The sequence below is a fragment of the Anopheles arabiensis genome, chromosome 2, assembly GCF_016920715.1.
Source record: "Anopheles arabiensis isolate DONGOLA chromosome 2, AaraD3, whole genome shotgun sequence".
Lineage (NCBI taxonomy): Eukaryota > Metazoa > Arthropoda > Insecta > Diptera > Culicidae > Anopheles > Anopheles arabiensis.
Genome location: NC_053517.1, coordinates 43,413,406 through 43,557,584, shown reverse-complemented (window position 1 = coordinate 43,557,584; position 144,179 = coordinate 43,413,406). Strand labels below are relative to the sequence as shown.

The window sequence follows — 144,179 nt, the reverse complement described above, 5'->3', positions numbered from 1 at the left end:
AGTCGGTCATATTTTACACGCTTAAGAGCATCTTTTAGGAAGCGTTTTCAGTCCTCTCGACTTGAAGGCGCTGCATTTTATACCCCGCCGGTCACCCTTCCCACTCTTTTTACAGAATGACCCATCGCTTGGATAAGTGCGCCGCTCCGTGTGGAGGAGGATGAGCCATGGGTTAGCCGAGGGTGTTACTGTGGTACCTCCAACGTACAATCCATGGGTGGTTTATAGGTGGAATGAGGTGGCTGCTTTAATCCGGGCCGGTCGATCGTCCCGACCGGTACACCACCGTTTAGTGCTTACTCGTCTGACGAGGCGTGATAGATGCTTTTAGGTGGGATGTCGAGCATCGTTAGCACCGAGAAGACGTGGGGTTCAGCAAAGTTAGAGGCATGGGATAGGATGAACAAATCTTCTACAAAAACTTAAACAATGGAGAAAATACAACAGTTTCACACCGCAAAAACTATTTCCTTATGTTACTAACGGTGAAACATGTTCACTGAAATAACATTGAAATAGTGCAAAAACAACGTCATGCAAATAATTATTGCATAAAGAAACATTTATCTCTGTTAGATGGACCCCATAAGAACAGCAGAATTCAACCGCTGAAGGTACGGGCGTATCTGCCCTTGAAGCGTCATAAGAAAGCGCATCTTCAACGCTCTCGCCTACCTGTTGGCAAAGAAGCTGATGTCGCGTGGCGTGCCTGACTCCCACAACATATCGCGAAGAAGTTAGCAGCACGAGAACACCACCACTCATAACGCACAGCTATGTTGTCGTCCGATCCGCGAAAGAAAGCGCCAAAGACACTGAATCATACGTGTTTATGGACTATTTTTCGCTGTAAAATGCACTCTCGAGGACACTACATTCGAACAGGCTTAAGAATTATTTTTTCACCAACCCCTCATTTGTGAACGGCTCGCCACTGCTCTATTTGAATAACGATCCAATTGCGTAAAGTACACAACCAAAAGGGAGGTTGTGCTCACATAAGCTTCGGCCAGGATGAGAAATGGCAAACGACCGATATGTTAGCTTTGATGGCGGCACCGTAAAAACATTGGTACGATATCATGTCACATGAGCTCTTCCAAGCTTCTTTTTATCAAAAACTTGATCCCCTCTAGTTCAGTGCACCGCCCGGCCGAGTTTGCCGCGTGGCATATGGGCATTTGTCTTCGGCAAGAGGGCGTTATGCTGTACACAGTTCAACCAACGCCAAAACGCACGGAACGGCTTGGCGCTCGCCCGTACAGGAAAGCTCACCGTCTGTGCGAACGAATGTTTTGTCCAAAAGTGAGTGTTGCTTCACCGCATTTTCCGTCTCTTTTCTTGTTTTTGCCCCTTAACAAGACACCCTTGTCAACTGGAAATTATGGGATTTCCAGAACGAGGGCTCGGTTGCATGAGGTATAAAGTCGCAAGCCCGAATGCAATACCGAGTTGGCAGAAAGGCGAAGGCGTTAGCTGATCGCACCTCGAACGACGTGACAGCGGAAATCACTTAGGATGATCCGGCTTTGAGTGTTGGTCTCTTCCTGCCATCGCCAGGCGCATTTCCTCTTGCGTTTGCGGCTCTTTTCCGACTTCCCCCACTTTGCGAGGAAAGACGTTTGATATCGGGCGAATGCAACGGCTCGAGACAGTGATTATGCTCTCGTGACTGAAAATGTGAAACGGTTATGATTCCAACTATTTATAGCTACACATGCGTTTTCGACAGAAAACACACGCAGGCTGGTGTTTACCGAATGGAAACGAAATTTAAGATATTCGTGCACTGGGACGGTGAATTAGGATGGTCATTTTGGAAGTTGCGCGTGACTCGAAACATCAATATTATTCTTCAATTATTGTCTGTACTACAGAGCCTCTAATGACAAGCAGATAAAGCAAGTCATATTAATAAAAGACAACATGATTTTTTACACACATTGCTAGTCTTGTTTTAAAACGTTTTTAAAGTATACAAACTCTCAGTTGATAGAATCATTCCGAACGCACCCACCCAAACCACTTGACACCGCAACGGATAATGTCACCCGCTCGACCGTAGGTGAGACCGTTCAGCAACGTTACGAAAACTGCAATGCCGCTTTCTGTACTGACAGCACGGTAGATATATATTTTTTTGCAGTAAGTATGAGTTGGAGCCGTTAGCATACATCAGAGGTGTCGGCGGCTTTGATTGACAGTAATAAGCACCAGGGGAGGAAGGACTACAGACTACTCGCGCGCGCCATAAGAGTTGAGCGATATAACACGACTTGGACCTACCAACGGGAGGGAGATAGCATAATTATTATAAGCTCACGAGACTGACGCTGGCCAGACTAAAGCCTTCGCTTTGAACGAGCTCCTACATGCTATCGGTCTGCTAAGATCGGACATTTCCAATTGACGGTGTTTTATGTGTTTCTACTGTTCCAAGCTCATATGCTCGCACGAGCTGTTGTCCATCATATTCGCCGATTGCGGCCAGCTTGAACATTTTATCGAACGATCCATTCGACTGCCCGGGCAAAAATACCGCACACGAATGTGCAACACCAACCGGCAATGCTGAATTCAGAACATTTCTTACTAGCAAGATATTGCAATCCAATTTGACCACCGGACGTGGAATGTAGCACAAGACGAACATATTATTGCACTCAGCATCCACTGCTATCCCATGAGCTGCATTTGCGTTTCCATCAAATTGAAAGGGCTTGTAGGAGTTTTCAGGGCAATCAAACCGCACCTTCCTAACCATAATAGAATGGCTACCGGGAAACGGCGCTTTATTGTTTCGAAGTCATTTGAAGGATACAAAGTGTACCCCACTTGAGTGATCAAGAACAATGTAGTTATTGTGAGATATTCGAATCGATTAAAATGCTGTAGGCTCCTGGAAGAATGGAATAACCTAATGAGGGTGCAGACATTCCAACCAAAATCAACTGTAGCCTTTGAAAAAAATGATAAAATGTGATACTTCCTGCGTTTAGCAAATGAAGGCTGGGAATATATGAGTGAATAAATAAAACAAGTATAGCATGTTTTATTTTAAAGGAAGTTTTTTGTTACCTAAGAAAACGGTATCTCTTAAGCAATACGGACAAGACGTTCATGCTAGATAACAAAAACAACAACATCTCGACGCAAAAAAACAAGTTGTTCCATTCTTTCTACACTCCATCATACGAAAAACCCACAATCAAAACGCAAAACAGCAATGTTAGAATTGTAGATAAAATTTGCATCTCATTTTGATATCGTGTCAAATCAAATCGTACTCAATCTGCACCAGCATCAGCACAGGCGCAGATATCAAGATCGTATAAATAACACTCTCACTTGCTGCAGGGGCGTAGCCAGTTTGTTTCGTGTGCCAGCACTGTAGCTCATATGTTGCGATTTGAAATTTTAATTCACACCTCCACAGGCAACTCGTTCAAATGTTCGCATTTTTAAAGGTTGCTTTGAAGGACGTACAGCAAATCTATTGAACAGACGGGTGCTGGTTTGATATGAGTGTAGGCCTTCATGAAACCACTTGAAAGCTTATTTTGGTGTAGTCAACATTCTTTTACTTACACTGCAACCTCTACACAATGTGTCATAGTTATGATTTGAATGTAATTTTTCCTTGGGTTTATTTTATTTTCGACTGTTATTTTTCTTCTGATATATGAAACATTTACATACGCATAAAAAAGCACCCACCCACCTCGGACAGTCATCATTCTTATGGAGCTAAAATCGGATATCCACCAACGCCTTCCGATCGAGGATTTTGTGTGACATAATCATCATCGCCGTCTCCGTGACGTCGGCTCGCTGACCACAGCTAAGACGTTCCACGTTTAACTAAGGTCGCCCGCCTGGCAACCGGTGTAATGGTTCCATGATGTCGTCTCGCCCCCACAATTTGTAAAGCGCTGTGTTTCGATTCATCGAAGCCGATGTCAACGCTCGTGGGTGAATAGTGAGGGAGCACCACGGCGGAAGGTAGGTCTGGTATTCATTCATTAAGCAAAGTGTTTGCCTCGATGCCGGTGCTACGCTGTTTCATCGTTAGACGATTAAACACGATTCTGCGCTGGTTAGTGTTCGCGGGAGCGGAACGCAGTGGATCACCGGTGAAGGAACGGAAGAATTACTAAATTGAGGGAAGAAACAAGCAACAAGCACTACAAAATCATTCCGAACGGATACACAACTCACACCTACGTTATATTTCGTGAAGTTTATGAATGAATTTTGCGCCCAGGTGGGTGTCGGAATGGAACCAGCTGATCTCGATGAAGTAACGAGGGTTGAAGTAACCTCAGGTATATGGTTAGAGTTGTTTCACGGCACGAACGGTGAATATTGCTTTATAAATCATTTCTTATGTATATGTAAAAAAACGTGTTAAACGCATAACCACCCATACATTTCTTTTTGCTCAATTGTTATGGACTGCAACTCGTGAAACAACTTCAAGTAACCAAAACAAAATTAAAACAACGTTGAACTATGCCCATGCTACATTCAACAAAAATCATTATACATAAACATTTGCTTTATATCTTTAACGGTAAATTTAAAAAGCTGACTATGTGGATTAAAATTAAAAGCTGTGTGCACAAAGAACAACGTTACCCAACAATATGCCCTTGATAGTATTTCTTTCTCTAGATTATGAATGAACACCTTTTCTGTCCTGAATGTTGATGAAATTTATGAATGAAATGCACTCATCGTACGTATCGTACCCGTAGCGTTATATTCCGGCCGCATGTTGCCTACCCAACATGTATGCTAATGCGGTACACCAGAACAGACCACAACGACCGACCTAAAGTGGTGCACGGTGCTTTTGTGAATGGGAGTTGCAAAATAAATTGCACTGATTATTGACCAAGCTTGCATGATTACCCTCAACTAGACGCTTTCGCTCGTAATGATGGCTGGCCTAGCAAATAGAGTTTCATTTATAAACCTTGATTACCTCTTCCTCTACGGCTTCTGGCGTGTCGTCAACAAGTTGCATATGAGTTAGGACACGTGTCAACAATGCTGTACAGGCGTTTTATTTGTACATATCAGCTCTACCCAGTAAACTAAACACAGATCAGCGAAAGCAAAAAGGTTTTTTTGCGCTTCCATTCATCGCCTGTAACAGGTTCGTCGCTTGACGTTAAAATGAAGTCTTTTGTTGAAATTTTCGCGCCGTACATATCGGATCGCAGTAACAACAGCACAGCGCGACGTGTTGTATGGAGTGTTTTTCGCCTCCGCACATCCGTTTTCGATACAACCGGGGTGAGATTTTCTGTTGTTACCGTTTCGCAAGCGAATGATCACTCACTGCCACGCGAATCGACGGGATGTGTTACTAACTGCGGGTACGGAGGTCGATACGCGTGCGCTGGTTCAAACCTCCTTTCCGGTTCCAGTATGTGAGAGCTTTTTTAAATAACCGAATGGCCTTGCCGTGCTGGTGCAGTTTGTGATGGTGAAGGTGGAGAGGCATACCGACCACACATTTATCTCAGGAACCTTATTCTTCTTGTGGGAGGCTTGATGCAAAAACGAACTCCTTTCTTTTCGCGCGTGCTTTACTATAACAACCAGAGTGTCCGTTGTTTGGGTTTGCAGCTTGATTAAGTGCTAAAATGTCGTAAATTTAAGCCGGAAGCGAAATGTAAGACTGCACAGCGTAGCTTGCTTTATCGTCATGAAAACATGCGTAGGAGTTGTAAATCAAAACAAGAGATGGTATTCTGCAAAAACAAACTTATTTGAACTGAGGATGAATGGAAGTGAATGCAATATATGTTTGCTATTTTGCGTTCGGTAGAAGAATACAGTTAAGTTAAGGTTTATTAACTATAACCAAAGCGTTTTAACTCATGATGGATAGCAGTAAGAGTAATAAGAAAGTTAAAAATAGTAAAAAAGTATTGATATATTATTTAAAAAAAAATATGTTTCTTGTTTCTTTGTTTCTATGTTTCTAAAAAACCCAAAAGATTGCCAGAATGGGGATTATATTACGAATTTAATGTTTAGAAAATACTTAGAAGGAACTCATTTTCAATCGTTTTGGTCTATGGTTACCTTCATTTATGTAGTAATAACCACTGCACTTGAGTTAGATAAATTGTCACATTTCTGCATTCGAATGGAAATCGCAAACAAAGTCTCACTTTGCAATACTATCTATCTGCTATACAGACAAAGAACGAGCCACAAACAAGAAATAAATACACATTTTCTACAAATTAACCCGTTCAGTTCAAGTGTGTTGCAATCTATGCCGCTCATCATTGTGTCCATTGGCGGTCTTAGCTGTCGGAAAGGCGCTCAACTAGTCATTCGTCTATCGTCTTAATTAATTTAGCCATAATTTGTGTAGGCTTGCTCGACAGATCCGGCGAGCAGCCCTGTGGCAAAACCGGTCATCGGGGAAACACTGTCCTACACTGACCAAAGGCTCTCAAGATGCTAGCAAAAACATAACCAACACGAATTCAAGCCAAGGCACCGGGAAACTGCTGTCCCACGCAAACCATGCTAACTGCTCTCAATCGTCACCGCCTCCTACGACCATCACTGCCTAGTACTAATGGTTGATGAGCTCAGATTTGGCGCCAAACTTTAACGCCATTGGGCTAGACCAAACAAATAATGAAGAGGAAAAAACACAAAACCACCTTAAACCTTCAAAACACTCGATTGCATGTTCGAAGCCAAAAGTTGACAGAGCAAAACATAACATCCCGCTCATGATGTTCAGCTCCAACGAACAGAAGCTGGACGGCCCAAACCAACCTTTAGATAAATGACGCTCACTGTGTCGGAGGTGTCAGTTGGGCTGTTTGCGCTACCAGCACGGGTCGCATGGCATCATTCACCACACGAAATCACACTGAGCGTAGGAGTAGTGCTTCTTCGCAAACACTTTGCCTTCGGTGAATCGCGCCAGACGATGATTTCGTGAGACTGCCGTCACGAAATGTGCTTCATTTCCGAATCTCATTAACAGAAGAATACACTCGATTTACCTGGCGTGCGCTTACACGTTGGTAGCTACGGGCACACAAAACAACCCCCATTGGGCACAGCCCGTGCCAGAAGGGAAGTTGTACTTTTATTTCCTTTTTGTTCCTTTTTTGTGTTTTTTGTGTGTGTGCGTTGGATACGACGAGCCACTGCACATTGGAAGTGACTCAAGCACAGGGAGTCATGTTGCCGTTTCCGTGAAACATGATTCAGTATTCAAATCTCAACGCCAACACTTTGTTCTTCAATACCCCACGGAGTGCGGAGTGCTGTTTCCGGATGAATCGATCGCAAGTTAAAAACTGCTCATGACGCAATGTTACAGTTTTGCTTTCGGGCCGGACACACGGTTTACACTCAGCTGCTGGAACTCAACAATGTGTGTGCGGAGGTGTTGTTTGTGGTGTTCATGCCACGATGAAGGCTTAGGCTGGATGACAAATCGATCTAGAGTTTTGGTGATAAATGAGTTGCGTTAGTTTCTTGAAACATTTTAAGTTTCTTTAGAATCGCCATATATTCGTGTTATAGAAGGGCACGTCGCCGGACACAGAGTACTGCCATAAGTATGTCATAAATATATATCTGTCAGTAATATAACATTTATTTTAAGGTTGACATGTCAGTGAACTCAAATGTTATGCAAGAATAGTTTGCATAACTTGCAAACTTACTTTTTTTTTAATGAAGTAATGTAATTAAATGAATAAGTTCAGACACAGGACTGTCTACTCTGCTATAGGTAATCAATAAGTCACTGAAAGTCAAGCCCCCTAGTGATACAGAAAAGCCTTGACCCATAACGGTTGTTGTGGCAAAAGAAGAAGAAGAAAAGAAAGACATATAATTTAGTATGTGTAGAAATTATAATTGTCATATGATAATATTATGAAAATAAAATAATAATATCCAAAATGATGTGATATGCTTAAGAAAAAACTTAATTTAAAATTAATCAATTATGTCTGAATAACACCTATTCACATTCCATACGGTTTTTGTGCAGGATAATAGTTTTAAAATAATGAAAGTAAATTTTTGAATAGTCTCAATAATTGCAACGATATTTAGCATATATTGTTAAATGGACAATTTCACGAAAGTGATGCCCAATCTTCCTGTGATTGTCAATAAATTATTAATCGGACTAGATGCACAACTTGGATTTTTTAAATAAATATATTTTTTTCCATTAACTCTAGTAACGAAGCCTTACAAGCTGAAACAAATACATGAAGTACTTGAAATATATATTGGCACTTTTATTTGATAAACTATTTTGAATAAATTTGGTACATTTGATTCAATAATATCAATCAATCGACTGTTCATGATTTCTTTCTCATATTATATTACATGATTATATTTTCTCCCGTTAACCCTGCCAGCTTCTTTTCTACTGCAAAGATGTAAACTACGTCCTCTCATGCAACATACTTTTTGAGCGAATCACGTTTTCCGTCGCATTGGAACTCAGAGAGTTATTTCTAGCGGGAGCATGCAACATTTTCTTAACGGATTCATTTGATAACTCTCATAACGCTATTCTCAACGTGATAGCACAGTAACCGATTACAAGTTTATTTGTTTTGTTTTTAAATTCAGAATTCGCTTCTTTTCTTTTTTTTCTTTCTTTATAAAAAAATCAGAATTCGTAATTTATTCATAATTATCTAACCACGTTGTATTTATTTCAACTATTATTTTAAAAGAAATAATAAATTGCGTTGCTAGTCCTTTTGTAAATAAGAATCAAGTAACGATTTTTGAAAATTTAGCGTCAGGAACATTACAAACTCCATGTACTAAATCTACTCTCGTCTTGCACTGTCCGCTATACCTGATCAAGTTACATGAAATAGTCTTCGAATGAAAGTGAAATTTCTTTACGTACATCATCAAAAGAAGTTGATACGCAGCATCCACCGTAACGACATTTCATCTCATTGAATGATGTTGCACACCAATCGCAACGATCAAGTATCTCATGCTTAGCTACATCTTCTCCGCTGGCAGTATAGAATCATTCGAATAGAATAATATTTCGTATTTGATTTTATTTAACACTAAATTATGATAACTTAAAATTACTCACCTTGATGAAATCTTAACTAGCAAATTGAGAGCAAATGATATATATACATAGTGTAAAGTGGTAGGCGTGCAACCACCATACCACATTGTGTGATACACATCGAGCACTTTCCATGCCGAAGCAGCCGGGTTCGAGTTAACCGCTCGAATCGACTCTTGTGATCAGTTCGTTTTTATCCGTCGTGCCGCAAGCACGTGCGTTCCGTCGGCTCTCAATCCGCGTACGCGTTAGTGCGCCCTCGCCAGTACGTTCCGTTCGATGCACGGATTCATCCCACGTCGCTGTGTGCGCCCGCGCAGGGCAATCAAATACACCCGAGAAGGACGGTGCGCCCTCGCACGGCAGCCCTTGCAGCCCTGCACCGAACGCATCGTGGCGTAGGCGGCGTGTGCTGGATACGCATGTACACGCATGCATTTGGAGCTTTCGGTTGACGGTGTTTTCTTGTTTCTATCTTCACTCACACGAAAGGATGTTGATCGCTGTTTGCGCTTCTTGATGAGCGCGTTTGGTCGCGGGCCGTGTGTCTGGAGTTGTTTTGAATGTTTTTGTTGCCTTCAGTGCGTGGGGTGCAAAACTTCCGTGCGTGAGTGTGACCCGGTGAATGGAGTGAGCTGTGAACCGTAAAATAGAGGCTTTAGGTGAAAAAAAGAGAAAAGAAGAAAAAAAATAAACCAACAAAAACTTCGAGTGGGTTTTGTTTTTGTTGCCGCTGTGCCGTCGGGTACGAGACGCATGTGAGCGTCGGCTGAAGAGCAGAGCAGGAGAAGGAAGAAAAATCATCCAAAAAGTGCGACCTGTCGTCCTACGCTCGCAGACGTACGCACATTGACAAAACTCTCAAGCCAGTCCGACGACTGATTAAATTTCTGGAGTCCCGCGTGTGACAGGCGCCTGCTAACAACCAAGGGCCCAATGAACTCGCGTCTTTCCGAAGATATGGATGTGTGGGCATTGCCGAGGTCGGAGATCGCTAGTTTGAACGATAGGACGGTTTCGTTGTTTAGGCGGCCGTTGAAGTTACTCCATCAGTACGCACCTTATTAGCCGTTCGGTATTCATGCGATCATATTTGATTATGCAATTATTTAGCGGAAGTGTTTTACGATAACAGAGTGTTATGATTCTGGCATTTTAACCATCTTTCACACATCGAGATCAAGTGCAAGTGACACAGAAGTGCGTGATCAAACCAAATACAAGGCCAATTTTGGTGCTGTTAAAGTAACAAGCCTGAAAGTGAAAGTGATTCAGTTTAAAGAAGTATAACCACAGCCAGTAAAAAAACCCACTGTAAAACGAAAACGTATCCTGGGCAGATTTCACCAACCAATCGGTGGTTCATCTGATTTATCATTATTTTTATGGCAGGTTAGTTTCCTATTTTTGTTAAATCCAAGCCCACCCTCCTTCTCTAATCTTAACTGACAAACTTTACAAACTCTACCCCCTTTCATACAAATAAAATAAACAACTTATGATAAACAATCATGAGGCGATGCAAATGTCAGTTCGAAACCAATCGTGGGTGTGTATTTTGTTTGCACTGTCCTATGGTTTTTTTGCGTTACCATCATGCCACCAACGCTTCCATGTCGTAATGTGAGTTGACGCCATTGACAGCTAATGCGCTTCGTGCTTCGAACGTGGGACGTAGCTAGGAAAGCTTCTAGGTGACATTAGGCACGAGGCAAAATAAAAATCGAAACTTGTCACTACGCGACGTTTCTAAACGAATCGGGCGTGTGCACACTAGCTCATGGATTGCAAGCTGTTGCCGGCAAGCCTGCACAGCGAGGCGCGAACAAATGATGTGGTGAATAAGCAATTAATAGAACGTGATCTGGGTGCGATCGTTTGTACATCCTCGCTATCGTTAGGTTGTATCTCGGCAACCGGTAGCAGGCAAATTGCTACCGTTGACAAATAATGTTACAGACCATTCCCAGTAGTGGTACGGTTGTCGAATGTTATGCGGCGGAGTCCGTTAGCTCGTGCCGTGTCGGTTTACATTAGCTTTACCATCACGCATCAGTGCGATCGTGAAAAACGAGCAATAAATTCGGTACAACACTCGATCTGGGGTGGGTTCGATTAACTGCCGTACCATGCAGTCCCAGTGCAGCATTTGCTTAAATGTAACATTAAATGGACCCATTAAAAGTCCGATTGAATGTACATCAATACGCCATAAAATCAATTCATTTGTTTTGATGTCTCCGCTGATTGAGGCGATGAAAGTTCGGTGATGAAAATTATATTCAAAAGACAATAAATAAGTTTTTAAGTACAGCTTACACAAAATATTAGCATTGAAACCAATTTAAATGACATTTAAACAAAAATAAAAAGAAATGTTTAAACATTATACAATCATAGCTTGTATATGTTCCGATGAAAAACACTCCCTGGTCTTAATGCCGGAGGCAGTATGTTTCAACAGGAGTGTAATTGAATTAAATTTTTCATATGCTTTTGGAAACACTCAACCAACACGCACTCACACACACTCACACAGCGAATGGAAAACTTTAAAATTGAACTCACTTTACCAAAACCATCATCGCCGATGTCCTTCGGCGGTACCGTCTCTGGTACCGCCCGCAGGCACGGAACGAAGTACATACATTTAACCGCCCGATACAAAGCGCTCTACCGTCCTGTACTACCGGCTCGATCTCTTGCTCCTACCACCACATAGCCACCGTGAAATGTTAATTAAACTTTGATAAAACCCGACCCAGCATCAGCTCCATGCATTTCGCATGCATTCCTGAAGCGGGTCGGCGAGACGAGCAATATTACCGTGTCATCGTATCGCGCTGCAGCTTTTTTTTTGAATTCAGCGATTGCGTGCCGACGGGTACCGTGGCAAAATAAAATATATGAGTTTATTGATTTCACTTAATTTTCGGGATTTCGTACAACCCCGCTCGGGCCAAAACCGCTAGCCAATGCAACGTTCCTTCTCTTGGAATTTGCGTATTGTATTTTGCGCGGATTGGGCTGATGCTACTGCTGTATCACAAAGAACGAACGAAGTGTTTGGAGCAAGCTAAGACGAACAGTTTATTACGTCCAACCCTATACATTGTCGTTTCCGTACTCGGTATGGTTTGTAGCGCTCAAGAATGTGGCAGTAAAAATGGTTTAGAGCTCAAAGATGATGAAGTTATTTCCCGCACCGAACAAGCTCAGGGCAATCCATGGCCGTGCCCGTAGGCTGAGCTTCGACCGGGCAGCTTCTTATCATGGCAGTTGTGGAGTGCCTACACTAAAGTCGTCATCAGGCCCGGAGGGTTTTGAGACGGGTCAAAACCCGATGATGCACATCACGGATGACCGATCAGCTTTTGTTGCGTGTTAATTAGCTACATTGTTGCACCATTAATTGAATGCAGTTTTTTCCTCCGTATGCCAACGAAGCCACTCCTGTGTGGTTTGTTGTAGCGATGACTAGTGATACTTAATAACACTAAAAGAGAACATTGTTTTCTTGCATTACAGTTTTGAGAAAACATATACGTCCAGATAATTAGTTCATGTCATTAACTAGCTTTTGGAAATTTTCCTACCATCAATATTTTTTTTCATGAACTTCAACAAAAGTCGAAAATAATGTTTGAAAACACATCTTTTAACACTTTTTCCAATTTCTACGCTTATCTGCTCAGCAGTTTGATGAATTACACTTTTAGCCACATTTACTCACACCCCATGGCTTCCTTTTTTCGAAACCTACTCTGCTAAATGCTTCTTGCATCAGCGGGGGGCTCACCAAAGTGAAACAAAATTAGAAGTGAGTTTAATTGACTTCTAGGGCATGTGATTGTCGTTGTCGCCGTTACGCCTGCTGTCAGCTAACGATCTGCGAGATCTCAAGCAATGTGCGTTTCCACCTTTAGGACGCTGATTATCAAACGAGCAATAGCGAGGAAAAGGGTGACGGTGGAAAACCAGACCAAACAGTGATGGTGTGATTGTCGATAGTTCGATCGATTCTGAATCCGGATCAATGTTTCTTTCTGCGTGTAACTCCACAGCAATCGAGAGATTTGAACGCACAAACCACCACGAACCTGTTCGTGTTGGCAGGGCGCGTTAATCGGGCGCGTCGCAGGCAAGTGTGGATTTTCACACTTGTGACCAGCCTTCTTTTCAGTTTTTTTCCTCTCCCTCGCCTTCGGTCTCTAGCTGTTCCTTCCCTTCAGCTGCCCACTGAACTCGGGCACAGGTCAGACGGGGCTCAAGTGGCCTCCAAGAGGTAGACGGGGTAGTTTTTGTCGTAATTAAGTTGAGTTGAGGTTCGAAATGGCAGAAAATTACCGACCCTGTCCCGCAGCTTGCATGATCAGAGACACACACACACACACACACATACTAATACCATCTACTCGACTGCATGTGACCCGGACGGTTTACGAATTTAACGCGATAGGGCCTGCAGGCCGCGCGCCGCACGAGATCCTTAAGTAGGGCTAATTTACACCTTCGCTGCGACAGTAATGAGGTTGTCAGTTTGAACTACATCATTCATGCTCAAGCATTTGGAGCAACATTTCGGCGTAGCCCGGGCTCTGCGAATCCATTTGGAGCAGTCGGCGCACCTACCCTGAGGCTACTGGCGCGTCAACGATTGACCAACTAATTTGATGACCAGTTCCGCGCGATTTTAAGGCTGGTCAGACGAAATAAGCGTCCACCACTGGTTGCCACTAGGAAAGGAGCATTGTGACCATTTTCTGGAATAGGCCCATTCATTCATCTTCCGTCACTGAACAGGATTGGTAAGCCGATGAAGCATTGCATAGGATAAACGAACACATATAGCCGAAGCTCGTCTGATCAACTGATCGATTCGCCACCATGTGTCGTCTCACAACCCAAGTTTCGTTTTTTGCGTTTCCTTTTTGCGAAGCAATATAAATAATAAAAAAAAAACCAGTATGACAGCTTTAGAAGACATGGTCGAGCGTAGGCCAAAACTGCCACATGTAGACTGAATTATAACTTTGTATTTTGCACGCAGTGTTTGAACCATTGCCAGCGACAACAAAATAAGGCAATAATAAAGCAACATTTCTCTGCCATTCCGATTGAAAGGAAATTTATGTGTGCACCGTCTGCAAAACATGAAGTATTGGGCTGATAAGCGTACAATTTTTGGCGATCAGTGCGCGCCACAACCGACCACCAGTTCGATCGAGCGTGTGGGACGATTGATCCGATCCGCTGAATTGAAGTGCCGGCGCTACGGAGAGTGGGTAGCGTGACCGGTTTTAAGAAATCTTTATCTCCAGTACATTCCCAATAGACACTAAATGACGACTGCTATGAGACTGCTGTAACATTGCTTTCGCTCGCTATAATTATAAGTACGTTACGGAAAAATCCATTTTTTAAACATTGAGAAGAGATTTATGCTAAAATGCTGCGGAGGTTATCACCGTAAGAAATTCGTTCCCAGATTAAAACAAGATTGAATTTAAAAGCCCAATTCATCATTTTTGTCGCCACTCAGAGCATGTAGGACTTAATGGCACCCTTCAGTATCGGTGCGTCTGTGTGTAGGTTGCACGTGCTCTTTCATCCCAGCAGGTTCCCAAAATCCTGTCGCCCTTCTTTTCCATTCATCAGCGCACGCCCGACCGACCTCTTTTCAATCGCTGCGTGTCAAGTGGTTTATTTTTACACATCTACTCTGGAAAATTGCAGCTACCTCCGGCTTGCTGGTATGCATAAAGAAAGGCCCCAAAACTCTGACAGGGAGTCACAGTCAGCAAAACGTGCAGTGTCACTTGTTTGCCCCGCACGAACCAGGACACAAGGGTGACAATCGTTTCTTGGTCAATATTTCAAGGTAATCGGTGGGTCTGTCCCTTCTTTTTTTTCTTTATTACCGTATTCGTTAGGGTCCACTCGAATGCAAAACACTGCAACAGCTCAATTGATATGTGCTGCCCCAATGAGCACAAGAGGATGGCACTCGAAACCGTCGCCCGGGCAAAAAAAAACTCCCACACAGATTCCACACACTGCATGGTCGTACTCGACGGTGTTTGGCGCCAGTACGCAGATAGCCGGTGCGTACGCGATGTAGTAGTAACGATAGCGACACCGCCGCAGTAACCATTCCATGGCGCAACAGGTGAAATGGCTTTGGCTCCGTCACTTGGGCAACACGAGCCACATCAAAAGTGCACAGCGTACCGTAACAAAAGACCTTCAGGCTTATCCTGTCCGGGATGTTGTCTTTGCGGTGTGGTGGGCCTTAGGTACGGGAGAATTGTGGGCGCGGGTTATTGTTTGGGTGACTGCCGGGCGCTGATTTTGGACCGTTTTGCCATGCGACGTGATCATTAATCTTCATGTGAATATTAATCATTGGCCTCGGAAATGAGGAAGGAATATAACGCAACTCCTTCGGCCTACCGTGGCCGTGGGTCTGCAAGGGAGACGATAAACGCTATAAATAAATTCTTTTTTTCTTGGGGTGTTGTTTATTTCTCTCCTTTTCTTCACTTGTTCACTATCCCGCTAACAGGAGGTGGATAGCTCACTGGTCGTTAAAAAATGTGTAACCCTCAATCCGCTTCTCTCCATCGTGGCGACAATCACGAGATTCCGTTACGCATGCTTGAAGCCCTTTCGTTTAGAAAAAAAGTGCGTAAGCAGCCTAGTCAGTCGCCGTTCGTACGATGGTAAGGTGTTTTCCCTCTCTCCCGCTACATCACCATGCAAAACCCAAGTCACAAGCAGTGCAAAAGAGGTCCGGTATTTGAAACCTGATTGGAATGTTGCTGTTGCCATACACAGAACGAACAAAACCGGAGGCAACCCAGACGATCGAGCATCGCGGGAATTAATGATTAGAGCATGAGGCGAAATTTTCGTACCTTAGATTGATAATAAGCATGAACACATTTTGGAGCTTCCAATTTGTATCCCGGATTTAGGTGTATTGATCGATTGCTTCCGATTGGCTTTTATTTTCTATTCCAGGTACTGCAAAAACAAAAGTTGAATTTAAAGATAGAATTAATAAAATTAAAAACGAACTAACTTGCCGTCCTTCGGCACAGCACTGTTCACGATTATCGTATTAATCGCCTCCAATGAGCACGTGCAATAAAACCACTTAAAACAATCCATAAATATTTCTTCCTTTTCGGAACCCCATTTGCTTTATTGGATCCGGTGTGGTACAGTTACGTCGCACGTCGCTAAAAACAACTGTCTGTCAACGGCACGAAACGGAAAGCCATTTTTATTTATCTTCCCCCTGGTAAGCAAGTGCTTGGATTCCTCTCGCTTGCACCGAAAACTGCATACAAAACCGGATAAAATAATGCAACTGTTGGCTGCAGCTTTCCTGCCCGAGTGAGTGCCCTTTTCCTAGCGATATTCCCAAATCTCCCCATACCGAATTCGATACCGATGCCCTCTCTTTGGGTCCTTTCGAAACAGCACTTATCAGCAGGCTTATACCTTCCCAAACCTCCGCGAACGGGTTCGCATACGTCTGCAGTGGCTGCAAAGCACAGGCGCGAGGATTTCTCCTCAACGCACTACGTAATTTCGCATTTTACACCCGGCATCACGATGTTGTTTATGTTTTTACGATCCCGAATTCGATCCCTTTCCCGCTGTGGGCTTTAAATTTTATCTGATAAAAGTAGACAGACAATCTAAATTGCACATCCACCCGCGCTGTTCACTGTTTCATCGCATCCAGCAGAAACGCGTGGTTTGTGGCCGCCGCCTGGCACGCACGCATGGTTTCCATCACAAGAAAGTTCTCCGTACCAAAAAAACAACAACAACCACCGTCCATGATGTAAAACTCGCCCCGTCTCCGATGTGTTTGTTTGGCCTCCGACTTGAGACGATCTTAAATTTTGGTTTGGCAGAAGCTACCCCGCTCAGGCAATAAATTAAGCTTCCAAAATGAGTGTTCCAATTAGAGGCAATAAAATCCCAATCAAAACCACGACACTCCACGGCAGCCACTATCCCAGCAAACGACACTCACCGTTTCGTTTACTCGCTGGGCCTAACGATTGGCTCTTCCTTCGAAAAGTGTATCGTTTGAACTGCCTCCGACAATCCGCGAAATATCACATGAATCCTCCCAGACTGAGGCTTTAATTCGTCTAATTAAATAATTTTACCAGCTCAGACTCGGAGAGCCCAGCAATCGATTCGTGAACATGGCACTCGTTCTTTAGGACCAATTATCGAAATAACCTCGATGCGATCGAAGGGAATCGGACCACGGATGCTCGCCACTCGTAGCCGATGCGGTCGTCGCTGACAATTAAATTATTATCACCCCCAATCAAACCGTTCCGAACCCGTGATCGGGCCGGAAAATGTGTGACAAATGGGTGTCGAACTGTTACCGTGGATTGCTAACCGCAGGGTATGCCACCAAAGATTGTTCAACGCCATAAAATTAGTTCACAGCTTCTGCGCGTTTGATTGGCCGTTTCAGGTGTCCTCAAACCTTTCTCCCGTTTCGCCCCGTAAAAACCGAAATGTCTACTATCGTTTTGATTAATGAAAGAGCGCACACGCGTATTAGTTTTGCTGCTACCGAAGCTGAGTTTCGCGAAACACGAGTAGGCTGCAGTAGTTTTTTTTCTGTTCGCCCGTTGCTTGGGGAACATTTTGGAGACTGATGAGCAACGATCGCCTTCCTTTTATGGGCTTTCATAAAACGGTCCATTTTCTGCCGTGGCATCATTTAGCGGACTAATGATGGCGGGTGCCGAACTCGAGTTATATCTAATTAGAAGCTGATGCGCTAATGGCAGGAAGGCTTTGGGGCAAAGGTTAAAGAAAGTGGCAATGTCATTTGAATGGTGAAAGCTATTGATGTCATAACGGAGATCATGGAGCGTAATAAGCCTGCGTGCTAATCTAGCACATAGTACACACTAATCTAGACATAGTATATGTACCGTATTGCTTCGAATTACAGATACTTCAAGTATGTTTGACATGAAATATTTTCTTACTAATTTAAATTTTATTGGTTATACCTATAGCGTAACTCACTTAACTAAGGCAAACATTTTATATTGTACAACAAAATAAGGTTTTTCAATAATTATACTCGAAATATTATGAATTTCTATAATCTTCACATCTATTAAGGCCCGAACACCTAATTCTGAGTGTCGGTTTCCTCTTCGAATTTGGTTTCCTTTAAATTTACGATACAGTCGTTGCCGCTAAATTTTGACTCTAACTCACCTATTTTTGTCTCGAAGGCACACATTTTTGAAAGCGTATCACAATTTTTCTCAAAGGCATCAATTTTTGACAGTGCGCATCATTTTTTGTCTCTAAGGCGTCAATGTTTGACTGTGAGTCAATATTTTCAGCTGTAATCAATGGCTTTAGAAAAATTAGGTGGCATCGACTGTAATAGAAATTATATACGAAATTAAAGCCAAGAATGGAACATCATGGAAACCTTGTAAAATTAAAAAAATACCATAGCCAGAAAATTGATATAAAGAAATTCAATAAAACCATGCTAAATTTCCGGAGTTTGAAATTGTCCATAATTTGAATCAAAATGGTGTATTAGTCTACTGCTTCGAAAAATCTGAAAAAGTTCGTTCCTTTAGGAAGTCATGAAACACACCACTTAAAAACATGTTCGTTCTGATGGGTAATGATGTACCAAATGATGTCGGCAGGCAGAATAAGCTGTTGTTTATTTGAGTTCTACGATTGAGATATTCAAAGTGATCAAAGCAGTTTAAATAGATAATTGGAAGCTTATATCTATTTCTAAACAACGTATTCTTAAACAACGTAATACTTTCGCACATGTTCTTCTAAAGGTAGTAAGCCTGCAGTTCTTCAGATATCAGTAAAAAAAGTTATCGCTTTTGTGCCTTAGCGCACCTTTATCACACCTTTCGTTTTGTATGTGTCGATTCATAAAGCTCTTTCTGTATATATCAAAATATCAACCAATACCTCCGAGATTGAATCGGTTTTGGAATAATTTGAAGATTTAAGGATGTTTCTCACATAAATTACTCCCCGTCACATAATCAGCGTTACTCTCACACATGAGGTGCGAAGTTGCTATCCCCAATATTGGGGCTCCGTCGAGAAGTGCGATTATTTAAATGCCATTTCCTATGCTACTGAACGAACGCTCTCATGGCAAGATTTAAGGCTAGCCTCTTAAACAAACATCTGCCGTCCAAATCCGTTTATTGGTGTAAATCCTTCTGATATCGCTCGGTCCATTTGTTGTTTCATTTAAATAAAAGCTTCGATTTCGAGACAAATCGCTATTTGAACACATAATTTTCAATTTCCTAATCTTTTGAGAGATACACATAAAAGACAGTGAAAGAGATAAATAGAGCCCAGTCGTAGTGAAGAAATGTGTCAATTCAAATGATACTTTGCTTCTCTTCTTTTTCCTTTGTTTTCTTCACACCAATGGGGACCATTTCGGTTGTCAGGTAAGTGACGTGAAATTTGCATTGCAAAGCAAAAGTGGTGCTTTAGTCCATTTCCAAACCCTTTTTCGGTTTGTTTTGACTAAACGATTTCACTTAGCTTAATTACCGTATTTGGATCAAACCTCAAGGACCCCGTAGGCATGCTCCACTGTCGAAAAAATGGCGACTACTGTGATGGCTCTATCAACAGCGCGTTGGCTATTTCGGTGCCGATGTTTGGAAAAGCGTTCCCTTTACCGTGTGCCACGAGCCACTAATATGTTAGATGCTCCAGGGCGAACCAGCCTCGAATGGATCGAACCTCATCGACATTGAATTTAAATGAGTCCGATTGTGGCTGTCCCCTGGGGGGAGGCTCGTGCTCGCTCGTCTGCTTGCTAAACGAAAGATAAATGTCATATTTGAGCGATACACACATGGGCAAACCTTTTAGACTGCACGGTGGCTTTGCAAATCATCAAACAATGAGACAGCCAAATATTTGTATCTGCATCTGTGTGGAATGCAATTAAGATCGAATTTATCTTAACGATCTACGCATAATTTAGTGAAACAAAAGCAATCGAAGAAAAAATAGCACACATGGTACAAATAAAAGCTTTAATATAAAGCAGTGTGCGTAAAAAAGCATTTGAGTTTTTACCTAAACTCACATCGAACATTCAACAATAAAGTAATTCACCGAAACGTTAGCAATATTTAAGCAAAATAAAAATATGTACATTTTTTAACAAGACCTCATCAGGATTCAATAATAAGCCGAGACACGTTTACTGCATTAATCAGTATTTTCTGACCGCAATATTTGTTCTTAAAATTTCACGCTCATGGTTATCGAACTGTGTCCCATTACGTTTCGTACTGATTTTCGTGTTTATCTGTTTCGTCGTTCATCAATCTTTGTCCCTTGTGTATTGTTAGCAAATATTAAAACAAAAATGGTATGTTTACCGTTTGCCTACTACATAAAACGCTACAGTTTCGCCAAAAGTAGAGTTTTTTTCGTTTTCTCTCCCAACAGCGAAAATAAATGTCCACTTTCAGAAAAAAACGTTATTTTTTTACGGCCAGGTGTGAATATTACCCTTAAAGTTGACTTCTGTTCTACAGCATTTGCACATGGGATGGATGATGTCAGCCGCGTTGGGCCATTGGGCCAACCATGGTACACAACATTCCGGAAGCAAGGGAAGCAAGAAAACTCACTTCGATTTTGTACGTGTACGCTTTCAACGCGTTGCATTTGTTTCTTTTATTTTTACCATCGCTGTGCTGTTCTTCAACTTCGCTGTTTTTGCAACGACATGCTAATGGGGAATTGATTTAAGTGCCCCGTTTCATCGATGGGAATCGAGACACAAACATTAAACGGCCTACGGAAGCTCCAACGAATCAACACTTCCACGACCATGTACGAAACGCGACATCTTGTAATGATACTTCATTACAATCAGTATAGCAACATTAAAACGCGTTTTGCCGATGCCGATGCTTTGAATATAAGCAGATCATGCCATTCTGGCGACTTTTGGACTACCAGAGTAAAAAATAAAAAATAAAAAATAAAGCAAATGCCCTTTTAGTGTGATAGCAATAATTGTTGTCCGAGCGGTGGTGCGACCACTGAGATTTTCTGGGTGCGGTGGGCGTCGAATGAAATTGAGTGGGTCAATTAACACTTTCCACATTTGGTTTGGAGAAAGCATTCCTTTTTTTAACGTACGCTAATATTTGTGCACAATAAGATAGTGTAAAGCGGTGAGCTTTTGTGAGCTTTTAGAATAAGATTACACACATTTAACGACACAAATTGAACTCAATCAGTGAAATGTAAGAAAAAAAGTATTATTGGAATGATTATCATCGGAAAGTATAGATATAATGAAAACAAGCAATATAGGTGTTGGAACAATTATGATGCGAGGCGATGTTGTGAGATGTAATATTTTACATAAAAGGAAGACTTTACGTATGGCGATATTTAACCCAATAGTGACCACATTCTATAGTGGAAAGCCAGACTGCACAATTATTACTTTAAAGATTAAAAAATTGTCACTTAAATCAATTTCTGCATAAAATATGTCAAACTGAATCGATATAGATTCATTTCTTATTTTACTGAAAATAAATTTTAATACAGAGTAAATTTTAAAAATAAATAGTACAGTACAGCAAGATTAAATTAGTACAGTAATGGTGACATTCTCCAATTCACCACAAACAGTTGATTGGCATAAGTATGTAGCAGTAGGATAAGCAATGCACTAAACGAATTATCACATCCAAAACAAAGTTTTCCTCGAGGGCAAAACCAATTTGCGTACCACACACTTTTGATTCTCGCCTCGGGTCTTTAAATCGGTCGGCATTAAATCAGTTCTGCAGACACAATCACCTGCTATGGTAATCTAGCCCAACAGTGGACGAAAATGATTTAATTTCATTGATGATTTTTTAATGAATGAATACCCCAGTATTACGATACCCGCAGGGTAGTAATCATCGTACTACGATGTAACCAAATCACCTACCAATAGGAATTTGAAAATAGCTGGAAGCTTTGGGACTCTAAAGATGGTCCATGCTCATTACCCTAAGGGTACGGAGAAAGATCACGGAAACTGGTGAGAAATGAATGCATAGTTGTAATGCATGTAGAATAGTAATGGTATCATGGTTGGGTATAATGCCACAAACTATGGAACCGGTTCATCGATATTGACTATCCACTTGCAGCTAAATGACGTATAATTATCCATTTAACAGGTTCGTAAAGAAACAATCCCTTTTCCAACCATTTCGAAGGGCCTTGGTTGCACTCATCGACCATGTGTTTAATGTTCCTAGGAAAATTAAACAATGATGGAGAGCAAATCAAGTTTTATGGTGCAGAAACAGCCAAAAAGAATCATACCAAATAATTAAGATATAAATGATTCCAAGATAAGTATAACTCAAGACCAGGCATGCTCGCAGGCATAACTGAGCATAGTCGAGGGATGGCCTCGATAATAGAAAACCAACCATCAAACGCTTGGCTCGATGTTAGCAGTAATGAAGCAAGACATCAACAGAAACTGTTGCCCCGGGCGTCCTATATATTTTGTTCCAAATATTCGTCTCCTGCTGCTTTATCGTGCTCTTGTTAAGGCGACCAATGCTCCCAAAGCAAATCTAGGACCATGGTTGTTGAGTAATAAGACCGGCAGCAGTTTTCCAGGTAGTGTAAATTGTTCCAGCAGCCCCGATGTCTGCTTTAATTTCCTATTTATGTGAAAGTAATTCGACAGTCACTGATCACGTTTGTCATGTTTACTATGATTGCTAACGGTTGCTGTCGCAAAAGATCATTGAAATTTGATACAATTTTTGCTCCCTGCAGTGCACACAGTGCGAGTAGACACGCGGCTAGTTGTAGCTAGAAAAACTGTCCCAAAAAAAGTTGATCCTAGCGCCGACACCTTCCTATCCTGGGAGAGAGGATGATGCTTGCAAGTGGTCCACGATAAGCTGATGAACGAGCACATGTTTTACACTGCTCTGTCATGGGTCCGTCGTACAACAAAAAAGCAAAAAAGCCTTTTTATCAACCACCGCCACCGGCACGAACGTCGAAGAAAAAGTAGATCCATCGCGCTACACTAGCGAACACGCTGCATACCGCAAACGTAGAGGCTGGGTGAGTAGACCTAAAGCCGACGATCAAGTGGCAACAACGATCAACGAAATGTTGTTCGCCTTTAATTGCCACTCGCTGCCGAGCTGTAGATGGCCTCCGAGCGGCCAAGATCGATGGATCGGTTCGGACCCCTTGGTTCGGCGTTGTGCTGTTACTTTCCTTCCGAAAAATTCACCTGTCGCATGGTCCTTGTACTCTAATAAGGGAACCAAGACAAAAAAAATGTCGTAAACCGAAACTTTAACTCTTTCTCTCCTCCTTTTTCGTTCGTCTTGACAACCCAACTCATTTGCTAGCACGATAAACGCCGCACCAGAAGCGACGTACAGTTTTCGCGCAAACGCATTTGCAGCTTTGATTTAGGATGACAACTGCGACGACAACTTTTCAGCGACCCAACATCGGCAAACACACACACACACACACATACCACACCAAACAATCGTACCAAGGCACTGGGACAAAGTTGCTACCGTGGTTTGGTAAAGGAAGAAAATCCGACCGGTCACTTCAGAAAGTCCGTTCACTTTGCAGAGTTTTTATTCTCCGGAGGGCATCCTTTTTAGCACTTGTCTGCACGGTGGATAAAAAAACGATCAGTTTGAGATGCCAGTAATGGTGGGGAAAACTGACCAAACACACAATTTTAGAGACGATGTTAATGGTTCGGCCCGGGATGAGTAGACCATCGCTCGAACAAGAGCGAAACTTAAAGGTGTACAAGAAACAGTTCAAAGTAGCTCCTGGGGCCGTGAAAGTGTGGGGTGATTCGCAAATTGGACACCGAAAGGTTTCCACTTTAATGAACGCCCTTTGAGGTTAATTAAAATCATATTGATTTATTGGTGATCTTAATCCATCCCATCTCCGTCCTAAATAACCCACACAAGATGGGAAGAAAATTTCTTCCAAATAGGAGATTCATCAATATTAATAACACCGAGTGGCTAGAATCACCACATTAGCGTTCAACGCACTGGCTGCAAATGTTTAATTAATTTAATTGCTGATGTGTAGTAATAAATTACAAACCTTTTCTGTCAATTTCAAACGGAAAGCTTGGGTGTTCTCGCAAATTGTGATGTAGGGCACGGGTTTGTTTGCTGTCGTGAGTAAACCCATCTTTTATTTTGCTTTTTACGATGGTCAGCGTTGATAGTCAGATAATTTGTATTTTACGTGTGTAACATTTTTGAAAAAGCTGTAGCGATTGCTTATGCATTTATGTACTTACTTATCGCTCTGCAATGGGATGCATTTATGTATTTTGGATAACTGGATAACCCTTTTAAAATAAACTAAAATCCTCTGAACCTTGCTACTTCTGAAGAAAAAAATGAATTAACATAAAATAAAATGTACATTACAATTCTCCTTGTGTACTTGCAGTAATGTCCTACAGCTGACAGGCTCGTTGATAAAATCAGCCATCGGTAAGAGCAACTGTCACTAACGTCTTAACGCGAAAATATCTCAATAACAGATACAGTATTCATTGCCGTCTATCCATCCAGTGCATCACGATGACCCAAACATTGTATCAGCGCTGTCCATCCTTCATGATTGGTCTCTGGTTGAAAATCTGTTCCCCTGGGCTCATCGCCCTGATATCTCAATCAAACCGCATTAGACACAGGTGCCAGTGTCGGTAGATGATATCACACACAAAGCATCAGACGTCCAGACGCACAAAGCACACCGACTGGCTATGTACACCCGATCGTTGGCGTCGTTTTCCCTAGCTTTATCTTCCAATCCAGCTCGTAATCCAAATTATCTCAGCGGTAGTTGTCGCTGTCCGGTACTGAATAGGATTGCGATCGCTGCAACCTTGCTAAGAGGGTTTGTAGATTTTAGCTGTCACTGTGGGAAAGTAACCCTTGTCACAGATTAGACCGCAAGGAAGTTGCTTTCGTATCTGTTGACGCTGAAATTTTATTTCTTCATTAACCACCCTAATGGAGTGGCCGGGAAAGTGTTTCGCTCGAGCTCTTTGTCGTTGCGCTCGAGACGGCTTGCCCGTATCAAATGGGTGTTTAATCTGTTGATCTGCTGTTTGGTGATCTTTAATCACTTTATCTCGGAAAATTGTGCTGCGTCACATAAAATTCAAACACACCATGAAGTTGATTAAGAGCGTGTAATTTGGTGATTTCATTAGGTCGATAAGCAAGACGCGTCACTAAGTAAGGTGTGGCTTGGTAACACCCTGCATGGTTGTAAACGCTTACAAATAGCTAACGAAGGGCTTTACGATTGACAACACCTTGTGGTTTTAGTAAAATCTTGTAAGCACTTCCAAATAATAATTTCTAAAACAAAGCGGTACAGCAACATAATCGGACACACGTTCATAATCTTCCATCGAACATTCTTCTTTGGCGTGTACCGTTTCGGAAACGACAACACTCAAAGGCGTACCGCGTGCAGTAAAGATGATCTTTACCATACATCGCGTTCCAATCAGCTTGACACGATCTGAAAATGTCGTCGATTGTCGTCGATGGCAGCGCGGCGTACGTGAGAGGGTTCCATAAATCGCACAGCTAGGGTTTAAGGGCCACTGGTGCATTCCGAGCAGAGCGTTCATCAACTGACGCGTAATGCGTCGTGCCTTTTGGTCGGCTGAAAGTGCTTCACTTCGACAGCTCTTTCCAAAGGCGGTATGCGCTCTCCGAAACCGACAGCCCGCTAAACTTATCTCTCAGCGCATGGGTGCATTCTCGAACCCTGTACCACAGGGAAAATCTGATGAAAGTTGAGCTGCTCCCCAAGCGACTCCCACCGGTGCATCAGAAACACAACAAAAATTGCAATTACACGATACGCACGTGCTCATGTTGGAGGTACGATCAACAATCCTTTTGACCGTGGTCAATTGCTGCACCATGCCCGATGGTCGTTAAATCATGGCTTGCATTCTGCGCTGCGAACGCCGTCGTTCCGGTATCTGCGCCTGCATGTCCAATGCGTAAATTCAAAATCTTGCGCCGATTTCTCGCTTATCCCGCAGGCTTTGAGCGCAATGCCCGTCTACTTGTCCAAATGATGTCAATAAATCATGTGTCATTTTGTTAATAACCTTGTAGTTAGAAGTGAGAAAATGGAGGCACGCCTTCAAGAGGATATATTGAATGCATATCTCCTTTAGATTTGTTTTTAGAGAAACACAACAGTTGTTAATGGCTCATTACTTGAATTATCATCAAAACAAGATATTTATTTTCTCGTTCTATTGACTCTATATATCATTATCAAATATTTCAGTAGCATTGAATTGAAGCAGATCATTTATATTTCGATGACAAGCATAGTTTTAGTTGTACAAAATTCATTGATTTATCGTCCATTATCATGCATCAGCATGTAATTTTTCGAATGATATTTAACGTAAAAAACACACTTTTCTTAGATAATTATAATTAACGAATCGGGATGTACCATTTCGCAACACATACATTTATTTTTAATTAAATTGGACAGAAAGTGCATAAAAATAACTCCACTCATTTATTTTATTTGCTCATTGATATTCACTCAACGACTTTTCACATATTTTTCTACGCGGTAGGTCGTGACTTGGCCCGGCAGACTACAAGGTTTGCTCAACCTCGCTTATTTTCCCTGTACGCAGCCACCGCCAATGTGAGCCGTGCGGTCAACCTCCAATGCGAATGTTGACCTGCTGGATAGGAACGTGGCTCAAAATGTGCCGCAAATGCTTAAATCTCTTCCAGACATTGATGCAAGCACTGGATAATAATATAACCGCAGCGCCGAAATGTGGGTTACGCGGGAACTCCCGCTTGGTCATCCTCGATCGTCACGGCCACAGTGTGTCCTCTGTTTGCGTTTCCCAGGAATTGCAGTCGTAGCATAAAATCTTCGCACCAGCCTCGAGTCCGAGTGGGCACGTTCCCGTGACCGGGTGCTAGTGCAGCGATCAATCAGGGTGCGAAATAAGGCGCGGTTCGTCAAATCCCACTCAGCCCTTCGCACTTTGTATGCATGCTGCTATGCGTTTACAGACGCGCATGGGTGCGGTTAACATGGATGACATCCGTCGGGAGCGATCGTCATCGCTTTGGCAGAACCGTCTAAAGACAGCATCACATTTTATCGATTTCTGTAGAACTGTCTTGCGGTATTATGACTGCAGCAACTATTGCCTCTGTCGCCTCCATTGGGAGATGGAAATCGCACATTTGGTTGAGAAGTCGGTTAGCACCGACAATAGCCTTCCCCGAAATGCAATGCGCGAAAGGCAAACGCCAAACATTGGCTGAATGCTTTGATGTCAAGTTTGCGAGCTTGTGTGACATGCATGATACTTGTCCGGGGTGTCAGTGCGAACAGTAACGAGCAGTTTCATTATAAACGTTCAACTTAAGCAGCGAGTTTTTGAAAGAAAACAAAATTGTCCATCTCCACACGAGCCCCAACAACGCCAATATTACGTGCATTGTTTATTGGCAGCTGACGGCCTCAAGAACATATTACTACAGGCAAATGCGAATTTAAGGCGAAAATGCGACATAGACAAAAATTGAACAATGATTCCCAAGCAAGTCTAGCGTAATATTCCTAAGAAATATGCACACAATGCTCATGTATCATATGTTATGTATGGAGTTCATATGAAAGGTAAAAGTTGTAACGATGTTTTATTAACGATATTCGATGATACAGTTTAATCATATTATATTATAACCATTTCGATGAGTCAAGACACTTCATTCCACGATTTCAAATCGATCCCACGAATATACTTTCCTAGCATTTACAAGTTTCACCGTATTCTTTGCCATGTACACATCAATCAATTCCAGATAATGAAAATCAAAATCACACTAAGGAAAAGCATACTTTCTAATCTCCAAGGACACTATGCATATATCGCAGAAAAAAGTGTATCAAACGCTCGAGCCATAACTGTGAAACATTCCCAGCATTCCGATCGCGTGCAGAAGAATGGCACAGAATAGCAACACACAAACCGTTGCGTGCCGTTGTCACGTTCACGTTCGCTCTATTGATACAGGGTTAACGTGTATTTGATTGATACGTTCGAGTCGGTCAAATGACAGTATCGATTGCGTTTGATCGGTCCAAACGATCGATCACTTGCAAAAATATCCAGTAAAAACAAACGCACCGTAGGTGACGAGTAAAAATTGACACCAGATTCCGGTTGGCGATTCGCCCGATTGTCGCCGTAGCCGCTATCGACACAGGATTCTGTTGCAATGCTACGGGAAGAGTCAGAAAATGATTAGCCCACGAGTATCGGCGATCGCAATTCAATATAACCCACGCGGGAAAGCAAGTTGTGTTGAGTCAAGAACGCAAACGCCTACCTACCACTCTACCGCAAGTCTTCGTCCGTTCAAGTCCCGTTGCGGGCATCCTTTTACAGCACCTCGAAGGCCTCGAGTAAGGCACGGAGTCATTGCCCCAAAGAGATAAGTTTGTGCCACCGTTGGAAGAACCAACCCAGCAGGAAACCTGCTACTTCCAGCTAAGGTCACACGGTACGGCATGTATGAGTGAAGAAATTCCGGTGTCGAACCTGGTTGACCATTCCGGGAGGAACGACATTTTCGTATGACCATGCACCATGCGTGTATGTATGTATTCAGCAAGTTGTGTAAACTGTCCAAAACGGTAGCAGCATCCTACTACGATTAGCTAGCCACAAACAGCAACAACCGCCGCAATGAATTTAATGGTGCAACCAGTGTAACCACAAGACATCAGAAATCATTGCAAACGTTAGCCATCGTTCATCGATTGCAACCTCAGTACCTTTCAGCATCCTCAGCAAACCGCAGATCGTACGAACAGCAACCACAATCATCGTACTTACCTTCCCATTTTTGTGCAGTGGAGTTACATTTTTATTACGGTTCGCCATTAGAACAGTGCCTTCGGCTCCTACCGTCAAACATCACGTAGCCCGTAGATTGTTCATCTTCGGCGGTTGATGGATGGTAAAGTAGGCACGGACATGTCAAGTCGTCGCATGGCAAACGCTTAGTCGTGAGAAGCTTTACCGCGAACGTTGCGATCTTGATGCGATTAGTGTTGGAAACTGCTGTTTGGCAACTGACATGTGCTGCGATATCGGAGCATCGGAGTGCTCTGGCGCTTGTAGTAAACCTTCCAATGTATTCGTTTGATCAATTGCTCAGGCTTCCAGCTCAAAGTAGTCCTTCAACAGGCACAACAAAGATCAGCAAGTTGACAACTTGTTTTGAAGCTATTGGTTGATAGTCTTTTCAAAGTCGATGTTGACTCTGTACACCAATTGAACGGCGTATGTGTATGGTTGGTGTGAAATAGGCTGTTAGGATAAATTTGTCAATATGTCTTTACTAAACCAAGATCGATTAAGTACATAAATTTATACGCACATTCATTTTCTTTTGAAATGAAAAATTTAAATACATGGTTAGGTTATAAAAGTTGAACGAAGATAATCGAAAAACAGAAGAGAAGATAATCTTCAATATTCTTCCTGGCAAACATTATATTGGTAACATCAGGTAACATCAGCACATTAAAACAAACCAACCCACTGCGGCTGCGATTTACGCTTGCAAAATGTCGCGAAACACTTCAAGCAATCACTTCAAAACAAATCCTGCTTTCATACTACGGATTCCGACCCAAGGATAAGATGCATTGTATTGTTCACCTTCGCACCATGCAAACAGAACCCTCTCTCCGGATACTTCATTCATCTATTACCACACGCGTCACAACTTCATGTAACATGCTAGCGTCCTCTCCTTACCCTATCAACTACCACTTCAGCTTGAATCGACCACCTCTTTGCAGAATAATGTGATCCGCATGTAGAGGGCGTCACAGTACGGCCCAACAGACACGAAAAAACCACAACAGAGAGTGCTTGTGTTCAGCTTCAGTTTTTTGCCCGCTTTTGCTGTCCCTACTTTATGCATAAAAATGGGCCGGCCAGTTATTAGTTGAGCGTTTTTTTTCTCTCTGCAACAACCCACAAACGGTTGGATGGGTCTCGTCTGCTCTTGTGGCTGCCGACTATAGCGGATCTTAATTTGACGCGTCATCACGTGCCCCGACATTGCCGTCCTCAGTTGGGCCACTTTATGGGTTTTTTGTTTCAAAGAAACAAAGCAAAAGTAACCACACAAACCACACTGTACTGCGATTATGAGAGCTAAAAATTGCTTATTTGTAGTGTAGTGTAGTGCTGCATTGTGTGCTTCTAAAATAAAACCCTTGCGGTTAGATACGGTAGGAGCATCGAGATGCAATTGGAACAAAAGTCTTACTAACTTTCTATTGTTTAATACAAGATTTGTGCAATCAAATGCTTTTCTTAAATATGTACACATCTCCAGCATATCACATATAGCTCCTGAGACATCTTTGGTAAGAGTGTCTGATGTGGATGAAGTACTAAGATGGAACTTTCAATGGCGTGCCAAAAATTTCGAAGGTTAATGAATGACTCTTTGCTACCTGCTCCTTGGAAACTTAATGCTCAGTTCGGCTCACATTACATCTCATCTCATCGAGTAATTATAAGTCATTGCTCAATCTTCCATCCAAACAACCACCACCAGCACTGAGTCACAGAATGCAAAACGATAAAGCTGATACTGTACACGTCTTCCCACCGTCGCGGAGCCATGTATAGTAGATGACCTCCCGATGTCAATAGTCATTAATCTTTGTGGCCCCGGTGAACTTTGTTTGCGAACCATCGGGATCTTCCGTTCCTGCCACAAGCATTTTTCAGGTGGCCGATCATATCAATATGGCGAGTGTCAAGTGTCAGCGGCGAGGGGTTTAAGCCCGAAACAACCAGTCCATCAGGGACCGATTATGCCGTCTGCTGGAAGAAAGCATTCGAATACAGCAGCTGGGGCCATTCCGTTCCCTCCCTGTTCCATGGCTTCACAATTCATCATGAGAAAGTGTCTGTAGCCTAGAGAAAAGGCAGCAGCAAAAAAGCAGCTTCCAATGGCTGCCGGATTAAGAGACGGTCAATTGTTACTGATGATTTACAAGTTGCTCGAATCGAACATTTTTGCCGTTTCGAACGGGAGAAACCCATTTGTCACGCAAGGGCCCATAGGCATTGGCGTCATTGGGGAATAGAAGGAATTTGAATACATCGCACAATGGAGCCCTTTTCATGGTTCTTTTCATATGGATTGCTGGAATGAAAAAGGAGGTTTTGACATTCCTGCTGCTACCCTGAAGGTTGTTTTGAACTTTATTTGCCATGCCTCTGATGACAGAAGATAACGTAAAGTTCTATAGACTCAATGCTTTTGCCTGGTTTTAGCAATCAGAGAATATTCTATATTCAGAGAATATTCAGAGAACGTCACTGAGGTATTTCTATTGTGAACGATAACATTAATGATTGTTGCTCCTTAAATATATTTTTCAGTTTATTTACTCGACGTTTTCTTTTTTCTTTTGCAGACTTTAGTTCAAGATTGTGTAAAGGATACCTAACATATGGGTCACGATGCGCCACAACAATATAGAGTCGATCAGTGCGATCACCTTCAACCAGCAACCATCGATGGAAGCGCCGATGGCCGATGCAAACAACAACCACAACGAGAGCGGCTACGTCGGACATCATCTGATGGGGGACGGGACCGGTTCGCTCGTGTCCGAAATTAAGAAAGATGAAAAGTATTCGCTCCGTCAACGACAGTCACGGCGCACCACGCTCGAGACGGCAACTATTAGCAAAACGACGACGAAAACCACCACCACTACCACCAAGGAGAAGGCAGCGCCAAAGGAAAAACCGAAACCCAAAGCAGCTCCCCTCAGCAAATACCGCCGGAAAACAGCGAACGCACGGGAACGTAGTCGTATGCGCGAAATCAACAGCGCGTTCGAAAACCTCAGGCGTGCCGTGCCGGTAGCCGTGGCCGGTACAAGCGGTACCAGTTCACCCGTCAGTTCTCCCCAGTGCAGCGGCAGTGCGGCATCTAGTGAAAAGCTTACCAAGATCACCACGCTACGGCTGGCGATGAAGTACATCCGGATATTGAGTGACATGATCCACGGTACTCCAGGTACGCTCGAAAACAACAACGAACTGGATATGGTGAACCACAACGAGATCGAACGGGAAGTGATGCAGAAGGGTTTGCTGTTGTTGGAAGGAGGCTACCAGATGGGCGGTCCAGAGGGTTACGTGTCGTCGTCTCCTGCCGTATCGCCAGCGCGACCGGCCGTGGATGCAAAGCCTTTGTCAGCTTCTTCCAAAAATCACTCGCAACAATCCGGTACCTCCTCTTCGTCGTCTACTAGCAGCCCGCGGAAGCGGACGTCAGCCAAAAAGACAACGTCCAGCAATAGTCGCTCCAAGAAAACCACCTCCAACAACACTAGGTCACGGGCTGCAACAGGCACTAACGGGCGGAAAACTATCGCAAACTCATCGGCGCTTGAAAAGATCGATGACAACATTCAACTTACGGCGCCCAGCTTACTATCGGACTCGTCCCGACCCGACCCACTTGGAATGGATGTTGACCTGTGCTCGGTGCTGGAGTCGGACAACGACTCACTCATCTTGTCCGAGCCGTGCCTTAGCCCGCTGACCACGGCTACCGGACCGGGTGGACTGAAATCGCACAACTTTGCCTGCACCAACAGCCAATCGGTGGTACCGAACGATGGGCTAGAGTTTGGATTGTTCCTAGAGTCGGACGCTGACTCGTTGCAGCTGTCAGAACCCTGCCTGAGCCCGCTAAGTCATCTGGACTCGTTGAACCCTTTCAACGATCTACTTCACACGGGCTTCAACGAGCAGACAGCCCTCGAGCTGTACCTATAACCCGAGCTGAAAGGTCAGACGATCGGACCGGCAAAACGGAAACGCTTGACAATGTTTCCGTGTGTGTATATGATTATTCGCACCGTGCGAGCAATAGTTTTAAGGCCAGCCCAGTGTCAATGAAAGTCCCAGTAATTTATTCTCACCGTGTCATATTAATTAAGCAAAGCAAAGCCGCCTGACGCCCGGACCCAACGAGTGACAATGGCACGATTAAAAACAATCGGCGGCTTCGAAGAGAACAGACCGATCATAACTAGCCGCCAGTCGAATCGTTTCCGTCACAACCGGTGCAGGTTTGCCGTGACTTCCGTAAAAACAAAAGAAAAAAAAACAATTTTGCCATTATTTGTTTTCCCTGAATACTTCCCGTTTCGTTTGTGCCAGAAACCGTCCTAAACACTTTAGGGGACATTTATATTATTTAGCTGCTTTTAAACTAGCACGACCCTGAAGGGGGCTTCTTCGTTCCCTGTAGAACCTTTATTTGACCCTTTTCCGGCCTCCTCTCCTCCTTTAAGCTGCTTAATTATGCGGATATTTATTTACAAATTCAAGATTCAAATCAGTCGTAATACTTTCAGACCTACAAACAAATTTGTTTGTTGACTGGTTAATAGGCTACATATACATAATTACTAAGCTGAGCCGATTGCTTATAAAACTAAAAATATCCCTTGAAAAGAAATATGGATTACATTGTTCCCACCAAACTATTGGGCTCTAATGTCACTTCAAATGTAATGTCACTTCAAAACTGCAATTGTAATTGGATCACAATTTCACACACACACCTAATGCCTTAGCTGCTCTCTTATTGTTCAATTGCAGCAAGACCGTAGCTAGAACAACAATCCATGAATCACACACATTAATCCCACACGTTACACACGATACGCCATGGTTTATCGCGATGACTCCATTTCCAGCCCGTTATAGCGCCCCATTTTTGGATCTAGCTAGCATTTCAATTTGTTTCGTTAAAGTTTATGCAAAGCTCCTAAACCGATCACGGCAGCCCTCTACCAACTGCCCAAGATCCACCTTGACGATTGCTGTCGAGGTATTGTTGCATAATGCATCCCTAGCACGTGAAACGACGCATGCGTTTTGCTGTCAACGGTACGTGCTGCATCGACCAGGCACGAAGTCGTACAGTGAGCCCTTTCGTTCAGTACCCACCTGCACAAGCGCTTCCAGCTCCCCTAGCTGGGGGAGGGATAGCCACCCCCACAATTCTAACCACAGCCGACCGGGCGTAATTCTGCCTCCCACCCAGAATCGCCGAATGAATGTGGAGCTGCAACGTGCCAATTGCAGTTTGCTCTGCGGTAGGTGTTGCTTTTGTTAGTGAACACAATCCTCCGGTACGAGTGCTTTGTGATGATTAATAACAGAAGCCATGAAATACATACCAAATCCACACGCGGGGCTGCAACGCGTGTGTTTGCGTTGCGGGTGTAGTAGCAGCACGTGGGTAGGCGTTACTAACTGTCTCTACCGAAGCGTAACGAACTGGAACGGGAGAACACTGACCAAACGCGCACCTGTTTGCTTGGCAGTGGCTGGTTCGGGGTACATAAAATGGTGCTAGTGGGCAACACACCACCCTTCACACTGCTCTGCTTTGATGTGTCGATTAGAGCCGCCATTGTGCACAAACCAAGCTCCTGCCACGCCAGAGAAAATACTCTGGATTTTTTTGCGAGATTTTGATCTCGTTTACCATTATAATTTTTTATGTGTATCAGCGTGTGTGTGTATATGAGTACCTTTTATTCAATGAAACAGCAATCGTGATCCATTTAATCAAACCGATCCGTGGAATTTGTTTTCCACCAGTACGAGGGCACCCTGTTACCGCGAACGGTTAGCAGTTTGTCAGCTACTTCAGCAGCAAACCAACGCGCGATCCGCAATCCACCAGGCGGCAAACGCGGTAGCCAAAGTAGCGCCGACCGGGCGGCAAAATTGCATTATCATAAAGCCAATCTCAAAATTTGCCATTTTCAACCTTTCACCAAGATTGCACGGATTTGGTCATCTTTCGCAAGCACACTTCCCTCATAAGCATGGGGTATCCGTTTCGCAACCCAACCGTCTCTTTCGAGGTTCTTTTTTCCTCCATTTTACCGTCATCGACGTTGTCGGTGGGGCCATTCATTGTCTGCTCATGCATTTCAAATTCTAGCGATTACTGTAGAAGGGACCCTTTTTTGTGCAATAATGAAAGTGGTCGCGGAAACTTTTACTATCTGGTCACTCTGCATCTCTACATTAAAAATGGAGATATTATGTCTTCCCGTCTTTCCTGCCTATGTGTCGGGGTATTAAACTTCGTGCTTTATTAAAGGCACTAGGAACAAACACAGTCCAGAATCATTCAGTTTGAAAAATAAAATGATAATAAAATCTTCCAATACTACAAAAATAAATAAACACTCATGATTCGGTTCATCAATTACTGGAATCAATTTTGAATTATGTTTGCGTCCTTTCTTGTTTAAAAATCCTCTAAATCTTTATTCCTTATTGAAAATATTATTGTAATGTTAAACAGTAAGTAGCAAATATAAGCGCCACTGTTTGTAATCTAACAGATTTCCGTACAGACACATTCCACATAGGGCAAAAATATAACACAAAAATTGTAAAAATATTATAATATGTAAGCTAGTGCTTAAAAATATGTATCATTCATTCTTATGTAGGTTAAATAATAGCCTCTCTATTTTCTCGCTTACCTTCGCTCACTTTTGTATCTGTTTCGGTGAGATGATATGTATTTATAATAACAATGAGCGTGTAAAGGTCTAGTTTTACTAGCTTGTAAGTAAAATACAGGAAGGCCAGCATACATCCTTATTGTAGCGGCTTTGGCCTCTAATCTGAGAAAGCAGTTTCATACAGATTTCAAATGATACATTTCAAATTGAGTGGCCTATGAGCTAAAATTAGTTTGTATAATGAAGTATATGTATGTCGTACCACTACACCTAGCTCATAAACAAATGTTGAAAGTAGTAAAAACGACACAAATTTTATACAAAACATTTACACCGAATCATGTTCTGATCTATAGAAAGAAAACACTGACAAAAAGGCAAAAACAAAAACACGTAAGTACTGTTAGGTGTTTTAAACATTTCAGACTCTCTTCCTGATGAAAAGATTCTCACGCTTCTTGTCTGCAGCAAACGCAACGAATTGCAGCAAAGGTAAAACTTGATGATATTTTAGGCAATGCAGTTCAAATGCAGCCCAGCAACTTGTTTGAGTCGTCATCGATAATAGCATCCTGCTATTGGCTCTTTGCCTTCCCGCCGTATTTCTGCACGAGACGAACACGATCGAGACAATTCTGTTGATGCGACAGAAAGCTTCACACCATCCCATGAGCGGAAAAACTGGAATTCTGGCAAATACTTGATGGTACCCGGTAGCATTCGTTGGGAAAACATACTCATTCCACGCGTACGGTGGTTCAATCTCTACCTCTCGGCAGCGCACACCCGTGGTTGTTTGTTTTGTTTGGACATACTTCAAAACGATCAACGATCACCACACGAGCCATCCCGAAACCGGTGCAGCTAGATATGCGTGAACCGTAAGCGAACGACGGCGGACCCACTCAGAATATTGATGAGGTTTCTGCGCAGGAAAACTCGTTCCCGTGCGTAACACTCCTGGTCCACCTTTCCGCGTGGAACGTTTCCCAGCCTAGTTGACCGTGCGAATGTTTGGTGTGCGATGTTGTTTCATGGTTTCCCTAATTGGAGTCGGCTGCTGCTGCGACGATGAAGGAAACGATTCCAATCCAAGGCATTCAACGGGCGACCCGATCCCGGTGCTTGCCATGGGTAAAGGCAGGAATTTTCGTCCAATAAGGCACCGATCCATCGCCGTGTGTGAACTATTCCCGGCCTGCAAAGTATGTCATGTGACATATTTGAAGAATTTTGCTATACAATTGTATGAACAACCCTTGAATAGTAGCGTTTTCGCAAAGGACTTACTTTAGTTTCTTAACTTTACTCAATATTGGAGTGCATTACAAAGAAAGATAATTAAAATGTTCTCAAGATTTACAAACCCTCGATAACAACAATTCGTTGAGTTCTGGCTGCATAGTTTGCTTGCTTCTGGGTAAATGTCTTTACGCTAGAATGGAATCGCTTCTTATCGTATTGTTCGATCGTTCAAGTTGCATTTTCCCAGCGCATAATTCAGTTTCCCCGTCTCGTACCACTCGCGTTGCCCCGCCACTCAATTGTCGAGATTCACCCAATTCCGACCCATTCCAGTGCGTTCATCGTTCCCCATAATGTTATAAATAATTCAATAACCGCACGCAGAGCCAATCGTACCTTACTGCTGGCCGATCATGACGACGGTGCCATTGTCGAGGCAAGAATTCGCCACACTGGTCGCACCCTTGTGGATGCGGTTCACCGCCCGCCGAGCCCGATCATGGTTTGGGGCACCGGCATTATGGAGCGCCCTGTGCGCCCCAACATTAAGGGAGTGCCCTGAAGAATAGCTCCGATTCCGTGCGGTTACCAGAGTGACGAAGCCGACCGATCAAACGATTCAGGATCAATCAACATTGGCGATGTTTCACATGGTTGAACACAATGCAACAATTTATGTAGCTCCTCTTAAGATGGTTCACTGCTTCTTTTCTGGTGTTTTCGATGTGGTACGCATGTAACAACGGATGCGTAAAGAGAGAAAACGCTTCCGTGGTTACAAAACGATCGTAATCTTGGTTTTGCTTACGCTTCGTTTTCTGGTCTGGCAAATGAAGAACATTGCCCTGTTGAGACAATTGTTAAAATTTATCTTTGTTTTTGAGATCATTCATTTCGTTCAAAAGTGTTGTTTGAGTTCAAACACGCTTTTCACAAAACATTTCAAATGTTTTTCAGCATTACTTTTTCCTAATTAACAGTAACACAGTAATAGTTGCCGTAATTACAAGAAACACTGGTTAACATATTCCTTTATGCTAAATCATGGATCATTTTCTTTCTACACTATATCCTCAGAAACATTTTTCAACCAGTTTACTTAATCATGGCCATTTTCGAAGCAAGTTGAACAGTTGCTGCACCAAAACCTTTTAGTAATGCAATAAGCTTTCCAATATCATGTATTTTATCTTTCACCAGACGCTGGATTATGCTGAAAATGAATGAGTCGGATTGTCGTGGCAGTTGAATTGGGAAATTGATCAAAACACATTATAAGGGGTAAAAAAATATATTTAGATTTTTTACTACTTAAAATACTAAACGATAAATCTGCAGCTCAAAACCTCGCGGATGATCTATAATAGAAATGAGAACAAACGAAAAACGAACAAGCATAAAAATCATCCAAAAATCCCGCCTGATCAACATCTTGCCTATTATGATGAGGGAAAATGAGTTTCTAATTACATTACGAACTGATTTTCGACGTCCGTGCGCCATGCTGCGGAGCATTCAAGAAATATGTTTACGAAATAAACTATTTAAAATGTGCGCTTCTGAAATAAGGTACCAAATATCAATTAATTACAGTATGGTAAGTAACTCCCACTCGTCAAAGATCGGGATACCAGATTTCACAGTTCATCGGTAGCTACCAGCTTTACGCACTGACCGAACAGACTTGCGGTAGGCATTAATGTTTTCAAACTCCACATACAGCCAAACGAATGACACATGACACCCGCCCGACTTGAACCGCTTCTCACGAGCCAGTAGCCAATCTGCCACAGCATGGTCTCGGACTCAAATGTCACCCGGACAAAACCTAAAACAACTCAATTAATAAGCCATCGAAACTAGCCAGCTGACCAAGTGTCGGTACGATTGTCGTTCCAGGGGAATTAAACACCTTCGGCATGGTGCAAAGGTAAGAACGCCATCGTTTGAACACGATTTGTCTATTCCGCAAGAGCATTTTACTTTAACCGCGATGTCTCCAGGGAAGGAAATGGATCGAGATTTTTCGTTTGCACCTTGTACTTGGCAAGCGATCCGGGCTAGGCGATTCTCCCACCAGGCTGTTCGCATTGAATAATCAATCGAATTCGTGATTGGGTGCACAAAACACATGAGAAAAAGAAAACTATTCAAACTTATCCACATGGTTCCGTCTTTATTTTGTAGAGAGAAAAATACAACAAATCGTATCCTTGCAGTAAAGCGAAAATACAGCAGACCCTAGCGGTACAAAAAAGCTGTCGCCGAAGAATATTTGCATAGAATTTCATATTAAAATTAAACCGATTACGATTGCCAGTAATGGTCAGCGGGCGGTTGCTCTTTTTTGAGACTTGTGTGCTCCTTTTTGGTCCCACTTTTTGCTTGCCGGCGAGATCGTGAGCCGTTCGAAGCACCCTTTGCGGCTTTGACAAAGTGCATAGCTACAGCTTACTCGACTTTATGTGTCCCCTTTGTGTGCCGCCTGCGAACTCACGTGAAATAAAAGAACGATTACCAACACCGCCCGGCCTATGATTAATTCCTACGAACGAAACCGAGAGCGACCAAAGATAAACCAGAGCCGCGACCAGTACTATGCTTTTTCGTTTTGGTGTGACTGGTTGGTTGGTTTTATTTTGTTTTTAGCTTTACCAACCGAATTGGCCATTTACCATATGTGGACGTGTCGAAGCGGCAGCCGCCAGACAGTTAGCGCGCTTGGTGCCAAAGCCGTTTAATGGTGCCCAAGCGTCGTAGGTGGCGCAGACGAACGTCTAGCACGAAGTGAAGACACCTCCAAGGGATATGGTAAGGCACTCGGCGTTCAACATCCCAAAAACGTTTATACCGCACCATTGTCGCAGTTGTAGCGTCGTTATGATGGGCAGCTGGACAAGAAATTCGTGAGCCTTCGCACAAGCACGATTGACCCCTGGGAATCTCGAAGTGCAACTCGTGTCGCAAATTTCGACGCACACGAAAAGGACACACTAAAGGTGTTGTCGGGGAGTATCCAAATGAAGGCGCCACCTACAGAACTTGATACACGAGCCATTGTGCTAGTTGCAAATGTTAGACAAGAATAAAAAAAATGATGTTAGTGGTGTAACAAGTGCGAATTTATGAATGAAAGTTCACCTAATAAAACACTTTTTTCTTAACGTTTAGCATTCAATGGACTGATTATTTAACACTTCATAGAAATTCAAAATTGATTCACTAAGACTGAAAACCTCTTGTAACAGGCACAATTCCAAGTCTATTTTTAAAAGTTCTTCGTAGTGGCGAACGGTCCATCTTCTTAGAGCAATTCATATAATCAGAATTAAAGAGATACAATATAACATTGTAACTATTTTCTCATAATCTTTGTAACTTCGGTTATCATGAAACTCGATCATGCTACAGTAAATTTGTAGCTTTAATATCAACATTCATTGCTATAACAAACTGGCGTGTTGTGAAATAAAAATAAACACTTAATACATGCACAACAGAGCGCACAACCACGAAGTGAGAAGGTGCTGACACCATTGACGTTTTATTGTGGCTTACGACAATTTTATCACCTAATTTACACACTCCACTCTCGAGGTTTCCCGTGCAGAATTATGATCCGTTTAACGGGTAAATTTATGTTGCGTGAAACTAAGGCAGCTCAACAATCGTACAAAATCGTTCCCCCAACTCACAACAGTTCTCCCAACTATCTCAAGCAGTTCAAATGGTTGCTAGTTTCTTGTGATAATCTTACAAAGAATTTCTCACCTCACCAGAGTGCGACAGAAAGCAATGTGATAAAAAGCAACACTACAGCTATACCGAACGATTCATCTGGCAAGCGTTAACACTTGTTATCGGCAACAGTTCTCCAGTTTAACGGAGGGAAAAACGTTCACTTTCACGATAGCTCTCGCGGTCGGTGTTATGGCATCGGCATTAATTCGGGCTAACTGACATTTTTCCTCTCCACCAGGATACGGTCCGTTCACTCCCCCACTCAAACCGCAGTTAAGATGCCACAAAATGCGTCTGAATCCATTAGGCCGCGTATACACTAATCATACATTTTATTGGTGCAATCTGACACTCGGCTGGCAAGTGAGCTGCTTCTGAATGTGCCCGGGTGGTACAGTCAATCTGTTGGCCAGTATTACGGATAAGCGGTCGGTTCGGCTTCCTCTGGCGAAGGATAAAAGCTTCACCCATTACCCAACCCTGGCCCAATCCCCACGGCTTAGGTGAAGTAGAATGTTTTAATTATTCACAACATACAATTCCACCAGCTGTAAAAGTCTTACTGCACTCTTTCGACTCGACAGAATCTTCCCCGAACCGGTACGGAGCTGTGCTGTGCCACAAGTGACTGGCTGCGAGTGCTAAATCCTTTTAGAGCGTGAATGCAAATCGTAGACCGTGGTAATCGAGACGCCAATGCAATTTGTACCGAGACCCATATGGAAAGCCATTTCTATTTGTATGTGATTATATTGCTCGTTGCATTAGAGAGCCAGTTCTGAACGACCTGAGCTATAACTCAATTACAATTGTGAAACCGTTTTTATAGCTTTATTTTTTTTTCGCTAATTGGTTTTTACAGAAATAAGTCAATTGGTTACAATTTGCATGGTGATTGGTGTGAATAACAAATTAAGGGAAACTAGACCAGGTTCATAAGTGCAAAGTAAATAATTATAATTCATCACAGACACGATATACACAACATTTTATTAAAATTTCAACATCAGGATGTGCAAAGCTACTTCAACTGAAGAAAATTTTACAAAAATTAATTAATAATTTAAAAAAATATTATTTTGACGAATTGAAAGAAACTCTCAATCGCACATGTGTTCTCTTCATCCATTCGCTTGCAGCCTGTTGCATGAGCTGCTTACAAATAATGGAAATGAGACCGATAAATAAGGCTAATGAGAGTCGCACAGACCACGCGGCTAGTTATTATGCCATAACTTCGCGATCACACCCAAAGTGCACTCAGACGCATTAATCGTGCTCTCGGTACGAGTGCCAATCCAATCAACCGGCCAACCGGTGCGATCTTTGACTTCTACCTGAACCCGTATTGCGAAAGAGCTGGCGAGCTGGCGAGCATGATTATCGACAAATTAACTCCTAAATACGTACCCAAATAAGGCGTCGGCCACAACCAAATCAGTTCAACCGGGGCTGCCCGGAAAGGATAAAGAGTGCGTTTCCCCGTTCCCGTCCCATCGCGATCTCTTCCGGGGGTTAAAGCCTCTCAGAGAAGATTGGAACTCCCCGTTTTGCACAAAACTGCACCCCTAACCACCAACGTCCTATGATAAATAATTTATATATTCAACAAGTTTTTCCCATTTGAATGAAGCAATAAAAAGTCAATTTCCATAATTTCATGTTGCGCACTGGTGCCATTTGACGCGTCAGCCCGAGCGCACCCTCCTCCGACCCATACCACACGGCCTTTGTTTTCTGATGCAGTTGTGCTGGTCTTGGCGATTTGAACGCCACGCGTACGCATACTCTCGTATACGTGGGCTACTAATCCAAAACAGTGTTCAGCCCAACGGAGGCGCCAATTTACGGAGTGAGGAAAACTTTTATTATAATTTATTGACCAACCGTTACTGCACTTAAACGGTCAGGCGGTCGAGTACTTACATCTTCCAGTTTCTGTTTCCCTCATTTGCTTCAAACATCCCCTTCCTTCATCGTTAGCACAAAACCACGGCAACACGCCCGCCAAAAACCTGCTCTCGAAACGGTAATGAATATTCACCCACCAGCAGTCAAGCATGGCGCATTCTGGTGGCCACGCGCACACTCGCCCCCAATTGACCATAAAAGTCCTTCGCGAAGCCGCCCAAAACTGGTGCCGTACCGTTCCGCAGAAAAGTTCCCAGCCGTAAAATACGTCCATCCTAAAGAGGAGCTGTTATACGACATACCGGTTGAGATTTAAACGGGCGCCAAAACGACGACCCCCGCACTGTTCGCCGCTCCAAGCAGACCGTCAATTCCGTCGATGCAGCTTGGTAGGTGCATTATGGGCATATTACAACAACGTAGGGCAGCATCCTGAAGAAAGAGGCCGTTACCGTTCATCCACCAGCAGGCGAATTATTCCCCCGTCGAGCCATACCACGACCATTGGGGCCAACCGATCCGTCCCCGCGTACTGGTTCCATTGCCCGCTGGCAAACGTTCGCTAAATCACCTTTTATGGGATGATTTTCCACTGTGGCTGCGCGGTTCGGCAAAGCTTGGCACAGTTTGGCCCATAAATCCCGCCGCCATGTGTCCGTCAATTTGAATAACGACACATACACATCGGGTGCCCTGCCTCGATGCTCCGATGCTGTCTAATCGGTGACGTGATGGCGGTGTGCCGGACCTTGCACACTGTGTAACCGTGTGGCCGCCTGTGGACGATGATTCATGCACGTAGGTAAGGTTATGATTTAATTCAAACCGTCCCAGGTACAGCACCACCGTATCCTTAACTCCCGCACAAACCGCTATGAATGGGTCGACTAATGGATATTGCTTGTTTTATTACAACAATTAGACCATATGGCTTGCTCCGCTGGGTGATGGAATTTAATAATAAACAACACTGTACAGATCAGCACTAAGTGCATAATGATTAAACATGTATAAAATGAATAAAATGTTTTAGATTTACGAAAAATTCCTTCTATTCTCACTTCTATTTTTCTACAATAATCCGTAATTTCCCAACTTAAAGGCTCTGTGCAAAACTGAACATGCTGAAACTGCTTGTTGATTTAGCTAGTTGATCGCCCTGATCGCGCAGATGTCATCAATCACACCAGCAGGCATCGACTTTTACACCCCGGGAGATATCGTCCTATCGATACTCCATCACTCTGCTGCCATCCACAGACAACGATCCATTAACCCTGCGGGCAGTTCAACCTTTCTGCGTCAACGGCAGTACGCATGGCGTTACATTTTTCTCACAATTCCAGTGAAAAACGGATCTATCTACGAAACTTATCAGCCAATATTACGCTTCAGGAAGAGGAACAGCGTAGTTTACCTTTAGACGTTCACAAAGCCCAACCATTCGATGAGCATCAAGAGGTTGTGCCGCGAGCGTTTATCTACCTTATCTTGGTGGCTTTTTTCTCTCCTCAAACCAAACGATCTATCCTGGGACGATGATCCATCAGCTCACCTACCGGCAATAGATAGAGAGAATCAGCTGAATTACAAGAAGAAAAAAAAACATCCCCCGACAGCGCACAGTGAAACGTCGATCAAACCCGCCCGGGTAGGGATCGTATCGATCGTTTCGCGCGGCAGAAGCTGACGAGGGTTCGATGGATCGATCGATCGTTATCACCAATTAGTAGCACACTAGCACAAATGATTCATGTGACTCGAACCGTACGGTTTATACGCGCGATGATCGCCGGGAGCCCGTTCCCATCCCATCAAGAGCTACCGTCGATGCTACCGGACGTTTCGAACCGGAGTCCTACCGAATACGCACTCTGCCGCGGCTGCGCACTGTCGTACGAAACTTTCTGTTCAGGCGGCATCTGAACGTAGGCGGACCGTAATTGGACCAAAACTGAGGAACCCAGTCACCAGAAGCGGCAATCGTCCGATCGGCATCGGCATCCTTCTGGTTCGGTACCCCCCCGCGCGATAGAGAAGATACCGAACTGTACCGAAAATTTGCATACACGTTGGCGTGTGCTGGCCTCAGGGCGTGGGCACATTGGCAAGAAAGTGGCTTTATAGCGGCATCTTGCCGCCTGGCCAAATTGATTGAGCCAATTAGTGTGTTGAAAAACGAGTTCCGATCGCGGAGTTAGCAACGATGACCTCCCTACCAACTTCGCCGGAGATGCTGCGACGTTCGTTCCCTCTATCGGTGACCTCTGGAAGCGATATCGCCGTGTGTACAATTCGTCTCGTGCACTGCTACATTGGCTGCTGCGCTTAGCGGGGTGCGTAAATGCGGCAGGTCCTTCGCGATGCAATCACACAGTGCCCTTCGCACCACGGTGCTCTACATCTGCAGCCGTGATAGCGGTATCCGTGCGATGGTGTTCGTTTTTTTACTGATCGAGTGCAGTTTGCCAAAGCAATTAAATGCTTGTAACTGGATCCATTAGCTCGGAAATAAATTTAAAGCACGGCATGCAGTCCCGTTGCATGTTGGTTCGGCGAACACGGGACACAGCATAGGTCTCAACACCACCCTCGATCGATATTGTTTATTTATGTTTTGTTCGTTGCTCCGCGAGCACTGTCCTTCTCGTCCGGCGAATTTGACTTTTGTTGTGTTGGTTGAAGCGATACCAAACCCATGGGGTCGAGGGTTGTTTCTTCATCCAGTTAGTCTTTATACAATTGCATCCACCAGTAATGTGGCGCCTGCACTGTAACGCGATGCAATAAAATACACACAGCAAAAGCTCTTGGAGCATTGGAGGCTGTATGGCGAGACGGTAAAAAGATGCACAAACACACGCGCGCGCGCGCCCGCTAAGATAGCCCTCTGTCTGCGGGGCACACTACAGTTTGTTTGTTTGCTTTTGGCACTGAAGGTGCAATCGATGGCGCCACCTTGCTGCACTGTGTTGGGTTGAAAATGATAAAAATTATCACCTTCTTGCTGTTCGGTTGTTGTAGCCCGGCAATACGTGACCGATTATCATACCGGTATCGTACCGGGGACTGGGCGCGTCGAGGCCATCCTTCGAAGGACATGAGCCCGAATCGAAACAGGTACGAGACCAATAAAATGCCAATAATTTGTAGTCTCGAGCCATTCCTTTGCGGAGCGGAATTCCAGAGCATCGGTGTTCACTTTCTCTCAGCGGGCGGTTCCCTTCATACTGCTGGCGTCCACCATCACCCGATCACCTGGCAAGGACGTCGATTGTGGTCACATAATCCTTGGTGGCAGAGCTATCGACCGATTCTGCTGAGTGCGCATTCGTGTAAATAAAAGACACAAAAACTATCGATCGATCGAACGATTTGGTTTTGTTTTTAAGACATGCTTTTGATGTTGATAAAAACGGTTGGTGGTGTTGATAAAAACCGAATCCGGTGCATGATTTCACTAGCTGACCAATATTTTAGTTGACGGGAAATAAAAGAATTTCATTTTGTTATACGTTTATCTTTTTTTAAACTGAGTACCACCCGACCGTATTACTGCTTTGATTGTTTATAATAACTACCAGAGAACGATTATTCTAAATGAAGAAAGGTTAAATTAACGTCCACATTGTCAAACTGTCTAGATATTTCTTGATACACTTTTCCTACTTCCTTTTCCTTACTCTTCCAATTTGACTCCAGCCACAACAATGAAAGCCGCACAATCGGCACAATATTTACTATACGGTGAAGCCATAAAAATACCACAAATTAAAATAAAGCGCCGGTTCAATCGGTCAGCTAGAATTAAAATAAAATCGAAATAAAAAGTAAACACAAATCAAAGAGCCGATTTGCCGCCGGCCAACGTTCCACTTTCAGCGACGATAAAACGATCGAAATCGATCGCAACACGATCCATATCGTTTCACCGCGACCGCAGACCGAACCGACACCGACGCTAAATTTCACAAAAAAAACTCGAAACACGCATCGTCAGCTGAATGGCATGGACTATGTGGCACGAGCCATTTTTGATTGAGCGAAGAAAGGAACAAAGCGAAGGGTGATTATGGCATAATTTATGTTTTGCTAATTAAAAATAAAAAAAACATATTCACGTCATACATCTTACGTTCAGCAACATTTGAAATAATTTATCACTAAGAAAGAATTAGCAAAACAACCTAACACACATTCATTTTATGAGTGCTTTATAAAACTACATAAAAACCGGTTTCATCTACCCAGACTTATTTTTTACACAAGTCTTAAACAACCCCTAAAACGTATATGCTAAAAATGGGTGAAATTTAATTTGTCAGCAAACAAGACCTGTTATCGGCATTTTTGGACTCCCTCCAATCTGCAGTGTACCGACACACTTCACAATCAAAGCTTTTTGATTTTTTCCTAGTTTCACCGACTCTGGACCGAGCACAGTGCTAATTAATTAAAAGCAATTTGAAGATTAAGGCACTCCCAACTGCACGGAGAAGAATGGGTTGATTCGCTTGTGGGGATCAATTAAATGGCGAGCTTCACTGTCCTTCGCCGTTTACCTTCGCCTTCAAAACGGGTACGCAAATTGGGCAAACACATTCGGCCGCACCGTGCTACCATGCGTACGGCAGTTGAAAAACTCTGGTTCAGAAAAGAAGCTAACGTATTGTAGGAGCGTGTCTCGCTTTTTCTTTATTTAAAAGCTTTTTGGTAGAAACAGGTCTGGACAACCCCACAATAAACGAACAAATTTCACATCGTCAGTCAACGCACAGAAGAGTCTTTCGCATCATTTTGCTTCGAGGAATATTTATTTTTAAATTAGTTATAACATTGAACACAGATTGCTATTTTCTGTTTTCTGGATGTGCAGATTCTCTTTAGCAAATAGGCAAAAAAAACTGCCGCACGCTACAATCCTATTCTACTACGGTGAATACTCTCCTTTTCGTTGCCACGTGCTGTTCAGTCTCGGTATGCTTGCAATGTATGTGTGTGTGTCTACATCTTATGGTACATATCTTAATTGATTCCAACCTCTCGCTTTCCTGCCCAGCTGTCTCGTTTCGATATGGATCATAAATTACCCTCCCCGGCTGTCAAAACATTTAAACTCTCAATACACATTCCTTCAGATTCTCTCGTCCGATTGCACGGAAGGGGTCTGCATGAAACGATTAGATTTGCCGGCACGCGCGCTCTGTTCCGATGCGGCGTGAACATGTTCGACTGCTTCACCGTCCTCCCCATTCTCCTTTCCTCCTGAAATGAATCCTGTTAGAAACGACCGACTTATGATCACATGATGCTGTCAAAACGTTGAGCCACACGTCGAACTTGCGATGTAGAGATGGAACGCATTGACAATTTATCGATTTTTTATCCGCACAAGCGTCTTGCACAGCCAAATAACATTTCCAACGCAAGCGTGCTGAATTGGTTGTAGAAGAGAATTTAGCACATTTGACATTTAATTAATAGTAGCGGGGGAAAGTGGCAAAAAAGAACGTCCAATATCTACCCTACGCTACGGTTACCCGTTGATCATCTCAAAGGTCAAAACGCAAACTTACCACTTCGAAACTGTATGATCGGTTGAAGATTTGCAAGATAACCGCCACTACCACCCATTCTACGAAACTATCAAAATGAACCCCCAACTGTTTTGCTTAACAACCTAATTATTAATGCATTTCAGCGAGTTGACCAGCGGAAAACCGTCAAGATCATGGAGGAACGCTTTTTAATGCTTCAACAAATTTCGATCAGTAGAGAGCATGAAGGTGGCCTGTTGAACGGAAAACAACAGCCCGCTTCGCCAGGGGGTGGTTCTGGGACTGATGCGACCCTGGGCGCTCGATGAAAGGCCCCGTGAGTGGTTGTGACGATCGATCACCACAGGAGGGAGTCTGCTCGAGGATGAATTCATTTGTCGTGATCCTTTTAAATCCCTCTCGCTTTCTGTTTGCCAGTTAAGTAATATCATATTGAAATGAAATGATTTTTTGTATTCGGTTTGGACAATATTATAATTTATTTTTCATTTCTCCATGGCAATTATCCTACATTTCAAAACAAATTTATTATTGTATCGTTTTGAATATGTACTTAATTTCTGTTTAAACTTAAATTATTGTTTTACCAGAATTCAACAAAACTTCCTTGTAATACTTATTTATTTATTTATTTATTTATTTACTACTACTTTATTTACTACTAATACTTGTTGAACTATCTTCATGAGAAAAAAATATGTTCAAACAAATCCAACACATAAAAGTTGCGATCAATTATACTGAATGTAATTAATCGATACAATAATTACACGTACAGGCTTTTCAGACATCAACCATTTACACAAGCTTCAGCACATCTACCCAGATTTCGTAAATAATCCGTATACTTTTTCCAGGGTAAGTGTTGCTTCGAGAACGAAGGTTTTTATTAAACAAGATTCAGATAGCATCGATTGTAATATATAAAGATCATATTTTATCCACAGCATACCCGATGAAAGCTAACATTAACTCTTCAAAGAAATGTGATCGGATGGTTTTGTCCTCACTGCAGGGACATTCATTAACTACTATCGTTCAGCGTGGGGATCATAACGATCGTACCGACGGTAACTCCGCAACACGGCCTTCCCAGCAATCACATGGACACTTCGCACGCGTCGCGTTTGCTCGGTCACTGCTAGCTCTAGCTTAAGGATAAATGAAAAATTATGAGCGAAGCATAATCGCCCAGCTAATCGTTCATCCGAGATTCTCTAGACACTTGGACATCGTTGGCGGCAATGCAAACGCTAGCAAGAGTAGCTCCGAAGATGCATTTCCTTTCGCTTACCTGACACGTGGTCGCACCGTCTAGAGCTGTATTATGTTAATCGTTCGTGCTGGCCTACCCTTTCGCTCGGTGTGATCGGGATTGCGAGCAGAGTTGAACGATTTAATAAATTTATGCATTGACACTTGAAAGAGGCATAAATTAAACGAACATAAATTTGTCACAACGAGACGCAAATCGACCGGCGGGCACTAGCGGATTGGTTCCGTAGTTAGCCGCTTGTAATGCGCATGCCCAGCGGCAATCAGGATTCGATCGAAAAACGAAGCATACTCGGGTCTTCCGGTGCTATTCGGTCGATTCAGTAATTCGTTGATCGCACATCATCGATGGACCTCCAGTACTTCGAATGCAAGATTGTGATTACGGCAAACGGGCGGCTTATAACGCATTTCCTGTGGCACGTCTACAAAAGCGTGTTTGCTTGGTTTTCAAATGAATCTTGTTATAAAGCCACGTCACCATAAATTATTGATCAACGACGCATCGGCTGTAAACTATTCATGACTTATTGTTGAGTGAGAGAATATGTTGTTAAGCAAACGAAATATTAGTCAAGGGTGTAAAAATAATCTGTTTAACGATGAAACGAGTTATTTTTAAATGAAAAAAGACCCCGGAATACATAACGGCGGAAAACAATAAGTGAGACTCCGGAAGAATAGCAAATAAGATTTTCTTTCCATCTTCATCATTAAATTCATTTCTCCTTTTGTGTCTCCACCGATCAACATATAAACTACAGTACCAACTAAAACAAGGTACCGCGCACGATTGACAAGGTCAGTGGGTATGATTTATCACTCTGTTTAGCAAATACTGGTAAGCCAACCAACTTACTGGATTCGTCACACATACATGAGGTACCTCCTGTTTTCACGCTGCAACATAACCAATCCAGCACTGTCCCTATTTCTTTTCCACCGCAAACCAATGAGCTAGCAAACACGATCGGCATTTTTCTCATCCAAAGTATTTTTTTCTTGTCTGCTTAAATTTTAATACATTAACCATGCTGCCGTGACCACCTAGAGAAGATGGAACGAAAAAAAGAAAACAAGCATCAAGGGAAATGGCGCTTGAACTTCAACTCATCCGACAAATGCAAACGGATCGTTTAATCGTTAGTGCGGCCTATGTCACTGTCCCATTCGAACCTCGTCCATGACGGAGTGTCGTGGGTTCTTCAATTGAAAAATGAGGAAATCTGCCATCGAAATAGGAATGTTATTTCCCGTCTTAGCTTGAGGGAGATATTCCGTTCCATACAACTACATGCGTACCTCGTTTACATTTTGCGCAGAAGAGACCGATTAAGCGATTCATTTCCATTTCTATCCACCGAGGGCTTGCAAGTGGTTTATGAGAGTGAAATGGAAAATATGTTTCAATTAATTTATTTAAATTTCATTTTTCCTACTAAAGTTAATCAACTGCAGCAGACGCTCAAAAATATTGAAAAAAAATATCACGAACACAGTACTTTTCTTAATATTATCTTTCTCTTGCTTATGCAATCAATTATGTTACTGTCCAGCGCTAGGGATGTCACCATTGTTCATTCAACGTTTATTGCAGCAAATAAATATTTATGACAATATTTGCCAGCCTGTTCACTGCTAGACTCATTCAATGTGCTGGCGCCTTTTTGTGGCAGTTTATTGACAAAACCTTCCAGGGATCGTAATCACTCCAAGACAAAAACCAAGGAGCTAGTGGCATTTTTATAACGGATAGTTAAAACCAATATTCTTAGACAATTTTGTTTGTTTCGTCATAACTATCAATGTTTTCATGTATTTTTTGTTTCTTAAAAGAAGAATTTAAGAAACATAGTAGTAATTTTCCGGCACACCAACACCATCAACATCTTCTGTGCACAACATGTATTATACGAATGCACAAATCACATTTACACACTCCATTCTCCTACTTCCACTCCTTTTGCACGCTGCTACTAAATGTGCGCGTTGAAGAGAAGTAGCCACATGGTAGTGGTAATGTTTTAAATTAATTAAATGAACTAATATCTCCTACCCCAACTGACCCTTCCATGTATCCATTACCGCAACTACAGAGTGTGTGAGCTACAAAGAGCAGAATGTATGTTCTTTCACTATCTATCTCAACCGAGATTCAGTTTCTTTGATTCTGCGCCACTACATTCCACTCCGAAAACGAGCCGATAATTGTTTTCTGATGTTCGGGTAACCTTCCTGCTTCTGCGACTACCACTGCGAAACCTCACACTTTGCATGAACGGTTCAAACGATCTACAAGTGGCCGGTCTCCGGGGTGTGCGAAATTTGAACAGTGGCGGAACGAATGCCATATTTCATGTTTGCAATTTCCAGTAACACGTGTAGCAATTCGCTACCGAGCGCTACCAAAAGGGAGGTCAAAAGATTGCTGCTCGCACTCGTACTGTTTGATGTACGTTCCGGCCTATTTGGTTACGTCGGTGAAACCAGTAGCTACGGGCGCAGGAAAGCGTTAAGTTGCGTTCGCTACCGGCCAGCCTGCCAGCCAGCCAGTTTTGTGTTGACGTATTTGAGTTTTAATTTTATTTATTGCATTTCGACCTATTGCAATGTGCACAGAGAATGCCGAATCGGACAATGCTGCCGTACAGTAATCATAATAATTTTATGCAATATCCGTACGATCGTTACAGATCGAAGGACGAATTTTATGGTTGATCCCTCCGCCCAACGGCAGACATGTGAATCGCATTTTTCCTCCTTTAACCGCTGCACAGCCACTAAATCGGCCCCGCTGCACAAAGCAGCATTAACATTGCACTCAATTTGTACTTCGCAGAAGTTACGTGCTCTTCATAACAAGGTTTCACGCGAAAAGCGTAAATCGGTCAACGATATATGATTTCAGCTGCATCGTTAAGACGAAGGAATGGTCGTAAAACGAAACGAAACGAAACAAGTGCACAAAGACGCCCAACTCAACTCTTCTCATTTCGCCAAATAACCAAAACCACAAATTGCTCATTAACGTGGTGAAGAAAAGTATTTCGCGGGAAACGTTGCACGGTAACAAAAAGTTTGCATTGTTTCCGCGCCATTTGCCACTGCAGCTCGACCGGCGAACGATGATGGATCGTTATTTTCAAAATATTAAAATTAAACAAGTAGAAACCCTCAGGGCTGACTTCACACCTTGGTACACGGATTTGATTACCTATCGGGTTTACGAGTCGGTTAAATCGTGAGTTTCTTAATGATGGCAAGTGGCCAAATAAATTTACCAAAAGCTTGCAGAGGGAATTAATGATGCCGTTGAGCTGTCGAGAGATAAAAGTATCGAACAAGTTTTGTTCAAATTTTATTTATTCATTTTTCGCGGGTGCTCATTGTTACCGCCCTTATGCACCAACCATTCATTGCACTATCAAATTATTGAAAATAATAAAATCACACACACTGACATTTTTGTTCAAACATTTTGTTTGAAAGCAAACCCTTCCCCGAATCACACATCATAAACTATTGTTCCACAGGAAAGGTTTCCAGTTTACCAGCAGGCGTAAGGATGATGTGTTTATGCATTGCAATAGTTTATGAGTTGTGGATACGATGACTAGAGGGCGCGACAAACCGCGCATTAAGGCAAAGTAGTCAACACCCCAGGACCCATCAATATACAGCTCGATCGCATCTGCAAGCTGACGAGTGAAATGTACTCGTTGCGTCAAACGAAACACAAGCTGCACGTCTTTCATCCATGATGCACGCATCCGTCTTCCCTCAACGAATCTGGCAGTAGCGGTACGCCAGAAGAAGATGAAGATCGCAAACGATCGTGCAGAGCGTGAGTGGGATAATGTTTCACTCAATCGCACCGTGATCGTGGTCAGCACATATGGAGATTCAATTAGGCAGCATGTTTGGCTGAGCAATGCTAATGTTTAAGGAGTTCATGTCGACGTTACAAAAAACGAAAGCTTAAAGAAGCAAAATAGATGAACAACCAACATACCATAATCAATTAATCCACTTCAATTGAACAAAAAAAAACAGAGGAAATGTTAAACTTCAGGTACATAAATGATGAAACATAAAATTTAATGCTATTACGATAAGACCTTCAGCTGTCAAAACACCATTATGTAACTTTCTTTTTTTCTTTTATGCATAAAGAATGTGTTTTGAGATTTATCCATCAAAACATTATTTTACTTATTTTTTTATGTATTCTTCATTCAATGCAAAGTCACCGAACGTAACATTTATTGAACGGGATACTTAAAAATAACTTATTTATGGTAAATAATTTTTGCCTTTTTATCTCTCATCCTTTACATATGTCCGAAACATATAAGGAAAAAAAAGTTCTCGCCCTGAAATATTTAAAAAAGAGGTGATCAAGGGTGATACTAATTTACGTATCGATCGATATGTTAACTTTACGCTTATGGTGTCGCCTGCTAGTCGACCGAAATCTTGCGCCTCATTAGTATCTGACTTTCTCCATCTACCTTCCACATTTGGCCCTTTAACCTTTAAAAAAAAATGAAGGCTCATCAGTCTTTCCTCTTGATCGTCGCTCACCAAATAACCACTCCGTTTCCCTTGTTCCGGAGCACTCCGTAGCGTGATTGCCGCCTATATTCACTGAGCGATACGCAGCGAATCTCCGAATATCGCACGCATCGTGACCTTACCGTTACCTAGCCAACCCGGGCTCAACCGGGCGCCCCAGAGGAAATGGCTGCAATTTAAAATTAATATCTTCCATCACTTCGTCCGGAGCTGTTCGTAAAATCTCCGTGCGAGGGTGCACGAACTCTCGCGCCCTAAACTTCGCGATAAAAAACGGGCTGAGCAAAACCATCGCGGGATGCAACGGGAAGCACACACACTGGCCGATGTGCATGTCCAGAAGCGTAACGAACCGCGGGCATCCAAAACTGTTCGAAAATCGTTCAAAATCGAGTGCAATCGGTGCGCAGTGCGTCCTCTCGTCTTGGTTCGAGCAAATGGTTTGCTCAGCATTGGCGTCACCCGATCGTGGTCGCCGTGGCGCAAGATAAACATTGTGTTTCGCGAACGCACACAGACAATCCGTGCCCCGGTGAACGGAAAAGATAAAACAAAATGGTAATAATAAGAAGAAAATTGAATTATCATGTATTGATAATTGAAATTTATTGTTCCAGGGGCCGTTTAAAATGTTCCACTCGATTAAGGCGAACAGCGTCGCTCTCGGGAGCATCTGGTTTTGACATTTTGACTGTGGCACAAGGGTATGGCGTGGCACACTGGAAGAATGCGGGAGGATGGACGAAGGGAAGATAGGAGCGCCATCAATGGCGAGATGCATAAGGGGCTGCAATGGGCCACCACCTCGAGCGAACGCCGAGGACAGTGGGGCACGAAAAATTAAAGCTTAACCGGTAGCGTAAACAACATTTAAAGTACTAGGTAATTTTGGACTATTTATTTAAAGCACTCTTATATCTTTTCCGTTGCTTCGTATGCTACGGCTTTGGTGGCCTATCACGCTGCCAAGGGTAGTCCTTTTGCGTTAGCCAATTTAAAATCGATAATGAATTGTTTCTCACAATTATAGGCACCATGCAATATGCCTGCCCATTTCTTCCCGAAACGATTACGCAAACTGGCTGGACGTGTCACAATTCAAATATTTTTGCGAAATTGAGAGATAATATAAAAATTGATTGAAATTTTATGATTAACATGATTGATATTTAAAGCTTTTTTACTGTTTTTATAACTCTCAACATTGCACTGCTGGATTAGTAAGTACGATAATATACTAGTTTGTATTGTTTCTAAACAAACATTTAATTTATGTGAACAAATAGTATGTACAAATCATTTCATTTAACCAAGAAAAACTTGGAACAATGGCCTATTGTAATTAACCGTCCATTATATTACTCAGCAACTTGATTCATGTTTCCCCATTGCACAAATGCTCGAAGCAGGTCTCATTTTGTCCGCCCTTTATGTATTGTCTTCAACACATCCACATACCGATGATCTTGAGCAGCAATACGAGCCATCGGATTGCAAATCGAGACGAAGATATTACAATGCAAATAACACCACAATTATACTGTGAAATACGAGAACACTTACGCAGAGCACTGGGAGACCGCAGCCGACCAACTACCCGACTACCTCCTACAACCCCTTAGCCGGAGATCGGGCAAAAACTACCGCGACACCGTGTCCCATTCCCAAAGCTGCCCTCTGGCCGGTAATGTAGGGAAAAATTCCAACGTACTAAATAAATTGCTCCGATTTAAAAAATAAACTCGCTCACAGATACTGTCAAAAAATATGGCTCCCGGCGGTAGCCGGCACTATCTTGCCACAGACAGGAACACACAGTCGCATCGGCCGTAGCAGAGGAGCAGAAAGCGAAGCGCCCTAAATTGGTGAAGTGTAATTCCTTTTAATCGGTTGTTGGATTAACGATTTTTAATGCGCTTGCAGTGAGGTTTGCTTTTTTCACGTCTTTGAATACTTCCCTCGAACCACCCATTGAAACTACGATATCGGGCTTGTTTTCCGATGTGTTCACAAATTTTGTGTTAAATTTCGTCACCGGAGGCCATTCCAGCTCGGTCGGGAGCACATAACCATTCATTACCGTTTTTTCTCCCCCTGGTCGCTCGAACGATCGTCACACCCGTCTGGCTACACGTGACCAATGGCCATCGAGCTATATTAACTTACCCACGTTGAGCTGAGTTTATGGTAACCCCACAAACAATTATTTTGGTGGAATTAAACGGGTGGAACAGTTTGCGGAATGCTTTGCACGAGAATATATGAGTAATCCAGTCAATTAATTTTACAATACACCTAAGCCTGTGTAACAAATCAATAGTTGAAGGATAAACGGCAAGTCGATAGATCCTTTTTTCTTTAAAATGCGAGAAAAAATCAACACCATTCAATTGTATTATGTGTAGTTAAGTTCTTAAGGAATCATGAGTAATTTGGAACCAAATCGTAATCCTTTGTACCTACCTAAATGCCAATGAAGAAGAAGATATAAATTTAATTCAAGAACAAAATCACTCGAATAAACTCATTAAATTAACGCTGACCGGTTACATCACTCCTGCCACTTACTCCGTGTGGCGTTGATTAACCTATTGACATTGCATGGCACAGCAATTTTTGGGGCATAGCACGCAGCCTACATGCGCCGATGTTACTACCGCCACGATCACGAACGACCTCATCGTCCACGCAGTGAACACTCACACGCACCCGCTTATGCTCTAGCAATTTTGGAAGATCCCAACCTGGGACCAACTGTTGGCTTCAAGCAGCACTTACTTTTTGCACTCTTTTGCTTGCTCGCTGGCACGTCCTCCCTATCGGAAAACAATGGGAACCGCTTTTGCCGCGGCGAAGCGTCCCTGACAGTCTCATGAAAATGGGTATTATCTTAATTTCGTTTATTTGTTTACCGATACTTTACCGACCGCTTCGATCCTTATCGGTGCTGTGGTCCGCACCACCATGTGCGCATAAATTGGTTAACTGAAGGTGATTTTTTGTTGCCTAACTGGCGTTGTGCTAAACAAGCAAAAATAAACCGTACTCTCCTGATCTCAACCAGCAAGATTACAGGAGCTGGGAAACAAAACCGAAAGTTTTGCACAAACCCGATTCCATGTTGAAGAAAAAAAAAGGTCGTACTGCGTAAGGTTTTACGTGTCACTTAATTTGAGGTTACCTACAGCACACTGGCAGGACCTTCTGTTTTGCATTTCATTTTGTTCCAGGGATTATCCATATATTGATGCCTGTTTTCGATGGCTAACTGGTTAAGTTTGTCGTAACAGTAGTTTGGATGCTTTACGTGACATTCACGAAATTGGAAGGTGATACAAAATTATAAACGTTTTACAGAAATCGGTAAACAGTACAATCAGATTCAGAACATTTGTTTGCACAAGTTGCATTCCTATTAAAAAACAGTGAGCCTAAATGTTACCCATGGATGGTCATTGCATTCTAAAGTCATTGTTTGCTATCTATGCTCGTTTAACCAGTTTTAATGGTACATTGTAATGATTTATGGCATATTATCACGACATATTTTAAAAGTCGGTTTTATAGCATCGTTGCCTGCAATGATTATACATCCATTCCTCGCCAAATCGCTAAAGATATTCCTCTTCCAAAAAAATCCACATGAATACTAATTTACAAGATTGATAAAATTTATAAGTTAATAAACAACAGGGACTCAACCAGCTTGTGCGGACTCGTCCGACGAAACATTCCAACGCATCTTTTCCCTTGTCAGTCGCTTAATCATGTACACTAGGTAATAAGCTTACTTTAATTGCGCCTCGACTCCAAAAAGAAAACTTCGCTTCGCAAACAAACCGCCGCTTATCGTATTTATCTTTTTTTTTTTTGCACAGTTTTTCGATAACAAAATTTAAGACATTTACATTCGCTCATAAAACAGTAGGTGTTCGGCAGATGAGATCGACCGATGCGTCCAGCATGCTTTGGCTGCACATTCCATTGGTCGGAGAGGAAGCGACGACGGCCCGCTAGCACACAGTAACTTCCAAAGGGAGTCCACTCGGCTCTCTGCTCTGCTTGTACCACGCGCCCTGGTGAATGCATGCAACCGAGCGGGCATGCATGATTCACGACACCATCGATTTTAATCAATTTGAAATGCATTACCATAAACACATCCCATGGGACAAGCATTAAAAATCAATCGCTAAAACATTGTCGCCATCTCCTTTGGCATGCGCGAACCACAAAAAGCTGCACACACATGCTATGGGTTTGTTGCACTGCTATGGGTTTGTTGCAGTTTTGTTTGTCGGGCGAAGGAAAAAAAGAAACAAAAGTTGTTCAACAGATTTTATGACACAGAAGGTGCTAGCAATATGGTTGACGTATATTTGCATCATTATTAGGCGGAGTTAAGAAAAATACGCAATAATGATAATGAACATCATTTAATGCATGTTTCCAATATTTTAAATTGTTTTCTATATAATCATACCACCCTTCTTTATTGTGTTACATGTTACAACGTTTTTAGTGTATGTTAACGACAACATTGATTCTTTGTTTAAGATATTACTCATTTCATAAGTAAACCCTATTTTATCATGTGACAGGATAGTTTGAACTCTCAGTAGATTTTTCTTCCAAATCTATCATCTATGGAATCGCTCTTCGTTAGAAATTTATGTAGATTTTCGTTTTATTTATTTGTGATTAGTTTTTTTTTTATTTTCTTGGCAGAGTAAGTCTAATTATTATTTATTCATTGTAGGTTTCTCCTTCACAAGCTTATTCAAAACGTATAAAAATCGCAGGACAAGCAACAAAATAATGCATAATTTCTCATAACTTTTATTTTTTTCATAATCGATCAGAAATCGTACATACTCGTACTATCTTCATTACCTTTCCATCATGCCGAGCCCTCCACATGATGCTGGAGACAGGATGAACACCACCTTGAAAGTCACTTCAAGCGTTAAACAACGTCCTTCATTGCCATCGGGGCCCGTCCATCGTAATGACAAAATTTCCGTAATTAAATTTAAGTAAATGTGGGCTGGGCTTTCATTTCATTCCTTTTTTGCACCCGTCGCCCCTAAACCGAAGTTTGCAGCTTCCCCGAAAACACACAGAGAGAAACAATTTGCGTGTCTTGATCAATCAACGGCACGCACAGTCTTTTTGCGCATCACAAGAGCAGAACTCCCAAAACTCGCTTGCCAAAGGTGAACAAATCAACCGATATTGAGGGCAAAAGGGTGACGCAAAGCAAATCACTTCCTGACACGCCCTTTCAGTGTCATCATTCAGCTGACAATTGCTCACTCAAGCGCATCTGTGCAGGGTAATTTGTTTTGTGCGGTGTCAAATTGCTTTAGCAATTTAACTTTTTTTTCTATTGATTGTACAGATCAAGCAAGTTTGCCAATAAATGCAGTTATAATATTCAATTAACCAAATTTATTCTTTCTGCACAGGTTTATGACTGTAGTTTTACTTAATTCCTAATCATCTATACAAGTGTATGAAATAATATGCTGAGACCGTTGAATCCGTTGATCCACATCCTTTACACTTTACGCAAACAACCATAATCCTGTGCTTAGCAGTGAAACCCTATCAACGAACCCTTTTCTTCGCAACAGCCACCGGTGGTATCGCCTATTTATCAGCGCTTACCAAAATTAATCAACCTTTGTGATCTCAATAAAGATACGACGACCCCGGGAAGCAACATTCTGGCCTTTTATTTATCTTATCGCTACCGATCGACCGGACCGTGATCAACGATCGGCGCCTTTGACGATCGGCGTCTGTTACGCGAACGCCGAAACTGAACGACCCCGAACCGCCAACCAGCCGTTCGACAGCGCGAAAAGCTCTACGCGAGTTCAAAGCAGCGTGCCGGGTGGCAACCCCGGCATGTGCCCGGTTCGATAGCAGAGTGTACCTTCGGTTGAGATTAATAAAAATTAACAACAAACAAACATTTTAACAAGTCGTTTTTTTTCTTCTCTTCTTCGCTCTTCTTAGTTGTTTGTTCCACTCTTCCTCGCTCTGGATCCCTGTACGGTATCACTGCTCGCTTTTTTTCTTAAATCGATTATGAAATTTTCTCGAAACGTTTTTATTTACTTTTTATACGCGATCTCCGATTACGTTACAGACGCTTTGGACGGTTCTCGATGTCACGGTGGCCAAATGATTGGTCACTTGAATAGTGCAAGAAAAAAGTGAAACAGATCGACAGCTTTGCTCCCGCGTCAGCTCACTGTCTACGAACGGGCAGCGTCACGAATTTGTCCGTGACAAAACTGTGTGACTAGGTGACTTTTTATCGATTGGCCACCATTCTTTCTGCCACCCGGATTCTACTACACAGTCCGCAGTTTATAGACTGATGGACAGGCCGCTTTTTTTCTACACCCCTTATCGCCTTACCGTGTGTACCTTGAAACGGATCAGATTTATCTCACTCTGTATCAACTGTATGGATCAGTTTTTTTTTTACTTGGTGCCCCAATTGCCGTTCCAACTGGCGGGCCGTTTATTGTCCTTCCTCGGGGAGTTCTTCCCCATCTTTTGACGCGTGTCAGAGGAAATCCAAAAGCTGTGTTCATTGTTAGGCTACACCGTTGTCAACATTGGATCAGCAGACTGTTACGGCTACTTAACGAACAATTAAGCTCATTGATCAAGCAAAAAAGCATGCAATTGAGCTAAAAAAGCATTCAAAAGCTTTTGGTTAACACTAGACAATAAATCGATCGAACGCGAAACCAGTGCAGGGTAAACGTGTGTGGTAGACTTGGGTGGGTTTATACTTTCAGTACACCATGTAAACTGATTGATTGATATCGGATCTGTAGACGTCTTGCAATGTGGATCAGAAAAAGTTGTTGCGAGAGATATGGATCTACTGGTCTGAAATCTCCCTTGCCAAGGTTGTCCAAACCCGAAAAAGAACAGGTTTTTGTTTTAGCTTTATGCCTTTTATCGATATTATTACGGCTGCAGAAAGTATTTGTGACAGCTTAAAAGTAATCACCTTTATAAAACAAAACAAAAATCACAGTGTGTCATGGCACATTCGATTTCCAGGGAGCCTCTCATTTTTTTAAAAGAAATTTTTGATATTTATGGACATCTCAGATATACGGATAAATATAAAGTTTCTTCTAATACTTCTATTACTTCTACTATAAAGAATTGAAACATAAGTATGCCCTTGCTAGCTGATAACGGAAAAATGTAGTGAAGCTAAGGCTGCATACAAGTTTACCAATCTTTAGGCAATAAAATAGAACCAAACACAACACTGACGTCCCTGACAAAACACATCGGCTGCTACAGAGCCTTACCGTACTTCTGGAATCTGCATTCGACCGCAAAGCCAAAGACAGTTGACATGCAAACGCGCCGTGCGCCTTGTTTCCTGCAAAAACTTGCCACATTTTGCGCTACCCGTTCGGCGGCTCGAACGACACCGAGCATTGCAGCGCGGTTCGTTGCATTCCACCACTGTCGATCCTGTCAGCGCGTACAAGCAAAGCTTCGGGCAACGCAATAAATCCTTTCGTTACCGGTGCCGGCTCGCATGTTTCCCCGAGCGTTGTTTGATTTATTCCAAGCTTCTTAGTCTTCCGGCCCGAAACGCCGAAAGCATGGGGGTGGTAAAAATACATACCTGAGGGGGGGGAGGGGAGGAGGGGTGGATAGTAAGGTTAGGAAACGAGAAATGGCAACGCCACCGGGCAGGTTAAGACTATTAATGTGTAACGCATAGCATTCCTACAGACATCAGGTGAGGTGAAATAGAACGATGTTGCAAACTGAAACATTGACCTGTCACACAGTCGTACAATTCGTTTAAGCAGCGAAGAGCAGCAAATGATCAGTCTAAGAAATACGTTTACAAAACTGTATTAGAAAAGATTTAATATGTACGAATTTTTGTGACTCAAAAATAAAATAGTTGCTATTGGTTAGCAAAAAAAAAACAGCGACACTTCACCTTAAAAATTTCATGTACAACATCTCTCATATTAAATAAATCGTCTTTTAGGTCAATATGGCCGCAAGATTAGGCAGATATTAAGCTAAATACACAAAATATATTTTTTTCAAATCGGATTGTCTGCTAATTTTGTCCAACTTCACTTAACCTTCCCACATTTCTCTTTCACGCTCTTGGAAACATCTGAAAGTGCTCCCTGTTTTCAGCAAACAGGACTGCAGACAACGGATATTGCTGCGAACGGGTGGGCACTCGCCACAAAACCTGCTAACAAGGTCGGCAACGGGCTGCTTATCCAGAACCGGATCAAACGATATCTTGTGCCCGTCCAGTTCCACGCATATCAGCATACCGGAGCTACCACCAGAATCGAACATCGGAGGCATACATCTATCGTCGATCACAGGTGGCTTCAGCGGTAGCACCCGTGCACTATTTCATCTAGTCGCACGGGTAGAACTCACTACCGTTGTTTACGATCGCCGACCGACGGACCTCACGCCAAATATTCAGACCTCCTGCGCTTCAGTGACCGCCAAACAGGCAGACGTGTAGCGTGCGAACAAGCACTTCTGTTTCGTTAACGTAACCACAACGTACACACCGACACATGGACACATGGTTGCACCGTGTCTGCCTTACGTGAAGTTGGATACGACGGGCGACGACCCAGCACTCGAGTGAACCTTCGGGAGCATGTTTTATGTTATGTTAATTCTGTTTGATAGTTCTTTGATTATGTCGATCCAGTCGCCGACCGATGTAACCATTCAACGGCCGATAGCGACCGACCCCAAAGCGAACATCTCGATCTCGAAGCAATAGCAAAAGCGGTTTAGCATTTATAAGTGCATCTTACCTTTATTAATTGCAAAATCTTGCTGCCCGTTTATTTTCACAGACTTGGATAAAGTGCTTTATGCCGATACTCAAGATCAAGAATACAGTACTTGAACGGTCCCGCCACATGAATCTTCATTTGGGGGTGCCTTTATGCACCAACGCCGGCCGGCTATTTGTAATCAATATTTGGACAACTATTTCGAATTAAGCATGGGTAATAAATTAGCAATGATTAAACCTGCCTTCTCTCTCACTCTCTCGCTCTCTCGCTCTCTCTCTCTCTCTTTTCTCTCTTTTTTCTCTCCGCATGCCCTAGCACTGCTGATAACACCCCGAAACACCTTGGACACCTTGGTAACCCTGCTGGTATGCCGCGTGAAATGCGATACATACCGGGCCGGTTTTCTTGCACTGCACTGCCAAACCTTTACGTGGATGGCAACTCTTTTTGAAGTTCATTAAAAATAATTGAAATTCGAAAGATTAATCGATTTGATTGCGCTCGGGACGCGCATTCCACGTGCGACGTTCCGGCTGTGTATGCGTGTGTGAGTGTGTGGCTTGTGTGTACCAAAGGCGCGTTCCTTTCGTGTCGTTACGTCTTAATTTTCGTGTCGGCGTTCATTAGCGAAAGCCGGTCAACTCTCTTCACGGTGGATTATGGCATTCGTCGATTAATCTTTAAAGCCTACCAACGCGGCCTTTCTACCCCGCTCCACCCCGGTTAGTGACCTTCCGGCAGCGCGGGCGGACATTGCCGTACCAAGGGCGTGAACGTAGTGTTTGTGGATTTGTGTAGGTGCACACGATGGCGGACCCGATGCAAAGTGTGCAGTTGCCAAGCTCAGCTATTCGAGGACGTTTTAAGCAAATAACGATCATGGATCTTTTTCGCCATGATCGGCGCTCTATGAAGTCGAGCCGAGAATGTCGGCCTTATTTGATCGGGGAAGCCCTGTACTTGCTGGAATCTCGGAAATGAATATGGCAATAAGATATAAGAATGCATTAACTACAAGCAGTAATTGTTGGTGAGACGCTACAGGATTCGTGCGACACACATTGATCTCTATATGTTCACTGTGTTCACTATCTGCTGTTGGCTGTAATTAACTGCAACAATTAAACGTTTCTTGTTCATTAGCATTCTACAATTATTATTCCAATGCGTATTAAGATGTTTTTTACGTTACCCATGTCGTATACCAAAGCGTCTTTGCCGATCGTAAAGAATGCCACACAACCTACGACCAGTCTAGACAAAAGCATCCAATCAAACAATTATGCAAACACATTTCCCTGTCTAATTAAGGTATCTGATTAACCACTTAAAGTACAATTTTTATACAAATGGTGCACGTATATCATCAATCCTTCCTCACCGTGCCTTCGTTTCAATATCCAATTTTAAATGCTACTTTTGAAACCGTTTTCCGATGCATATGAATATGATTGACACAAATTAAGCATCATCACGAATCAAAATGCTTGTATTACAACTCATCAAGCAAATTTCCACAACTCAACACGTTTCAACGGTGTACGGCCCAAAATTATCTCAAGCATCCTCATCAACGACCGACGGTTTATGTTTTGCTATGTTTGTAAAACTAATGATCGTTCGAATAGCGTCTAGAAAGGCAGATGGGATCCTCAAGCGCACAAAGCGACAACTTTGTAACGGATGCACCTAATGAACCCGGACACCTTTAATAAAACACACAGATCCCAGCGACGGCGATTCGATAACAAATTATTGTCTTTAATTTTTTTTTTTACACATTTGCTCCCGGGACTGGGTAAACTGACTGGGAGACTGACGATTTTCGGTTTGTGCGTTTGCGCGTTAGCCGCATAATTAATGATCAACCCGTCCTCTTTCCTGGGCAAACCCGATAACCCTCCAATCAGGGGCAGCTTTTCCTGCGTTTTCCTTTGTTTTGAACCCGCCGTTGCACGCTGCCTATACCGTACATATTCATATATCACAAGCCAATTTCGATAACAACCTCCAACCGAGAGAAAGAGGCCTGCGCAAAGATAACTCGATATCGATAAAAACTGTTCCAGCCACATATTTGCATTAGGTAATTTAAAGGGTAAAGAAGTGGGAGAAAGAATTCAGGCTGAGGCATTATTGGTTAAGAACGTCGTAGAAGGAATGGGATGATTTTTTCCTCCATCTTTAGTATTGCGTTTCGTGAGAAAGTTCATACCGGTCGGGGAAAGAACAACGAACCCTCACCAGATTCCGTTTTCTATTTGACGGACTACATGTATGCTGACTGCTCTATTCATTGCGGCCAATTTGATGTCCCTGGTGACCTCATAATAGGCCGCCGCTTATGGCTTAACGATTATCCCCCTGGAGAGCTTCTTCCGCGTGAACGAACCGTGCGAACTTGGCAGTGCGTGGCGATCGCCGTATGGATAACACATTTTAGGGGGACATTTGTCATCGTTTTTCTCACCTTTGGCGATGCGCCAAACCACCTGAATTATGGTGGGACCTGCAAACCGGCGCAGACGTGCGAAGATTATCCGCTCGGGACACAGCAATAAATAGCGAAAGCGAAACCACAAACTATAATTATCGGAACGATTTTGTGGAAGAGGGCAGGACCTGAGCTGACTGCTTCGAGTCGAGGCTAAAAAAACGCCACGCATCGCATGAGAACCACTCGCCACATCGTTTCGAGACGAATGGTGAGGTTGATCCCTTTCGGCAACGATTGTGATCTACGGTCGGGAAAGGTCCACGCAGGCGAACAGCTGAGTTGGCCCAGGACGGACAAGTCTTGCGTGGACCTGGTTGCGTGTCGTTCAGATAACTCTACAAATCCAATACAAACGACCCTAAGTACGCTCTATTATGAATGCTTGGAGAAAAGAAACGCCGAACATCGTCCAGCCTTTTAGATAGCATTGTGGAAAACAAACAATCATCTACCATTATCGGAGCTAGCGATCCTAGCGCTTCACACTTTTGCACTCGCCACGAAGTCGGAGTTGAAGTTGGACAGCCTTCGTTTTGCGACCAGCTCGAATCGACTCCACACTTTGTACAACCTGTTAAGAAGCTGAAAAGAAAGGTGTCTACGGCAACGAAATAGTCGCTCGAGCGAAACGGACTTGGCTTCTTCGCTGATCGCCAATGTGATTTTTCCTGTATTGCTTTGTGGAAAATATCCACCATTGCAGTGTTTCGTACACGCTTCGGGAGGATAATAAATATTAATAACCTCCGCCCGCAGACCGGGAGTATGCAGATGTGATTGAGCACAGTTCGGTTCCACAATCCTGTTAAGACCGGAGGCACCAGACATGACCATAATGCTTACCGGGATTACGCTCCGGTCTAACGGTGCGCTTGGTGGTCAGCTAGCCCTCAAGTGGTCGCATTTCCAAGATGCAATCTTCTGGTAGCAAGGGTAGCTAGAAGGGACCACATTGCCAAACGTACAGCGACTTGTCATGCCATGTATCGAGCGGGCTGTACCGATAGAAACACCACTTGGAGCTTCGCACAGACACTTGCTGCAAGATCGTCGAAGCTCCGGTACACTGCCAAGCGTAGATTTACTTTTACTGATCGATCGATACTGATTTGATTTCAATTGCTTCGAACGCGAATCAGTGATGGTGAAGCGCCATGGTGCCATGGTTTTCAGCTAACCTAACGTGTTCGGAAAGTGCTTAATCCATATCAGATGGCAGCGAGCGAATGAGAGTCTTTGGCCGTTGCGCGAGTTTGTTGTAGTGCTAGACTTGAGAGGGATATAACATGTTTGAGCTGTTCCTAATGTAGATTGTGGAGGTATTTGCTTACAATGCCTAAAATTGACGAAAATAAATTATTAAAAACTAAAACAAAATATCATAAAAGTGGTTTTTCATAAATGGAATTAATCAAGCACGTCCGATAAAATCACATTCGATGGAGCACAGATACCACCCGTAGTATTTAGTATTTGTAATTACACTACACCTAAACGGAACATAATGTTTATCAAAATATACAATATTTTCAAATTTTCATTAGACTTGATGTTGTAATATCACATATCTTACACTCCTTATACTTTTGACTATTGAGTTGTTTTTTAAATATTTTAACACTCCTTCGTTAATCGACTGTGTTGATCAATATGTAGCCCGTTTTTGCATTACCTTGGTTCTACGAGTTGTATCAGCCATAGTTTTGCACCAAGCATCATATGCTAACAATTAGTGACATCAACTACCCTAATGCAAGTGAACGATCAATCCTTATTCGTACCATTATTAGCATGAAAGATTGTTGCAACACAGCACCGTCTCCACCAAGACCATTTGTTACCACTCGTCCTGATTCGATTAATCATGGTCTCATCGATCGCAGCTAAATGGCCAAAGCCGACCATCCAAAGACGACTAAATTCCATAATAGCATCCAACGTACCAATCCGTTTGCCTCCCTCTTGAACGTACAAGACAGTTTTCCTCTAAGCAAAAAATGGGTGGCAAAAAATGGACCAACCTAAGTACAGCACCTTATACACATGTTTCGCACCAACGCTGCAACGAAAATCGCATGAGAGCTCTGATTTATGGGCTCTCGTGCGCACCTCCGCACAAGCTTTCATGGATTTGCCGCGGCATCGAAGCGATCGAAGCAAACATTTAAATTCCAACCTAAGGTGCGGGAAGAAAGAATGGCAATCCACTTCCCATCGCGATTGCAGTCGCGATCGCAATCCGACCAACATCGAAGCCTAAACGCAATGCCGTATTTATGGCGACGCCTTTGCCAACCCATTGGACCATAAGCCACCATAAAGGACTTAGATCGAATGGTAAACCATCGATCAACTGCTTGTACATTCGGTCGGACACGTCGGCAATGTTGCAGCGCAAGGGGCACAACGCCTATCGTCGCTACCCTTAACGTTTCAACTACACTAAACACCAAAGCGCGCACTAAAACTCACACTCGATAAAAAGGTTATTTATTTTCCAATAAGTGTGATTTGGATTGCATTTATTTTTAAATCATTATATCTTTACTTCGTTGTTGGGCACGTGCTCCATCGGGTGAGGCAAACGAAATGAAGTAAGAAAAGGAACCAAAAGCAATGTTAAAGTGAAAGGAAAAATTTAAAATATGTTATTTGTTGAAATGAACAAACACCTACAGTTAAATTTCAAAGTATTTTCCAAGTAAAAATAATCCTAACTATTCAAATTTGAATACAACCACACAAAATGCACCCAATATAAAGCATCACTAAGCACAACATCACATCTCGGACTCTTACACTGCTCCAAATGACCTATTACTAGGATAGAAGTGAGGAATAAAATTGCCAAAGAAATATATTTACATATTTAAGACAATAATAATGGCCATTTATTTTGATACCAATCTCCATCAATAAATTGTGTTTCGCTTCCATACCGTAAAGGCCAATCGGTTTCATACGGCGTGTGGTGAAGCGTGTTGCAATTCACCACGAATGACATAGAGCACATAGTTCGTTGCAGCTGTATAGCTCTGCCCCGATCAGGCTGCCGTAGGTAAGCCCAAACGACCATTACTGCAATGCACGTGCAACAGCGAATGAATCCAGCCCTCCTTCCTGTTCTACAACACTACGCATTAGACAACGCGTGCAATGGCATTGTTAGACACATGAAATGATGCCATGATTTAGCCGTGCCATGCATATGAGTGCATGGTTCACACAAAACACCTGCAGAGCAAAAACAAACCCTCACTTTCCTCTCTTGGTCGGTGCGCTGCATTGATCAAGTGTCAAAATGCAACAATCCGCATCTTCCAGTGTGAGCGGGCCCCCCATGCGTGTCGCCTCCACCATTTGACGGACATTGGCATGGAATGCACGACCGATCCAAATAGGTTGGCGTGTTCGAGCGTGTAAAATGTGCGCCGCTGCTGCCACTTGGCCTGCCCATTGGAACCGGTGCGCTTTTTACACCGGTGGCAGTGATATATGGAAGCGCATTACGCGACGCAGGTATGCGCAAATTGAAATTACCAATTAAGACAAGATATGCAATGCGAGCGCGCTGACCGGGCATCGGTTGAAAGTGAAGACAAGCGCGCGTAAGGGATATAGGCAATGGCGTATCATCACTCTTCCCGTGGATACTGTCTTTCGTCTGTCTTTCGGTGCGATCGCAATCGCAATGCCCCAAAAAGGGATTCGGATGGTGGGCTTTAGGAAATATTGCTTGCATGCGAGTACGAATGCGTTTGCACATGGTTGGTTTTACTTTTTGCGATCACTATCAATCGAACCCTCAAGCCCTTTTAGGAAGATGAAGATTGATGGTTCCAAGGCGCATTGCTTAAAGCAAAGCTTTTTTTTAACAAATAGATGTTTATTTACGATAAAACAATCCCTTACTCAAAACATCATTTCAGTTCAGAATTCAATATTCGGTATTTTAATTATATTCATTGTACTGTGAATATTCTGATAAATAGTATTGATTCAATAAAGCCTGAATCGATCGATAAATCTACTATTACAACCCTCTCCACCGGCTTGATTGATAAATAAATCAATATTTAGTGCATGCTCAGCCAGATCTGGCTCTTCGCTCCAGTGCTCGTTTACAAGCCGATACCGGCCCATACGGACCGTAGCAAATGAAAACAGCCCGCCACCGCGTAATAGCCGATTTTTATCACCTTCAAACGGTAATTCTGGTATTTTGCTACCATGAACCGATACGAGCCAATATATTAACTCAGCCAGCCGCTGGTATGAGCGCAGCGTGACGTCCGTGTACCGGTCATCTTCCCGCCCGGTTCGATCTAATGTGACCTGCGAGTCTATAAAAGCCTCATAAAAATGCGATTTCGTACCGTGGTGCTTAAAACAAATCAACCCAATGCGGCCCAACGGTGTACGCTTGGGGTGCTGGCAGGCCGCCAGAAGGCCAGGATTGAGTTTCTGGCCCGCCGAAGTCCCCGTCCTGAAGCTCGACGACAACCCGGGCGACACTAGGACGTCCCACCGTGCTCCTTCTAATCAGTGTTCCTCCTCATCCCATGTTCGAATCGCCACGACGGCACACGACCGTGACTTTGCGAGACTCCCTCGCGCGGTTTTGATTTAGCTGTTTTACGAGCCAAATATTTTACGACAAATAGTCCACCCGATCGGTGCTCGACAGGTGGCGAACAGGCGACCCTACCCGAGCGATCCTGCAACAACCGAACCGTGATGGAATGAGTGTGTGGAAGGGGAGCAATGGGAGCGGTCACGCTGTTAAATTAATTTATATGTTATGGAACAATATTCGCCCATCATTGTCTTGGCTGAGCCGGGTACAATGAGCCCGGGGCACGGGGATTTTATTCGCAGCCGAGTGGCAGCAGCTAATACTAGTCAAAGGCCCCATTTTTCTCCATCTAGCGATCGATCTCGTCGATCGACATTTGGAAAAAAAGAGCCGAAACCCCAGTAGCCCCGCTGAGATCGGATTCGTCTCGGTCGGTACGACGGGCAGTTTTCCCTCACCCCCGTTCTCAACCGGAATCCGACGCTACCACTTCCAAACGCCAAGGCGTCGAGGCGATGATGGACCCCGGGGGAGGCATTGAAATATATGAAAACGAGTTTCAAGCGCTCCAGCCAGCACAGTCCGGTCAGCAAAAGGTACCCGGGGGGTGGAAAGGTGTTGGTAGAATTATTAAATTTTGATTTGTCGATTCGGATGGCCCGTCGACTTTTTACGATCGACGCCCGGACCCGGTTGTCGTAAATGAGTCGGATGCTGGATGCGGTCGAGGAAATTTACATTCCTCCCCCTGGCCCGGTTCGCCCATTGGAAATTATTTTGACTGCTGCACAATGGGCGAAAGCAAACAGAGATTAAAAATTATTGGATTACCTTCGTGCCTCGCCAGCCGGGCGCTAGCTTTTGCGGGCAGCATTGTTCGGCACACGCATGTCTGTGACACGCAAGCGAGCCGACATTAGTGGTGGATGTCTTCTGCGCAGCCTCATTGTGTTCCTGTTTGTTTTTCTAGTGATTTTATATTTGCAGCTGTAAATCTTGACACTCCTACGCGGCCGGGGAGGGAGCAATAATTTATTTTTATTTCATTTTGGAATGCAAATTGTGCAGTAGGTGCCGGATAAAACCATAACATATGTTAGAGCTAAACGCTAGATTTGTGTGCAAAATTATGCCTTTTTTAATGTTGTTAAAATTACTCAATTTTAACGCCTCTCAGTTTTTAAATCCAGCATTAACGTGTTTTAAATTCTTCTAACAGGAAGAGCATTTGAACTTTCATCAATGGGAATTGGAGCGAAATTTAAGTGTTGATTTGCAACATTGCATAACTTTACTGAGTAATTCATTATTTTTCTTTTATACTTATTTGTTTCTCATTCAATGCATAAGAAAGAACCATGCTACCAAGCAAAATTAGCATGTGCTTTCAAACTATGCATTGGTTTATGCAAGACTTTATTGCACTACGGAGCATATTACTTGTGAAAATCATAAACACAAAATTAGGTACCAGATGAGCGCTGTGCCATAATAAGCGACTACCAGCGAAATAACAATAAAATAATCGAAGTAAAGCTCAAGCCATGCTGAACGTCCTAAACTCTACACGCCGAACAATTAATACCATATGCCACTGAACAGAGCTACGTGATGTATTCCTGACAATGAAATCAATTTGCAACATTAGCAACAAGGTCGAAGGTGTGATTGCATGACACATTCGCATTATATGACAACTTCCCTTTTTTCTGTAGCCCGCCAAACCTGCCATCTCGCTAGCGCATCATCAATTAACACCAATGCTTCACACCAAATGCAGGCGTTATTTATTGCCAAACACTGCGCCTGCCGGGTGGAGAGAGGCGGTCGATTATCGCCCAAACGGCAGCCACCGATCACTGCAGTGCAAGTGCAGCAGTCGCGCGTCATGCCGGATCAGACCCGGGCAGGAACCCATAAACTGCCGTAATAACTTAATAAAGCCATCAAATCGATTGCAATTATCGGCTGACAGTTTCTCATCAAACTTTTACAGCTCGCACCCCTTTCAAAACGATCCTCTAACGCACGCATTCAATCGACGACCCCATCGCACCACGTGGGGTTGCCGTGTCGGGAAGCGGTTGTGTTGAATGAAAACTGCTCACAAAGCTAACCATTCCCGCGATGACAGTGGCTGCGATGCTGGTCCGACGAATGGGTGAGGGGGGGGGGGGAAGAAAAGTGCCCAAGAACCCACCGAAGGGAGTTTGGAAAATTAATAGCTCCATCATAAATAACTCAATAGGCAGCAACGCACCAACAGACGAGACGAGATCGACAGCTGGCGGTAACGTCGACCTGCACCCGAGATGCATCTTGTTGGGAACGGGAAAAGAATCGTACCACCGCACGATCATGATCGGTAATGCAATGCAATGTGGGAAAATGCAATTAGTTTTATATTTGCTGCGGGGACTGTGCTGTGTGCGACCGTCACTTGCGGCGCTGCCGCATTCGATCTCCAGCGCTGGACGCATTGCACATTGGAAACCGTCGGTGGTCGATGCAACCAGTTTGCTACTTCATTCATAAATAATTGAAAAGCAACACGGACAGTGTTGTAGCGAACTGCAGCAAAAAAGCACTTACCTTATGATGGTGATGGGAAAAGCTTTAGGTTGCCGGTATGTAAGTGTAGCTGCAGTGCTTAAGAATACACAATGTTTGAGTTTTAATTAATTTTCCATTTTTGCCCCGCAGTAGCTGTGGACACCGTTGCGTACGACATGAGTTTATAGTTCCAATCAGCATACATTTTGCATTTTTATGTACCAAAATTAAAACACAACACGTTCGAAGTTGAAAATACAAATTGAAGCCTAATAAAAAAACCACACCGTCCTGGTGAAATATTTGCATGCATATTGAAAGTGTATCTGCTTGACAGTTGTACAGGAATTGAATTTCTTAATCAAATATCCATAAGAGCTCACCAGGCCGGGTGACTCAATACGATCAGCAACCTGTCAAAGGTATCTGGCGCAAATGAAACATGCGTAAGCATGCGGTGGCGCGTTGAAGGCACCCCAATCCGAATATGGTCAACTTGCTAGAGGATTCCACTTCCACGAGAACCCATCACCATCTTCACCAGTTGCTTTTTCCTCGACTAAAAAACAACTCCATTCCTATCCTCCGCCGATGGAAAAATGGACGAAACCGTGAGAAAGCATAAAATTGCGCCAAATAATGTTACAACCGGATCACCCGCTGGGCCGTCGCAATCGCCATAGCACTGTGGTCCATTCCTTGCCAGCGGTCCGGTTCGGTACGGCTAAGCTAATGCACTAGCGCACAATTCCGGACCAGCAGCGCACTTCAGGTTGCAAGCCTGCGCCTCATTTGACCAAATTTGGCTCCAGCTACCTTTTTGCCACATCCATGAACCGCATAATCAAGTGATTTGACACGTTCGGCCACAAACGCGAACGGTAAGCGCTCATTACGCGCTGGCGCGGGTGTTGTAACGACCTTCAGGCAAAAGCATCTCAATGCTAGCGCGCAGTTTGAAGGCGCCCAATATTTCTCATTACACCATAAACAGAATATTTCGCTCTTAAAATATGCGCTCTCTATGCTTTCCTTCCTTAACGTTTGTCATAATTAGCATGCAAAAAAAAACATGTCATACCACATAAAGGCGACTAATTAGACACTCCTCCGGACAACGGTCGCTGAACTAATTATTTACCATCCGCGAGAGAATCGTAAATAAATCGCAACCAAATATTCAACCGCGTAGGCCAACAGATGACGCCCTCGTCAGCCAGCAAAAAGTATGGCAAGATTTGTGTAAGAAAAATCGAACCGAAAAATCTTCCTACCCATCCAATCAGTTCTGAGCCGCTTCCGAGACCAGGGTGTCTCCGCCAGGAATGACCATAATTAAGAAGTCGTTAAGCCATACTTTTTAATTCCTACCACATCCCACACCAGCTCGGGTGGGAATGCAATCGACCAAATTGAAAAGCAAACAAACAAAATGCAACGCTTCTCGTGTGATCTACCGGAAAGCGGCTGATCGTTTGGGGCAGCGAACAGACCCCCACTCACACAGACACATAAAAAAGAATTAATTTGGAGCATTTTTGCGTTGCTGGTTGGCTCACCAAACCAACGACCCCATGAAATGCACCTAATTCCCCCCGAGGGTCAGGGCCAGAGCGTCTGGTTGCAAAAGCGTCTGGCGTGGTCGCGGTTTACTCGCGAGTGTTAATTGCTAACGCCTGCTTGTCCCGTGATCGAACGCGATCGGCGTTGCCCTCGGGCGCAAACGTTGCTACGAAGCGATATCACAGACCTTCGCAAGAACATAAATATTCGGTTGAAAATTTCACGCTTGTCCTCTGTCGGTGGGTGTGGAACCTACGTAAGATGCACATTAATTTGGGGCGTGCAGCTGAAAGGTGTCCTGATGACCACGAAATACAACTGAGCCTGTCTACGCCCCAAACTCGCCTCGTTTGGGTCATTATTTTTTATGAGCTTCGTTTTTAGTTGCTTGTGTTAAATGGGTTAAATGATCGACAAAAGTGTCTTCATAGTACAGTTCATAACATTACAGTGATGCAATTATATGTACATAGTAAATTCACAACATGCTTTCAATAACTTGCCTTTGTATTGTAGTTCGGAAAGACAAGTAAAGAAGGTGAAAGAAGTTGAATCACAAAATTTAAATAAATTGTATCACACATGTAGATTGGTATCATTTATTTCTGTTTTCTCGATTTTCAAATCTCAATCTTTGGCACCTTGAGCACCAACCGCGAGCAAAATGCATAATACATCGATAGAGCGAATGTCGATATCTTCCAAGAAGTCTCACCCACCATCGAGAACCTTGATGTTCTTGTTTTTAAACCATCGAGCAACGTTTGTTTTCGTTTTCGTTTTTTATTTAAAAGATACACATTTTTCAATTTATCCTGTTCATTTTTCATTCGATTCGAACTGGATCTTCTTCTGCTCCATGGACTAGAAACGATCGAAAAGGAATCAGGAATGTATTACATGCTGTCGAATTGATTCAGCCTTTGTGTCAGAGCGCTACAACATGATCGTGGTAAAATTCAAAACTGCACTTGCATGTCGATCGTATGCGATGATTCTAACCTGCTGTGAGCAGTGGTGATCACTACACACAATTCGCGCCGAGTGCGTAAATCAACGATACTTGTCCAATCTTGATTCACAGAAATGGAATCTTTATTCTGGTTACTATTTTGTTTGTTTTGTTTACTTTAAAGGCATTCCATTCGTTACATGATGGTATGTCATGTTCTGCTGTCGAATCGAGACATGAAATATTAGTTTGTAGCCCAGCTATTGTACTCCAGTGTCAAAATTGCAAGAAATAAAACAAATTTCTAAAGAATTGTAGAATTATGCAAAAACATTAATTTTTGAGACATTTAAAGTTTTCTTGCTAGCTTCCTCATCGAAATGAAGCTCTCCATCGTCATACCTTCCCTGTCGGCTCGTTGTTGCGTGTTATTTATTTAATTTTACGAGCTCGTTAAGATTCCATTAGCACACCCAGAGGTTGGTACACATTTCTAATCGGACCTGACACTAATTTTTCTTATCAATATTCATCGATTAATTGCTCCTGCTCCATGAGACGCCGGACGTAACCTATCGCAACGTGCACCATTGCTTCGTTCAACCTGTTACCGTAACTAATTTCCAACTACACACATCAAGCCTAACTGCGGCAACCTGCGCGGATAACCCTACGTGAACCTCCCCGAGGGAGCATCGGCAACGGGTACAAGACATCGTCATCACTCTAGCACCAGCATACGCGTATCCTCGCACGCCATTAAGCTCACGGGATCAATGATCGAAAGCTCTGCACTGCTCATGTCAAACGGTGTTATCGGGTGCAATCTCTACACACCACACACCAGAGACACACGGTGTTCCAAACACTTTGTACGTCGAATGATGGTCTAAAGATGATTAGCTGGCCCCCTGGAGACGTACGATTGGTTCTACGCCAGAGACTACGCAGACTAGCAACAACCGAACAGGTTGCAAACTCATTCTGCAAGCGAAGCCCAACACTAGTGACTACTAACATCAGATCGCCCGATAAGATGGTGAACCGAGCCCGACGATACAAAGATCAATATTTATATGTTAATTAATGTTAGATAACCAGCAACATGGGGAGAAGCAGGTGTGTATGTGCGTGTGTGTGAGACGAGTTGAAGGGGACAAGGCTTCTGCAGTTCGACCCCGTAATGCCCCACAAACTAGTCTGGCTGAGTCTGAGCCTCTTCGCACCGCAGGATGCTGCTTCGTTCCAGACTGTATTAAAAATGATCAAAGCTGCCTCGCTGTTAAAAAACCGGACGAGGGGAAAAAAGGTACAGGACCATTGGACACCCTTAGTTGTTCGGTAAAGGTTTATCACCACCACCACCGGACAGTGATAATAATTTATTTCCAGTGAAAAACTGCTCCCGATTCTGCTACCCATCCCGGCCTCACGTGTTTATGGAACACGGCATACGGTATACTGTGTGGAACAAGTTCCACTTCCTCTACCAGTGGACCAGCTATAGCGCTCGAGTAAGTGCTCGAGACCCGGCGAATGAGTGCCAGTGTGCAATGGTACGCATATAATCTGCTTATCGATGTGCTTTAATCTCAGTCACCCGACACGTCTGGTGTTGGGCGGCAGTTTCGGACGGGGTATAGCAGAAATGCAAATGTGCAGGAAGTTTAAGTGCGGGCAATTCTCGCGCTGAGCTCACTGTACTGATGGATACTGGACCCGTAGCAGGACTTTCTTGTAAGGACGTATTCCAACTTCAAGCGCACAAGAGTTCTTTCAACCGATTCCATCTGGGACTGCCGTCCGTTTCAACAATCCTTCTGGTCGGAGCAGAATCAATCCAGGACGTCTGGCCAACCAGATAACTTCCAATGGCACTAATAATAGGGCACTCATGCACAAGACCTAGCGCAAGACCTGCCGACCGGCAAGCGCTACCGTGAATAGCGAAAGCGGCTCGCGACATGCCGATGTCAGGTTCGGATGAAAAGTGTAGCAAATTTTTCACCTTAATGGACGCTGTAATTAAATCATGCACTGGTGCCATCTTCAATTGCCCTGCGCTTGGATGCCTCTGAGAGCTCGATCCCGTTCCACACTTCGATTTACGATCAACTGGAACAGCAAGAGTTTTCGTTTTTTTTTCACGTTGGTATCCCCAGGCTTTATGGTAAGGTGATAAAATATGCACCATTTAGCACGGTGTGTGTGTAAGTGTGTTCATGACACAAGACACCGCCGGCGAAGATGGAAAAAGCATTTAAGCAAAGAATTCTTCGACCGTAGCACGAAACGTATCGCAGTCAATCGGTGGCACTGTCATTAAAATAAATCAGTTGCAGAAATGATCTTTAAGGCCACGGTCACTACGATCTGTAAATCATCCGTCCTGCAGGGCAGTGCGAATGGTTTGTGCGCGTGGAATTTATGTAGCTCCCGGTTTGACCGAGTGTTCGTCTAATGAAGTACCTAATGGTAGATAAACAGGATGCTTTTAATTTATTGCACACCAGACCCTTCCCAACACGCTCCATTTAAATGATCTGTTTGGTAAATTACTAACCGGGATGGCAACAGGTGCCCGGGCTCGTTAATTTATGCACCAGAATTATAGAGCTTTTCGAACATGATCCATTTTCTTGCTTTAAAGGGTTGTAGTAACGATGCTATGCAAGTAAAATGTTGTTTTAATGAAGTTGTGCAGGTTTTACTAATATTCACTCGTTTTCTATTTCTAGCCAACAAACTGACATTTCCGCCTGTCAGTGGAACAATATAGACCATTACGTTCCGCCAAATTGGATTTCACCATTGTTTATTTTTTGTTTTTCTAGTTGAAATGAGTCATACTAATAAGTATTACTAATAGTATTATTTAATAAATTCAATAATATCCATCAAAACAATTATTAACATTTCTTAATTCAGTCATGCTTCTTAAAAAAATGTTATACTTTATTTTATCAGGCTTAAATTCTATGGCTAGATTTGCTGTATTGTATGGAGTGTTGATATGATATCAGCCGCCAAGTGATAAACTACTTATAAAAAAGCTGGCTAGCATCGTAAAACCAACCATTCATAGATTTTTTTACCTCAGCTTTAAGCATACTGCTAAAATTTTACTCACATATATAAAGTAAAACCATTCCATTTTTAGCATGATATGTATGTCTCAATTTCAACGGTAACGGACTACCGCATACCAATTTTGTTTCAAAGCTCGTTTCCTATTTTTGCACGATCATCAATCTAATTGAATCGTAAATAAACAAGCACACATTTGATTCACAACAAAAACACGCACTAGTCAAAAACACGCATGTGTGCCTACCGCTGAAACAACTCATTCCGTAGCGATTCTTCCAGTTGGTGTGAAGTAACTTCGCTAGCAAAGCATTACAGTTCTTACACGACTAGCAGCTGTAGATAGAGAAAGTCTTTGATTGATCAAAAGTTTTATCACATTGATAACCTCAACGTTTTGTGCATGACCTCAATTTACGACACATTGTGCTAAAGACATGTCCATCATGCTCGGTGAGAGCAAATGGGAGTGCAAAGTGATTTCAATGGTGCGCGATTAATAGTAAACCATCTTCCGTTTCGGCCACCAGTTCAGAGGGCATGTCAAATCAATAACTTCGCCACCGGCAACGCCCAACACCGGAAAAGAAAAACATCTGCGACCGACTTCCATGTGGTTGCAAAAATGCAAACAATGCAATGTTTCAGTGCACCCCAGTTTGACCACCGATCGCCGATGGTCTGCAAAGGAAGTGTGCGTTTTCGTCAACCCTCGGGCCGGCTTGTTTGATCCGCCTCTATGTGCCAAGTGGCGGGATTTACAATAAAGCGGCGATGCATTCATTCCCGTGCAATCCTATCGTGTGATCTGCAGCGACCGGTATTTCGAAAGGTGTTAAGCTGTGTAACGTATGCAACGTAATCGTTTGCAGACATGTACGTAAAAAAAGTACACCGCAGGATCTACCTTCCGATGACAACCGGATAAAGTTACGGGCCAAGTTCCAATCAACGCAAGTTGATGGATGTCCGAATGGCAGTGATGGAGCAGACAGGAGATGCCGCGACACCTCCACGGTGAAAGTTTGGTTATATAGTGAACTGTCATTGCAGGCAAAGGTATGAGTAATGAAAAGACAAAATTGTGTAAAATCTATGAAAAAATCGACAATTTAATTGAAATTAATACTTTACTTCTAATTTCAGAGCTACTGCGTGTCAAGCATTTCATTTGTTTTATTTTTGATTATTATTTGCTTGTTTTCTGATTTCAAATTATGTCCCTTTTAATATTTCATAATGTATACCATCTAGAAATTCATATCTTTTTGTTTCCATTACCACAGCAAGGACAATGTACCTTCAATAGAGACTATGCAATTGCCAACATTAGCGAGTGGTCCATTATGCCCAAAAACGAAGACGCACTTGCATTTGCCCTGTGGAAGGTCGGTCCCATTCCAGTCAGTATAAATGCGGCACCCAAATCATTCCAGTTGTATAGGTAAGCATCGAGTTGGTGTCTGATCCTGAGATCTTTGATTTATCTTCCTTTCCCCCATCCCTAAAACAGCAATGGTATTTACGACGATGAAGCTTCGTGTGATAACTCCAAAGTGAACCACGCGATGCTCCTGCTCGGATACACCAAAGACTACTGGATACTGAAAAACTGGTGGGGCAGCTGGGGAGAGGATGGCTATATGAGGCTGGCACGTGGCAAAAATCTATGTGGCATCAGCAACTACGCGGGCTACGTTACGGTTTAAGTGGTCGCTAGTGATGTTCTGTAACAACGAATAGCCAACAACGTTATTACAGATCTTGAAAATAGATATAACCAAATTTTAATGTAATGTTCGTTGTATTTTTGGGGGAACAAGTATTATAATACATCAATTAAAGTTGCAATCCGTGGTAACTCCATTAAAATCCATGGCTTTTGATCGGACAATGCGCTAAAGTAAAACCCAAACACGACGCTACAGAACATGTAACGCCCATCATCGTTGGTCTGGAATTGCATCTTGTCGACAGAACCCCGTCCTTCTCGCTTTCAATTCAAAGCAACACTTGTTTCGGCCGAATTGGTTCGTACCAGACACAAACAATCATGCATAAATTTTACTAATCTGATCTTTCCTTCAATGATGGTGAAAACACCATAGCCAAACCCCAAACTGGAGCTGCATCTTCCAAAAGCTTGCCTCAACTGCAATTGCATCAAGGCTTATAAACTTTACGTACGACAACAACAAAAAACACACTCCAAAATGCAAAACCATTCAGAATAAAGTGTGAAAATGTCCGTTTACGTGAGGCGAAGGATAAGAAAAAGCAAGAAATGATGATGACACCTCCCGAAAGCTTGTTTTCAACCAGCAAAAGTCACTAAGAATCGATTGTCGTTAGTCGAAAAAAAAGATCCTACGCTCCAACGGTGAATCGATTCAGGCCGATTGCACGGTCCATCTCTCCATTCAATGGGCGAGCGTATGGAGGTAACCAATAGCCTGAAGCAGCTTGGTGGAAAGCATCATCACCGTCGCCGTTTGCCAAAATTGTATTCACCCGATGCCCAATACGGAGTCCGGCTAAAGCCGTGAATTATTGCAAATCAAAAAACATTTATTCCGGCCACACGAAAATACGATCCCGACCGCGTGGCTGTGATCATCCCCGGAACGGAAGCGGTTCAGAAGTGGTTCTGGCGGGAAATTGGCCAAAATGACGACAGTTTTCGATTCGGTACCGAATCGAATAAAATATAACCACCGCGTATGGATGCGGCAATTTTCTGTTGTTAAACCTTTTCGTCAATGCTTTATTGCACACCCGTAGCGAGGCATGGACGGGGCGACGGCTTCAACATGTCAGTTTCAAAACTGCTCGAAGGCTCCAAACACTACAGAAAGCTGTATTTAACACTTTCCGAAGACATTTACTGCAAAGAAGACTTTTTTACATTTTTCAATTTTTTCATGTGAAAAGTTTTAGTTCACCATACCATACCAAATTCCCATTGTTCAACCACAGTGGTGATGAACAATCGTGTTATCGTTAAAATTTACAACCGTCTGGAAATTGTACACCTACCGATTGGAGCCTATCGCCCCGATGCAAAAACTCATGAGGAATTCAGCTACCCAAATTCGATTATAACTTTACTTTTTTATATTTTACTTTATTTCTTTCCATTACCGCCACGTTCGCATTATCATTACTCAGCCTGGTATCTTTCGCGCGCGGCAAAGATACGCTAACGCCTTTGAATTGCCTGCTAATTGACGATGAAATGCATCCGATAAGAGAAACACAAACTCGAACTGGTGTGCGCTTTTGACACCACACAAAGCCCCAGCAAAAGTGCACCACTCCGCAACAAAACTGTCCGGCTGTGCGAAACGCACCGAAGCGCTGAAGCTCATCGTCACCTCGCCCAGTCGCAGATGAACCTGCTACAGGTTGGCTGGCATGCTTGCCAGCCCCCGGTCCCGGCATTGTATTCGCGATCGAATGTTACGACGTCCGGAATCGGCAACGGAACAGCTTCAAAGCCATTGTTCGACATTTCTCTATCTTGTCGAAATGCATCAACAGGCAAAATAAATAAAGTGCATAAGGTGTCGGCATCGGCGGCAGCAGCAGCAAATCCTTCAGCTTGCTTCCATTTTGCCCACTGAAACGGATCTGGTGTCGGAAGATTGATAGGACCAAGCAGGGATTCGCGAGCAGTGGCTGGAAGAGGGATTTTTGGTTTACAAATGATCAACACTTGTAAGACGTCAGCATGGCAACGAACGTCTGCACCTGGACGGGATGCATCGATAAACGAGGTTTTCGGTTTAACGTTCTTAGGCAATGCCACGCTTATTCTACTGTGCAGAATAAAATGCAAGGATTTATTTATAATCCGTGCCTTTTTTTTTTTTTTTTTGGGAAAAAGAAACATTGTTTGAAATTTGGTTATTTCTAAATGGGAAGATTAAAACCACGCTAGCAGTGAGCAGTCCATTACCGAAAAAAATGCTTTTAAATCACATCTCGTTAGTGGCTAGATGTAATAAATCAACCACCAGCAAGCCTAACCTCGATGGGTGGCCAGCTTGACATTAGTTAGATCCACAGTTCTAAGCTTTCAACACTCGTGTGTGAACTTCTCCGCCACGGGAAGCAGCAAATACACGTAAATAAACCTTCAGCAAATATGATAAATCATTCTACCGGTGTAAGAATAAATCAAAGTTTATTAGCTACGAGCTACACTCAGCAACGGAAGCCTACCGATAAAGCGTTGAAAGACGCTATTAGCGAATGAGCAGGCCACGATAAGCGGATTTAACAGCATTTAGCTTAGACGAGTGGAGACATATATTCTCATCAAAGTTGAAAGTGGTTTAGAATTGATCTCGATACACTTAATAGCTGCTTCAAATTTAACTCATTTTTTGTGACGAGCCAGCTACAGTTTGCTGCAAAAAATTGTTCTCCTTTGTTCCTATTTACCAACACAATCAATGCAAACGAAGCAAAACATGCCCACAAAATATCGTTGACGCTCTGATCGTATTAATCGTAAGCTTGCCAAACTTAGCTTATGACCTCAATATTTGCTCATCCTCAATTTCACGTCGTGCTTGTCAAAGGCTCGCTAGGCGTCGTCACGTTTGGGACATGGGAAAGTGAACAACATGATAGACACACAAACGGCTGATACGTCAGCTATCATCCTGACGAGAAACAAAGTCTGGCATGAGCTTATTACAGGATTGCGCAGAAAAATTAAATCATCACGGAACTGATGTCTTGACACAGGGGCTGTCTAGACGCATATCCATCCGTTCAAACCTTTTCTTAAGCCTTTTATGTGTCCGGCTCGGTACACATCCAATCACAAGCACCTTCTACGTTGTGCAAGCTCCGTTTTAGGCACGAGCCTTAACCGTTTGTTTTTGCACAAATATTGACCATCAGATAAATTGGCTTGTGTGCTTTTTTTAACGACATTTATTTGAACATAATATGGTCGATCTTTATCTCCTCGCTGGAACTAAGACGTGTTTGTATAAGGGAGCCTACATTTACTCCGGTAGGTTTGATAGCGTTTGTCGATCAAATTTATTCACCAAACACTGAGCCAGCAATATGCTGGATGATCTTTAAACATTTACACCTCTTCCACATCCCAATCTATCGTCTACTGCATTGTCCTGCACCTCATAATCATCAGATTTCCCACTTATTTCTCTCTTTGCGGGTAGCTTGATTTATGGGACATGGTTTTAGCCACGACGAGCTCGACCATGACACGACTGCGCAAATATTTGGCGTCGTGCCAGTCTAGATCGCCTGTCATTGGCCACGATTTTGGCATTACGAAAAATTAGCCACACCAACCGGACGCACTCACCAGTATGGCCTCAGACTGGTCACGTGCTAACATTCCATTGTTTCAACCAGCACCAGAAGACCTAACAGTGGTCAGTGTGAAAGTGATCGCCTTGCCTGTAGAATTGGACTGTGTCGATTTGACTGATCGGTTGGTTCATTAGGTCGGATTAGGTACGGGATTATCGGACGCTCTTCATACCGCAGATTGGGTTGAAGAATGAACCTCGAAGCAAGGATAAGATTTAAACATATTTCACCATATCGTATTGACAGTGCGTTAATCTCATTTCGAATCCTTCCCCTTCCTCTTCATAATAGCTTGGAGCCGCTCATCTTACGCCTCCAAAAAACCGGAATATAAGCTCGCCCACAATTGTCTGCTGTTTTCAGAAGAATGCAACGATGCATACCACTTGCACGGATGTCGCTAGTCTGAAATTCAAGGTATAAAAAGGCTTCTTAAAGTTGACAGTTTGTTCAGGGTAAATTTGACAGTTACGGCTTAAAAAAAAGGTTGTTAATTGTTAAATACTAACCTGTGACTTTAATGAACAATTTTGAACCGTCCCTTTTTGTAGAAACAGATCACGTGTATCGTGATGATCCCGGAAAAGCAGAACCGGGGAAAAATGAAAACTACTCCGTGTCCCTAAAAACCATGAAAATGATTCGGAAAACTGCATCGGAGGTCTTATGGAAGTTGTACGAAGAATAACACTCATCAGACAATAATAATGTATTCATACCGACACTTTCCTGGCCAATCTGCAGGAATAAGTCTGCGAAACGCGTGCCGATAAAGTGGGTTCCGGCCAAATAGGACAATTCATCGTATTTTTGACTATTTTATATTTGACGAAGTTAAAAGCGGTATCAACAGATCGTTGAGCAAAAATTGTTTTATTTTTGCTCAACGATCTGTCGATACCTCTTTCAACGCAACAAATTGGTGCACTTAGGTTGGTTATAAAAATGTTAGAGAATACTTTATATTACTACTTTTAAAATATGTTTTTTACATTGTTGATTTTGCATAATTATAATACGTGGATCACGAAATGTCCAACTGCCTATTGTACTGCAATGCTCACCTTTCGACACAGTATTGCCTACATTTAGGCGTATTAATATTTTTTTATGATGCATGCTTGCTAGAAATGGTACACCGTAGTGATGTGCTCTTTGGAGCGCACCTACGACTCCAATCCGACTCCGGCTATTCTTAGTGCGATTCCGACGCCAGCAAATTAGGAACCACTAGTTCCGCGCGGAATCGGAGGCAACTAGAGTCATCCGGAGTCGTCCGGAATCTTCCTAAGTCGTTCGTAGTCGTCAGGAGTGGCCCGTAATTGTTGGGAGTAGAAGTCACTCGGAGTCGTCTAGAATCGATCGGAGTCAACCGATAACGGAGTTTTTCGGAGCCAACAGTAACCCTCCAGTGCAATGGTGCTTGTGATCAGGCATTTCATTTCGTTGTGTTTTTTTTCACTTTACGCGTGCACTCAGTGTTTGTGTCGAAGGCCTATTCCGGATTACTTCGACTCCACAAAAAAACCAGTCGACTTCGAACGACTCCGAACGACTCCGACAACTCCGACGATTCCGAACGATTCCAGATGACTCTGACTAAGGCCAACTCCTGACGACTCTAAAAGACTCCGGACGACTCCTGACGATTCCGAAACACTCCGGATAAAGGCTTTCTCAAGCCATCTTGAAGGTTGTGATAATTTTGGATTGTTGTGTTTCATTAATTATATATATTGGTTATTGTTAGAAAACTGCGGAAAAATAATTTAATGCAGAACACGTTTAAGTTTTTTGGTTGTACTTGAGCTGTTGCCAAAAAAATAAGTCTTTTTATTCCGCCAGTTCGTTTGTAATAAATTCTCTGGCTTATCTTGCGAAACTTTTTATCCTATTTTCTTACAACTATTCTTGTGGTAAAGCTCCATTAGTTATCTTTTCCCAGTTTCTTCTGGCGAATGAAATGTGTAAGTTATTAAAGCGCTTCCAGAAACCAAACGAGCTGCTCTCAGCAGAGTGACCAGAAATACCGATTTATCTGTATTCCTACCGATTTCTGGTATGTAAACCTACCGATTCATTTTCTTATAATACTGACCGAAAAGTCATAAAACCATTTCTCAAATGATTTAATGTAGTGAACTCCATATTTTATATGGTGTAGCATATCTGCTAAACAGAACTTATTATAAACCACACTATCAGCTATAGAGACATTGTAACACTATTCGGAAAGCCAAATCACACTATTACTACACATTCATTATATTACATCAGCAAATCAATCCACACCATAGTAACATACCCAGACCATACCATCCATAGAAAATCATTTTTCGAAAACAACGGAATCGTGCAATTCAAGCGTTACTGCAGCAAAGTGGACAACTTTCCAGAGCCTTCGTTACAACACTAAAAGCGCAGCATAGGCACATAATGACAGACACCTCACTCCGATACAATGTATAAATTACACCTCATATCAATAACCTTTAATTTTGCACAAGTTCGCATCGAAAACTAAACACGATACGATTGAAATATAAATCCAACCGAAACCCGATTGAGAGTGAGATTTGTAAAACCAATGGATTACAGATGTCAGGTTAGGCATAGCAGTAAGAATTGTTGAGGCCCTTTGTAGAATTATTGAGGTACTCGCCATCTATTGATCTTTGATTGTGTTACATTTCTATGATAAATTTTGTTTGCCTGTGGCGCTTGGGCTTATGGTTCGTCTGCGCGGGGCCCCAACGTCCATCACCCACGGGGCCCTCCTTGCTAATACAGTTCCATATTATATCAACTGTTATGGATAATGGACTAAAGATTCCGGGGCCCCTCATTGACGGGGCCCCCCGCAATTGCTTACTTTGCTTACCGTTAAATACGCCACTGCTGTCAGGATAGGACTATGCCCATCCAACATCTATCGAGATCTCATTTAAAGAGTTTAGTTATGTCCCCCTACCCATGGTAAGGCCTCTAAACTCCAACGTTTCCAGTAAGAGAAACCTCCTAAAGGTTTCTATGATCGCCTGGACGATCAAGTGTCGAAAAGTCCGCTCGAACGAAGTTTTATTCCACCTCTGCTCATGTCAGTAAAACTAACCAACCGTCCTACCGTACGATCATCACATAACAACGGAAATCACTAGCGACCAGAACCAGAATAAGAAGAACTGCAACTGGTCCTAAGCGGCCGCGTGGAACCCCGAGAAAATGGAATCGCCACCGCCCAAGTGCCACAAAATCCACTAAACGACCACTAAACGGGTTCTAAACGACTCAAGCTCTCTACCTAAACGGAATATAGAAAGATTTCGTTTAGCAGACGGCAAACGACTCATGCATTCTAAAAATAGCGAAAAAGCTGGTGGCGCTCTCTGTTGGTGGGATACCCCAACCAGTTGAGCTTTATCGCTTGGAGGAGAGCTTTCTCATTTCCTCTGTACTGTTGTATGGTTTCGCATTGAAGTTATGCATCGCTAGAAGTAGAACGGCGATACGATTGTTTAAATACTAAACTCCAACGGAAACCATCAGCACTGAAGCAAATGAGATTTGAGTAATGGTCGTTGGTGTTGATACCCACGCATCTGACCATACGACCATTCATATAGATTTTTGCTCAGAAAGTTAGAAGGCTATATAGGTCATGATAAGATGAAACTTGTCGAAACACATTGCAAGAAAAGGATAGCAATAAAATGATGAGTTGTAATACGCCAATTATTGAGCAAACAAGTGAAGCGATGGAGTTTTCATTTTTTTTTTTCTATGGATATTCAATTTTCCAGTCGTTTAAGCTTAATCTATGGCGCTTAGGCGCTCAAAAGGAAATGTACATCTCAATCCTTCGTTGGCTTAGAATCCATAGTACAGTTTTCAGATCGACACTTCAGAAAGGCCTCATTCGTATGACCGCTATGGACCAAATCTGATGCATCTCCTTTAAATAAAAAAAGAATGTATTTTCTCGTGCAGATAACAGTACCGCCCCCCCCCCCTTCTCCGCTTAACACTTCAAAACATACCGAAAACTACCGATACAAATTAAAACTCCTACCAAATACAGTGAAGCGACGTTTATCCGTGCTTCTCGGGACTTCAACTCGCCCGGATATGCAAATAACACGGATAATGAGTCAAATGATATATTTTATCACCAATTCTTATTTTATGATAAAAATAACCCAGTTTTTTTAAATATTTGAAATTTGCCATGATTTATAGTGTTTTTTGTTACGACAATGTGCTCCTATACAAATATCTTCCTCATAACGCAATGTCAACTTTGTATTGAACTGTCATTTCTCTACAATACGGATAAACGGAAAATCGGATAAAGGTATAAACAGCACTCCACTGTGATTTATAGTGTTTTTTGTTACGACAATGTGCTCCTATAACCGCTTTTTCAAATATCTTCCTCATAACGCAATGTCAACTTTGTATTGAACTGTCATTTCTCTACAATACGGATAAACGGAAAATCGGATAAAAGGTACCCGTATAAACAGCACTCCACTGTACTACCGATAAAATATTGACGCTGTTGAAAACGGTGTGGATTTTTTTAGATAACACTTATTGTGCTTTTATTGTGCTGATTTTATTGTGGTGTAATCAAAAAATTAGTCCACTGTTCCTGGTTTCCGTTTCAACTAAAAGGGCGAGGGCAGGCGCATCCTGCCCTTTTATCGCCAAACTTATCGTTTTCCCTATCTTTCCTCTCGCTCGCTTGACTTCCCTTTCACTCTTTCTTCATCTATCCATTTCTTCTCTCGCACTGTGACCTGGCAGATTGTTGGGCACTCACGAGTTTCCAACAGACGCTCTTACCGAAATTCGCCAAAAATCTGGCCACACTGGCTATCAGCATCTATCAAAACATAAATAAACTGTCTGTCGTTCCCTCACACACCATATGTCATTACAGTGAAAATAATTTCGTTTTGCGCACTGCCATCGTGCGGATTATTTTTCCCCGTTTCCCGTGGTGCAAAGTGAGGAAAACTTACCCCAGTTCTTAGCAATGGGTGACGGAGAGTGTTTAAATGGTGCACGATTGAATGGCGGTGCTGCGGATGGCGTGAAAACACCCTTTCTAATTGGCGTTGCTGGTGGAACGGCCAGCGGAAAGGTAGGTGTAACGTGTGAGCGTAGGGTATCGCCCGTGGGATTGCTGCGCAGTCTGCAGTGCGAATCAAAAGTATGGCCCCGGCCTTGAAAACGGTGCCAAATATAGCCGTTCGTCATCTGCATGCACCATCAATTGATAAAACATACACTGACCGTCCAACACGAAATCTGCTCCGTTTTACCCTGTTCCCGCAGTCGACCGTATGCAAACGCATCATGGAACAACTAGGCCAAGCTGATATGGACCATACCCAGCGCCAAGTGAGCAAACAAAGCGTCCCACTCATTTACGTAATCAGTGATCACTTACACAGCACCCCAACATGCATTTGTTTTCATTCCAATCGGTGCACAGGTCGTCACTATCAGCCAGGATAGTTTCTATCGCGAGCTGTCGGATTCGGAAAAGGCGCGCGCCGAACGGGGTCTTTTTAACTTTGACCATCCGAGCGCGTTCAACGAGGATTTGATGTTGCAAACGCTGCAGGACATTCTGCACGGCAAAAAGGTGGAGATTAGCGAGTATGACTACCGCCGGAATGCCGTTTGTCCGGAAAAGAAAATCACCATCTACCCGGCCGACGTGGTACTGTTCGAGGGCATACTGGTGTTCTACTTTCCCGCCATTCGAGATCTCTTTCACATGAAGCTATTTGTCGATACCGATTCGGACACTCGGCTGGCCCGAAGAGGTAATGATGACCCGTACAGCCCCGTTTATTTGGTGTGCTGCGTCATGTGATATTGCTTCTAAACTATGTTTGTGTTCCAGTTCCACGTGACATTAACGAACGAGGACGAGACTTGGATCAGGTGCTGAATGCGTACATGAATTTCGTAAAGCCAGCATTCGAAGAGTTTTGCTCACCGGTATGATCATCAATTAACATTCATTGTTTTAAAACACTACATTACTGTTTAATACATCACTACTGATTCGTCCATTTCAGACTAAAAAGTTTGCTGACGTTGTCATACCACGAGGAGCTGACAATACAGGTAAATTGAATTTCAAAATATCCGGACCTATAACTAATTATTGTTTATCACTATGATGATACTAGGTGCATTTTTATACATCATTCTATCACAATGTTTCATTTTTTCAATACTAAATCAATCAACAAATTTATCTTTGTATTATTCAGGAATACATAATTCCATTGATTGCAAAACATCAGTAAAACTATTCTTTGAAAATTATTATTGTTTTTATTACTTTTTTACTTATTTGCTCTTTTTCGTGCGATAACTTCGCAATAAAGAATTAATTTTGTTTTCACTTTACTCGTATTATTCGCTATCTTGACACGTGAACTTTATGATATTGTTTAAATTTTCCATTCGACTATTAAATTATAAACGCTTTTTGTCAAACGATGTACCATATTGTGTTTTTGTGTTATTGTTATTCCTTAGGGCTCAGTTGAATAACTTCATGCGCCGTGGCCGGTCTTTCATTCCGTGCGATCAATTAAATAGTTTGCGCCAAATAACACATCGGGGTAGCGAATGGTTTATACTGGACGTTTCTCTTATTTTTCTTGCTCATCTTTTTCTAACATTTTACAGTTGCGATCGATCTGATAGTGCATCACATTAATGAGATCTTGCATCCGAGTGGCGGACTCAACCAGAACGGGCATTAAATCGCGTGGGGTCGTGTGTTGGTCATATTGGTCCTCTGCAATAGAAATAAGCTCTGCAGCGATCATCATACAACCACAGTAGGACTTATGTGTCATTGGTGTCACGTATAAAACGTTGTCAGAGGATAAGAGCTAATGATCATACAAACATGCACACAATTGAAAAAAACAAACAAACAAACAAAACAGTGCGCCTCACCTCACGCATCCAATGTTATTTCTGCCGAAGTTGCACACTCGGTCCTACTTATTAGAGAAGATATATAGGCGTAACGGCAAAACACCTCAGCAAAAACGCATGCCAAATTTAATGTTCCAGGCTAACATACTGCATGACAGCTATTTTTATACCGTTTTTCACTGGGAATTTGATACCTTAACCATAATCATAGTAATAGACCATAACAATTACTTACTAAAGTACATCCCTAAAACTTTACGGTAAACCATTACATAGACTGATCAAAACAAATGAATAAGCTTCTGGTTTATTTATTTTTGCATTTTTTTCCTTTTGTCTTACTTTGTTACAATATTAACGTTTTCGAAAGCCAACTGATTAACTAATTTAACAACCATAGTAACGAATCGTTATTCTTTAAAAGTAGTAGCAGTGTACACATTTTATCTTTAATTTGCAGCTGTGCAATCAATCATGTTGTATTGTTCTACCATACTGCACCTGTTAAAACATTGGCCTTTATAAGGCCATCCGCCCCGTGTGCCACAAATTCCTACGCTTGCATTTATGCATTTGAATATGTAGATCCTGTTGAATGCCGTTTGTATTAGCCATTCCTTCCGTTCTTAAATTCATTATTCTTTTGGATTTGGAAATATCCCCCGCCAAACACATTCCTTTTTTGCAGTTATCAGTTTGCGCCACTGCCGGTCTGTTAAAATCTATTCTTGAATATCGAGCTAAAACTTTATCTTATCCTACTAATCAGTGAGTTGTTGTCATGTAGCATAATAAGTAACCAAGTTGGTAAAGGTAGCCTCAATTGAAGGTCTCACTAGACTGGACTATCGTTATGACAGCAAGACACTCCGGTTTATCTTCGGTCCCAAACGTCATTGTTGAACACGGAAAGTGTGTAAATGGCTAGCGTTTAAGAAAAACAAAACAGGAAAACGAACAAGTATAACAGATAATCGAAGCGAATGGTGATTATACAACCGTTAAGACCAATAACGAATAATCCGATAAGGCATGATTTGTGTATGGCACAATAAAGAGGACATTTTTCGAACACACATACATCGGTACGACTTATTTCATTTTGTTTTCGTGTTTATCATACTGTATATCATTTTGTTGGGTATACGCTCGGTTATGTGGTTCCACCCTACAAGCCCCATCGCTGGTTCTAATTACGTCCACTGTCTCGTACTCTTCAGTTTCCTTTTTTTTTCGACGGATGATGCACTATCAGTTCGGTGACTTGTATTGCCTTAAATTTTGTGTAATTTTTGCTTATAAAAGCCAATTCTTTCACATTCTGAAGCAAAAAACTCGATTCCATGTACAAATTGTATCCCAAACCAATATTTGTTCATTTAATTGCACTAACAAATTCTTCTATTTGTTCTCCTCATTCCAGTGGCAATTGATCTGATCGTGCAACACATTCGCGAGTTTCTGAACAATCGCACCCGCAGCGATCATAGCCCGCATCTGGCCTCTTGCGGTACCAGTGCCCTGAATCTAGCTAATGGTAGAGGTAAGCCATCCTTTAACGATACCGATCCGCACTATCGGCCACACTGAGAAGTAACAGTACCGGACTGCCGACCGTTGACCGTTCGGGAAACACTCTTCTTGCTAGCCCTTATCCCAAAATTTTAAACCAAATCAAACCATGAAAGCATACCTGCCTCTGACATCTATGTCCTTTCACCTATATGACATTCGTGTGTCGTAGTCCTATACCAAAAAAAACATACACACACGAACACAATAACAAAACAATTTATTTTTCACAAAAAAGTGTAGTAATAAGCATTGTAATAGCTGATCGTATTCTGACTACCAATAGTGTCTAACTCTAGTTCACACCTCGTTGCGTTACAAATGCATAAAGAGCACACAAATCGCTTCTGACGATCAGATTGCGTTAGAAGAAGAAACACCGATTGGCGTTACACCAAACTGACCATACACAAGCGTTATTTGTCAAAAGTAGTTTCTACGTAGCGTTTTTTCGCTAATCAATTTATTTTTTTTAAATTAAACCTATTGCATACTAGCAAACTAATGCATATCAATTATTTGGAAAAAAAACATAAATGCACCTCGAGAATTTTTTTGTTATTCAAGCCCTTTACTTTTTACATACACACTAACCCAAACAATTATTCAATCTGCCATTAACCTTATCCTAAGTCGCTAAGGAATTTCCTCAATATGCAATGTTCAATATTGGTTGTTTGTATGCGCAATGCAAATCTTAAATCGTCTCGATAGCTAGTGTAGCAAGCTTATCCAAGCAATATGTAGTGCAGATCGTCATTTTATCTTCTAAAAGCTTGTTTCATCGCTTGCAGGTAGCAAGGTTGTGTTAACAGTGACCTACAAATAAAGCGTACCATATAGCTTTTAGTCGATATATCTGAATTTATGAATAAGCCCGATAAACCACACTTCCTTACAAACAAAATGAAGCATACTGTTACCATTCGGATAGTGCTTAAACAATAATGCAGCGTACATTAGGAATGCATAACATAAACATGTAAGAATGGTTAGTCGTATAAATTGGTACCTTTAATTCAGCAAATCAGCACGAAATAACCACTAATTTCACTGTACGCCAATGTGCATTTGCCATTCATAGGCTTTCTCCATATTAGGTGTTTATTTTGTGTCTTTTTATCTTTAGTAGCCATTTTCTCCCATTAATATTAGGTTAAATGCTTGATTATTGTTGTTTGTTGTGTTTTTTTACAATGTTGTTACATGATGTTATCTTTTGTTGTCTTTTATGGTCTAAATTGCATTTTCAATTATATTCTTTTGTATTTTGTACATTATTAACTCTGTTTCGTTTCCTCTCTTTATACCGTGTCTGATATTTCTAGTACGTTACTTCGTGTTCCACTAGAACCCATATACATAGTATAGATGAAAACTGAAGCTAACATCCAAATTTGCAATAAAAACCATTTCTACGAGTCACAGGACCTTAAACAGACGCTACAGATATAAGAAAAAACAAAACAGAGTAGACTTTTGAAGGCCCTCTATTTGAAATAATGTTGTGGACAAAACATGTTTGGGTTTTTTAATATGTAACCCTATACGATTTGGATACAGCAGCATGAACACCAAAAGCAATCCCAGTTCTATTACTCACATTATATGACTAATCGGTTGTAGCACACTCAAATAGATCTTCTAGTGAACGTTCTTGACTGGACTTTATGTGTCGAACTATGAGTGAAATATAGGTATATATATATTTATGTTGACAATTTAAAGCTTCTTACTCAAACTCACTGTGTTGTTACCACCTGTGCAAGCACAAATCAATCTTCAATTCTATTTGGTTGTTTATATTGTTTTATTACTGTTAGTCAGCGTTAGTTAGCTCTTCAAAGTGCCATCGTTAATAGTTTTTAATTTATTGTTATATGTACCACATCACTGTACTGTTTTACTAGTTACTAGCGTGGAAAAGGTACCTAATGACATGCTGACACCAAAATTGAAACAGATTCAAACATATTGAAATAATAAAAAAGTAATACAGCAACCCCAGTTGCCTGGCTGTGCGTGTCTTTGAATGTAATGAAAATACTTCAAATGTGTTGTCCCTGGTGGACCGTTTCAACTCCTTCACTGTTTCACATCTAAAGCAGACCTGTTTCAAAATCAAAATTCAAATAAACACGCTCCTACCATGTTCATGTTCATCACTAAAGTCCTAGAAAATTGTACGTAAATTGTCAAACCTTTTAATTGTGGAACCGATCCTCGGATTATAATTATTTCAATTTTTTCCTTGTTTGTACTTGTTGCTTTGTATTATCCGCAGCTCAAGCTAGTACGCACTCCATATCTCCTTCCATGATCAGTAGCCAGCTCTACGCGGTGTTGTACGAGTACAGTTGAATCGTTCGTGAGCTAATACTTTGTGTAGAGCAAAGGGAAGATCATTAAACAGTTTATTCGTAGCTTGCGATCAAAAACCAGTTTGTGAGAACGGCGTGCTCAAAATTACCCATTCTTTTCAACATAATATGTAAAGCAAGGTCCCACAAACACTAACGTGGAAAGGAGCAACTGAAGCCACCGGTGTGTCGAAATTTAGCGAATAATAGTAGTTCTAGTAGAGAGTCCCTTAAGGTCGAACAATAATCTTTGAAGAGCAATACATTATTTATCGTTAGGATAAAATGTACGTAAGGTAGGTCAATCTGTCGTCTTGTGACATGTGCTACGAAACAGAGAATGTGTATGCTGTTGGACATTGACACGTCCTCGAGCGACTTTAAGCTACCAGCTATATTGGGAAGGTAACCAACCATGCGAGAAAGTTAATATTATAGAGAAGAACCGAAAACAAAACAAAAACAACAATTTTATAATCCCTGTGTGATATCGTACAAACTTGGATAATGATATTGGTGGAAGGTAAAAACAACAAACATATTTAATGTTTTATTTAATAAATGCTGCAACCTCAGGACGCAGATTGTTGGTCGGCGATCCTCATCACAGCGCATTGACGCTACTAAAAACACGCATATGACATAAAAGATAAATGTACAACCGTCAACCTTTGCTGAAATCTTTGAACTTTATGTACAATAGGATAAAACACCACCAAATATTATGATTTATTTTATATCTACAATTTGAAAATAAAGCTGTTTAGACCAATGATAACATTTGACGTTTCTTTCGATCTTTTGTAGTTTGTTGATGACAAATTTTGTTGGAGTTTTTTTCAAGTCAACTTCAAAACATGTGCTATTAACTAACCGTTAGAGAGAAAAGGCGCCTAGTATGATCCCTTGTCAATAAACAATACTCGCTAGGTGAAATTTTCGTTTGATAGTTTTCCTAGAAGGAGTTTTCTTTTGATATATCAACTGATCTTTATTACCTTTTTTTCGTGTTCATCTGAAGTCAAAAATAATAGATTATCTTTGAATTATGAGATCATTACGATAAGTCAGATTGTCTAACTATCGTCAGTATACATTTTGTTGTAAATCGATTTATTTATGTATAGATTTTTTTCTCTATTTTATTTCTGTTTTGTTTTATTTAGTAAGAGTTAGAGTTAGTTAGGTATTTAGAGTTAGCTGTTTGTTTTTAGTGAAATGAACAAATCCTAGTGAATTTAATTACAAGAACATTCATTAAAAACAAAAACAATTCGGAGAGAAAAACTAACTCTGACCTATTGTAAGTTAACCCTTATCCTTTACTATTTATCTTACTCATTCGTTACCATTTTGCTAAGTCAATACTAAACTGTACTCAAAAGCAAAAGAAACATAAAAAACTTTAATTTTATGCCAGTGACTAATTACCCGGCGCCTTTAGTGTGTACCGCACTGTAAAAGCTTAGCTCAAAAATTTATCTTGATAAAATGGGACCTGATGTATCGGTATAGTCTACTTTATTTATTTTTTGTAAACAGCAAGTAATACGTTTATCTTAGTTTAAAGTTCTTAAAATCAGCAACTTGCAGTATTATAAAATTTAAATATTTGCTCATAGAAAATTATTAACCGATTCCAAACGGCAGCCTCTACTGTTGATTTTCACCTGTCCACACCAACACTATCATGCTGCGCCTACACATACCTGCAGTTTCTAGCAGCACACGGTGGCTGCATTAGCAAGGGCTCATTTGTTTGGCCCCGTGTAGTCCCTTGCAGTGTGTTGCGCCGTTCACTGTGCGTGTAACGGAGCTGCCCGTCGTGTCATTGTGTGTTTCATTCTGTATCATTCGTTGTGCGTAGTGATTTGTGCTAAAACTTCCCATTAGTCAACCACCGATCCCCCAAAACGGGTAGAATTCAACCTGCGTGTGAGGTTTCGTAGCAGCGGCGCAAACAGCACAATCCCACAAGGGTGCGTGAGAGCCAACCACCAGCTAACACACCAACACACCGGTGGGATCCATTAGCCGTGTGCCGTCACGCCGTGCGTCGTTTCTCCCGTGTGTCTCGCCGTCCGGTTGTCATGGTGTTCAAACGCCAAAGCGTGTCTCGTGTCGTTGTGTAGGCACGGGCTTTCCGCAAACCGCGATGCGTACGCGAACGACGGCCGCCAGTTGAGTTCGAAGTTTGGTCGCGTACGGACGGGTCCCACACTGACGGCGGTCCGGACCAGTGGCCGTTTTTTTTTAAATATAAAGCGACCGGTCAGCGTGGCTCGGGAAAATCGGTGGCAGCCCAACTCTCCCCCACATTTGTTTTACCATCACAGCTGCACTAAACGCGAACACGTGTGCAAAGTGGCCAGTTTGTGAAATGTGGCGCTTACCTCTAGAGGGACGTTTAATGTTTTGAAATCGAATCGTGCTGCGTTTAATGTGTAATTGTTGTGTCTGTCCCTGAGAGCATAAGAGCGTCCGGTAAAATGCGTGATCAGTGTTTACGCCCCCCATCTTTATGCGCGTTGAGATAAAACGAAATTGCTAGCGCTATAGATCCGCACAGGGGGACTTGCTTGTCTCCCCAGTTCTTTGCGTTTGTGTGTTACGTAGGTCTGTGTATATGTGTGTGTAAGTGGATATGTGTTTAGAAGGGCAGAAAAGTGTTCTACGAGAGAAGATGACAAATTTTGCATTTAAAAAAGGAAATCATTAATCGAAGCTGCTTACCCCATTTCCTTTCTGTTGGGCGGGTTTTTGGCGAGATTTAGCAACACGGGTGAAATTTTACTTCCCCCGCTTCCCGCCCCTTTTCCCGGGATTGCGACGAGAGAGTAGAAAGGAAACATCGAGCATGCGATCGTGCTCTGGCGGGAAGAAAAGCGACAACGAGCAGCATCAACGGCGAGGGTAGCTTCAAACGCCCCAAACGCGTCATCAAACGGTAGTGTAACGGTGCTCTGTGCGTGTATGCGTGTTTGTGTGTGTGTCCGCAGTTTTTTTGTTGCGTTATCTCCTCCACCCTGCGTTGTTTTGCTTTGCACTTGTATTGTGCCGGCGGAAAATTGTGAATGTGAATGCGAAGAAGAGCCTGCAAGAGATAGTGATAGTGTGGTGCGGCGGATGTGAAGCAAAAAAATATATATATTGGGAGAAAATCTAACAGGCAGGTGTGTGTGTGTGTTCACGAGATAGTCGACGCACGAGTCGAGAAAGTGCATTGGCGGTGCATACGCCGTTCGAAAAGGGAAGGAAAGAAATCTAGACGCAAGCTACGAACCCCCCAGCGCAAGATGAGGATCCGCAGTTTGGTGCTGGCTCCGGTCACCACCCTTGGGGTGTTTGTTATTGGTAAGTGTTTGAGCTTTTCTGTTGCTGGCTAGCTTTTCTCACCCCTTTGGCAGCAGCTTCGTGTAAAGATAGTTTGTTGTTGGAAAGCTCCAACATGATAATAAATCACACCTCCATTCGAACACCAGGGTGCAAGGCCTATTTGCATTTCTCTTCAACCAGTTTCAGTTCTACTCTCAATTTAAAAAAAAGCATCGTAGATGCGAGCACCACTTAGGGATAGCGCGGGCAAAAACACAAACACCGCGCCACCTTCGAGCTGGTTTGGGCGGGTGGGTAGTGGGAGGTGTGTGTTGCAATGTGAGCGTCACCGTCGTCTAGCCCGCGTGTGCTATAGGTACCGTGCCCTGTGCATGAGTCATGCGTTGGAATTTTAACACCGTCAGCGCCATTACTACCACAGCGACAGCCGCTGATGGGGTGGCTTTAATGCCATCGGTACCCACCACCGCAGCGACAGTCACGACGCTCCACGTTCATCGTTACGATCTTTGCTATCTCTTTCACGGTGTCACGTATCGTTGAGTTTTGCATTTTTAAGTTTGATTTTATAATTAAGTATACGCTTCCATCGTTAATTGGAGCTGGTTAGAATGCGTTCCCGCCTGCGTACCTATGCACACCATGGAACGATTACATGTAAAGCCTTTTCTTGTACGTCAAACGGGGGAATATTTCATTTTATAAACATTTTATCTCCCACTAACGATCAGCGCCTTTCGGTTACAAATTCAAAGCACGAAAGACGCCCGTTTGATGGGACGAACAGCCAGGAGCCAGGTGCCTAAACCGCCGCCTAAACCTCTAACGCACACGCTCACACTACCTCTGTGTGCTACCTGTTCGCACACAACGCCAGACAAGCATAAAAGCATCGCTCCGTGCGGATGAGAAGATCGGTACAAACACATTCCAATTCCCAGCGATCGACCCCTTGGCAGCATGTAAGAACAGGGAGAAACGCTTCTTAAGAAAGTGCCAACCTGTATTTGTGTTTCCAAGTGTCTGGCTGTGTGTGTGTGTGTGTGCGTGGGACTTTGAACACACACACTGTTTGCAATGGGTATACCCATTTCCGTTCCCGCTCTCGCTCAAGTCACTGTATAGGGGTGGGTTTCGTGATGGTGATGATGACGGTTAAAGAACACAGCGGGAATCAGCAAAAACCAGAAATCATCATCAACCAGCGCAAGAACCACTCGGCGAAACACGGCGTACAAATGATCGCATCGTCTTCGACGTGAAGCGAAGAAGCGACCCCAGACCACAATCGTAGCAAGCGTACTACACAAACGATAAGGGAAAGAACGATCCAAACAAAAGCGAGCAGAGAGAAAGATCGCCGTGAAAAGACACCACACGCACACACACACTTACACACAAATGTACATGCAGGGGTTCGTCTTTTTCGTACGGTTGAAGTCTTTCGTTTGGCGGCCCTACCTTTCACTGACCCTGCGGAGCAGCGTAAATTTTGGGTTTCTCGGATCAGTTCGGCGTGATCGTACCAATTTTAAGGGAAAACTCCGACTGTCCTTCCCTTTCGCCTCGTAGCTAATTGCACACGGTTTTATGGTGGATCGTAGTTTGGGAAGCGATGGTGTACACTTGGGCTAACAGCGCTCGGTTCCCTTCGAGTTTGGACGGGATGGATAGCAAATCCGGGAAACAATGAAGCTATTGCGAGCAGATCACAACCAGCATGGTGTCGTAAAATTCTAATTTCAAACAACAAGACATCCCATGCTGTTGATGAGGCAGGTAACAAACAAATAGACATTCTGCTGACATTCAGAATCTTTGCCTCTTCCTGTTCGGTGCGTTTGCTGGGAAGGAAGGTTCTGTGGGAACCTTTCTTTCGCCTCACTGTTAATGTGTTGATGGTTTGACTAGGAAATTACTGCTTGTTATCGGCCAGAAGGTAGTATTCCAGTGGAGGAAAAATCATTTCCCCCACTGAAACGACATTTTAACGATCGTCCGTTTCAAAAATGCTCTCAATTATTCCAGTAGATTAAGCTATTAAAATGTTATAAAGTTTGCATGAAGCAAACTTCATTCTATAGCTAGTGCTTATTTTTGCACAATTTACACCTCGTTCTTAATCCAATCGATTAGACATGGTGCATTAAAGCCTTTCTATTTTTACCCTTTTTGCGTGATACAATCGCGTCCTTGATAGTTGAAAGTACTGACCTTACGAGCAACGGGATTAGAGGCTAGTGAAGAAACAACTTCCCCGTGCACGTAAGAAAAACACGCGCGTACTTGAGCGATGAGACTCACGTTACACGGAGGCAGCATACGTCACAGAGGAGGTCACTTTGACAGATCGATAAATTACCGTCCCTTCCTCCGTGAGTGCCGCCCATTTGCGATCGATACACGTTCCGGCACGGCAGCGAATGCTGCACGGAAACCGATGCCATTTAGCGTAATGCAATTAGCACAATGCAAACGATTCGCTTTGTCTTGCCGTTTGCTTGAGGCATAAATTCCCCGAAGGAATGTACAACATTTCATGAGATTTGTTATTTATTCCCTCAACAAAACATTCCACCTTTGAATGCTTACTGCCTTACTTTTTGAGCGACAAAAATCTGACATAAAACGCCCAGCTTGCGCTGTTGCTATCCTGCCGCGTGAAATAGTTTGGCCTCACATTCTTCGGAGAAATTAATGTTCGAGAAGTAAAAATAGACCTCAACCCAGGTCCGTTCCAGCCTGCCACCATGGAAACCGTTTCTCTATTGAGCTTCTTTCAAAACTTCTTGAAAATGCTGCTTACGCTGCTCCCCTCCCCAACGAACCTGACAAACTTTCGCAACATGGCGTAATCTCTCGCGCATATATGCTTTCTTTCACACCTCAGCGTAACAGCACGCTCGATCGTTCGTTCGTCCGTTCGGTCGTCATTCGAATGCCAGCTCAGTGCGGTCCACCGAAAGACGCAGAAGAACTAAAAGCCATCGCAACCCGCTGGCCCCAAGGTTGAAAGCACTCAGCTTCGGTCACCCGTTGCCGGACGGCGCAGAGAAATGAGGCCACCGCCAAAAGACCACCACTTACAGCGGGCCCAGCGGAAGAACTTACGGCCTGAAAGCGAAGCCTTCACAGCCGCTCCCTCGTAAACCGGATGGTTTGAAAGTGTACACAGCCAGCGTCGACTCCTTCCTTCCTTGTGGCGGCTGTGCCGGTGACCGCAATGACGCGACGTCAATTCCGTGGTTCCACTCGAAAAGGGGCATCGAACATCTTGATCTGGGGCAAGCTCACTTCGGCTGTGTGTAGAGCGTCCAGAACAGGCCGGTGGCGTCCCTTAAACCGATAGCACCAAGCAAACAACCAAACCTGTTTCTGGTGCTGGTTTTTTTGACGGGGCTATTTCGGGGTTTCACGTTTCATCGGTGTCCTGTGGAATAGGGCGCAAGGGACGGAATCGGTGGTGTATACAAGCGAGCAAGTGAAGGCACATTCTTGCGCACCGAAAATCGATCAGAGATCGTCTGGCAGGCGTGACCTTTTTTGCCCCCTTTTGCTCTGCTTTTCATTTAAGCTGAAGGCATTTAAGACGGGGTCGCACGGAGGATCATGTGTGTGGGAGATGTTTTACGTCATGAATAGCATCTAAGACATTGAAAAAGGGCCGGTTTCGATTAACGAAAGGATGTTGCGGTTTAATGGGTCTTCGTTTGGTCATTACTTGCAGATTTTGTTAATTGTTACAATCAAACAGTTTTATTTTTGATTGCTCCACTATACTCTCCCTGTTGTGTGCAAAATGCCATTGAAATGAAAAAAATCACTAAACTGTTTACAATAAGCAGTGTTTATAAGTAAAGTAATTCGTTTAAAAACAAATATCTTCATGCATGAATTCGACTACGAGCTTCCCCACGTAGCTAAACTCGCAACACCGTACACCGAATGGCCCAACCATTGTTTTACAATCTCCCCACACCCACACGCGATAAGTTCCATGCGGTGGAAGAAAAACAACACCAGCAAGTTACCGAAACCACCCACTAATTAAGCCATTTTTGTACACACGGTTTCAATTTTTCACACCTTCATGCGAATCACATGTACCGTTCATTTGCATGCCGAATCGGGTTAATCGTCATGCCGACCTCGAACTCCTCATATGCGACTGTCGTTTTACGGAACGTTCACGCTGGTAGAATAGCGCACTTTTTGGGAAACAAATATGATAATGATTCATCTAGTTACTGTTGCGGGTGCAGCAACCGCAAATTGTTGGTAGTGTTGACTGCCTGTTTGCGTTGCCATGGTTGCCGTCACTTTCATAGATTCGTGTGTTTGATGTCGCTCAAACCAATTCAAACTATTCCACCAACCGTACGCACTGCTCGCTGCACTGGCAACCAAATTCAAATAAACAGACTAATTGCACATACACCGATGAATGACTTTCGCCCTATGCGAGGTAACAGTAGTGAAACAAACTTGTAGCGTTGCCTGCAATTGTTTTTCTTCATATTGCTGGGCGGTAAGGTTTGCAGCCGGTCCCGTTGTTGGGGTTTACACAATTATTTGTTTATGTTTTACGACGAGTTGCAGTACTGTCGCTAAGGGAACGGAGCAGGGTAAGGTAATTGAAAGGGTGGTTTTATGCAAGGTTTTAGTTGGTAGAAAACGAGGTAGCCAAAACAAGCAACGTGTTTAAATGAATGTTTTAAAATAAAAGTAAACAAACTGCTCAATGTGGTGAAAGCTTTATATAAGAGTTCACCTTGTAGCTGTTCTATGCTATTGTATGCTGAAATGAATTTAAAAAGTTATTTTTATACATTTCTTTGTACGGACGTGTTAATAACTTATTGAGTTTTTTACACGTAGTTTTTTATTCTAAGACCGCTTTTTTTAAATATTGCTTAAATGAATTGTAATGGGTTCACAACTATCGTTTTTGTTCTCCAAAAATGTAGCATTTAAAACACCCTATCATAAAGTTGTCTATATGAATATGAGGCCGTTTTACCTACATGCTGTAAATCAGGTTGTAAATCAAACCTGTTCCAGCCCATGTGCCAACAATGCAACAATTATTGCATTATTCACTCGCTCACTAACCCAACCTTTTGTACTCGGAAATGCACCTTTTTACCCTGCCAAACCCAGATTTTTTTCCATACCGCTTCCATATACAACCTTTCTTTCGCCTATCTCATCAGGTGGTTCGCTTGAATTGAAAAAAGGGGGCCCTTTGAACATTTGAAAACGGTTGACGGGAAGTGGCACCAATTGCTACGCACCAGTGGCATCGAACCAAACCCAACATTGCCACCGATCGGGTGTCCTCACCTGAACGTTGCATTTTTAACACCCACACACATCGGTTGGGCACGGTGTGTGTGTGACAATGTGCATCGAGCTACTGCTACTACTTTAAGTGGATAATGTGGTACGGAACATCGTGTTTTACTCATATTTTTCCCAAGCATACAGGCACGTAGGTTCCTTTTGCTGAAGAAACTGACCACTTAAAGCACTTAAAGTAGTATCGATTTTATCGCACTTCGACCCTGCCGAGTCGAATATCACCTTGGGTGGATGTGTTTGAAGTTCAAGCTGCAATCGGTTCGAGGTGGTGTGTGTTGTGGAGTTGGACCGGGTTAGTGAAAAAACGCCCTACCCAGTACGTACTACCACAAAATGGATGTAATAAAGTACATCAAATGCGACTGTTGGTAGGGCACAACGCATAATCTGCCTAGAGCTTCTTTTTGCCTTCAACCGACACTGGTCGACTGAGTCACGTGACCACCGTTCGCCGTATGACCTCATATTTGTCCTCAATGTTTTCTACCTACATACTTTTATTCTGTTTTTAGCACCTTCTCCAAAGGCCGTGTGCTAATTACCGTCTTACGCTATTACCGGGGGATGGTTATGAAAGTAAAAAAAACTCATTTGCACCCAAAGCCCAAAAGGAGCTCAAAGTGTGCGCCCCAAGATTTGTCGCCAACTCTTATCTCTCACGCCCTATGCGACATGCAAACGAAATAATAACATTACCAGAGCTACCAGAGTATTTAGATCGAATTTCGTTAACCACCGCACCAACCACACCGTATGCTAATGATGTTGCTGGATGGTGAGAATGGTGTTTGTTTGCTGCGTATGCTGCGGCTAACAGGAGTTGCCTAATGTCGGCATTTTGCTTCTTATAAGCGGCACACTCCAAACACTCCGCGACACAAGCCTCGATTTCTTCGATAAGACCAAATGACCCAAGCACACACAGAGTGTCGCAATGGACGCGGAATCGTAGCAAAACTACTTCGTTTAATACTTAATGATCTTGCAGGTGAGTGAGCTAAAGTGAGTTTTGATTGCGGCATGCACCGTGCGATGAATGGAACGATATGATTGATAATGTATCAGTTTTACTGAGCGATTTCTTTGAAATAATAATTATTTTCCCTATCAAGCGATGCTTGCACGTGCACGAAATTAAATTTTGAAGCGGTCTAAATATATAAAAAACCTCCTCAACACACAAAACCCATTCGTAATCTGATCGACCGCCATTCATCTGTTCCCCGCGTGCAGCTGAGTGACACACCGTGACAGCTTTACTAGAGCCACAGAAAAATAGGAGAGGGATGGTGAATTTTGATGAAAAATGCCGCGGAAGCATTCCACCTAAAGCATTCGCGTTAAACTATGGCCGTTCAGTGCATGGTTCGCTTCTTTTTTTACTTCTTTTTTCAATACTTACATAACTATTACGACCGGCTACTTTTTGTGTATGAACGATCTGTATGGTAGGTATTGCGTTCGGCCAGACGGCGTTTGGGGAGCCCTCAACCATAATAATACACGTGATTGATCTGTTAGCGGGGCTGTGGGGCTTGGGATCGCTTCGATTTTGTGATTTACCCGAGACTCTATTTCATTCAAGTTTCGGTCTCTTTTGCACCGTACGTTTGGTGCATGTGATCGAAAACCTCGAAAACCTTTCGCTACATCTGCAAAAAGGTTTTCCTTATTTAGTTCCCAAAAATTGAGGATTATTTATATTTTTTATTGCTTGTTGAACACTGCATGCAGTGTTAAGTAATAGTTAATTGAACACCATTGTAAAATAAATCTATCCAAAATGTTGTTGTAAAACTACATTTTACAGTTTTCCGAATTCATATTTTTCAATATATACAATATACAAGGCTTTCAAAACTGTTATTCCTATGGCTGGAAGAAGTTATATTTGGTTTTGTGACTTATCTTTTGTATGATTAAACACTAATTTTCGAATAACCTCCATCCATAACCAATAATTCAATAAGCAAATTGTGGAGGCCCATAGAATAGATAACACAAGAACGCTTTCTGACGTAAATTTATATTTAACTTCCAAATTAAGCTACCTTACATAATAATGATTCAATCTCGATCGAAACACTGTATAACTTAATCTGAGCAATGCCTTTCATGATTTCTCCTGCTTATTTATTTTTCATTCCTTCCAAAACATACATCCGACAATACAAAACAACACTTCTCTCAATGTGACTGTTTTAATGTCGAAAAAAACAATACATAAAACACACCGCACGGCACTGGAAAAGAAAGGAAACGATCATTTGTTTACCGAACTGCCCCAAACTGCTCACAGTTACTCCAAGATGCAACATACTTACCAGTACACGCCATTCCACATACATTCCAGCGTCTGTTTATGCTTCTTCCTGCATCATTACACTGCGGAGCCTTAACTGCGCCATCATTAGGAACAACCGACAAAGTGCAGCCACTCCATTAGCGTCTTTTAATGATACTTCCTCGACCAGCAGCACTACGACGACGACTACAGCGTCGACGATGGATATGCGAACAAAACGTGATCGATGGACGAGCGAAGCTGAGGAAACCAAATGCAACATTGTTGAATGCGCTTTAGCGCTCCGAAGAATGTGGCTTCTTCATCATTTGAATTCGTCGTTTCGAGTCTAGAATTCAATAGCCTACTCTACCGTGCACGTTGAGTTTATTTTCTGCACGAATCGAAAGCTTTCAATAAGTTCATGCGGGGTAAAAGGGTGGTAATTTATTTCCCCACCATCGACATTGCGTTCATGAATCGACCAACAAATCACGTCTGCCGTACACCGATTGGTCGTGAGATTAGATTTGGTTTACTGTTTTGGTGCACGATCTTGCGCTTGCTCACGATCGAAACTACCGGAATTGGCTCCGAACGTACGTGGACAGTGCTATGACGCTTTTTTGTGAGAACGGGTGTATGATCGAATGTGCATAAAGTGAATCGTAATTGTAATCACCATCATTAGCCTGTAGGGGAAATGGGTTGGAATTGAATTGTGCTGTTTGTCGGCACATGTTTCGTAATTAGACGCGATCGTAATTAGAATCTTAGAACCACAAGCACCCACTGTAACGAACCTGCGAACATTGAACCTTGGAAGTCACGGGGAAAGCCCGCACATCACCTTCGTACATCGGTGTTCACGCCACGGAGGAACCATTTGTCCACCGATTATTTACACCCCGAGCCACGCCGGCCCGCTGGGAAGCGGTGATGTAAAAGTTACGCATCGCGAAATTTTCTGTCAAGTGGTTTCAGTGGTTTGCTTCAGTTCGGATTCGTTTTATTTTCCTTCGCCTTCGCTTTCATACGCCCCACTCCCGCATCACGCAATAGTGGCGCAGCGCACACGAGAAGGCGAATTTTGCGCGACATTTGTTTTGGTTCACGGGGCACGTAATTATGCTGCAACGGGCCGCACTGCTCCAACCCATCCGGTTGTTGGGGTTGCGTTTTGCCCAAAAGGTTTAACGCTTTTTTTTTTTTTGGGAGTGGATTTGCAACGGCAACTAAGTCGTCGTACGCTTCATTGTGACTGTCAAGCGGAAATAAATTAGCTGTTTAAGTCGTGGCTTAGTTATTTCATCTTTCGTGGTTTGGAAAACAGCCGCGCCCTCGATAAAAAGGAAGGGCATGGGAGAATGTATTTTAAAATCAAATGAATAGTGATACTATGAAACAATTAAAAAAAAACTCTAAAAACTATTCCAACCGAACAAACCAGATGGAATGTAACGAAATACTTAGACAAACAAATGGCAATAAAAATCAATCAAAGAACAAAATCAATCGCAACAAGCAATTACTGGCATCGATTATCTCCTGTCTGATAAGCGACCCAGAAACGGCACGTACCGCTCCAGGGTTGTTTTACAACCTCTCTCTTTTATTTGCTGTTCGTTTGTCGTTTGTTCCTCGATTGCAATAACCAAACACGCTCGCAAACACAGATTAGCAGCCGGTAGGTGTGAAATGACAAAAAAAAATCATCAACCCGCTCTACATGAACGTTATCAGTGGCGTAGGTGGAAAAATATAAAGATACAAATCGATGTTCCTGTCAACTTCGTATTGTGACTATAAAAAAACCTGCCTTACACGCGGCGAAAAAGATAAGGTATCTTTTCGCTTCTTCTAAGTGCTAACCGCATAAAATAGACCATACTGGTTAAACTGACCTTGAGGGAAAAGTCCTTTTCATTTTAGAATCTATATCAACAAAACCCCTCTTAAGTGAAACCATTTGAATATTTGCGCAGGAAATTGATTCGTTAAAATGTGGATCGTTTAATGCGTTTGGCGATCGGAAAGGAAAATCTGGTTTACACTCATTCTGCGCAAGGTCACACTGTGCTGCAACCTCGACCATGCAGCTTTTTACCCCACAGCATTTTCACCCACCATGGTTTCACTTTCGTTGTTGTCCAGCCGAACAACAAGCCTTCACGTAACCTCTTGCAATGTGGTGTATCTCCATTTTGCTTTCCATTATCGCTCCGCCTCCACTTTCGGCGGCGGTGATAGAAAAACGGTCTCTTTTTTGTTTTGTTTTTTTCTACTTGCAAAACACCTTGAAAGAAGTAGCTCCATTTTCCGACTTTATCTCAACAGGTAGCGCTGCAAACAGTGTGCGTAAAAGAGAAATAGAGAAATAGAGACACAGAGAGAGAGAGAGAGAGAGAGAGAAAAGACGAATACAAATAAAACACGGTCATTAACCCACCGAACTCACGCGGCGTTGGGGCGCGCAAATTATCTTATTTTTACCGAACCGATTCGCCGATTTCCTCTTTCACCTTCGCGTTAAACCGTGTGGCGAAAATTAGCGAATGGAAAGAGCGGAGGGAAAACAACAACAATCGAGAACAATCATTGCAGAAGAGCTTTTTGGATTAATTCAGTTTGCTTTTTACACCTTTCACCCAATTAACTACATCCCTGGGCAGTGTTAACGTGCATATGCAAAGAGATGAACGATTGCACTGAGTTAATTGGAATGTAATAGTCGGCCGATTTGTTGCTGGCTTTGTGATGTGCATATCACTTGCAATTCATTGCGATACATTTGTTTTCCTTTATTGTTTAAAACCACGAAAGATCAATTCCGTGACCTTCTACGAAATGAAGTCTCGTTTTACCCTCCTGGCCGTGGAATTTAATCGTTCGCTTTCTATCACCATGTTTTCGGCTAATTAGTGTACTGCTGGAAAGTTTTACAGCCAAGGCTCGTGCAAACTAAACGGTGGAGGCGTTCAAGCATCCTTGGCTGCAGTATGCACGTGTTGCATCCGCCAGTATACGAACTTCGACACGGTCAATGTCGATCGATCGCGAACGATTGGCACGCACAAACGAGCTTAACCGAGGAGTGGAGCAGTTGGAAGCAGCACTGGTAGCCGAGATCAACAGCAGCAGCACTAAAACGATGCCATTCTGTTTTATGTGAGAGACTTGTGCAATGCTTAACAGGGCATAGCTAATGCGTCAACCTAGAATATGTGCACCATTTGCACAGTGTCACGTGTTGTAGCGTAAGCACAGCATATTGCACGAAATGCTTAAGTATGTGCTTAGAGATTATCTCTCTTTGCATGGTGCATGATCTAATTCATGTACCCATTAATCAACTATTATCTTTATCGGAGCATCTATAGTTTACCTACGAGTAGTATAAAATCAAGTAAAATTCTCCAGAAACCAGGCCTAATACAAACCCTTTAAATGCAAAGTTTATTTTGATTGTCTAATTGATTGCTTGAACATCTTCATATGACGCATTAAGCAAATAGGTTCAGCGTTCACTCTTCTAACCATGGCAAGATTAATGATCAGCCAGATGAATCACGGCTCGGTACACACTCTTTGAAAACAATGCGACTGCATAATTAATGTTCATTACCGGAAGCACTTTGTTTGTGTACCCTGCAGCAGGGCAATACCTTCTTGCTGTCTTTGCGGTCCGGTAAAAGATTTGCAATCCCTCCATATAGCCCACTCCAACCAAACTGCGCCAGCATATATTAAAACAAAACACAAAAGCCTTCACCTTACAGAGTGGTACGACTGGTTTGTTTGCCACTTTGCAAACACAAGACGCCTCCAAACAGAAGTCAAACAACGGAGAAACGGAAACGGTAGCGCAAGGTATTGTTCTACCAATCGGAACCGGCGATACAATTGCAAACATTTTCATTAAACTATAAGTCACTTACGAATGCAAAACGCATCTTTTTTCCCCTAAATGCATTACAAACACACTTTTATGAATGCTTCGGAGGGTGATCCTTGATCCTTCTAAGAAGATTTTACCATCGTCTTTAAGATTTGTTGACCGGTTACGGTCTGCTGTTTCTGAGTTTGGCTCATACAATTCCGTTTTCAGCTCAAGATCTACGATCGCGTTGTCCAATGCGTATCGCTGCCGAGACTGGCTGCCGCGAGCTTACAGAACCGTGACCACCGTGACGGCACTGACCCCAAAATGAACGGTTCTACTCACTTCAACACCATTGTAAAGTTCATTCCCTACCAGTGCCGGGCGACGGTTAATCTTAGACCACACAGCATAGATAAATGGTTTCGGCGTGATCGGCATCACATGTACCTACACTCACCCACCAGTACCTTCAGTACAGCAATGAATCAGCGTAGAAACTGTGTAGATGGAATGTATTTGCGACCAGTTTGTGCAGGCGGCTGACCAGGCGATGGTTCATTTTTACCCCATTCACAAACATTGACATTAAGTCGAAACATAGCAAATTGTCCAAAGGTTAGAAGTGTTTTTTTTTATTTGATTAACAGTCACGTTTGGTATTTCTTCATCTGGGGCACACGCGCTCCGAAACTGTTTTGGAACGATCGGAAATGAGTAACGCATTTTCTATACATCCTTAAGTATCGTTCTTTTATAAATCATTATAAACATGATCTTAAATTGTTTAAAATACACGATCGTTATGACACCGAATATGGACTTTCTTAGTCTTTATATATAGCGAACATTCATTTCTAAACCATTATTTATGAATTCAGCGAAAAAAAAAACTATCTTAATTTGAATATCACACCTTCTTCTTCACAGCTCAACTCATTACATTGATTCACTTAACGAACCAAAGGAAATCCCTCAAGTGATCGCTAATTAAACTCTAATCCCACCCATCTCTCATTCTCCTGCCACCAAACCACTGGACCGCATATCTGGTCGTCTATTTTTCTCACGATCCCCTATCCGGGGCGTCATTTGTTTGCCCCTTATTATTTTTCGCCTCAGTTTCCGCCGCCTTACCGTGGCGGAAAATTCGCCGCATTATGACCGGTCGATATAACGCCTGTTTTCACTTTCACGTACATGACAACTTTCTTCGATCGCAATAGCAACCACCGGGCGGTGAAATTGTCTTTAATCCATGCACGCAGTAAATTTGTGATGAAAATTACATTCCGTATTACGGGACCCTGCACGCTGCCACCGTCAGCTGCCGAGCTGAGGTGCACCTACCCAAAACGCGCCTCTACCGAGCTATTAACATTCATGGGCAGCATGTTAATGAAATTATCTTCACCTGCTTCAATTTTGCTACGCAGCATCGCAGGTGGGAAACAACTTGAAACTGTTCCACGACCGGTGGTCTCGATCCGCATGGCGTGTGGTGCCTGGGAAAAGCGGGAACACCAGCACGGGTAGCACTCAGCATGGTTGAGAAAGTACGAAACAATGCGTTTGCATAAGACTCGGCGATGGCTGGTACGATAGATGTTGTGACAGAGTGGCGGTATGTGGTGACGGAGCGTCATGTCACCGTTATGATGGAGAAAGATCACGCGATCAGCATATGACGACAGGATTGTGACAAAAAAAGAACAATATCTTCCATCGCCCGCTAGTGCAGCTACTCTTGCTTGGCGTAAGGCGGGACAGATGGATAGAAAATTATGCGAATTTCTAGCGGGTTTTGATGAGATCCACTGAATGGATTAATCTATCGACGTGACGATTACGTTGTGTGTGTGTGATTTTGTGGTGAGTGTGGTCGGGTAAAAGTGGGTGAAAAATAAATTGATGTGTCTAACAACCGAACGTGATTTGGAACGCGTTTTGCGTCTCCGTTCGTAGGTTTGTTCGGTTGTCAACCTCCCAGTGCTGAACGCTGAAAACGTCGCCATGACAAGGGATTTTAAATAAAAGATCGACACCTTTTTGTTACTGTCCGATTCCAAAGATCCAGAGATTCTTAAAGCAATCAACTGTTTCTGCAATGTCATGACTTCTATCTACATAACGGTATGTCTGGGTCTTCCAAATGACCAAACAGTTTGACTCATTGGTAGAAGCATGTTAAATTATAAATGCGATAAAGATACAAGCAGCGGCGGATTGACACGAGCGGAGACCCTCCGCGGTCACACGCCTTTCTGAAGTGTCGAGCGAGAAGTTGTATGAATAATTCTAAACTAGAGAAGAATTCAGAATCAAATTTACTTGTGAGCGGGGGATGGGTTTCTGTTGGAAACTGTTATAAGGTTCCAATTTTGGGGACCCCACGAGGACAATAACAAAAGTGAATAAGCAATAGCAAGAATAAAAGTAAACTTACCTTTGCACCTAAGCAGTAGTTTCTAATCCGTCCATGGATACAAGTGTATTTAAATTGCTGCCTATCCTCAACAATCATCGACTTGTTCATACAACCGAGTACGCGTAATTGTTGTGTTACAATAGAACTATTTACTTCTAATGAAAATTGTTCTACATTAAGCCGATTATCTTAAAGCAATCAAATACTTTTAGCATCGTCACCCGAAATAAATTGTTGTATGCAGTTTCACAAAATTTCTACTAGTCACATCTGGTAACCCAAGATCAAGATAAAAGTCAATTAAGAGTCGCTCTATATTCAAATTATTCTTTCAAACAACTCAAGTCATACAGACCACGCAAAATGTCTAAAACTCGACGCCTTCGTCCTAGACACCTTCTTCTACTACTACAAAAATCAGCACATAAAAGCAACCAACTCCGAAATGTTTTGGCATTTGCTCGGCTTTGGTATTCGCATTAGTAAGCTAACCATCAGACCATTTTCAATCCAAGACTCAGGCTCTAACAATAATACACCCATAAAAACAACCCGGGGATGAAGAACACCGTTCCGTTAATTTATTGCTACTGAATTCGTAATAAATTGCATCGCCAAATAGATCGCTTTAATTTAATGTTTCATATTTTTTGTTCTGTTTGCTTCGCTCTCCTTTTGCAGTGATCCTTCAGTGCTCGGTACAGACCGTGACGGCGATACAGACGGAAAAGGAAGCCTACTTCAATGGCTCTGCCTACCTGAGGTTAAAGACGCCAATGACCCTATGGAGCTATTCGGCGATTAGTTTCAAGTCGTGCCGAGGTAAGTCCGCGCCGCGTTGAGGCTTTTTGCTATTCTTCTTCCACTTCCTGTTTCCACAAGAGAGATCTCCTTCTCACTGGCCTGCCACCCAGTGCGCCAATCACGGACGTGGTGGTTCTGTTTGTGCAACGGTAGCACGCCAACGGCTACTTTCAAGTTCATGGGAAAGGGTTTTTTGTTATACGCGCAGTTGGGTGGGCATGGGTGGAAAATTCTGCACTGCAATCTGGTTGGGGGCGTCGTTGGGACCTCTATCTCTCTCTTTCCCATTTATAGAGGGAAGGAATGTTTTTCCGCAACGTCTAGAACAACGGCAACGGTCAGTTGACGCTTTCGTTACGCTTCGGCTGCAGGGATCGACAAACCGTACCTCTAATAAACCGACCCCATCCCGTGCCTCCTTCCACCCAGCTGACCGCAAAATCGAATGGCTAAGTCCACGGTTCGGTGCAGCCCCTCCGGGGGGTTGCGGTGAGCGGTTGCCGTAATGAAAAACCATAATAAAATTGAACCAAAAAAGATGACCGGGGCTCGATCGTCGCTGCGGACAATCGCTAGTTGTGATGCGCCAATGCTCTCCCCCGTTCGTGCAGTGTTTGGAAGGGAGTAGTTCACCGAGTAAGACAACCTCCCGCATGAACGTTCGACGGGCTAGAATGATGCAATTTCAATACCATGAGCACGTGGAGCGCGTTTCGTTTTGCTAGCTAGCCTTGCGGTTTGGTAGAGTGTATGTAACGGTAGCGTAATCGAAGCACATAAACACAAAGCACGGTGCAAAGCGAAACCGAAAAAAGAAGCGGTTTAATTTTGCGATAGGTTGGTAAATAAAGCCCACTCTAGAGGGTTAAAAAGGGGGAGAAACAAATCACTGAGTTTGTGCAGAAGAGTGATCAACAGTCCGTTTTGCCAGAATGGAAAAGCGGAGAGTAGGAATAATAATGGGCTCATGTTTGCTATTCAATGAGAATGAAGCGGTTGGCTTTTATTATGATAGCTTATTAAGTCGCTGCTTGCGAGAGAATGAGGCAAAGCGAATTTAATCTCAGCTGCGCTCGAAGTCTAAAACAACACGTTAAAAATCATCTCCAAAAAAAGGGCGAAACCACTTTTCCGAGCCTTTTCTTGCTATCAACGAGCATTAATGAAAAGAGTGCGATATGAGCTATCTGTTATTTTAACATGTTTTCTCATAAGCAGTCCATCCTATCGAACCATAAATTCCACAACAATGGTAATGGTCTCAGGGAACATTTGAAGCTTTCGCTGTGATGAACAACAGTGCCACCATTGTTCGTACGATCGTCACACCGCCCTCACGCCTTGCCGGCATGTTTGTACCTTTCGATGAAAACAGGTATGTGTGTGCTTGTGATATTTGAATACCGCCCTTCGAAAACAATCTGACAGAAAATCCCATCCATGAGAAACAACCGAAAATGAACAATGACGCGAAACACATTCCGATTCAAATAATTGGAACATTCTCTTCTAACGGACACTTTCACTGTCCACTGCGTACTCTCACCGCGTGAAATCGAACACAGTTATCCGCACGAAAGGGAACGGATCTGTTTTTTGGGATGCAAAATGCTTCAATAAAAAACAAAAAACAATCACACCATCTCTCACACACTTTTCCGATGTACAATGTAATGATTGCATTGGCGGGGAGCTGTGCAAAGATTTAATAGACCGGAAAAAAGGCGTCGTTTCGTATCGACTTCAATGTTCGTGCGTTTGTAGCGCAAGGTGTTTTGAGCGGTCTAACGCTTCCCAAAAAAAATACAACGAGAAAGGATAAGGGTCTGGTTGCGTTTTGTACGTGAATCGGAAAGCAACAGTTCCGTTTTTGTTGGTAAGACTGGTATGTGCAAGCGATGAATTTGAGATCAAAAATTTCTCTTTCATCGTCGATCTGTGAAGCCATTAATCATACACTTGCTGCACCTTGTGTAAAGTCACACCCTACAACCATGCAGGAAAGTAACAGGCTAACATGGAAACGATAAGGCTAATTCAAATTATCCTAGTGTGACGGGAGAGATGCTGTGTATTGAACGGTGTGTTCTCTTGCATTTGGATACTTTTGCTAACAAGTGCATGTTTTGTGGATATTAATTAGTTGCAATCTGTGTACCTGAAGATGCGATTGTAATTAATACTGTTGTATTGATGGTACCGTCCACTACATACACTAGCGGTTGCATCAAATAGAACATGAGATTACTAAAAATCTATTTAAAATCAGGATCGCCGCAAACATAGTTTACATTAGGTACTAATACACAATACCTGGCAGACGAAGTGATTTAATAAAATAAGCAATAAAAAACTGAAGTAAAACATCTAAAGTGATTTGATATAATAGTATTACCTCATCAATAAACAGAGTGGCACAAAATAAGTCTCTACTGCTGTTCGTTAAAATCTTCATGATTTTAGAGGTAGGCAAACCATCATTTCCTCATTATGCGCTATATTTATACGTTATTGTAATGCATTGAGATAATCAAACGAAAACCAATCTAAACCCACCGTACAGCATTTATCTTTTTATGACTTCTGGAAATTTGATAAATTGATCTTTGAACAACATTTGGAGTGATCATGAATATGGATCGAGAGAAAATCTAGGTAAAAACCATTAAACAAAGGTATCTAAAGCTATTCCACAAACGACCGACATATTCAACACACACTATTAAAGCAGTATTAATTCCCATTCCCGCTCGTACTAATCATACCTCCCAAAACTTCATTTTCCCATACTGAAAACGATTCACAGCACATCCCTAACAAAATTACACACCGAGTTGAGTCATGCATCGTCATCGTCGTTTATGGCACACGGCCACACTAACGGTTCGGCGGGTCTGCATGCAACCACCAAAGCTGCACCAACTGCATCCAAACCGGTGGTGGTTTACGTTGCGCCATACTCGCATACATGAATGTTCTGTTGTACCAATGTTGCAAATGTACGAAATTAGTACCACCTTCAATAGCGCATGTGCCAAGTATGCACATACAAAGCAAACCAACTGCATTGTGCCCATTTTTTTGGGGTTGTATTTAATTCTTGCATGCTCAAACAACCAATGCAGAAGTTAGCTCGCATGCTAGCCCAGACATGCGCAGCTGCGCTGCCCGACTCATTTGTTGACTCACTATCGGCATGCCGCAAACCTACACGATCGGCCACGGTATTCCGAACGCCTATTTCGGCTGCATTTGCTTGCGGAACGAAAACCGGATTTTTGGTCTCCGGCGTTTTTTTTGCGTCAGCACCTTTCCGCTGTAGTTGGCCAACCCTTCTTGCCGGTTAGGCCCCAAAATAGGCCACACGGAAAGGCAAAATAGGAAGTAGGCGCTTGTCGGGTGTCACGCGCAAAGCAAATTTCGAAACATTCCCTTTCGGGCTGCGATGGTGTGAACTGGAGCTGCTTGAAGCTGATCTTGTCCCTTCTCGCAAGCGCACAGAGTTTCCCGTTCCGGTCACATCGCCCATTAACCCTGTTCCCGTGTTTGCGATCCCGACGTGTGTGTGTGTGTGTGGATATTCTTTATTGCTCCGCCAGCAGTTCCAGTTCCAGATTTTGCCCTCCTAACCTGGCGTCAGGGAGAAATGTGTGACCACTTCAACACACACCGAGCACTTGTTTTGTTTTTTCGAAGCTCCGTTAGTGGAAAGGAAACAACTCCTTCCTGTGCTGCGTGCTATAAACACCGACCCCCTGGTGCAATTCTGAACGATGTGACAGTTTAGAGAGCGAGCGCTAAGAAAGCCGTGACGTAGCGCATTTCGGTGCGTTTTGCGGCTTCCCTTCCGTTAGACGGGTGGGCTGCTCTAGTCGTTTGTTTTTTCCAATCCTCTCCCTCTTCCCCGCTAACCACCGTTCCCGTTCACCGTGTGTGTGACCGAGTGGTGCTTAAAACGGTTCATTAAAGCCACGGACAAATAACGCGCGAGTGACAACGGCCGGACACCGACAAACGCTGACCATGCGCAGCCGCTCGCACATGTTTTGCTGTACTTGGGGAAAATGAGTTTTGGTTTTGTTGGGGTTTTTTTCCATGTTCATGCTTCGTGTTGGGTGCATTTTTCGTTCAGCTTCATTCAATGTACACACATGCTCTGCCCCCAGTGTAGCGTAGTTCCTTTTTCCGGACGGCAGTCATTCATCGTGGGTGACAAATTAGGTGTGTCGCGCCAAAGTGGGTCACAAACCACACGGGATGAACTAATTGCTTCCTGGTCAAATCATGCACAAATGAGCTTAAAACTCACGAAATTCGATGTGAGTGGACCAAAATTGGGACTGAAATGATCATTTGTGTAATAACACCACAAGTACAGTCGTTCAGCTAATGAGTAGAGCATAACCAACCTCAAAGATCCGCAGTCCGCAAAGACCATTGGTTCAAAACTGATCTGCACTTAACTCTCCAGTTTATGATGCAAACAAAATGGGGCCATTGTCTTATAGCTAGCCACATACCTGACGTTTTTGGTCCGATTGAGACCCAATAACAACTAAAAACGCAAATAACGATCTTGAACGTTCCATCAAACAACGCATGACTGAACTCGTGTTTGTTGTCTTACTTAAATTGCCATTTAGGTAAGGATCTTGAGCTGTAAGCCATAAGCCATAAAAATGTATACCATGTTTTACTGCTTTCCTATGCAAATCGCATCACTCGCGTGAGATGTTTATCACAACGTGCTATAAATGACGCTGCCTCCGAGGTTAACTACATTTCTGATCAATCAGGGGTTCCGAGTGCGTTACTTTCACGATCTCCGCTGCTGAGATCCGGAGCTCGTAGCAACCTTTGCCGTTCGCGCAAATGCAACGAGGACAACGTTCACTGGAGCAGCACACAACCGGCAACGATTCTCATCGCGTGATCCAGTTTCATGCGGATGGCGCTCTAACCCGTAGCCTACTATTCAAACACGGTGTGTCTATGACTATTTCATCTGCCAAAACAATGTGCTCTATGGCGAAAGCTACCGTGCCGTAACGATCGAAGTTTTGGGATTGTTTGCCAAAGGGTCTAATCTATTCTTCCTTCAAAGCTATAACCGTTCCTTACTGGGTCAACCCAGGCATTGAAGAGCGGTTTCTTTTTCTCTCTACCCAATTTCCATACAATGCCATCGCCCACGCCATACCCCAGTTCGTACCTTGCTTCCTCCTTCGCGATGTACATCTCCTTTTTCTAACCTATCACAGACCTCCTAGAGACTCGTACCACATTCACCCACCACCAATAAACTCTCCGCTTCTGTTCGTTTCCTTCCTGCAGGTGGAGAAATTCTCTCCCAGCGCTATTCAGGTCACGCCCTACTGGTGTCCGTCCTGCCCGACTGGGTATCGATCGTGCTGTCGACGCCGGCCCAGCAACCGATCGAGGCCCGCGTGACCGGCCGCCTGCTGGACAACCGGTGGCACACGCTCGAGCTCATCTACCAGGCCGGCACGCTGTACTGCGTGATCGACAAGCAGTCGACCCCGATCGCGAACCAGAGCTACAACGCGCAGCTAATACACGACCAGGAGATCAAGAACGAGGCGGCCGTCCTGATCCTCGGCAAGCAGTACTCGGGCTGCCTGCTGCACGGCCCCGGCCTGGTGTTCAACTCGAGCGCGATGAACGCGGAAGCGGTCGTGTTTGGACCGTGTCCGCTCGCAGCCGGACCCTGCTCGGACCACGACGTGCTGGAGGGCGTCCCGGTCGACTACTGTTCGCACGATCCGTGCATGCAGCATGGGACGTGCATCTCGCGATCGGACTCGTACGAGTGTCACTGCACTGCGCGGTTTAAGGGCAAAAACTGTGAGATCGACATGGGGCCGCCCTGCTTGTCGTACCCGTGCCAGCACGGAGGGACCTGTCTGGAGGACAGCAAGGGCGAATATCGTTGCACGTGTGCGCCGGGCTACACGGGTGCGGTGTGCGACACGGAGCTGAGCGTACATCCGCTGTGCGAGAAGAACCCGTGCGCCAACAATGGGACGTGCCGGGTCGCGCCCGGTACGAACACTGTCGAGTGTGAGTGTCTGAAGGGATTCATCGGGATGCGGTGCGAGATCAACTGGGACGACTGCAAGCCGAACGTGTGCCTCAATGGGGGCCGCTGCATCGACGGCGTGGATGCGTTCACCTGTGACTGCAAGGGGACGGGCTATGGTGGCACCCTCTGCCAGAACAACATCGACGAGTGTCTAGCGAACCCGTGCCAGAACGGTGGCACCTGCTTCGACACGTACGGGTCGTTCCTGTGCGACTGTCCGTCCGGTTTTACCGGGCCCAAGTGTCAGATGAGCGTGAACGAGTGCAAATCGCAACCGTGCCAGAATGGAGGCACCTGCATCGACACGCGGGAAGGATTCGAGTGTCGCTGCATCCCTGGCTACAATGGAGCGCTCTGCGAGCTGGAACCAGGCTGTGGCCAGTGTCCACAGGACTCGGAGTGTATCGCGGGACGGTGCGTCTGCAAACCGGGAACTACAGGTAGGGCAAAACGATCTTATTCGGACAATCATTGATCACCGAACACCGGGCAGTAGCCTCAACTAGTACATCAACCGTAGAGTAGCTTGATAAGCACTTCAAAATTCAAAATTTATCTACAAAACACACCCTTTCTCTCTCTTTCTCCCTCTCTCTCTGTATTCCACCCATATTGGCTACTCCGTTTTACTTTCCCCTTTTTCGACCATTCGGCTCCACTTCGCTGTAGGCATGGTAGGGCTTTGCGTAGAGCAGGTCACTGCCGCCGCCACCGCCACGATCGCGACCAACGTCAATGCCGCCGGCACAAGTGCACAGAAATCTCAGGCCCTCACTAATGCATGCGCTAGCTATTGCTACAACGGTGCCAGCTGCGTCCCGGCCCCGGGACCCGCCGGCTTCGCTCAAAATTTTACCTGTCTTTGTGCTAGCGGATACACAGGTTGGCTTATATTACGCAAATTACCACAAAACTTAGTATTAGTTAGTAGCTTAGTGTCTAGTGCACACCGGCACGCTCTGTTTGCACCTCTTAGATAGTAACTGTGGAAGCAATCGATAATTTTGCTACCAGAGAATACTTGGTAGCAATATTGAAGATTTTCTTTCACCTACAGCAACCCCGCATGCTAATACACACTCTTCTTTAAACGCCAGGAACGCGCTGCGAATCTCCGATCGCACTCCCGTACTCCGACGAATGCAACTGTCTGAACGGGGGCAGCTGCACACCGAACGGTTCGGCCTGCCTTTGCCCACCCGGGTACGATGGGGCGCGCTGTGAGCAGCCCGTCGGCAACGGGCTTTGCAGTCCGGCCAACTGTGCCGAACCGTACCGGTGCATCGGCGGCAAGTGCCAGTGCCCGGACAACATGAACTGTGACAATCCGTGCGCTTCGTCGCCCTGCCTGCACAACGGGTCGTGCTATCTGCAGGGCCAGGGATACGCCTGCAAATGCACGTCCGGGTTTGAGGGCAAGCGGTGCGAGAACGACATCGACGAGTGCAAGAAGGACGGTATCTGCGGCAACGGCATCTGCCAGAACACGCCCGGTTCGTTCCGGTGCTTCTGTACGCCCGGCTACACCGGCCTCAACTGCGATCTGGACGTGGACGAGTGCCTGAGCCATCCGTGCAAGAACAACGCCGAGTGTCAGAACAAGCAGAACGATTACGAGTGCATCTGTCCGGCGGGCTACACGGGCAAGGATTGCAGCGTGGACATTGATGAGTGTGAGAGCAACCCGTGCTCGAAGGGTTCGAGCTGTGTCGATCAGGTGGCGAACTTTACGTGTATGTGCGTGCCGGGCATGACCGGTCGGCTGTGTGAGATCGATATTGACGACTGTGAGGTAAGCAAAATGGGGTTATTAAACAGTACAAGCTGAGCGGATCATTCTAACCGAAACCTCGTGTCTCCTTTACAGAGTCAACCATGTCAAAATGGAGGACGGTGTATCGACCAGCTGGGTGGCTTCCAGTGCGACTGTAACGCGACCGGCTACTCGGGCATCTACTGCCAGACGAACATCAACGAGTGTGAATCGAACCCGTGCACGAACGGGGCCGAATGTGTGGACAAGATCAACGACTACCAGTGCAACTGCTTCCCGGGGTACACCGGCAAGAACTGCGAGGAGGACATCGACGAGTGCGAAAGCGTGCCCTGTCTGTACGGTGGCACGTGTCTGCAGCGCTCCAACTACAGCCTGTACCAGCCGCCGGCGCTTGCCGGTGCCAAGGGACTGCCGGTGCACTTTGCGCAGCCGTTTTCGTACGCGATCGCGGCCGGCTACGAGTGTATCTGCGTGCCCGGCACGATGGGCACGAACTGCGAGACGAACATCAACGAGTGCGAGAGCAATCCGTGCAAGAACGGCGCGTGCGTGGACGGCGTCGGCAACTATACGTGCGAGTGCGACCCGGGCTTCGAAGGGTCGCACTGCGAGACGGACATTGACGAGTGTCTCAAGTACCGGCCGTGCGTGCACGGCACTTGCATGGATGGCCGCAACAACTACATCTGCGACTGCGACGGGCTGTGGGGCGGCAAGAACTGCTCGGTGCAGCTGACGGGGTGCGTTAACGAGCCGTGCCTGAACGGGGGCACCTGCGTACCCTACCTGGAGAACGAAACGCAGCACAAGTTCAACTGCTCCTGCCACCAGGGCTTCCAGGGCAAGACGTGCGACACGGTGACGACCATGTCGCTGGTGGCGAGCAGCCTGCTCGTGGTCAACACGACCCGGGACGAGGGCTACGACATACAGCTGCGGTTTAAGACCACCCTGCCGAACGGTATACTCGCGTTCGGCAATGGCGCTACCTCGTACATTCTGGTGCTGAACAATGGCCGGTTGAATCTGCATTCCGCGCTGCTCAACCGTTGGGACGGGGTGTTCATCGGATCGGAGCTGAACAACAGCAAATGGCAGAAGGTGTTCGTGGCGATCAACTCCTCCCATCTCGTGCTGTCCGCGAACGACGAGCAGACGATCTACCCGATCAACTCGTACGAAGGCACGAACGGTAGCAACACGTCCTTCCCGATCACGTACCTCGGCGGCACGATCCCGTCGCTAGCGCAGCCCTACCTCAAACACATTGCCCGCGCCGTGTCGAGCTTCGTCGGCTGCATGGAGGACGTCGTCATCAACGGGCAGTGGGTGCTGCCGGGCCAGGAGCAGGAGTTCACCACCCTGCACAACATCGACACGGGCTGCCCGCGGACGCCGCAGTGCGAGCCGAACCCGTGCCACTCGAACGGCCACTGTACCGATCTGTGGCACACGTTCTCGTGCAGCTGCCAGCGCCCGCATCTGGGGCACACGTGCAAGTACAACATTACCGCGGCGACGTTCGGGCACGAAAACACGACCAACTCCGCGGTGAAGGTGACGGTGAGCGATGTGGCCCGCCGGGCGATCCGCTCCGTGCTGGACATTTCCATGTTCATCCGGACGCGCAAACCCTCCGGCCAGGTGTTCTACCTTGGGTCCGATCCGGACAATCAGAACGCCAACGCCAACCAGTCGCCGAGCGACGATTCGTACGTCGCCGCCTTCCTGTCCAAGGGCGAGCTGCTGGTGCGCATGATCTTCAACGACACGCCGGAAGGCTACACGGTCGGTGGCAACAAGCTGGACAATGGGTATCTGCACCTGATCGAGGTGATCCGCAACTCGACCCTGATCCAGGTGAAGCTGAACGGCACGGAGTACTTCCGCAAGACGCTGTCCACGTCCGGGCAGCTGAACGCGCAGGTCCTGTATTTGGGTGGGCCACCGCCGAACGCCGACACGATCAACAGCCTGTACAAGGACGACTCGGAGAAGCAGTACTTCAAGGGCATCATACAGGACGTGCAGGTGTCGAACGGGTCGCACGCCATGATCGTCGAGCTGTACCCGCTCGGCAACGAAACGGAGGGGCTGGAGCTGCCCGCCCCCTTCGGACAGGTCACGATCGATCGCACCTCCGTGCTGGAGGGTATCGTGTCGGACGACCTGTGCCGCAGCCAACCGTGCTATCACGATGCGTACTGCGAAAACACGTGGAATGATTTCATGTAAGTGAATGGCTTCATTTAATTTACGTGTAGGGTAGCTAACATTGCTTCAAATGACTCGTATGGACTATTGAGTATTTGGAATGTATTTTTGCTAGTTTACTTAGCCGAAAGTGTTAACAAATCAGTGTCATACACGATCGCTCAATGCACACGTATTAATCAGGAACTATAATTTCTTTCTACATGACCTTACATTAACATGCTTACGGCACACGCTTCCTTTTCGCTCGACTGCCAGAACAGTCAGTGCAAGTGGTTAAGCTTTGTGGACACGTTAGCGGAAATGAAAAAGTTCTGGAACAAGCTATCGGTGGCTAGGTAAATCGACGACCCCCTTGGTACACTTCCTGATCCATATTTCTCGCTAGTTCCATTAACTTCATGTTCAGATCTATACAAAGAACTGTAGAAAGTAGTAGTCGGCAGTACCACAGACATTACTCATTCTCACCGTATTCTCACCGATTCACCTTTCCTTTTTCCAGCTGTACCTGTCCGCGTGGCTACAAGGGCAAGTACTGCCAGGACATTCAGTTCTGCGAGCTGCAAAAGTGTCCGATGAATGCGACCTGCCAAAACCTGGACGCCGGCTACGAGTGCATCTCCAACATGACGTTCCACGACGACAAGGAGCCGCTGGTCTTCTCGTTCAACGACAAAGACCGGAAGGACATCAGCATGGACACGATCGAAATTTCCTACCGCACCAAGTTCGGCGGCACGCTGCTGTACGTGCACGATGGCGATATGTACTTCGAGATCTCGACCATCCGCCAGCTGGTAACGATCTCGTGGCTGCTGTCGGGCGACCTGCCCGAGACGCACCGGTTCGAGCGGGAGCTGGCCGGCGAGGACGATAGCTACGACTGGCACACGCTGCTGGTGAAGGTCAGCCAGGGCGGCAAGCTGGAGGCGGGCTGGAAGGGCTGGGAGACGGCGATCGATCCGCAGCCGAGCCTTACCGCCGACATTGACTACTTCGCGTTCCGGCATCTGTTCTCCGGCCGGCAGCAGATCTACCTGGGCGGCATGCCCGAGATGGCCCACATCGAGAACAACTCCGTGGTGAGCGGCGGCATCGACAAGGGCTCGTCGTTCAAGGGCTGCCTGGGGGAGACGCGGGTCGGCGGGTTCCTGCTGCCGTACTTCCCGCACGAGCTCATCTACCCGGACACGTTCAATCTGACCGAGGGGCACTTTACGCTCAACTCGAGCCAGCCGGAGCAGGGCTGCATCCTGTGCTTCCAGCAGTCGTGCAAAAACGGGGGCGTCTGCAGCAACCCGTCCGAGCAGTACGCGTGCGAGTGTCCGGCCGGGTACGAGAGTGACGATTGTTCGCAAAACATCGACGAGTGTCTGGCGGCGAACTGCGCGAACGGAGCGACCTGCGTCGACGGCGTCGCCAGCTTCGCCTGCCAGTGCGTGGAGGGCTACGAGGGTCAGCTGTGCGAGATCGAAATCAACGAGTGTGACTCCAACCCGTGCCACAATGGGGGCGTGTGCCAGGATCTGCTCGCTGGGTTCACGTGCACGTGCACGGAGGAGTATGCGGGACCGCAGTGCGATGTCTTCCGGCTGGTGACGTGCGAGAATCTGCCGTGTCGCAATGGTTCCCGTTGCGTGGATGGATACAGTGAGTAGAGGCCGTCCGGCGTGTTGGGGAGTTAAGCTCACCCGTTGCTTTGAACTTCGTCCTAACTGTGTGTCTTCTCCAACAGATATGACCACCGGCAACAACTTCACCTGCACGTGCAGTGCCGGATATGCGGGTCCGCTGTGCGACGTACCGTTCTGCCGATTGGAACCGTGCCAAAATGGTGGAATGTGTGACACGGAAGCAATGGTAAGTGGAATGTTACAAAACCGCGGCAAAAGAAAACGCCTCTTACAATGTTGCTTCTTCCGTAGATTCCCGTCTGTAACTGTTTGCCCGGATACGTGGGCATGTTCTGCGAAACGGAGCTGAACGAGTGTGAGTCGGCACCCTGCCTGAACGGTGGACAATGTATCGACTTCATCAACGAGTACCGGTGCAACTGTACCGGTACCGGGTTCGATGGCAAGAACTGCGAGCACGACATCAACGAGTGTCTGCAGGAACGGATCAGTTGCGGTGGCCGAGGACACTGCATCAACACGGAAGGTTCCTTCAGGTTGGTATGCCGCATGTGAACGTCACTCTGACTGTGCTAATCAACTGTCCATTTTTCGCAGATGTCACTGTGAGGAAGGTATGTGCGGGAAGGACTGTGCCCAGTCCGATCCGTGCCAGGTGAACCCGAACGTCTGCCTGAACGGAGGCATCTGCGTGGAGGATTGTGATAGAGAGCGAAGGTACTATTGTAACTGTACCGGCGGTTACACGGGTGTCAACTGTTCTGAACAGGTAGGTCAGCGTATGTGCCACCATCAACACCATTCCCGCACTCGGTCTGTGCGTGGACGGCAACACTAACACACATACATTGCTTCATTAAACAGCCGGTTCTTCGTGCATAGATAGGGGCATCGGATCGCTTCGATCGCTCGCTCGATCGGACCCATACATCACATCATCGCTTTTCTCACGCATTCTCATCTCTCTCTTCTTTCTCACCTTTCTCGTTTCTGGTACATCGTCGCCCTTAGGCCGATAACAGTCTCAATGAGATCAGCTATCTGGATACGGTCTACTACTATGTTCATAACTTTGTGGGGAGTGTTCTATTCTTACTCTAATCAACTCTTTTCGCACCATGGCCGAGATACTGAGCCTTTCTCTGTACATGGTTTTGTTTTATCTCTCTGTTTCGTTACGGTTTATATGTTCATCTACTTTTACACTAACACTAACTAACGTCTAACGTTTATCTTTTGGGTAGAATGTACTTTCTCACACAACTAACCACAACGTTTGTGATAATTTTATGTATAATTTGTCATTTATTTTGGTAACAAGACTTACAAAGATCGCATTAATTCTCTGTAGATCACTTAGTGAGATCGCATTTAATTGATCGACGTTTGATTTACAATTTGGTTACCCCTCCTTGATACTTTGCACAACCTTTAACAGTATATCATTTTAATTAAATGTCATTGTCATCGCATGCTGCATCAAACTGCCTGTCACATAGAGAGAAGCATGATGTAGTGAAAACCCCTTAACAAATGGTACAACAATTTCAATAATGTTTCCCTGTGTGTCCAAATGCATCTTCCACCCTACAGGCGACACTAGAGGCCGAAGAAGCATCCGGTGCGGACATCGCACTGATCGTCGTGCCGGTCGTGATCGGCATCCTAACGATAGCCGGTGCGCTGATCGGTACGTTCCTGGTGATGGCGCGCAATAAGCGCGCGACCCGCGGCACCTACAGCCCGAGCGCCCAGGAGTACTGCAACCCAAGACTGGAGATGGACAACGTGCTTAAGCCACCGCCGGAGGAGCGACTGATATAGGGTAGTGGTGCTCGGTGGTTAGTTCTCTGTTATTGTAGTCCCTTTTATTATGTGTAGTCCCATTTTGTTTCATTCATGTCCCCCTGTGTCTTCCCGTTCCTTCCCGTTCCTTTCATAAGCTAAAAACATTGTTCATTGCCGTCCAAAAGCGATTATCATTTCCGCCAGACAAAGAAAGGTTAGGATTAATTCTCCATTTGCCGTCCTTCCTTCTTGGTCTTGGGCAAAAACCCGCAAAAACCCGGGGTACCTAAACCTAAGGGAAAAATACATACACCCTTAAGCCCGAATCCCAACCAAAATTGGGGATTCTAATTGTAAAAAGTTAGCGTAAGCGTCGATGTAGTTGATTGAGAAAACAAAAATTAGTAACAACTTTCCAATTAGGCATACAAAAGCGTCCTATCAGCACACACTCACACCGGGGTACCGCGCCACTGCACACGACTTGGGGTGACCCGCCTCACTTTAACTTGTATTCATTTTTAACGTCTGTTTTTTGGTTTTTAAACGCCTCAGCTGATAACATTGTGATATTCATCAACTGCTCGGCTAACAACAGTGGTGCACCGCGAAAAGCGTTCGATTATCCAGCCCCTGGGTGTGCGATAGGTAGCGCAAAACAGGAGCAATGGGACATTTTATACCACTTAAAACACCTTCGTTGAACAAGATTGAAGCATTTTTACTAGATCAAACGACAATCATAGACACACACACAGCCACTTATCGTGTTCCGATGTGATTCCTCGACTGTGGTATGAGGATTATTCGCAAAGGGATGGGTTAAACATTCCTGGCAGACATCTAATGTGCCTACAAAATTTTGTGATCTATGCCCGAACGGTGACGTAGGTGAACTCAGCATGCTCCAATTTCCTCACACTCAAACAACGCTCAGGACAAGGTTGTCTGTGCAGGTGAAGTTAGTGTTAATCTTTTAATGCCCTATACTTATGCGACCAAAAGTGCAGATAGAATCACATTACAGATATGGTTAATGAAACACGTATGGTTTTTGTAGGCGATACAGCTGTCAAGCTACTATATGATACTATGAATCTTTAGCAACCAAGAATGCAAATGTCCGCCGTGTGAGAGAAGAGAAAAGCGGCGGACAACACTTTACAAAACGGGGATATTGTGCGCGTTTCCTCCAAACACAGCAAACTGCTGCTAGAGTTGCAAACAACTCGTTTTTATTAAACTCAACAGGTTTCGTGCGTTCAAACAGGAAAGCTGCTAAATCAACCCCATCCAAAAAAACGCGAAGGATGAATATTTTTGTAAAGTAGAACCGTAGCGATGCATAATTTTATTCTATAAAACGACAGTGTTCAGAGCATGCCGAACATGTTTTGAGGAAAAGTTACTTAAACGAACGATCGATAGCCAGTAAGGTAAAACTAATCGAATGCCGGAGTGTAAGCTTGGTGCGTAATAAATTTCGTTCGCTCAAGTAGATACCACTTGAGTACCGTGTACCTAGTTGATGTATTGTGAACAAAATTTACCACGAAAGAAATAAACCTTCGAAATATGTCACTTTTCGGATCAGTTTTACAGTTGCCGTGAATCGCGCGGGCATGTTTCGCATTTTAATTCGGTACGTTTGAAAAGTTTCTGGTTTTTATTCTTGTTTTGTTAAAAAAAGGCATAACTTGTGAATCCGTTCAAAGATGTCCATGAGCGAGTTTGATTACATGATAACAGAAAAAATACTAGCCACCTCTCGCCAAAGATTCAGGCTCCTCACGGTTCGTCACCATTGTTCGTTCAATTGTTTTGTTTGTTTGGTTTGGATCCCTATTCATAGTTGCTTGATAGTTAGCTGTGTATTGATGTAAGGGCATGCTCACGTGTCTTTGCGCAACTGTGCTCTTGCTCGATTATCTAGCGCCTTCGCGCACCTTCCGCTCGCCATTCGCCGTTTACCGTCCCCATTCGTTTCTTTTCTAGTTTAACCGATATATACATACAAACGTTACACAAGCGAGATAGTATGGAACAAATCAACATGTTCTAGTAGACAGTAGTAAAAACAGCAGTAACTCTCCTCTCTAGGCGTTCGATTCTATAACCACGGCGCTTCTGGGTGACTGGGGACTCCAGCGCTCCGCTCTCCTGTGATACTTGATAACAAACTACCGTGACCTTCGTACCCGCCTCCACCTTCGTCGTATCTCTGATGATCGGTGTAAAGTAATTAACTAACTAGGCTAACTACTCTAAAAAATAATCTTCATCAATTCATCGAACGAACGCGGATATCGTAAAGTAAGGTATAAGCATTCTTCAGTGTAGTCCGGCTGGAGAATGTACAGGTTTTCCTCCCGCTTCCTTCCTCCGGCTCAAGTCTTAATTCCTCCTTCAAGGATCGTGTTTTTCTTCTTTCTCTCTCTCCCTCACCCTTCCCTTTCTGTGTCCCTGCTCCACTCGTATCGTCCGCGGAATGCGAAATCGTATCGTGTTGTCTTACTGCTTTGTTTGGCTGCAAACGTCATTTCTTGATCTCTACATAATAATTTAACGAACTTTCGATATAACGAGTAAACGAGTGCCGAATATAGCATTGTTGGTTAGTTCCATGATTTCTCTATTTTAATTCTTCGTATGACTTTTTTCTTCAACTATTTCTGGTCCTATCTATGTTTTTTTTCTCTTTACAATCCTTAAAACCATTCCTAAAGCAAACATTAGAGGCAAGCCTTTCAATCTTTTATCTACTTTACACCATATCTATATATGATTTTTTTGTTTTCACTTAAACGTTAATTATCACATTTCATCGCGTTTGTTTCCTTCGATTCCATTCTTATTTTTGCGATTTTCTGCGGGCATTTCGCTTACGCTCTCGCTACATAACTCACGCATACACAACAGATCAATCGGTTTCATACTAAAGGTGATGATGATGGGGGAAGAGGAGGTGGCCTAGCTCAACGATCTACGCTTCCTGCGCTCTCCGGCTTTTGTTTTATTTTTCTAGCTAGTAAAACAGTTTTAAAATTCTGTACGCAAGTACGAGCTTGTGTAATAGAAAGTGCGGAAAATATTACGTTCTGAAGCCTAAAGGACCTGTGAAAACAACTATCGGGGGAGACGCATGGAATATGTCTGTGGGATGCGTACAATAACATGAAAACAGATGAAGCACAATCTCGTTTTTAAACTATTGCTGAGTGTTAAAAGCAAAACAGATAACATGATACACGAAACAGTTATGTAGAGAAACATTAAAAAAAAACATTGATATTGCATTAAAAACAAGTGACTTGTCTTGTGAATCTTTGAGATTAAAGAAAAAGAGTAAACAACACAACGGAGCAAATTGAAGCTAAATCGTACGAATACTGTAAACTGTTCAACAACAGTGGAACATTGTTTGATACAATTTTGACTCACTCGATATCGGTTTTTTTGCATATGTTACGTGTTACTTTGTAGGTAGGAAACGTTGTCCCTAATACCTAACCGCTCTCTATCATTACTCTTATCAAATTCTTCATGCTTGCACCTTATCACTCTCTTTTACGCCCCTCTGTTTGGTACCTAAACGCATACCGTGCTTCATTTCGCGAAGTTTACGTTACGCATATCTAGCAGCTTAGTGCAATCAAGTGAAAAAGCTGATGCCCTAATAGATGCCAGAGATACCAACGAAAACTACAAAAAACGAACACGTACAACAAACCACGCTTCGCTACAATTAAACTATAACATGAATAAGGCGATGATGAAAATAGCTATTTACAGTCGTAGTGTAGTTCGTTCTACAACTTACCAACCTTCACGCAAAAACCTCCTTAGGTAATTAAAGCAACACATTTAACGTATGTGATGTCTTTCGAGTGCTTCGAGATGCAACAGATGCTTTTCGTGTGCGGCCCCCAGTCGGGTACTATTTCGTTTGCGCTGCGTCCACCGACGACTCGGCAGGCTCCTCCATGCTATCTGGTACACCCTTTGGTTCGGATTCAGTGCCACCCTGGCTCGCTATATTGCCGGTTGTGGAAGTTATCTGTGTTTCACTCTGTGGGGAGGACTGCATGTCATTCGCTTCGGTTGACGCACGATCGCTGGACACAATCGTCAATGAGTCTACGGCAATGGCAGATGTTGTATCCTCACTAACTGCCTCCAGGGAATGCTGTCGTGCTGGCGCGACGCCACTCCTGCTAGATTCATCACCCTGCACGGTAGTGGGGAGAGTTTCCGCTGCAACCAAACCGATCGTGTTGTACTCCTTTATACCCTTTTCACCGATCGGTACATGCCGTTCGCCGATCTTAACTAGCAGGATGGTGCGATTTACGTTTGATCGGTAGTGATGGTCAGGATGGTTCGGCTGCCAGTAGTGTACAACGTTTCCCACCATACCCTCCTGTGGGCTCCATTCTTTCCACGACGAGCGTCCTCCACTCGACCGAAACTGTTCATTCGGCCAAGTCACGTCAATACGACGCCCCAGATCGAGGCAGTCATATATCTGGGAAAAAAACCAATTGAAAATTTTAATCTATACATTCACTAGCTTAAAGGAGCTAACCGAGGTATTCCGATTAGATCCTACCTGGGATGCATCCACAATGATCACCTTCTTGTTCAGTCCGATTGTTGGCGGCGAATGCATCCACTGCACACTGGTCTTTGGTTCGTCCGGCTGCGCCTCCGCCATCACAAACAGCGAGTACGGAGCATCGTCCGGTGGTGAGAGGGTAAAGGTCAACGTTCCCGGCACCCCGGGAATGCGACTACCGGCAGCGACCCCATTACCTCCGCTCGCTAGGGCCGCGCTAAACCCCGATCCACCACCCGAAAGCATCGACGAAGGAACGTTCGCTTTGTGGACGTACCCGCTAGCCAGACCGGACGTGGATTCAACGCTTCCCTGCTGCTTCAACGTCGAGTTAGGACTGCCGCCAGCAGTGCTCTGGCTTTCATCGTCGGCTCCGACAGAGCTGTCGTTTCCGCTGCCACTAGCACCGCCGGCCGCTGCAGCGACCGCTTCCGCCAGCACCTCGCGGAACGAGTCGCGCTTGTTTATCTGCAGTGCGGCCCAATCGATGCGGTCCTTGCTCGTGCTGCCAACGTTCCGCTTGGCAATAGTGCTCCGTTCGCGCACACCCGTCGTCCCCATCGCCATTGCTTCCCGTTCGGCGTCCCTCTCGCGTATCAAAAATCCTGCCAGCAGCGTGGAGCTGGTCGGTTTGTTAATGCTCGCCATACTGCCGCGAGTCGCCGCTGCGCCCGAGATCGACATGTTCTGGCTGCCGTACGAGAGCGTGCCCGCTGTGCCCGACAGCGTGTTGTTCGGCGTCGGTGTGTTGCAGTACACGCCCTGCATTTCCGTCATTTCGCCCTCGATGATGGCACTGCCGCTGCTGCACCCTTCCCGGCATCGCTGGCGTATACGCTTCCAGGTGCGGATCAGCATGGACTGAATTTTCTCCAGCGTTATCTCGCCACCGATTATTCGGCAGAGCTGTGCGTTTGTTTCGGCATAGGAGGTCGTGAGCGGCGACACGTAGATCGGATAGCCGATGGGCTGATCGCACGACGAGTTGATGATGTTCCGCAGCGCCTGCTTTGCGTTCTGTATGCTGCCCCGCTCGGGATTGCGATTGCGCAGATAGATCAGCTCCTGCTGCTGCCCAGCCCAAAGGCCACGCACACACTCGCGATTCAGCTTGATCACCCGGAAGGTAAGAAATCGCTTCGTCAGCCGGATGACGCGATATTCGTCCGACCCGTCGTCCATGACGTGGCGCAAGGCGAGCAAGTTGGGCGTCCCGCGCAACACCGCATTGCGCCACAGCGGATCGGCTTCGTGCGAAATCACCAGTTCCTTCGTGTGGAAGTCGATCGCATTGTACAGGTTGCTGTAATCGTCGTACTCGTCCGGGCAGAGAAAGTGGTCCTGGTGAAGCTTCAGCGACATTCGCACTGCCGGCGCAACCACACCGTGCAGCAGCTCCATGTCCGCAAACACCCACTCATCCCTCGGGCAGGTGATACGAAAGTCGCCTTTGAACAGCGCGTGCAACCCGTGCAGAAAGAACTCTACGCCGCACGAGGAACTGTGGCTGGCGGTGGCAAGAGTGCGCCGCGCCAACAGCGCCAAGGACATACACAACGAGGTCACCAGGGAGTCACGGTTCTGTAAAAGGGAATAAACTCTATGTGTTAATTTAAAAGCCCTACCATCTGTGTGTTCCGGTTTTATCGGATGCCTTACGTACCGATTTGAAAAACGACGTCCCATTGGCAGACCCATTCGATGCATTGTTCGTTGATATCGCACCATTCGCTTGCGACCCGGCCGATGCTCCGGTCGAGGACGTGCCCGCTGGTACAGTATTCCCATTTGTTCCACTAGATTCGCCACATTCTGCCTTGCTATCTGCCGATCCTGCTTCCATCCAGCCATCCAGTACCGTCGATCCGGTGATCGTGCCGGCAGCACAACCCGTCGATCCTTTGCCGTCCTTTGTCGCACCGCTGGCACTATCTGCTTTCATAACATTTGCATTCGATGAGGACGAAACGAAACAGTTCCCAGCTCCACTATCGCCAGGAGTGGCGGTTGATGGAGCAGCAGTCGTAGCAGTAGCCGTTGCCGCTCCGGTAGTTTTCCTTGGCGTTCGCTCGTTCAGGGCCGCCTGAAGCTGCTGGCGCTTTTTGTCGCTGCAAAACTGTATCCAGTCGCCGTAAACACACCAGAAGCTGCTGCGCGTAATGCCGGCAGCCCGCGAGTCGTAGTCGTCGTCCAGGTTGATGTTGAACACTGGGTCCAAATCCACAAACTGCCGGTCGGTGGTGTGTTCGAGCGCTTCCTCTATCGCTTGCGACTGCAGCCAGCTCATCAGCTTCGGCGATCGGAGTGTGTAGTAGATGATGCTCTGGATAGGACAACGAACAAGTGAGACACTGCGCGAACAGCCTGTCGTAATCGCATTGCACCCGACTTACCTTTACGTAATACGAAATGAGCACCTTGCGGAACTCAAACACCTGCATGGTGGCAGTGGCCGAGTTATCTGAGATGGAGTAGCCCTCCAGCACGTACTTGGAGGCCATCACTTGCCAGGCTAACCAGCGCGTCGTGAACATTGCATTGGCACTTAACATACGCGGCAAATGGCCGATCGTACAGCAACAGCATCCTGTTAAATGGTCAAACGCAGTGTATTAGATTCCGCCGTTGTAAATAAAGCGCCAAGGCCAAACCGTCAACCTACCGATATTATCTTCCACCTCTTCGGAGATTGCTTCGACTTCGCGCTGCTGACAGTAGGTGCCTCGAAATTCGAGGCCACGCATTTGAAACGTACACAGCCCGTTGCCGAGTTCGATGATGTGTACAAGGCAGTTTAAATAATCAGAGGCAAGCACTAGGGAAAGAGAAAAGCACAATCAGCAAACACTGCACAGGCAATGGCAATCTCCCGCAGCTCGTCTCTTACCGAAGCAATCTCCCTGGCTGACGTTTCCCCAGCGACCCATCAGCAGATCGCCGCACAGGGAATGCTGCAGCGATCGCGTCAGGTGCTCGTAGAATATGCTGTTCAGATTATTATCATCCGCACCGAGATCGCGCTCGAGCTGCGAACTCAGCCGGGTGTTCGAGTGATCGATGCGCCGTGTGTTGTAGTCACGCTCCCAGAACTTAATCGGGCGTACGTACGAGGTGAGAAATATGGCACTTCCTATAAGAAAAGAGAAGGGGAATCACATGTTAGGCCTAATGGGAAAAAGGACTAGATGACATGCTTCTTACCAAGGAATGGATTGAGAGGTGTTGACAGGATTGCACTGATCGCCGTCTGCAGAAACAGCATCGCCGAGTGCGGTACGCTGAACGGTTGGGCAAAGGCGTGGAACGCGGAGCCCCACGTTATTTGCCACGGTGCGATGTATGTTACCACAAATTGTAGCTGAAACGATCGAAGAACAACGTGCACACATCATTAATTAAAAATTGAGCCAATTGAGAGGGATATTAGTGATAATCTTTACCTTTAGCAAGAATTCTGCAATCTTGCGATAGAGGATCGAAATGAGGAAATAGTCCAAAAGAAACGTTTCACTCGACATTTTGTAGTCCGATCGAAAGAAGAGCACCGTAAAGATGAGTATAACGTACTGGCTGCCAGTGTCGGAGTACGCATTTCGGACGCCTGTAATAAAATAAATACATTTTTGAATAATTCCTCCTCGTGAGCGTCTTCATAAACTTACATTTCAAGCTGCACATTACGATCAGGATCGAACCGAACGTGAGACCAAACTTGTCCGCAATCTGTCCGCAGTCGGCGGTCAGTGCGCTGATGAAGATCAGCGGGTAAAGGATGTTACGCTCGAAGAAGCACAGCACCACGTACATCGTCTCGAACCACATTATCTTCGACAGCTTGTGCACCTCGAACAGGCCAAACTCTTCCGGCTTCAGGATCGGCTTCGCAATGCACAGCCAGGGCAGATGTTTGCGCAGCTGTGGCACGATGTAATGCATCAGGAAGCCAAGAATGCAGGCACCAGAGTGCAGCACGTGATTGATTTCGGGCTGCAGCACGGTAAACACGGTGCTGCAGTGCAGGCTGAACATGGCCACCGATAGCACCACGCACACGACCGCGTCGTTCTTGAGGCGAGCCGTCACCGTATCCTGCAGCTTGCGGGGCAGCGGATCGTCCAGCTCCTTGGCGACTGCGTCCCGTCCCGCCTCCTCGTCAAAGTCCCGGTTCATCTCGTCGGTGGAGCGGGCCGAGCCGCCGGCCCCACCGTCACCGCTCGAATGGCGCTGCCCATCCTCCTTGCCGTCGTCACCCGAGTCGGACGATATTTTCGAATCCTCCTTGCTCGACGCATCATCGTAGTCGGAGTGCGTCAGCAGGCTCGACTTGATCACTGCCCAGATGTAGGTGTAGTCGCTGGCGCAGCGCGACAGATGGTACGACACCGTCACCAGAAACGCGCAGTACATGGAGAACAGCACGTGCTGCGTTCCCGTTTCGGACAGTGCGCCGTACACGAGCCCAAACAGCAGCGTGCAAGCGACGATCGATCGCACCACCGACAGAAAGGACGCCAGCAGGCTGCAGGACGCATTGCTCCCGAACAGATGCATGTCGACCTGCTCCAGGAAGTACATGGTGAAGGTGTTGATCTGCGGAAACAGGCCCAGACAGAACAGCAGCGGAAAGAACAGTATCACATACTTCAGTACGGTTTGAGCCGACTGCAGAAACGCTACGATCGAGATCGGCGAGCCGAACAGCACGATCGACACCGTGTCGCGCCCCATGTCGAGCTGATACTCGCGCAGCAGCTGGTGAATACCCAGCAGCAGCCCACAGCACAGGCAGAAGTAGATCGGCCGCGAGTAGGTGACGGTTTTGTTGAAGCCATGAATCGGGGACGCCGCATCCGGCTGCACGCTCTTGAGCAGCGAGTACTGGCTCCCCGCAATCACGAAGCAAAAGATGAACGCGTACAGATCTTCGTAAAACTTCTGAAACAGCACCAGCGAGCCGAGCAGCGAGACCAGCGTGCAGAGCGCGATCGCCAGCACCACCTGCACCCAGCTCGTGTCGCGATCGAACAGCGCCAGCAGCTGCAGCCGGTTCATCGATATGTTCAGGTGCTCCCGGAAGCACAGAAACCGCAGCGACAGCTTGTAGTACCGCTTCGGGCGCACCTTCGGTCCCGATTCGCCAAACATCGAGTGGGGCACCACGTCGATCGTGCTTTGTGCCCGCGACAGACTGCAATCGGTCGAGGCGACGATCGTTTTGTCCGCGATGCCGCTGCCCGAATTGATGGACGCCGTGTTGAAGTCATCGCCTGTGGACGAGATCGTGCCGCCCGTTGGGCCGCCCGATGCCAACCCGCTGCTGCCGCCAACACCGCCACTGCCCAGCCCGCCGATCACGCCCGATGTGCCGCTCGTCGACGGACCGCTAATGCTGATCGTCCGATGGTGATGATGGTGGTGGTGCAGGTGGTGGTGCGAGTGCAAATGATGGTTGAACGCACCGAACCGCTCCTTTAGCACGTTGGCCGCGCAGCGCAACCACCGATCGGAATCGTCCGTGACGTAGAAATTCAAAGGCACCTCTCCGACGGTTCCCGGCATCAGCGCATCGTGACAGATGCTGCGTGCGCCCCGGCAGGATAGCCAGCAAAGCCAGCTCCACCGGCAGCAGCACCGGCCGTGGCCAGGGATTGTAACCGCGTCTGCGGACTTTCCAGTGCGTCCAGGCAGTAGTTGCAGTTGTTATTATCATCGTCCCGCCAGTACTCTCCAGCGGCAGCGGCCGTGCCGGCGCTCGATGCTGCCACTCCAGCGGAAGAGGATACACCCGACTGAGCGAGCGACGACGAGCCGGCCCCGCCCTCACTGCCACCATCCGATTTAAGCATGCGCAAGCGGCAGTTCAGCTGGCGGTAGGGACGCGCGGGCAGTGGTGCCGGTCGACGAAAGGTAAAGCTAGCCGTCTGCTGCTCCGACAGCGCACTGTTCCCGGGCAGATAGATCGGCGGGATTGGCACATCGGACCGGTAGTTGAGAAACGTGATTAGCGGCGCGGCAGTGGAGTTTTCCGGTATGCGCTCGGCGAGCAGTCGCTGGGAAAGGGACCGATTGTAGATCTTGCTACTCGTGCTGGGATAGTTTTCCTCCACGCTCAACCGCCGCACGCTGGCACTGCGGCCGGGTGGAGATGTTTTCGGTATCGCACCTAAGTTGCGCGGCTGCTGCTGCTGCTGCAGTTGGGCGACCGACAGGGTGGAGCCGTTTGCTGTGTCCGTTACAGCCGAGCAGCCGGCGGTTGCTTCGTCGTTCGTTTTCGTCTTGCTAGCTGCACCACTCGAGCCAGGAATTTGCGGGTCGGATTCACTAGTCGCCACAGCCTTCTTCAGTGCTCCACTCGCACCGTGTCCCTCCTTCGCGACCGCACCGTCCTTCGCGATGAGCAGATCTTTGGAGCTTGCGCTGGCCTGCTCCCAGTCGCTCGACGACAGGCAGCCCGTCTCCTCGAACGCCTTCATCGGCGAACGCAGCATGTGGTGATGGTGCAGGTGCAGTGCGCTACTGTCGCTGCAGCTGATCGTTGGACTCGAGGACGTCTTCTTCACCTCGCTGCCAATCAGCTTCGGAGGCACTATGGCGCAGCAGGCCGCATTTTTCGCCTCCACAATGGTGGCCGCCCCGACCTGCTGCTCGGAGTTGGTTCGATGCGTTCGCGGCTCTAGCAGCGGCGAACGCGAGCCGGCATTCGTTTCCGTGTCGGAATCGGTCGACTGGGGCCCACTGTCCGGATGTTCCATGTCCGATTCAACGCCAGCCGCGTCCTCCAGCGAATCATCCACCCCCTCGGACATCCTTGGTTGTAGCTGTTGCTGCTGCTGTTGGTGGTGCAATCGTCGTAGCTGGTCGTGCAGTGTGAGATCCTCTTCACTATCACCTATCCTGTCGGGTTTCTTCAGTTCTTCCGCGGCATAATAGCTCTCCCCCCGCAGCTCCTCTCCATCCTGCCGCGATCGCTCTTCCCGACCCGGCGCCTCCTGCTCGATGTTCTCCTCCTCCTCATCAACATCATCGTCGTCCTCCTCTTCCTCGCCGTCCCTTTCGTCCTCCTCGTCCTCGTCGTCATCCTCCAGCCCATCCTCGGAGTCGGAGTGCAGATCGAACCGTTGCACTGGAGGCGTACTTTCGTCCCGCGCCATCACCCTGCCCGTCCCGGCCGCACTCTTTACCGGCGTACTTTCGTCCGACTGTTCCGCGATCGGGTAGACCGGGTCGCTGCCGGCATTCGTTGCACCGGGTAGCACCGATTCGAAGGCAGCAGCACTATCACAACCAGCGCCCGCGAAGCTGGACGACCCTCCCGCCACGCCACCGCCGCCGCACACGTCCACCAGCCCGGTTCCACTGCTTCCTTCGTTCGATTTCGTAAACAAGTTCAGGTACGGATTGCGCGATAAGCACTTGCTGGGCGGCGGCAGCACCGTGTGGCGCGGGTTGCGCAGCGTCTGCCCACCGATCACCTCCACGCTGTTCGGGTGCGTCGGCGTCAGGTTGGGTATCGAGGCGGGGCTGCACGTTTCCAGCGCGGCACTCTTAATCCGCCGGACCGACGTCAGCGAGCGGGGCAGCGGTCTGCCCGCGCCATTACCGCCGGCCGTGTTGGCGGCCGTGTTCGAGTGTCTGCGCCGCTTGCCGGACGCATTGTTGCCGCCCCTGCTGACAGCCCGATCACCGCCCGCCCCCAGGCCCGCCGTACTGACACCGTCCCCCGACACGCCTCCCCCGACGCTGGATGCGCCGACCGGACCGCTGCTGCTGCTCGCGATCGTCGGCAGCTGCAGCGCCGACATGGTGCTGCTCGAGTCCCGCCGGATCGGGGTGGTCTGGTGCAGCAGGTACGTGATCTTGCCGGACGCATCGTTCCCGCTGCCCGTGTCCGCTATCGCCAGCTGGACCGCCGATTTCGTGTAGTTGTGATCCATGTACAGATCGGGGTCGAGATTCTGCAGCGCCAGCATGTGATGGTGATGGTGGTGGTGGTGATGGTGCAGCTGATGGTGGAACAACGAGCCGACCGATTTGTTGTTCTGATCGTCCGAGCTAAGGTGCCGCTGCAGCTGCAACCCTCCCTCGGGGCCGACCCCGCCCGCATCCGTACTGCCGCCGCCGGTGCCACCCGTTGCCCGTCGCCGGTTACGCGTCCCACCGTCGGGCATCTCGCCGCCCAACTTGCCCTGATCGCATCCGGCCAGCTCGTCCGCAAACACGTTGCTACCGTTCAGCTTTTCCGAATCGAGCGATATTTGGCGCTGCAGCTGACTGTTCATGAAGCGCTGTTTCCGCTTCGACTTGTACTGATGCCGCCGCAGGGAGGCGTTCGACTGCGCGCCCAGCAGCCGCGAGCCCGTCACAGCCTCGCCGCTCTTCCCGCCGCCACCACCGCCAGCGCCGGTCGCACCGTTGGCGGCCAGCGGCAAATCGCCGAACTCGCGCGTCATCTCGCGCATCACCGTCTCGAGCACCAGCTCGGAAAACCGGTCCTGGCTGGGCGTGGAAAGCGAACGCTTGTGCGTGCCCGTGCTGCACACTTCCGCCGTGTGCGTTTTCACCGGCCCGCCGTACCGGACGACCGGCGCACCGAACGGCGTCTCGTTGTTCGCCTCCGCAATGCGGTCGCTCCGAAAGCAGGCATCGCTGCAGGCGGCCGACGGCACGACCGCTCCGACCAGACCGCCACCGGTTGCGCCGCCGGCCACGCCACCGGTGCCGGCACCCGTGGGCCCACTGCCAGACGCACCACCACCGCCGCCGCTCAGGCCGCTGTCGCTCGACTCGGAGCTGTTCTTCCGATGCACGTCCACCTTCAGATCGATCGTGCTCGTCACCTGCTCCTGGTAGTCGATCGAGATCGCACTGTTGGCGTAGCTGTTCTCGTCGCTGTGGTGCTCCACCGACGTGCGCGACGACACGTTCGCCGGGGGCGTGCTGCCGGCCACCTCCCCCGTGCCGAGGATTTGCATCTCGATACCGGGCTCGTCGTCGCCCGAGCCGCCGATACCGATGCCGGCGCCCGCTTCGCGCGGCACTTTCGAGCTCGCGCTTCCGGGCTTCTTCAGGTTCGTCTCGGACAGTGTACGTGCCCGGTCGTACATGCGGTGCAGCGCCACGTTCACCATCTTGAAGAACGTGATGATGATCGCGATCAGCACGCAGTAAACGCTCCACACCGCTACGGTGGTCGGGAAGTACTGGAATAAGCGTGAAGCAAACGAAAACAAACAAACGTTAGCAAATTGGCATGGGGATGATTATTGAGTGTTTTTGTCCGATAAAAACAAAACCCCTCCAAAACCCCTGCCCAAAATAGAACCCCAACCGTTTAGCTGCACGTGTTGAAAGACGATGTGTGTGGGTGTGTACGTGTCCATGTCCATGTGTGTATGTGTGGGATTATTATCAACGCTTACAACAATGGTGCGCTCATCAGAATGCCAATTAAATATTCGTTCAGCCGTTGATGCTTGTTGGATCAAGTCCAGCCCGGGACCGAACCATTGCACGGTCAACACACAGCACATTGAGCACCGGCGTCAATGCTTATCTCTCGTTCTTCGCGTTGCTTTCTTTGCCCATCATCGGTCGCCACGGTTCTACCCGGACAATCTAAGGAAAGTATGACTCATGCATTGACAGGCAAAAGGTCACAAGAACACACCATTGCCAAGATCTGTGCCAAAATGGGTGACAAACATGTGTAGCCTAACTTTGACAGCAGGTTCTCCAGCATTCTACGACGCTTTGTTGACGCAATAAATAATGTTTTGGAAGGTTTTGGATGTAAAACTAATTATTTTGCCTTTCTTGCCGCCTTCTAAACAGGCTGTTTGTTACATTGTAAAGGAACAATACATTATCCGCACCAGTACATGACCAACCAAACAATGGATTTTAAGCTACTAAACCCTAAAAGCTGGCGGTAGTATTGCATCTCTTTTTCATTCCACCAAACAAAAAAAAACGTTCGTCCGTAACGGTGCCACACACATCCAACAAATAACAAGGATGTTAGCGCCATACTTCGGCCACTCGGCATTACACCGCACAATAAATGTCTCCAATGTGCACCCTCTCTCCCCCTCGCTTGCTAGAGAACATGCCTTCACCAACACCACTATTCGCACAAGAAATGAAAGTGCGAACAGGTCCGAACGGCTCTGTCAGCCGTAGTCGTTCGTTGTGGGCATCCTTCACCTTCTTGCTCCCCACTCCTCCTCCTCCTCCACCTCCTCCAATGAAATGCACCGGGCACGGCAAATGAAAGGCTCGCCCACCAACCCTCAACTACCGGAAAACTGGTCGTAGCCACAGAAGATAGATGTTAGACAGGTTACACCGGCCTTTCAGTGTGCGCGTGTGTGTTTGTGTCTTTGTGGCGACTCGCTAATAAATTAGGACTAGTTTTTCCCCCATTGCCAAGCCGGAGTCAGTGACACACACGCGCTCAAGCTTCGGCGGAGGAAATTGGGAAAGACAAAAATTAAGCGAAATGCTCGAGAGGCGAATTAAAAACTGTTAGAAACTGCTGTTATTCGGTGCGGTAAATTCGTGCGCCCGGGTAACGGCATTAGGCAGGCCGGCGCAGCAGCAAGCAACGCAAAGCCCGAGCCAGTGGGAAAGTCACACGACTGTCAAGGGCCCGCCGCTGTTGGCGCACGGTAGGGCAATGGATTTAGCAACAAACGCGTCGGGCAAGTGAAACTAGTGCAAGACGATTTCAGCTACAGATATTCTCTCCATTCTGGGCAAGGCCGGCAAGCGCTCGGTGGTTCGTAAAATAATATACATTAAGGTTTGATTGGCCCGTACCATCATCATCGGCCATGCCGTAAACGTTTCGCAAATGACCTTTGCCTTTGAATGATCTTCGCTGGCGCTCTCACTAACCTCCTACACGCGAGAAGAAAGTATGCAAAGAGCTACCCTCCCGCTAGACACGTGCCCGCCTCGACCCTTGCTTATCACCTCACTCACGGGATGATGATTCGTGCGATTCGCGCGCGCGTCTCTAAAACATTATTATGAAACAAGGCCATGGTCAAGAGTGTAGTAGCGTTTGCCATCGCACAGCACGGGCCCGGATAAAGGCCGCTTGGGGCTGAGCAGACAAAAAGAAAAAACAAGCAGCAGCACACCGCGCCGCTGCGTGCACGGTAAGACAGAGAGATCTACTTGAATCAATCGACAGCAAAACAACGGCTGAGGGCTTTGTCTCATGCCTCCCTGCATTGCTCGCGTACCGCGTACGGTACTACCTACCGTCCCACCACCATCCGATCCGAGGGGGAGGTTAGGATTACGTGAGCATTATAGAGGGTGGCGCAGTGTGTCGTTGCTGTCGTTGTTGATGCATGTTGCGAAAACAGTGCACCTACTTCTAGCGTGCCCTTTCCTTACTGACGCGACACTGGGTGTGTGTATCGGATGCGTATCGAGAAAGTGTTCTGTAATCCGTTCTCGGCTACACACGGAACCATCGCTTCACGCTCGACCATGTGGATTAATTAGGTCAACGATGCTACCAATAACCGGGGCCGTCTGTCGCCGTCTGTTGAAATTGATATTCCTTTTCGGGAGCAGACATTTATGCGTGTTGTGAAATAATTCTGTCTCTTGCCTGGTCATGATTGTTCACTATGGGGTGTTGCTGACATGCTCCTGTTGTCGTATTATTTATCAACCGAATCGTCCATGCAAGATACTGATTCTGCTGAGTTTGTTTTGTTTTCCGCTGCGAATAGCTGACTCAGAAAAACGTCGGTGTAGATGAATCATACAACTAATGGATAGCACTCCCACCCTCCGTTACCACTGCCACATACTTACCATATAAATGATGAACGGAAGAAACAACAAAAACAGCCAAATGTACAGATGGACGGCATTGCAGAAGACATTCTGATGCACGTCATAGTACCAGCCGCCGGTCAAGCTGGCCAGCACACCCTGCCGCAGGATTTTTAACGTTTGCGAGCCCATTGCTGTCGATTCATTTCATGCTGCTGCTCCTCGGGTGCCACCGTTCGTCGTCGCTGGCCCGTGGCAGTGCGGTGCCGTGCTGAGGCAAACGACCGGATGCGCTTGAGGATGGCGAAGCGAGGACCATCCGCATTCGTTGAGCAGCCCGGGTGCTGGTTTAGTCGCAAGGAGAGCAAGCAAAACACACAAGCGAGCCACCGCGGACCAACAACGCAACGTACGGACTTCACTCTATCTCTTCCCTTTCTAATTTGGCCTCTGGCAGTAGTGGCACTTCGTTGTTACATTAAAAACAAACTCTTCTTCTTCTTCGCACACCTTCGCTTATTATTATTTTCACTACTATTCAAAACACACACACACACACACTCATTCACGCACACGGATGCACAGGCGCGCGGGTATGTGAGCGCACGCGACTCGCTTTCCTCACTTTTCTTCGCTCCTGGCACGGCTCGATGGCGTGCAACACCAGTAACACCTCCTGGCAAACGCTTCCGCACCAAACGCTCAATCCACTTTCCTTCAATTGCCACTTTCTTCGGAGGCACCCACCGTCATGATGCACACACCACTTGATGCGTTTGCCACCGACACAGTTTCCCTTACTGCACCGAACCGACCATTTCCGACAATTCCGCCACTCCCGGATCACGGTGCCGGAGTGCGGAGGGCTGAGGGGCAGAGCTGGGGGCGTAGCAGTGTTGCTTTTCACGTGGATCACGGATCGTGCTGTGGCCCCCAGCCAAGCGAAGAATTTCCGTCGCTGGAGGAGAATGCAATTCGGGACGGCGCTGTATGTGTGCTGTAACGCGCTCGCTGGAGTTGGTGAGCTGATCTACTTTCTTCTTGTTTGGCACCAGCACTCGCGGAACGAACGCGACACGAACGCGATGATTACTGTGGCTGTGGGTGCACACGAACACTCTCGCCTAGGAAGCGGAAAGTATGCTGTTTTACGCGCGGTGCCACAAATTATTAGAGATGACTAACATTAGCAGCATTACGAACTATTTTATGCATTATGGACGTTTTAACAATTGTTTCGTCAAAGCGAGCGAAGGGAGTTTGACATTTGTTTCGTTGAAATATGGTTTTGACGTTTGCTGTCCAATGTTATTCGTTCAATTACAAGTCCCCAGGTGCACAAATAATTTACACTTTTGTTGATTTTTGCATTTGAAAACACACTCTATCCTCGCTGTTACTGAGCATTTAAAAATTTACTCACAAATTAAACTGATGGAAAATATAAATACAAATGTTTTTTAGCTGGTTCATTTTGAACCCCACGGAACACCAAACTATACTGTCCTACCCCTCAGTTAACTGTCAAATTCAAATAGACAAACGACAATCACGTGCTCGTTCAGTTATACTGGAATGAAAATGTTTTATATGATCCCGTTTGT

General features: G+C 44.9%; 5 protein-coding genes across 9 annotated transcripts; 4 read left to right on the top strand and 1 right to left on the bottom strand.

Annotated features, from left to right (window-relative positions):
• Positions 1 to 9,319: 9,319 nt before the first annotated feature.
• LOC120895240 (helix-loop-helix protein delilah) lies at positions 9,320 to 36,229 on the top strand. 2 transcript variants are annotated; one of them, XM_040298397.1, is made up of 3 exons: positions 9,320 to 10,510; positions 24,707 to 24,750; positions 31,799 to 36,229. In XM_040298397.1, the coding sequence occupies exon 3, from the start codon at positions 31,845 to 31,847 to the stop codon at positions 33,174 to 33,176; it is 1,332 nt and encodes a 443-aa protein (XP_040154331.1). In that variant the 5' UTR covers positions 9,320 to 10,510; positions 24,707 to 24,750; positions 31,799 to 31,844; the 3' UTR covers positions 33,177 to 36,229. The 2 variants fall into 2 exon arrangements, with proteins under 2 accessions (XP_040154331.1, XP_040154332.1); XM_040298398.1 differs by lacking the exon at positions 24,707 to 24,750.
• A 43,349-nt stretch (positions 36,230 to 79,578) lies between these two features.
• LOC120896915 (cathepsin K-like) lies at positions 79,579 to 80,132 on the top strand. The gene is made up of 2 exons (XM_040301439.1): positions 79,579 to 79,731; positions 79,801 to 80,132. The coding sequence occupies exons 1-2, from the start codon at positions 79,634 to 79,636 to the stop codon at positions 79,994 to 79,996; spliced, it is 294 nt and encodes a 97-aa protein (XP_040157373.1). The 5' UTR covers positions 79,579 to 79,633; the 3' UTR covers positions 79,997 to 80,132.
• An 8,419-nt stretch (positions 80,133 to 88,551) lies between these two features.
• Positions 88,552 to 95,332, top strand: LOC120893624 (uridine-cytidine kinase). Of its 3 annotated transcripts, none has more exons than XM_040295626.1 (7): positions 88,554 to 88,791; positions 88,986 to 89,051; positions 89,146 to 89,482; positions 89,563 to 89,660; positions 89,741 to 89,789; positions 92,044 to 92,163; positions 94,477 to 95,332. In XM_040295626.1, the coding sequence occupies exons 1-7, from the start codon at positions 88,684 to 88,686 to the stop codon at positions 94,551 to 94,553; spliced, it is 855 nt and encodes a 284-aa protein (XP_040151560.1). In that variant the 5' UTR covers positions 88,554 to 88,683; the 3' UTR covers positions 94,554 to 95,332. The 3 variants fall into 3 exon arrangements, with proteins under 3 accessions (XP_040151562.1, XP_040151560.1, XP_040151561.1); XM_040295627.1 differs by having other exon boundaries at positions 93,521 to 95,330; XM_040295628.1 differs by lacking the exons at positions 92,044 to 92,163; positions 94,477 to 95,332 and adding an exon at positions 90,363 to 91,700 and having other exon boundaries at positions 88,552 to 88,791.
• A 961-nt stretch (positions 95,333 to 96,293) lies between these two features.
• On the top strand, positions 96,294 to 127,684 carry LOC120896632 (protein crumbs). 2 transcript variants are annotated; one of them, XM_040300887.1, is made up of 11 exons: positions 96,294 to 97,906; positions 112,523 to 112,663; positions 117,980 to 119,188; positions 119,418 to 119,630; positions 119,846 to 120,540; positions 120,616 to 122,756; positions 123,245 to 124,392; positions 124,478 to 124,602; positions 124,668 to 124,912; positions 124,974 to 125,145; positions 125,970 to 127,684. In XM_040300887.1, the coding sequence occupies exons 1-11, from the start codon at positions 97,849 to 97,851 to the stop codon at positions 126,198 to 126,200; spliced, it is 6,378 nt and encodes a 2,125-aa protein (XP_040156821.1). In that variant the 5' UTR covers positions 96,294 to 97,848; the 3' UTR covers positions 126,201 to 127,684. The 2 variants fall into 2 exon arrangements, with proteins under 2 accessions (XP_040156821.1, XP_040156822.1); XM_040300888.1 differs by lacking the exon at positions 119,418 to 119,630.
• A 118-nt stretch (positions 127,685 to 127,802) lies between these two features.
• On the bottom strand, positions 127,803 to 143,803 carry LOC120896633 (protein pecanex). The gene is given in 11 exon segments (XM_040300889.1): positions 127,803 to 130,689; positions 130,774 to 132,360; positions 132,443 to 133,102; positions 133,173 to 133,366; positions 133,442 to 133,594; positions 133,667 to 133,909; positions 133,981 to 134,137; positions 134,220 to 134,380; positions 134,442 to 136,344; positions 136,347 to 139,979; positions 142,615 to 143,803. Coding segments are annotated over 11 exon segments (9,432 nt in total). The 5' UTR covers positions 142,768 to 143,803; the 3' UTR covers positions 127,803 to 130,101.
• Between the last annotated feature and the right edge of the window lie 376 nt (positions 143,804 to 144,179).

Excerpts from the sequence above, each read along its gene's own strand:
- LOC120895240 (XM_040298398.1), top strand. The coding sequence starts at position 31,845 with ATGCGCCACAACAATATAGAGTCGATCAGTGCGATCACCTTCAACCAG.
- LOC120896915 (XM_040301439.1), top strand. The coding sequence starts at position 79,634 with ATGCCCAAAAACGAAGACGCACTTGCATTTGCCCTGTGGAAGGTCGGT. Across the intron at positions 79,732-79,800 it reads AAATCATTCCAGTTGTATAG|CAATGGTATTTACGACGATG; the intron begins GTAAGCATCGAG and ends TCCCTAAAACAG.
- LOC120893624 (XM_040295626.1), top strand. The coding sequence starts at position 88,684 with ATGGGTGACGGAGAGTGTTTAAATGGTGCACGATTGAATGGCGGTGCT. Across the intron at positions 88,792-88,985 it reads GTGGAACGGCCAGCGGAAAG|TCGACCGTATGCAAACGCAT; the intron begins GTAGGTGTAACG and ends CTGTTCCCGCAG. Across the intron at positions 92,164-94,476 it reads GAATCTAGCTAATGGTAGAG|CTCAAGCTAGTACGCACTCC; the intron begins GTAAGCCATCCT and ends TATTATCCGCAG.
- LOC120896632 (XM_040300887.1), top strand. The coding sequence starts at position 97,849 with ATGAGGATCCGCAGTTTGGTGCTGGCTCCGGTCACCACCCTTGGGGTG. Across the intron at positions 97,907-112,522 it reads CCTTGGGGTGTTTGTTATTG|TGATCCTTCAGTGCTCGGTA; the intron begins GTAAGTGTTTGA and ends CTCCTTTTGCAG. Across the intron at positions 120,541-120,615 it reads TCGATATTGACGACTGTGAG|AGTCAACCATGTCAAAATGG; the intron begins GTAAGCAAAATG and ends TCTCCTTTACAG.